The following is a 144179-nucleotide window of genomic DNA, read 5'->3' as shown; positions in this document are numbered from 1 at the left end:
CCAGTCCTTGCTTTAGCTCCTTAATGCCGAGACAGGGTAACAACAAGCACCATCTGTGTGTGTGTTTGTTGGTGTAAGCGGCAGTCAGACAGAGAGAGACACAGAGAGAGACAGAGAGTGAGAGTTTGTGAGAGAGAGACAGAGAGAGTGATAGAGTGTGTGTGTGTGTGTGTGTGTGTGAGAGAGAGAGAGAGAGAGAGAGAGAGAGAGAGAGAGCGAGAGAGAGAGAGAGAGAGTATGTTGGTGTAAGCGGCAGTCAGAAACACACCAGCTATATCAGTCCAGATCAGCTTAACCAGTGACTGAACACATGAGCAACCATCAACACCACAAGGATCACACAGCCTGACAGATTCCCATTTTAATCGTCTCTTACGACAATCCTGAGGTACTTGGGACCTTCTCTGATCAGGATTTCCCCACAATGTACATACATAGACATCTCAGAAGTCCACCTATTGTTGGAATACCATACCAAATATTCTGTAACCTGATAAAGGATTGATCATTTGTGACAATGCCACCGCGTCGGAAAGAAAACATTAACTCATTGCTTAGTGTGAATTACCCCATCACCCTTTAGCAATTATAGTATTTCTCAGTGGGATACATTTCAGACATACATACAGACAGACAGACAGACAGACAGACAGGCAGACAAACAGGCAGGCAGACAAACAGGCAAGCAGACACACGCACGCACGTATTAGCATTTTGGAATAATGTGAACAAATGTATGTTACAAAATGAAGATTTGGGGTTATTAAATATTCAAATTATCAAAAACGTTATGGAAATCGCATTAACATTAAAGCATTGCTTTGTTTGAATTACCTTATCACCCTTCAGCAATTATGGTATTTCTCAGTGGGATACATTTCAGACATACAGACAGACAGACAGACAGACAGACAGACAGACAGACAGACAGACAGACAAACGGGCAGGCAGACACACGCATGCACGTATTAGCAGGTTACAAAATGAAGAATTGGGGTTATTAAATATTCAAATTATCAAGAAAACCTGGATGGAAATACAATCATAGCCATGAACACAAAACAAATACCTGATGAGTTAATTGGATTCGTCTAACATTCCTTCTAAAAATTATCATTGGGTTCAGTTGGACCCTAAGTTGCAGGTAGTTGACCGTGAAATGTGTGGTGAGGTGAGGTGAAATGGGGTTCAACGTTGCGTCCAAGATTATTGCACTTATGTAGCGACGTGCATGCACGTGTGTGTGGCTGCTTGTACTCGTCTGGACTGATGACAGAGAAACAAGCAGGCAGGAGGCAGGGAGGGAGACAGACAGACAGACAGGCAGGGGGCAGACAGACAGACAGACAGACAGACAGGCAGGCAGGCAGACAGAGAGACAGACATACAGACAAACAGGCAGGCAGGAGGCAGGGAGGCAGGCAGGCAGGCAGGGCAACAGACATACAGGCAGGCAGGGGGGCAGGCAGGCAGGCAGGCAGGCAGGCAGGTAGGTAGACAGGCAGGCAGGCAGGCAGGCAGGCAGGCAGACAGATAGACATTCGCACGCACGCATTAGCATTTTGGAATAATGTGAACAAATGTAGGTTACAAAATGAAGAATTGGGGTTACTAAAATATTCAAGTTATCAAGTAAACTATATGGAAATAGCAATGGCCGGCACGACGTTGTAATAATGGTGTGCAGTTTAGAACCATACCAGCAATGATGGCGTTATTTTCTTTAGGATCACCACCTAATGTTTGCTTGCATCTAATATATGTGAGTTAACTACATGTAAAATACAATGCGACAAACATCTCCGTGTATCCGTGACCTTGATCGCAAATGACAGCAACAGACAACATTTCCAAGTCCCCAGTGTGTAACGTCTAATGCACAGGCAGGAACTTTTCTTCTTCAGACCATCACGTGAACAATCAAATTAGGCAAGCACGACTTTAAGAGTAAACTTGCCCCTTGGTTTTAGTCACAGGTACGTGTGCATATTTATTGTCAATTAGTTCCTGCAGCAAGCATGTGCTACACAGCCACACTGATTACGCAGTGATAACTCAGTAAATGTATACCTGTACCTTACGCCAAGCAGTCAGTAGCAGAAAACGTCGTGTCATACAAGAAGTACAAGACACATCTCTCTAACGGACAAGGGTGTCTACAAGGATTGTGTACAGTTCTAAAGATGATCCAGATGAAATGTCTTTCCTTGTTGCTGACATGTACCTCCCTAATCTGTGTTTGTATCTGTCAGGACAGTATTGTGTCTGTCATACACAGATTGGACCACTTGGATAGGAAACTACTTGACAACAAGGTGGATATGAACCGTATTGAAGATAATGTCCTGGACATCATTGATGGTACAAAGACATCACTGAGAGCTGAGTTGAAGGAAAACATACGGGATCAAGTGAGAGAAGCCATGGCCGAGATTCTACAAGGAGAGTCTCTTCAAGATATGGTGAAAAGTCAGGTTGTCTCTGAATTGCGACATCTAAAACAGGGCTACCATCAGATGAAGAGGCAGATGCATCATGTCACAAGATCATTCAAAGACTTTCAGGACGAGACGACCGTATTTCACCAATCTGTCCTGAAGGGGGCACATGTTGGGAATCGAGAGAACTCAAGTGACGTTTGTGTCAGAGACAAACACAGGCTGGAAATGGAACTTCATAAGTGTGATGTTACCGCTGCTGATCTCAAGGGTGACATCAAGCGATGCATGGCATTGGATGAGACGTGTCAGTCGCAAATATCACAGCTGAAAACAGCTCTTTCTGTGTCTGCTTCTTCCCCTGTCACTGTTGATGCTACTTCTACTACAGGGCTACCTGTGTCGACAACGTCAGTGACGACACCCAGGCCACAGGAGGTGAAGAGTAGGATCCTGGTTGTTCCATTCCAGTCAAGCACCCAAGTGTTCCGTCAACTCAACATTCACAGTAACTCCCTCAGTGTCTATCACTATCTCACTAAAAAGTATATCTCATCTGTTGCCTATATAGAAAAGACAAGGACACTTCTGTTAGGGTCATTTTCTCCTGATAGGATATTAGCATCTACCCTGGATACAAGTCACGTGACAGTACTGAGAGAAGGTGTATGGGCACATGGTATGGCAGTGGATGAAGGACGGGACATCGTATTTATAGCCACATTTCAACCACAATACTCAATCAGCCGTATGTCAACACAGGGGAAAGACTTTACTGCCATCATTGACTTGTCCAAGTACGGAGGCTTTCCAAGGCAAATAACTCTTGACACAAGGAGAAAGAGGATATATGGGTGTTATGAGGGGAAACTGTTCACAGTGACATATGATGGTCAAGGTCTGGCAACATTAACCACAGGAATTTACATGTATGCTGTCACCCTAGATCAGACAGCTGGTGTGTTGTATTATAACAATGAGAAGAAACTGATGAAGATGACATTGTCCAATAATGTGAGTACAGAGGTGACCACACTGAACGTTTTCCCCTACAACATGATACTGTACAGAGGCACCATCTACTACGGCGGCAACAGTCCTTCTACTGTAGGTGCAACTAAAGTGACATACAACACTGTAGCGTACACTCTCCAGTCAATAAGCATGAAGGGGGTGGGTTATTTACTTCTGTGTTTGATTCCCTGAATTCGATAATGGATATTACATTGAATGTTGAAAACACTCGATTAGGATTGACCAATCATTAGTTTCAATCACAATTACCACCTCTGATTGAAACAGCTGATTTGAAGACCACAGCGAAGGCTAATATTTACAGAAGTATTTTATTTTTCACATTATTGTTGGCTCTCATTTATACCAGTAACTGTGTTTCATATAAATTTCAATAACAATAAATTAAGAAATAATCTTTCAGTATATTCTTTCAATACATTTACACAATTTGCACGTGCATGTTTATGCACATGGCATAATTTGGATGTTTGTGTGTTTGTTGGGAGTATGATACGCATACTCGTGTTTTTTAATGTGAACAGTAATTGTTTAGGTATCAAGTGCTCATAAAATTTATAACTCTGAAAATCAAAGTCAACGAACTTGCCAGACTTTTTAATGTTCATGGAAACACAATAATATCTCGTTGGAAACGTTATCTGTAGCAGGGCAACACTCATGGTTTGCCACGGGCCGGTCGTCCACGATACATAACCAAGACAACAATATTCGGTTGTTGCATCTACGGAATCGATACTAAAATGCAACTTTAACAGCTCGGACAAATCCAGAGTTGAGACCAATTAGTGGCAAATCCGTACACAACCTGTTAAGGGAGCACAACATCCGGCCCCAACGTCCAGCAATACGCCCAGGCACGTGTAGACAGCATCCGAGTTTCAGAAGACCAGACTGGGACAGTCACAAATGAGTCGGGGTGGTCGGGTAGCCTCGTGGTTAAAGCGTTCGCTCGTCACGCCGAAGACCCGTGTTCGATTCCCGACATGGGTACAATGTGTGAAGCCCATTTCTGGTGTCCCCCGCCGTGATATTGCTGGAATATTGCTAAAAGCGGCGTAAAACCCTACTCACTCACTCACAAATGAGTCTCTTCTGGACAACTCTGATACTCGCTTAGTGGTCTTCATGCACCCAGAAAAACGTTCTAGCGACGCTTGCGTTACTCAACGTCGTCAGGTTGGGGGTGGAAGTGTAATGATTTGGGGTGGCATCACAATTCATGGTGGAACACAACTCATCATTGCTGATGACAATTTGAATGGCGTACACTAGCGGGTGAACGTCGTTCTAGTTCATGTTCTACCCTTTGTGCAAATGCGTTGACGTAACGCTAAGTATGGTAAAGCCACACACAGTAGTTAGGGCGAGTGAGGGCTACGAGGAATTACCGAAAGTAGGTATGAACTGGCCAATCAGTGTGAATCACCAATCTAGTTCTCTTTAGGAGACTTACCAAATATAACATTTATAATAAACTCATAAATAGTTATACACGTGGTAAGTCAAACATGAATTCCAAATAGTTTGGAATGATATTGTTCACGGGAGACAGACTTCACCAGGCGACAAATCCAAAAGGAATGCTGCCTTGCATCTCAGAAGCCATTTCTTTGGTTTTATTCAGGTGAACAATTGACTTATCTTTGCATGTGTTTGTGACGGATGCCACCCGTTGGGCAGGATACGCTCATCTTTCGCGAACACCTGGTACCATACCCAATCGATAGGGATTCATAAACAGATGATTATAATAATTTTAGTAGAGATTATGGAAATGTTTTTGTCGCTTTTGTTTAACTGTCTGGAAAATACCTTCTAAATGCCAAGCACAGCCGTCTTGGTCAAGGGAGGTTACTCTCTCTACGATGCAATACTACATACGCAGACATATATACATGCAACATAACACCAATATTTACAATGGCCCGGCCGCAGTGTCAACACGTCAACATATATACACTTCCATAATACATCATCATATACGGAACTGTTGCCCGACACGTAAACCAGAGATCAAAAACAACGTTTAAGAGAAAATTGCTCTGGACCGTGTTCTCCCAACGAAGACAACAGTCCCTTTTCTGGGGAGTTTACAGAATATATATTTGATATACATAAATCTTATGGGGTATACAGTGTTATGACTTAACATGAGTATGTTATCATGGAATACTGACTTCAGCCAAATACATAACTGAATATACATTCATTACTCTCGTATTATAAAGGCTCGTCAGCATACTCCATCACATATTGTACATTTAGGCCATAATTCTTGCACGTATTATAATGACTCGTCAGTCCCATCCATAACGGAATATATATTTACATCATTTATTCCATGAGCGTATTATGACGGCTCGCCAGCCTCACTTCCAAATCTGGTTGTATTACATATACAAATAACTTTTTCACGTATTATGACGACTCTTCAGCCAACTGAGACACATACTGGTACATATATAAACCAACCCGACAGGGGGGTAACTGCTCAATGAAAATTCCCATACTTTACATCTTCCCCGATCGCACACTCCTTCTCGTCAGAATTGAAATTCTGCAAACAGAAACATACATGAATAATTTGTTAAATCATACATATTTATAATGGATTACAAAAACTTATGTTCAGTGTTACTGCCGTGCTGACTAGCGAGAGAGACGAGCTGTTTACCACGCCCCTTAATATACCCGTAACACATCCAAGCTAATTACCTCCCTTAGCCATTGCATACCGCTAAGGAGAAAGCAGTTTCTCTCTTATTCATAATGCACTCAACCAAGAGAGTGTAAATGTATATATGTATACTAGTATATATAAGGTTAGGGAGACAACAGTGACCAAGGAATTCGGCATGTTGGAAGGGGAACACGATAGAAATCCACTGAGAGTGTATATGTATATATGTATACTAGTATATATAAGGTTAGGGGGACAACAGTGACCTAGGAAGTCGGCATGTTGGAAGGGGAACACGATAAAAATCGACTGAGAGTGTATATGTATATATGTATACTAGTATAGAGGTCAGGGAGACAACAGTGACCAAGGCATTCGGCACCATTCTATATCCGACTATGAGGTCGTAACCTTTTCGTCACAGTGAGCGACGTGACGTCATAATAGTGGCATGCTGTGAAACACGAAACCTTGCAAGGCTTGCTTCATTTGAGGTGTGTCAACTGATCGTTATAAAGTAGTTGTGTCGCACACTTTCAATGCCTGAAATATGCTGGAGGAGAAAAATGTGCTTCATATAAAGTTCAATAAAATTAAATTTAGAATAATTCTTTCAATATATTCTTTCAAAACATTTACACAAATGGCACGTGCATGTTACTTCATAATTTGTATTTTTGCGTGTTTGTTGGGAAATGATACGCATACACGTATTTAAAAAAAAAAAATAATTTTGTTTTGTTTATTGTTAATCGCCGCACTCAGCAATATTCCAGTTATATGACGACGGTCTGTAATAATCGAGTCTGGACCAGACAGTCCAGTGATTGATATCATGAGCATCTATCAACGCAATTGGGATACGATGACATGCATCAAACCAAGTCAGCGAGCCTGACCACCCGATCCCGTCAGTCACCTCTTACGACAAGCATAGTCGCCTTTTAAGGCAAGCATGGGTTGCTGAAGACCTATTCTACCCCGGATCTTTACGGGTCCATTAACACAGGAGTGAGTTCGGTCTCCGATTGAACTGTATCACGAGTTAGATACGTTTTAAAACGCACGAGTTGTAATAAAATTGGTATCTAACGGGGACATAACCCTGGATGCAAATACCAGTTATATTAATGGTACAATCATAGCCATGAACACAAAACAAATACCTGGTGAGTTAATTGGATTCGTCTAACATTCCTTCATAAAATTATCATTGGCCTCAGTTGGACCCACACTTACGGATTTCGAATAACCATGAGTGAATATAGTTTAACGCCGCACTCAGTACAGTTGCACCGTGAAATCTGTGGTGAGGTGAAATGGGGTTTAACGTCGCGTACAAGAATATTGTACTTATATAGCGACGTGCATGCACGTGTGTTTGGCTGCTTGTACTAGTCCGGACTAATGCTGATTTATAGTGCTAGCCTAATGAGATACCATGCCGCAGTTTAACATTAACACTCCACTCAGACACAGTATACTGACTCCGAGGCGACAAGCCTTCTTTTAGCCCCTTAATGCAGAGCGCCAGGCAGGGTAACAACAAGTACCATCTCTTTTCGTCTTTTGGTATGACGCGGCCGGGAATCGAACAACCGACCTTCCGCTCTCCGGGCGGACGCTCTATCAACTAGGCCTGTGGCTGAGAGAGTTTGTGCAGCTTCTGTCTGTAGCAAGGCACGAACACACTGATGACCCTTGTCTTACAGGTCACATAATAACGAGGTCAGCAATCACAAAGTCATTTCTGTATCTTTGCTAGGTACAGTAACACAACCGGTGACGTCATCACGTATAACCATGTGCTTCTGGTTATCTTAAAGAGAGAGAGAGAGAGAGAGAGAGAGAGAGAGAGAGAGAGAGAGAGAGAGAGAGAGAGAGAGAGAGAGAGAGAGAGTATGTTGGTGTAAGCGGAAGTAAGAAACGCACCACCTATATCAGTCCAGATCAGCTAAACCAGTGACTAAACACATGAGCAACCATCCACACCACAAGGGTCACACAGCCTGACAGATTCACATTTTAATCGTCTCTTGCGACAATCATGAGGTACTTGGGACCTTCTCTGACCAGGATTTCCCCACAGTGTACATACATAGACATATCAGAAGTTCACCTATTGTTAGAATGCCATACCAAATATTCTGTAACCTGAATAGGTCATCTGTGAAATACTATCGCGTCGGAAAGAAAACATTAACTCATTGCTTAGTGTGACTTACCCCATCACCCTTTAGCAATTATGATATTCATCAGTGGGATACAGTTTTTTCTAATATGTATATATCAATTATGGAAATAGTTTAAGAAACAGTTTGCGTTTGTTTACGAACATTAGTCAATCAATTGTCAACAACATGTCAGCATAAGAGTCTAATTTACTTTTTTGTACGTTAGCATAATTAGTAATCTTCAATAATGGGTTGAGGTGGGGTGGGATGACGGACAGACAGGCAGGCAGGCAGGTAGGCAGACCGACCGACCGACCGACCGACCGACCGACCGACAAACAGACAGACAGACAGACAGACAAACAGGCAGAAAGACAGACGCACGCACGCACGCACGCACGCACGCACCCATGAGCATTTTGGAATAATGTGAACAATTGGGGTTACTAAATATTCAAATTATCAAGAAAACGTTATGGAAATCGCATTAACATTAACGCATTGCTTTGTGTGAATTATCCCATCACCCTTTAGCAATTATGGTATTTCTCAGTGGGATACATTTCAGACAGACAGACAGACAGACAGACAGACAGTCAAACGCACACATTAGCATTTTGGAATAATGGGAACAAATGTAGGTTACAAAATGAAGAATTGGGGTTACTAAAATATTCAAATTATCAAGTAAACAATATGGAAATCGCAATGGCCGGCACGACGTTGTAATAATGGTGTGCAGTTTAGAATTAAACCAGCAAGGATGGCGTTGTTTTCTTTAGGATCACCACCTAATGTTTGCTTGCATCTAATATATGTGAGTAAACTACATGTAAAATACAATGCGACAAACATCTCCGTGTCTCCGTGACCTTGATCGCAAATGACACCAACAAACAACATTTCCAAGGCCTCAGTGTGTAACGTCTTATGCACAGACAGGAACTTTTCCTCTTCAGACCATCACGTGAACAATCCAATTGGGCAAGCACGTCTTTAAGAGTAAACTTGCCCCTTGGTTTTAGTCACAGGTACGTGTGCATATTTATTGTCAATTAGTTCCTACGTGCTACACAGCCACACTGACTACGCAGTGGTAACTCAGTAAATGTATACCTGTACCTTACGCCAAGCAGTCAGTAGCAGAAAACGTCGTGTCATACAAGGAGTACAAGACACATCTCTCTAACGGACAAGGGTGTCTACAAGGATTGTGTACAGTTCTAAAGATGATCCAGATGAAATGTCTTTCCTGGTTGCTGACATGTACCTCCCTAATCTGTTTTTGTAACTGTCAGGACAGTGTTGTGTCTGTCATAAACAGATTGGACCAGTTTGAGGAGGAACTTCTTGATACCAAGGTGGATACACTCCGTATGGAGAAAAGGATACATAACATCATAGATGATGCAAAGACATCACTGAGAGCTGAGTTAAAGGAAAACATACTGGATCAAGTGAGAGAAGCCATGGCCGAGATTCTACAAGGAGAGTCCCTTCAAGACATGGTGAAAAGTCAGGTTGTCTCTGAATTGCGGCATCTGAAACAGGGTTACCATCAGATGAAGAGGCAGATGCATCATGTCACAAGATCACTCAAAGACTTCCAGGACGAGACGAGCGTATTTCAGCAATCTGTCCTGAAGGGGGCACATGTTGGGAATCTAGAGAACTCAAGTGACGTTTGTGTCAGAGACAAACACAGGCTGGAAATAGAACTACAGAAGTGTGATGTTACCGCTGCTGATCTCAAGGCTGACATCAAGCGATGCATGGCATTGAAGGAGACGTGTCAGTCGCAAATATCACAGCTGAAAACAGCTCTTTCTGTGTCTGCTTCTTCCCCTGTCACTGTTGATGCTACTTCTACTACGAGGCTACCTGTGTCGACAACGTCAGTGACGACACCCAGGCCACAGGAGGTGAAGAGTAGGATCCTGGTTGTTCCATACGTGTCAAGCACCCAAGTGTTCCGTCAACTCAACATTCACAGTAACTCCCTCAGTGTCTATCACTATCTCACTAAAAAGAATATGGCATCTGTTGCCTATATAGAAAAGACAAGGACACTTCTGTTTGGGTCACGTAGTCCTAATAGGATATCGGCATCTACCCTGGATACAAGTCACGTGACAGTGCTAAGAGAAGGTGTACGGGCACAAGGCATGGCAGTGGATGAAGGGCGGGACATCGTATTCATGTCCACACATGAACCACAAAGGTCAATCAGCCGCATGTCTACACAGGGGAAAGACTTCACTGCCATCATTGACTTATCCAAGTACGGAGGCTTTCCACGGCAAATAACTCTTGACACAAGGAGAAAGAGGATATATGGGTGTTATGAGGGGAAACTGTTCACAGTGACATATGATGGTCAAGGTCTGGCAACATTAGCCACAGGAACTTACATGTATGCTGTAACCCTAGATCAGACAGCTGGTGTGTTGTATTATAACAATGAGAAGAAACTGATGAAGATGACCGTGTCCAATAATGTGAGTACAGAGGTGACCACACTGAACGTTGTCCCCTACAACATGAGACTGTACAGAGGCACCATCTACTACGGCGGCTACAGTCCTTCTACTGTTGGCGCAGTTAATGTGACATATAACACTGTAGCGTATACTCTCCAGTCAATAAGCATGAAGGGGGTGGGTTATTTACTTCTGTGTTTGATTCCCTGAATTCGATAATGGATATTACATTGAATGTTGAAAACACTCGATTAGGATTGACCAATCATTAGTTTCAATCACAATTACCACCTCTGATTGAAACAGCAGATTTAAAGACCACATCACAGCGAAAGCTAATTTTTATAGAAGTAATTTATTTTTCAATTATTGTTGGTAGTCATTTATACCAGTAATTGTGTTTCATATAAAGTTCAATCACAATAAATTTAGAAATATTCTTTCAGTATATTCTTTCAATACATTAACACAATTTGCACGTGCATGTTTATGCACGTGGCATAATTTGTATGTTTGCATATACGTGTTTTTTTAATGTGAACAGTAATTGTTTAGGTATCAAGAGCTCAAAAAATTTATAACTCTGAAAATCAGTTAATGTGACATATAACACTGTTGCGTATACTCTCCTGTCAATAAGCATGGAGGGGGTTTATTATTTACTTCTGTGTTTGATTCCCTGAATTCGATAATGGATATCAACATTGAATGTTGAAAACACTTGATTCGGACTGGCCAATCATTAGTTTCAAATCACAATTACCGCCTCTGATTGAAACAGGTGATTTGAAGACCACATCCCCGCCAAAGCTAATTATTATTATTAATTAATACCAGCAGAGAGAAGGAAACTGTGTTTCGTGTAAAGTTAAATAACAATACATTTAGAAATATTCTTTCAGTATATTCTTTCAATACATTTACACAATTTGCACGTGCATAATTTGGATGTTTTTCTGTTTGTAGGGGGCATGATACGCATACACGTGTTTTTGTTAATGTGAACAATAATTGTTTTAGCATCAAGTGTTCATAAATTTATAACTCTGAAAATCAAAGTCCACGAACTTTCCAGCCATTTTAATGTTCATGGAAACACAATAGTATCTCTTTGGAGACGTTATCTTTAGCAGGGCAACAATCATGGTTCGTCACAAGCCGGTTGTCCACGTGTGACGACACGTACCCAAGACAACCATATTCGGTTGGTGCATCTACGGAATCGATACTAAAATTAGTGGCAAAACCGTACGCAACATGTTAAGGGAGCATAACATCCGGCCCCAACGTCCAGCGATACACTCAGGCACGTGTAGACAGCATCCGAGGTTCTGAAGAGGAGACTGGGACAGTCACAAATGAGTCCAGGTTTCTTCTGGCCAACCATGATACTCGCTTAATGGTCTTCATGCACCCAGAAGAACGTTCTAGCGACGCTTGCGTGAGTTAACGTCGTCAGGGTGGAAGTGTAATGGTGTGGGGTGACATCACATCTCATGGGGGAACACAAGTCATCATTGCTGATGACAATTTGAATGGCGTACACTAGCGGGTCGACGTCGTTCTAGATCATGTTCTACCCTTTGTGCAACTGCAGTGACGTAACGCTAAGCATGGTAATGCCACTAACAGAACATTGACTTAGTCTTTTGGGATTCGCCAGAGATATATTTATACCCGATACAAGTTACACGCAGTAGTTAATAATTAATTCTAAGAGGGGCGGTGGGGTAGCCTAGTGGTGAAAGTGTTCGCTCGTCACACCGAGGACCCGGTTCCATTCCCCACATGGGTAAAACGCATATCTGGTGTCCCGGTCGTGATATTGCTGGAATATTGCTAAAAGCGGCGTAAAAGCACCCACTAAAAGCACCCACTAAGAATATGTTTGAAGCCGTTTGATGTTCGCCAAATTGAAATATTAGCTTTGATACTATTTTCAATTTTCTTAAATGACCTAGAGCATGAAGGGGTAAAAGAAATATCTGCTGGATAGACACCATTCAATGTATGTTTGTTTGTTTGTTTGTTTGTTTGTTTGCACTCGGCAGTGCTCGAGCTATATGATGGCAACCTGTAAATAAACTAGTCTGGATCAGACAAACCAGTGACTGAGGTTATGAACAATTATCAACGCAACTATTATGGAAATGGTTTAGGAAACAATATGCGTTTGATAACTAAACTTAGTCAGGTAACTGTTAAACATGTCAGCAAATGATTTAGCTATGTTTACGCCCATTGTGTTAACATGTCTCCGTGTGTCACACCCATTGTGATAACATGTCTCCGTGTGTCACACCCATTGTGTTAACATGTCTCCGTGTGTCACACCCATTGTGATAACATGTCTCCGTGTGTCACACCCATTGTGATAACATGTCTCCGTGTGTCACACCCATTGTGTTAAAAGTAAAAATCTGCTGATGTCAACAACTAGTCTTGACCATACAAACCAGTGATTGATGTTATGAGCAACTATCAACGCGACTGTTATGGAAAGGGCTTAGGAAACAATGTGCGTTTGATAACTAAAACTAGTAAAGTAACTTTTTAAACATGTCAGCAAATGGTTTAGCTACGTTTCTTCACACGTCAACATGATGTCAAAATAGGGTGTTCTATGGAATCCTAGAAGGAACATTGTCGCATTGTTGCCATCACTAAAACAAGCAAATAGTGTCAAAATTAACCAAAGCGCGACAATGCGACAACACGACATTTCAGCCATTTGCCGCATTGTCTATAAATTATCGAGTTGGGACCAGATAATCCAGTGACTGACATCATGAACATCGATCCACGCAATTTGGATACGATAAAATTCATCAACCGTTAGTCACCTTACAAGGATAGTCACCTTTTACGGCAAGCATGGGTTGGTAAAGACCTATTCTACCCCGGATCTTCACGGGCCCCCCACCCGATTATCTCATAACACATATAATAACTACTGGGCTACGAGGAATTACCGACAGTAGGTGTGAACTGGCCAATCAGTGTGAATCGCCAGTCTAATTCTCTGGGAGACTTACTAAATATATCTAATATCCAACATATCCAAACAACTAATAATATTCATACACGTGGTCACTCCAAACATGAATTCCATATAGCCTAAAATGATATTGTTCACGGGAGGCAGACTTCCCCCAGGCGACAAATCCAAAAGGAACGCAACCTTGCATCTCAAAAGCCATTTCTTTGGGTTTTTGTAGGTGAGTAATTGACTTATATTTGCATGTGTTTGTGATGGATGCCATCCGTTGGGCAGGATACGTTCATCTTTCGCGAAGACCTGGTACCATACCCATTCGATAGTAGTTTAAAATGAATACCTCACTCATACACAGAATACTGACTGACCGACCAGTACTTGTTTTAGCCCATTTTCGCAGAGGACGTTCACAAGAAATAGCAGTTGAGTCACGCTCATCGAGTTAACATGTCTCCCTGTGTCACATCCATTGGGTTAACATGTCTCCGTGCGTCACTCATTGTGTTAACATGTCTCTCGCTCATTGTGCTAATATATTTGTTTGTCACACCAATTGTATTAATGGCTCTATGCGTCACACACATTGTGTTAACATGTCTCCATGTATCACACTCATAGTGTTGACGTCTCCGTGTGTCACACTCATCGTGATGACGGCTCCATGTGTCACACTCATCGTGATGACGTCTCCGTGTGTCACACTCATAGTGTTAACATGTTCCCTTGTGTCAAACTCATTGTGTTAACATGAACCCTTGAGTCAAACTCATTGTGTTAACATGTTCCCTTGTGTCACACTCATTGTGGTAACATGCTCCCTTGTGTAACACACAGTGTAAACATGCTCCCTTGTGTCACACTGTGTTAACATGTTCACTTGTGTCACACTAACTGTGTTAACATGTTCCCTTGTGTCACACTCACTGTGTTAACATGCTCCCTTGTGTCACACTGTGTTAACATGTTCCCTTGTTTCACACTCACTGTGTTAACATGTTCTCTTGTGTCACACTCACTGTGGTAACATGTTCCCTTGTGTCACACACACTGTGTTAACATGCTCCCTTGTTTCACACTCACTGTGTTAACATGTTCCCTTATGTAACACTCATTGTGTTAACATGTTCCCTTGTGTCACACTCACTGTGTTAACATGTTCCCTTGTGTCACACTCACTATGTTAACATGTTCCCTTGTGTCACACTGTGTTAACATGTTCCCTTGTGCCACACTCACTGTGTTAACATGTTCCCTTGTGTCACACTCACTGTGGTAACATGCTCCCTTGTGTAACACACAGTGTAAACATGCTCCCTTGTGTCACACTGTGTTAACATGTTCACTTGTGTCACACTAACTGTGTTAACATGTTCCCTTGTGTCACACTCACTGTGTTAACATGCTCCCTTGTGTCACACTGTGTTAACATGTTCCCTTGTTTCACACTCACTGTGTTAACATGTTCTCTTGTGTCACACTCACTGTGTTAACATGTTCCCTTGTGTCACACACACTGTGTTAACATGCTCCCTTGTTTCACACTCACTGTGTTAACATGTTCCCTTATGTAACACTCATTGTGTTAACATGTTCCCTTGTGTCACACTCACTGTGTTAACATGTTCCCTTGTGTCACACTCACTATGTTAACATGTTCCCTTGTGTCACACTGTGTTAACATGTTCCCTTGTGTCACACTCACTGTGTTAACATGTTCCCTTGTGTCACACTCACTGTGTTAACATGCTCCCTTGTGTCACACATACTGTGTAAACATGCTCCCTTGTGTCACACTCATTGTGTTAACATGTTCTCTTGTGTCACACTCACTGTGGTAACATGCTCCCTTGTGTCACACACACTGTGTAAACATGCTCCCTTGTGTCACACTGTGTTAACATGTTCACTTGTGTCACACTCACTGTGTTAACATGTTCTCTTGTGTCACACTCAATGTGTTAACATGTTCCCTTGTGTCACAATCACTGTGTTAACATGTTCCCTTGTGTCACAATCACTGTGTTAACATGTTCCCTTGTGTCACACTCACTGTGTTAACATGCTCCCTTGTGTCACACTGTGTTAACATGTTCCCTTGTGTCACACTCACTGTGTTAACATGTTCTCTTGTGTCACACTCACTGTGGTAACATGTTCCCTTGTGTCACACACACTGTGTTAACATGCTCCCTTGTTTCACACTCACAGTGTTAACATGCTCCTTTATGTAACACTCATTGTGTTAACATGTTCCCTTGTGTCACACTCACTATGTTAACATGTTCCCTTGTGTCACACTGTGTTAACATGTTCCCTTGTGTCACACTCACTGTGTTAACATGTTCCCTTGTGTCACACTCACTGTGGTAACATGCTCCCTTGTGTAACACACAGTGTAAACATGCTCCCTTGTGTCACACTGTGTTAACATGTTCACTTGTGTCACACTAACTGTGTTAACATGTTCCCTTGTGTCACACTCACTGTGTTAACATGCTCCCTTGTGTCACACTGTGTTAACATGTTCCCTTGTTTCACACTCACTGTGTTAACATGTTCTCTTGTGTCACACTCACTGTGGTAACATGTTCCCTTGTGTCACACACACTGTGTTAACATGCTCCCTTGTTTCACACTCACTGTGTTAACATGTTCCCTTATGTAACACTCATTGTGTTAACATGTTCCCTTGTGTCACACTCACTGTGTTAACATGTTCCCTTGTGTCACACTCACTATGTTAACATGTTCCCTTGTGTCACACTGTGTTAACATGTTCCCTTGTGTCACACTCACTGTGTTAACATGTTCCCTTGTGTCACACTCACTGTGTTAACATGCTCCCTTGTGTCACACACACTGTGTAAACATGCTCCCTTGTGTCACACTCATTGTGTTAACATGTTCTCTTGTGTCACACTCACTGTGGTAACATGCTCCCTTGTGTCACACACACTGTGTAAACATGCTCCCTTGTGTCACACTGTGTTAACATGTTCACTTGTGTCACACTCACTGTGTTAACATGTTCTCTTGTGTCACACTCAATGTGTTAACATGTTCCCTTGTGTCACAATCACTGTGTTAACATGTTCCCTTGTGTCACAATCACTGTGTTAACATGTTCCCTTGTGTCACACTCACTGTGTTAACATGCTCCCTTGTGTCACACTGTGTTAACATGTTCCCTTGTGTCACACTCACTGTGTTAACATGTTCTCTTGTGTCACACTCACTGTGGTAACATGTTCCCTTGTGTCACACACACTGTGTTAACATGCTCCCTTGTTTCACACTCACAGTGTTAACATGTTCCCTTATGTAACACTCATTGTGTTAACATGTTCCCTTGTGTCACACTCACTGTGTTAACATGTTCCCTTGTGTCACACTCACTATGTTAACATGTTCCCTTGTGTCACACTGTGTTAACATGTTCCCTTGTGTCACACTCACTGTGTTAATATGTTCCCTTGTGTCACACTCACTGTGTTAACATGTTCCCTTGTGTCACACTCACTGTGTTAACATGTTCCCTTGTGTCACACTCACTGTGTTAACATGCTCCCTTGTGTCACACACACTGTGTAAACATGCTCCCTTGTGTCATACTCATTGTGTTAACATGTTCTCTTGTGTCACACTCACTGTGGTAACATGCTCCCTTGTGTCACACACACTGTGTAAACATGCTCCCTTGTGTCACACTGTGTTAACATCTTCACTTGTGTCACACTCACTGTGTTAACATGTTCTCTTGTGTCACACTCAATGTGTTAACATGTTCTCTTGTGTCACACTGAATGTGTTAACATGTTCCCTTGTGTCACAATCACTGTGTTAACATGTTCCCTTGTGTCACACTCACTGTGTTAACATCTTCCCTTGTGTCACACTCACTGTGTTACCATGTTCACTTGTGTCACACTCACTGTGGTAACATGCTCCCTTGTGTCACACACACTGTGTAAACATGCTCCCTTGTGTCACACTGTGTTAACATGTCCCCTTGTGTCACACTCACTGTGTTAACATGTTCTCTTGTGTCACACTCAATGTGTTAACATGTCCCCTTGTGTCACACACACTGTGTAAACATGCTCCCTTGTGTCACACTGTGTTAACATGTCCCCTTGTGTCACACTCACTGTGTTAACATGTCCCCTTGTGTCACACTCACTGTGTTAACATGTTCTCTTGTGTCACACTCAATGTGTTAACATGCTCCCTTGTGTCACACACAGTGTGTAAACATGCTCCCTTGTGTCACACTGTGTTAACATGTCCCCTTGTGTCACACTCACTGTGTTAACATGTCCCCTTGTGTCACACTCAATGTGTTAACATGTTCTCTTGTGTCACACTGAATGTGTTAACATGTTCCCTTGTGTCACAATCACTGTGGTAACATGTTCCCTTGTGTCACACACACTGTGTAAACATGCTCCCTTGTGTCACACTGTGTTAACATGTTCCCGTGTTTCACACTCACTGTGGTAACATGTTCCCTTGTGTCACACTGAATGTGTAACATGTTCCCTTGTGTCACAATCACTGTGGTAACATGTTCCCTTGTGTCAAACACACTGTGTTAACATGCTCCCTTCTGTCACACTGTGTTAACATGTTCCCTTGTGTCACACTCACTGTGGTAACATGTCCCCTTGTGTCACACTCACTGTGTTAACACGTTCTCTTGTGTCACACTCACTGTCTTAACATGTTCCCTTGTGTCACACTCACTGTGTTAACACGTTCTCTTGTGTCACACTCACTGTGGTAACATGTCCCCTTGTGTCACACTCACTGTGTTGACATGTCCCCTTGTGTCACACTCACTGTGTTTACATGTTCACTTGTGTCACTCTCACTGTGTTAACATGTCCTCTTGTGTCACACTCACTGTGTTAACATGTCCCCTTGTGTGACACTCACTGTGTTAACATGTTCCCTTGTGACACACTCATTGTGTTAACATGTCCCCTTGTGTCACAATCACTGTGGTAACATGTACCCTTGTGTCACACTCACTGTGTTTACATGTTCACTTGTGTCACACTCACTGTGTTAACATGTTCCCTTGTGTCACAGCTACGGTGTTAACATGTTCTCTTGTGTCAAACTCACTGTGTTAACATGTTCCTTTGTGTCATACTCACTGTTTTAACTTGTTCCCTTGTGTCACACTCACTGTGTTAACATGTTCCTTTGTGTCACACTCACTCCGTTAACACGTTCTCTTGTGTCACACTCACTGTGTTAACATGTCCCCTTGTGTGACACTCACTGTGTTGACATGTCCCCTTGTGTCACACTCACTGTGTTGACATGTTCTCTTGTGTCACACTCACTGTCTTAACATGTTCCCTTTTGTCACACTCACTGTGTTAACACGTTCTCTTGTGTCACACTCACTGTGGTAACATGTCCCCTTGTGTCACACTCACTGTGTTGACATGTCCCCTTGTGTCACACTCACTGTATTGACATGTTCACTTGTGTCAAACTCACTGTGTTAACATGTTCCTTTGTGTCACACTCACTGTTTTAACTTGTTCCCTTGTGCCACACTCACTGTATTAACATGTTCCTTTGTGTCACACTCACTGTTTTAACTTGTTCTCTTGTGTCACACTCTCTGTGTTAACAAGTTCATTTGTGTCACACTCACTGTGTTAACTTGTTCCCTTGTGTCACACTCACTGTGTTAACATGTTCCCTTGTGTCACACTCACTGTGTTGACATGTTCCCTTGTGTCACACTCACTGTGTTGACATGTCCCCTTGTGTCACACTGTGTTAACATGCTCCGTTGTGTCACACTGTGTTAACATGCTCCCTTGTGTCACACTCACTGTGTTAACTTGTTCCCTTGTGTCACACTCACTGTGTTAACATGTTGACTTCTGTCACAGTTACGGAGTTAACACGTGCCCTAGTGCCACACTCACTGTGTTAACAAGTTCCCTTGTATCACAGTTACGGTGTTAACATGTTCTCTTGCGTCACACTCTCTGTGTTAACATGTTCCTTTGTGACATACTCAATGTGTTACTATGTCCCCTTGTGTCACACTCACTGTGTTGACATGTTCCCTTGTGTCACACTCACTGTGTTAACATGTCTCCTTCTGTCACACTCACTGTATTTACATGTTCCCTTGTGACACACTCACTGTGTTAACATGTTCCCTTGTGTCACAGTCACTGTGTTAACATGTTCCCTTGTGTCACACTCACTTTGGTAACATGTTCACTTGTGTCACAGTTACGGAGTTAACACGTGCCCTTGTGTCACACTCACTGTGTTAACATGTTCCCTTGTATCACAGTTACGGTGTTAACATTTTCCCTTGTGTCACACTCACTGTGTTAACATGTTCCCTTGTGTCACACTCTCTGTGTTAACATGTTTCTCTGTGTCACAGTTACGGTGTTAACATGTTCTCTTGTGTCACACTCACTGTGTTGACATGTTCCTTTGTGACACACTCACTGTGTTGACATGTTCCTTTGTGACACACTCACTGTGTTGACATGTCCCCTTTTGTCACACTCACTGTATTGACATATCCCCTTGTGTCACACTCACTGTGTTGACATGTTCCTTTGTGTCACACTCACTGTGTTAACTTGTTCCCTTGTGTCACACTCACTGTGTTGACATGTCCCCTTGTATCACACTCACTGTGTTGACATGTTCCTTTGTGTCACACTCACTGTGTTGACATGTTCCTTTGTGTCACACTCACTGTGTTGACATGTCCCCTTGTGTCACACTCACTGTGTTAACATGTCCCCTTGTGTCACACTCACTGTGTTGACATGTCCCCTTGTGTCACACTCACTGTGTTGACATGTCCCCTTGTGTCACACTCACTGTGTTGACATGTCCCCTTGTGTCACACTCACTGTGTTAACATGTCCCCTTGTGTCACACTCACTGTGTTGGCATGTACCCTTGTGCCACACTCACTGTGGTAACATGTTCCCTTGTGTCACACTCACTGTGTTCACATGTCCCCTTGTGTCACACTCACTGTGTTAACATGTCCCCTTTTGTCACACTCACTGTGTTAACATTTCCCCTTGTGTCACACTCACTGTGTTGACATGTCTCCTTGTGTCACACTCACTGTGTTGACATGTCTCCTTGTGTCACGCTCACTGTGTTAACTTGTCCCCTTGTGTCACACTCACTGTGTTAACATGTCCCCTTGTGTTACACTGAATGTGTTAACATGTCCCCTTGTGTCACACTCACTGTGTTAATATGTTCCCGTGTTTCACACTCACTGTGTTAAGATGTCCCCTTGTGTCACACTCACTGTGTTGACATGTCCCCTTGTGTCACACTCACTGTGTTGACATGTCCCCTTGTGTCACAGTGAATGTGTTAACATGTCCCCTTTTGTCACACTCACTGTGTTAACGTTTCCCCTTGTGTCACACTCACTGTGTTAACATGTCCCCTTGTGTCACACTCACTGTCTTGACATGTTCACTTGTGTCAAACTCACTGTGTTAACATGTTCCTTTGTGTCACACTCACTGTTTTAACTTGTTCCCTTGTGCCACACTCACTGTATTAACATGTTCCTTTGTGTCACACTCACTGTTTTAACTTGTTCTCTTGTGTCACACTCTCTGTGTTAACAAGTTCATTTGTGTCACACTCACTGTGTTAACTTGTTCCCTTGTGTCACACTCACTGTGTTAACATGTTCCCTTGTGTCACACTCACTGTGTTGACATGTTCCCTTGTGTCACACTCACTGTGTTGACATGTCCCCTTGTGTCACACTGTGTTAACATGCTCCGTTGTGTCACACTGTGTTAACATGCTCCCTTGTGTCACACTCACTGTGTTAACTTGTTCCCTTGTGTCACACTCACTGTGTTAACATGTTGACTTCTGTCACAGTTACGGAGTTAACACGTGCCCTAGTGCCACACTCACTGTGTTAACAAGTTCCCTTGTATCACAGTTACGGTGTTAACATGTTCTCTTGCGTCACACTCTCTGTGTTAACATGTTCCTTTGTGACATACTCAATGTGTTACTATGTCCCCTTGTGTCACACTCACTGTGTTGACATGTTCCCTTGTGTCACACTCACTGTGTTAACATGTCTCCTTCTGTCACACTCACTGTATTTACATGTTCCCTTGTGACACACTCACTGTGTTAACATGTTCCCTTGTGTCACAGTCACTGTGTTAACATGTTCCCTTGTGTCACACTCACTTTGGTAACATGTTCACTTGTGTCACAGTTACGGAGTTAACACGTGCCCTTGTGTCACACTCACTGTGTTAACATGTTCCCTTGTATCACAGTTACGGTGTTAACATTTTCCCTTGTGTCACACTCACTGTGTTAACATGTTCCCTTGTGTCACACTCTCTGTGTTAACATGTTTCTCTGTGTCACAGTTACGGTGTTAACATGTTCTCTTGTGTCACACTCACTGTGTTGACATGTTCCTTTGTGACACACTCACTGTGTTGACATGTTCCTTTGTGACACACTCACTGTGTTGACATGTCCCCTTTTGTCACACTCACTGTATTGACATATCCCCTTGTGTCACACTCACTGTGTTGACATGTTCCTTTGTGTCACACTCACTGTGTTAACTTGTTCCCTTGTGTCACACTCACTGTGTTGACATGTCCCCTTGTATCACACTCACTGTGTTGACATGTTCCTTTGTGTCACACTCACTGTGTTGACATGTTCCTTTGTGTCACACTCACTGTGTTGACATGTCCCCTTGTGTCACACTCACTGTGTTAACATGTCCCCTTGTGTCACACTCACTGTGTTGACATGTCCCCTTGTGTCACACTCACTGTGTTGACATGTCCCCTTGTGTCACACTCACTGTGTTGACATGTCCCCTTGTGTCACACTCACTGTGTTAACATGTCCCCTTGTGTCACACTCACTGTGTTGGCATGTACCCTTGTGCCACACTCACTGTGGTAACATGTTCCCTTGTGTCACACTCACTGTGTTCACATGTCCCCTTGTGTCACACTCACTGTGTTAACATGTCCCCTTTTGTCACACTCACTGTGTTAACATTTCCCCTTGTGTCACACTCACTGTGTTGACATGTCTCCTTGTGTCACACTCACTGTGTTGACATGTCTCCTTGTGTCACGCTCACTGTGTTAACTTGTCCCCTTGTGTCACACTCACTGTGTTAACATGTCCCCTTGTGTTACACTGAATGTGTTAACATGTCCCCTTGTGTCACACTCACTGTGTTAACATGTTCCCGTGTTTCACACTCACTGTGTTAAGATGTCCCCTTGTGTCACACTCACTGTGTTGACATGTCCCCTTGTGTCACACTCACTGTGTTGACATGTCCCCTTGTGTCACAGTGAATGTGTTAACATGTCCCCTTTTGTCACACTCACTGTGTTAACGTTTCCCCTTGTGTCACACTCACTGTGTTAACATGTCCCCTTGTGTCACACTCACTGTCTTGACATGTTCACTTGTGTCACACTCACTGTGTTGACATGTTCCCTTGTGTGACACTCACTGTGTTGACATGTCCCCTTGTGTGACACTCACTGTGTTGACATGTCCCCTTGTGTCACACTTACTGTGTTAACATGTCACCTTGTGTCACACTCACTGTGTTAACATGTCCCCTTGTGTCACACTCACTGTGTTGACATGTCCCCTTGTGTCACACTCACTGTGTTAACATGTCCCCTTGTGTCACACTCACTGTGTTAACATGTCCCCTTGTGTCACACTCACTGTGTTGACATGTCCCCTTGTGTGACACAAACTGTGTTAACATGGCCCCTTGTGTCACACAAACTGTGTTGACATGTCCCCTTGTGTCACACTCACTGTGTTGACATGTCCCCTTGTGTGACACTCACTGTGTTGACATGTCCCCTTGTGTGACACTCACTGTGTTAACATGTCCCCTTGTGTCACACTCACTGTGTTGACATGTCCCCTTGTGCCACACTCACTGTGGTAACATGTTCCCTTGTGTCACACTCACTGTGTTGACATGTTCCCTTGTGTCACACTCACTGTGTTAACATGTCCCCTTGTGTCACACTCACTGTGTTAACATGTCCCCTTGTGTCACACTCACTGTGTTGACATGTCCCCTTGTGTCACACTGAATGTGTTAACATGTTCTCTTGTGTCACACTCACTGTGTTTACTTGTCCACTTGTGTCACACTCATTGTGTTGACATGTCGCCTTGTGTCACACTGAATGTGTTAACATGTCCCCTTGTGTCACACTCACTGTGTTAACATGTCCCCTTGTGTCACACTCACTGTCTTAAGATGTCCCCTTGTGTCACATTCACTGTGTTAACTTGTCCCCTTGTGTCACACTCACTGTGTTAACATGTCCCCTTGTGTCACACTGAATGTGTTAACATGTCCCCTTGTGTCACACTCACTGTGTTAACATGTTCACGTGTTTCACACTCACTGTGTTAAGATGTCCCCTTGTGTCACACTCACTGTGTTGACATGTCCCCTTGTGTCACACTCACTGTGTTGACATGTCCCCTTGTGTCACATTCACTGTGTTGACATGTCCCCTTGTGTCACACTCACTGTGTTTACATGTCCCCTTGTGTCTCACTCACTGTGTTAACATGTTCCCTTGTGTCACACTCACTGTCTTGACATGTTCACTTGTGTCACACTCACTGTGTTGACATGTCCCCTTGTGTTACACTCACTGTGTTGACATGTCCCCTTGTGTCAAACTCACTGTGTTAACATGTCCCCTTGTGTCACACTCACTGTGTTTACATGTTCCCTTGTGACACATTCACTGTGTTAACATGTTCCCTTGTGTCACACTCACTGTGTCAACATGTTCCCTTGTGTCACACTCACTTTGGTAACATGTTCCCTTGTGTCACAGCTACGGTGTTAACATGTTCACTTGTGTCAAACTCACTGTGTTAACATGTTCCCTTGTGTCACACTCACTGTGTTAACATGTTCCTTTGTGTCACACTCACTGTTTTAACTTGTTCTCTTGTGTCACACTCTATGTGTAAACATGTTCATTTGTGTCACACTCACTGTGTTAACTTGTTCCCTTGTGTCACACTCACTGTGTTAACATGTTCCCTTGTGTCACAGTTACGGAGTTAACACGTGCCCTTGTGTCACACTCACTGTGTTAACATGTTCCCTTGTATCACAGTTACGGTGTTAACATGTTCTCTTGTGTCACACTCTCTGTGTTAACATGTTCCTTTGTGACACACTCACTGTTTTAACATGTCCCCTTGTGTCACACTCACTGTGGTAACATGCTCCCTTGTGTCACACAATGTAAACATGTTCTCGTGTTTCACACTCACTGTGTTAACATGTTCCTTTGTGTCACACTCATAGTGTTAACATGTTCCATTGTGTCACACACACTGTATTAACATGTTCCTTTGTGTGACACTCAATGTGTTAACATGTTCCCTTGTGCCACACTCACTGTGTTGACATGTTCACTTGTGTCACACTCACTGTGTTGACATGTACCCTTGTGTGACACTCACTGTGTTAACATGTCCCCTTGTGTCACACTCACTGTGTTGACATGTCCCATTGTGTCACACTCACTGTGTTGACATGTCCCCTTGTGTCACACTCATGGTGTTAACATGTCCCCTTGTATCACACTCACTGTGTTAACATGTCCCCTTTTGTCACACTCACTGTCTTGACATGTTCCCTTGTGTCACACTCACTGTGTTAACATGTTGCCTTGTGTCACACTCACTGTGTTGACATGTCCCCTTGTGTCACACTCACTGTGTTAACATGTCCCCTTGTGTCACACTCACTGTGTTGACATGTCCCATTGTGTGACACTCACTGTGTTAACATGTTCCTTTGTGTGACACTCACTGTGTTAACATGTCCCCTTGTGTCACACTCACTGTGTTAACATGTTCCCTTGTGTCACACTCACTGTCTTGACATGTCCCCTTGTGTCACACTCACTGTGTTAACATGTTCCCTTGTGTCACACTCACTGTCTTGACATGTCCCCTTGTGTCACACTCACTGTGTTAACATGTCCCCTTGTGTCACACTCACTGTGTTGACATGTCCCATTATGTGACACTCACTGTGTTAACATGTTCCTTTGTGTGACACTCACTGTGTTAACATGTCCCCTTGTGTCACACTCACTGTGTTAACATGTTCCCTTGTGTCACACTCACTGTCTTGACATGTCCCCTTGTGTCACACTCACTGTGTTAACATGTTTCCTTGTGTCACACTCACTGTCTTGACATGTCCCATTGTGTCACACTCACTGTGTTGACATGTCCCCTTGTGTCACTCACACTGTGTTAACATGTTCCTTTGTGTCACACTCACTTTGGTAACATGTTCACTTGTGTCACACTCATTGTGTTAACATGTTCCCTTGTGTCACACTCACTGTGTTAACATGTCCCCTTGTGTCACACTCACTGTGTTGACATGTCCCCTTGTGTCACACTCACTGTCTTGACATGTCCCCTTGTGTCGCACTCACTGTCTTGACATGTCCCCTTGTGTCACACTCACTGTGTTGACATGTCCCATTGTGTCACACTCACTGTGTTGACATGTCCCCTTGTGTCACACTCACTGTGTTGACATGTCCCCTTGTGTCACACTCACTGTCTTGACATGTTTACTTGTGTCACACTCATTGTGTTAACATGTCCCCTTGTGTCACACTCACTGTGTTGACATGTCCCATTGTGTCACACTCACTGTGTTGATATGTCCCCTTGTGTCACACTCACTGTGTTAACATGTTCCTTTGTGTGACACTCACTGTGTTAACATGTCCCATTGTGTCACACTCACTGTGTCAACATGTTCCCTTGTGTCACACTCACTGTGTTGACATGTCCCCTTGTGTCACACTCACTGTGTTAAGATGTTCATTTGTGTCACACTCACTGTCTTGACATGTTCACTTGTGTCACACTCACTGTGTTGACATGTCCCCTTGTGTCACACTCACTGTGTTAACATGTCCCCTTGTGTCACACTCACTGTGTTGACATGTCCCCTAGTGTCACACTCACTGTGTTAACATGTCCCCTTGTGTCACACTCACTGTGTTGACATGTCCCCTTGTGTCACACTCACTGTGTTGACATGTCCCCTTGTGTCACACTCACTGTGTTGACATGTCCCCTTGTGTCACACTCACTGTGTTAACATGTCCCCTTGTGTCACACTCACTGTGTTGACATGTCCCATTGTGTCACACTCACTGTGTTGACATGTCCCCTTGTGTGACACTCACTGTGTTAACTTGTCCCTTTGTGTCACACTCACTGTGTTAACATGTCCCCTTGTGTCACACTGAATGTGTTAACATGTCCCCTTGTGTCACACTCACTGTGTTGACATGTCCCCTTGTGTCACACTCACTGTGTTAACATGTTCCCTTGTGTCACACTCACTGTGTTGACATGTTCACTTGTGTCACAGTTACGGTGTTCACATGTTCCCTTGTGTCACACTCACTGTGTTGACATGTCCCCTTGTGTCACACTCACTGTGTTAACATGTTCCCTTGTGTCACACTCACTGTGTTGACATGTTCACTTGTGTCACAGTTATGGTGTTCACATGTTCCCTTGTGTCACATTGGTTTGGGTAGGTGGGTGGAGGAGGGTATGAAATATTCAGTCCTGCAAAGTTAGAAAGCGGAAGACCACTTATATGTTATTAAATAACAACATGTATTATTTCAGATAATCAGAAGTTTCAAATCACAATAATTACCTAAGTTAGATACAGCTGATTAGATTGTTTGTTTGTCTGTTGTCTAACGCCGCAATATTCCAGGTATAGATAGTAAATAATCGAGTCTGGGCTAGACAATCCTGTGATTCACATCATGAGCATCGATCCACGCATTTGGGATACGATGACATGCATCAACCAAATCACCGAGCCCGAGCCCGTAAGTCGCCTCTTACAACAAGCATAGTCGCCTTTTACGGCAAGCATAGTCGCCTTTTACGGCAAGCATGGGTTACTGAAGACCTATTCTACCCCGGACAGCTGATTAGACGGCGGCATCATGTCTACTCGAGGGACAGAATTTGATGTCATCATTGACTTACCCATGTACGGAGACATTCCAGGGCAAATAACTCTTGACACGAGGAGAAGGAGGATACATGAGTGTTATGGACAGAAACTGTTCATGGTGACATAGGGTGGTCAAGGTCTGGCAACATTAAACACAGGAAGTAGGATGTATGCTGTAACCCTAGATCAGACAGCTGGTGTGTTGTATTATAACAAAGAAAAGAAACTGATGAAAATGATGGTGTCCAATAATGTGAGTACAGAGGTGACCACACTGAACGCTATCCCCTGTAGCATTTGACTGTATAGAGGCACCATCTACTACAGTGGCTTTAGTTCTCCTGTTGTAGGTGAAGTTGATGGGACACTGTTGCATATACTCTCCAAGCATGAAGGGAACTGGTGCTTTGCATCTTTATTTGCTTCCCTGAAATCTGTAATAGATATTCTACTGTGAATTTAGAAAATAGTCGATTCTGATTGCTCAGAGGTATCAGATCACAATAACCACCTCTGACTGAAACAGCCGTGTTGACGACATCGCTGCGCAAGGTAATATACTCTTGGAAATAACATAAAATTTCCATTATTGTGACATATTAGTTTCTGGCAATAGCTGTATTATAATGAGCGAATTGAGAACACATTACAGCCAGTAGTGAAGCATGACCGTAGATGTTATGACCGCCGACGATCTTGAAGGACGATAGGGGTAAGATGGGAAATTTCAAAGTTCACGTTTTTCGAATAGTGGTGCGTAATACCGCCACGCTTTGTCAAACATTTAGTCAATCGGCGAGGTATACCGCCATGAGTCTCCCAAAGGTGATTTGAGGGAGTCTGTCCCGCTCCTCTTGCAATGCCAGGCCACGTTCAGCCAACGTGGTCGCAGCCTATAACGGTGACGTTTTCAATAGGGGAAAGGTCTGGGCTCATCGCTGGCCATGTCAGTGTATGGATGTCGTGACGCTGGAGGTGAGCATTGACGATTCGTGCATGGTGAACACGGACCAGGTCTACCTCGCAAACGGGACAACAAAAGGTGTCCGTATGTTGTCCAGTGACCCTCCCTTGCGCAATATAAGTAGGCTTAGGTCAGTGATAGTGACGCCACCCCACACCATAACCGATCCCGCCATATCTCTCAAAATGTCTCAGGTTGACATTGGCTTGACGCTCATTTCGACCTCGCCAGACACGACCACGCCTATCAAGGAAATACAAAGTAAATCGGGATATGACAAGGGACCAGCGACTATTATCCCAGTTTAGACGTGTGTACACCATTGACGTCTGTTGGTAATGTGACGATTTGTAAGGGGCGTCACAACACGTTGCCGTCGAGCATGGCTGAACGTAGATGAGTTCTAGTCATACGACCCGTGACTCGTGAAATCAAGTAAATCACAACTGTATGATAAGCAGAATCAATAACGTTGACAGATATAATGTTCCATAGAAATTAATCGACTGTCCTTGAAAGTGTCAAAATCAGGAATGACACCCTATACTCGTGTGTGGCGCTACTGCACGCATCACCTGCAAACTATAGGATGTATTTTGGCGTTAAGTATTAGTCAAAAACGTTCCTGCATACCATGTTTGCCGTCAACACTTGTCATTGTTCTAATACAACGCGACAAACATCTCCGTGTCTCGATCGCAAATGACACCAACAAACATTTCCAAGGCCTCAGCGTGTAACGTCTTATGCACAGACAGGAACTTTTCCTTTTCAGACCATCACGTGAACAATCAAATTAGGCAAGCACGACTTTCAGAGTAAACTTGCCCCTTGGTTTTAGTCACAGCCACACTGGCTGCGCAGTAACAACTCAGTAAATGTATACCTGTACCTTACGCCAAGCAATCAGTAGCAGAAAACGTCGTGTCATACAAGGAGTACAAGACGCATCTCTCTAACGGACAAGGGTGTCTACAAGGATTGTGTACAGTTCTAAAGATGATCCAGATGAAATGCCTTTCCTGGTTGCTGACATGTACCTCCCTAATCTGTTTTTGCTGCTGCCAGGACAGTATTGTGTCTGTCATACACAGATTGGACCAGTTCGATAGGAAACTACTTGACAACAAGATGTATGTCCTGGACATCATAGATGGTGCAAAGACATCACTGAGAGCTGAGTTAATGGAAAAAATACGGGATCAAGTGAGAGAAGCCATGGCCGAGATTCTACAAGGAGAGTCTCTTCAAGACATGGTGAAAAGTCAGGTTGTCTCTGAATTGCGGCATCTGAAACAGGGCTACCATCAGATGAAGAGGCAGATGCATCATGTCTCAAGATCACTCAAAGACTTCCAGGACGATACGGCCGTATTTCACCAATCTGTCCTGAAAAAGGCACGGGAAGGGAATCGAGAGAACTCAAGTGAAGTCTGTGTCAGAGATAAATATAAATTGGAAGTAGAACTCCATAAGTGTGATGTTTATGCTGCTGGCCTCAAGGCTGATAATGAGCGGTTCGAAGAAATAAAAAAAACAGGTCAGTTTCAAATATCACAACTGAAAACAGCTCTTTCTGTGCCTGCTTCTTCCCCTGCCACTGTTAATGCTCCCTTAACTACGAGGCTACCTGTGTCGACAACGACAGTAACCACACCCAGGCCACAGGAGGAACAACGCAGGATTCTGATTGCTCCATTCGAGTCCTCCATCAAGCATCAATTCCGTCAACTCAACATTCACAGTAACTCCCTCAGTGTCTATCAATATCTCACTATGAAGAATATGGCGTCTGTTGCCTATATAGCAACGACAAGGACACTTCTGTTAGGGTCATATTCTCCTGATAGGATATTAGCATCTACCCTGGATACAAGTCACGTGACAGTACTAAGAGAAGGTGTACGGGCATACGGTATGGCAGTGGATGAAGGGCGGGACATCGTATTTATAGCCACGTATGTACAACGATACTTAGTCAGCAGCATGTCTTCAAAGGGGAAAGACTTTACTGCCATCATTGACTTATCCAAGTACGGAGGCTTTCCAAGACAAATAACCCTTGACACAAGGAGAAAGAGGATATATGGGTGTTATAACGGGAAACTGTTTACAGCGACATATGATGGTCAAGGTCTGGCAACATTAGCAACAGGAAGTAGCATGTATGCTGTAGCCCTAGATCAGACAGCTGGTGTGTTGTATTATAACAATGAGAAGAAACTGATGAAGATGACATTGTCCAATAATGTGAGTACAGAGGTGACCACACTGAACGTTATCCCCTACAACATGAGACTGTACAGAGACACCATCTACTACGGCGGCTACAGTCCTTCTACTGTCGGTGCAGTTGATGTGACATACAACACTGTGGCATACACTCTCCAGTCAATAAGCATGGAGGGGGTTTATTATTTACTTCTGTGTTTGATTCCCTGAATTCGATAATGGACATCTACATTGAATGTTGAAAACACTCGATTCGAATTGGCCAATCATTAGTTTCAATCACAATTACCACCTCTGATTGAACAGCTGATTTGAAGGCCACATCGTTGCAAAAGCTAATATTTATAGAAGTAATATATTTTTCAATTATTGTTGGCAGTCATTTATACCAGTAACTGTGTTTCATATAAAGTTCAATAACAATAAATTAAGAAATAATCTTTCAGTATATTCTTTCAATACATTTACACAATTTGCACGTGCATGTTTATGCACGGGGAATAATTTGGATGTTTATATGTTTGTTGGGCATAGTATGATACGCATACACGTGTTTTTTAATGTGAACGGTAATTGTTGAGGTATCAAGTGCTCATAAAATGTATAATCTGAAAATCAAAGTCAACGAACTTGACAGACATTTCAATGTTCATGAAAACACAATAATTTATCGTTGGAGACGTTATCTGTAGCAGGGCAACACTCATGGTTCGTCACGAGCCGGTCGTCCACGTGTGACGACACGTAACCAAGACAACCATATTCGGTTGGTGCATCTACGGAATCGATACTAAAATTATTGGCAAAACCGTACGCAACCTGTTAAGGGAGCATAACATCCGGCCCCAACGTCCAGCGATACACCCAGGCACGTGCAGACAGCATCCGAGGTTCTGAAGACCAGACTGGGAGTGTCACAAATGAGTCCAGGTTTCTTCTTGACAACTCTGATACTCGCTTAATGGTCTTCATGCGCCCAGAAGAACGTTCTAGCGACGCTTGCGTGAGTTAACGTCGTCAGGGTGGAAGTGTAATGTTATGGGATGACATCACATCTCATGGGGGAACACAACTCATCATTGCTGATGACAATTTGAATGGCGTACCCTACCGGGTCTACGTCGATCTAAATCATGTTCTACCCTTTGTGCAATTGCACTGACGTAACGCTAAGCATGATAAAGCCATAAACAGTAGTTAATAATACATTCTAAAAAGATTTACTTAGTCTCTTGAGATTCGCCAGAGATATATTAATACCCGATACTGGTCACACGCAGTAGTTAATAATTAATTTTAAGAGGGGCGGTGGGGTAGCCTAGTGGTTAAAGTGTTCGCTCGTGACACCGAAGACCCGGGTTCGATTCCCGACATGGGTTCAATGTGTGAAGCGCATTTCTGGAGTCCCCGTCGTGATATTGCTGGAATATTGCTAAAAGCGGCGTAAAACAATACTCAATCACCAAAAAAGAATATCTTTGAAAACGTTTGGCGCTCGCCCAAGAGAAATATTATCTCTGATACTATGAAATGACCTCGAGCATGAAGGGGTAAAATATGTCTGCTGATGTCAACAAATGGAAAGACACCATTCCATGTAATTGTTTAATTGTTTGTTTGTTTGCACTCGGAAATACTCGAGCTATATGATGGCAACCTGTAAATAATCTAGTCTTGACCATACAAACCAGTGATTGATGTTATGAGCAACTATCAACGCGACTGTTATGGAAATGGTTAAGGAAACAAAGTGCGTTTGATAACTAAAATTAGTCAAGTAACTATTTAAACATGTCAGCCAATGGTTTAGTTACGTTTCTTCATACGTCAACATGGTGTCAAAATAGGGTGAACTATGGAATCCTAGAAGGGACATTGTCGCGTTGTCTCCATCACTACAACACGCAAAAAGTGTCAAAATTAACCAGAGCGCGACAATGCGACAACGCGACATTTTGGCCATTTGTCGCATTGTCGCATTGTCTGTTAATTATCGAGTTGGGACCAGATAATCCAGTGACTGACATCATGAAATTCGATCCACGCAATTAGGATACGATAACATTCATCAACCAAGTCAGCGAGCCTGACCACCCGATCCCGTTAGTCGCCTCTTACGGCAAGCATGGGTTGGTAAAGACCTATTCTAGCCCGGATCTTCACGGGTCCTCATCCCCATATCTCATAATACAGATAATAACTTCTGCGATACGAGGAATTACCGACAGTAGGTGTGAAGTGGCCAATCAGTGTGAATCACCAATCTAGTTCCCTGGGAGACTTACCAAATATACTGAACCGCAAAAGAAACGTCACTACAAGTAACATTGCATGAAAGTTGGCATTTAAATATCTGGGTGATGTTTGTCAACGTTTCTAAAATTAATCATTACCTTGTGCGGAAAAATGAAATTTGATGATATAGAAACAAAGCAGATGACAATAAAACCGATCGCCCAAACGCATCACGGCAACAGCAATGGTTATCCGATGCACGTGAGTTCCGTGCAAATTGAAATGCACATGCGTTCCCCCATTTCTTGCCCTATGCAAATTCACCCAAATCGGAAAACATTCATTCGTTTTTGAATTGCTATCAAATGCCAAGATTGACAAGAAATGAGCGAACCAAGCCCTTGGGCGATTGCAAGCTGGACAAACCGCCCGGCAAGTAGTCAATGCATTTCAAGTCAAAGTAAGGACCATATACAGGCTCCTGCATCGGTGCCAGGTCACCAGCACTACAGATGACCGACCACGTAGTTGTAGACCAAGGGTCACCACCCAACGTCAGGGTCGTTAGATTGTGCGATAGCATCTTCAAGATCGCTTTGTTACTGCTGCGGAAACTGCTCGACAGATCATGGGGACACACCAGCGACAAATTAGTGCGGACACCGTGCGTCGGCGATTGACGAGCAGACACATCCACTGTCACAGGCCACACCTAGGACCCATTCTGACACCACGACATCGCCGGGACCGTCTTCAGTGGGTAACACAGCACTAGCATTGGCGCCACCAGCAGTGGAGAAGAGTCGTATTCTCAGACGAGAGCCGTTACTGTATCTTAACAGCAGATGGCAGAGAGAGAGAGAGAGAGAGAGAGAGAGAGAGAGAGAGAGAGAGAGAGAGAGAGAGAGAGAGAGAGAGAGAGAGAGAGAGAGAGAGAGAGGACTGGCGACGCCGTGTAGAACGTTATTCGCATGCTTGTGTTGTTGAGAGACTCGTGGGGTGGTCCGAGCATCATAGTGTGGGGTGGAATTGGTTTTGCGCAGAGGGTCGGCCCTGTGGTCTTCCAGAACATCGGTCCAGGGAGAGGCAATGGTGTCACAGCAGCTCTGTACATTGATCAAGTCTTGAGACCACACGCCATACCTCATTTGGCACGTCGCCGCAACCACGAGTTTCAGCATGATAACGCCCGTGCACACACTGTAAGAGCAACAAGAGACTTTCTCCTCAGCCCCGATTTAAATCCCATTGAGCGCCTGTGGGACGAGATTCAAAGATGGCTGAATAACGTCCGACCAAGGCCGACAACTGCAGCCGAACTGCGTCAGGTGTTCCTCAGAGTGTTGGCTCAAGTGCATATGGCATTCATCAACCGCCTCATCAACATGGCGGACTCACGAGATACCGAATTGTGATGCCATTTTCTCAGAGATTAGTGTTGTGTTTCACTTTAAGAACATTTTACACTTTAATTTCAACCTTGATGATCAGTTTTGCCAAGTTTCATCTTTTTAATATGTCTCAAAGTATGTTTTACAGTGGACAAATATGGTTTCTTATATATCTATCCATGGTGACGTTTCTTTTGCGGTTCAGTATGTAACACTTATAACATAACTCACAATAGTCACTTCCGTTATTCTAACATGTCTCTGTGTGTCACACTCATTGTGTTAACATGTCTCTGTGTGTCACATCCATTGTGTTAACATGTTTCTGTGTGTCACACTCACTGTGTTCACATGTCTCAGTGTGTAACATTCATTGTTAACATGTTTCTGGGCGTCGCACTCATTGTGTTAACAAGTCTCCCTGTATCACACTCATTGTGTTAACAAGTCTCCCTGTATCACACTCACTGTGTTAACATGTTCTCTTGTGTCACACTCACTGTGGTAACATGCTCCCTTGTGTCACACACACTGTGTAAACATGCTCCCTTGTGTCACACTGTGTTAACATGTTCCCTTGTGTCACACTCACTGTTAACATGCTCCCTTGTGTCACACTCACTGTGTTAACATGTTCCCTTGTGTCACACTCACTGTGGTAACATGTTCTCTTGTGTCACACACACTGTGTTAACATGTTCCCTTGTGTCACACTGTGTTAAAATGTTCCCTTGTGTCACACTCACTGTGGTAACATGTTCCCTTGTGTCACACACACTGTGTTAACATGTTCCTTTGTGTCTCACTGTGGTAACATGTTCCCTTGTGTCACACACACTGTTGTAACATGTTCCCTTGAGTCAAACTGATTGTGTTAACATGTTCTCTTGTGTCACACTAACTGTGGTAACATGTTCCCTTGTGTCACACACACTGTGTTAACATGCTCCCTTGTGTCACACTGTGTTAACATGTTCCCTTGTGTCACACTGAATGTGTTAACATGTTCCCTTGTGTCACACTCACTGTGGTAACATGTTCCCTTGTGTCACACACACTGTGTTAACATGTTCCCCTGTGTCACACTCACTGTGTTAACATGTTCCCTTGTGTCACACTCACTATGTTAACATGTTCCCTTGTGTCACACTCACAGTGTTAACATGTTCCCTTGTGTCACACTCACTATGTTAACATGTTCCCTTGTGTCACACTCTCTGTGTTAAGATGCTCGCTTAGGACACACTCACTGTGGTAACATGTTCCTTTGTGTCACACTCACTGTGTTAACACGTTCGCTTGTGTCACTCACTGTGTTAACATGTTCCCTTGTGTCACACTCTCTGTGTTAACATGTTCCTTTGTGTCACACTCACTGTGTTAACATGTTCCCTTGTGTCACACTCATTGTGTTAACATGCTCCCTTGTGACACACTCACTGTGTTAACATGCTCCCTTGTGACACACTCACGGTGTTAACATGTTCCCTTGTGTCACACTGTGTTAACATGTTCCCTTGTGTCACACTCACTGTGGTAACATGTTCCTTTGTGTCACACTCACTGTGGTAACATGTTCCTTTGTGTCACACTCACTGTGTTAACATGTCCCCTTGTGTCACACTCACTGTTAACATGCTCCCTTGTGTCAAACTGTGTTAACATGTTCTCTTGTGTCACACTCACTGTTAACATGCTCCCTTGTGTCACACTGTGTTAACACGTTCCCTTGTGTCACACTCACTATGTTAACATGTTCCCTTGTGTCACACTCACTGTGGTTACATGTTCCCTTGTGTCACAGTGAATGTGTTCACATGTCCCTGTGTGTTACTCTCACTTTGCAACAAGGTCACTGTGGTTAGGATGTTATGGCTCCTGGTTACATGATATGTTCGGTAGTTATTACTGTTCAAGGGAGGTTACTCTCACTTTGCAACAAGGTCACTGTGGTTAAGATGTCATGGCTCCATGTTGCATGATATGTTCGGTAGATATTACTGATGTTCTGGAGATATTAATGTACAGAATTAATATCTTAATATAAATGGTATTGGTGAAACTGTTGAAACAATGAAGGATGTACATGCCAGATACCAAATATGTAAATGATTGTAATAAATGATGTAGGAGTTAGTGAGTGAGTGAGTGAGTTTGGTTTTACTTGGCTTTTAGCATTATTCCAGCAATATCCCGATGGGGGCACCAAAAATGTACATATTGTACCGAGAATCGGTGCGACGAGCGAACGCTTTAACCCCAAAGCTAGTATATGATCACAGCTGAGACAAACAACAAAATAATAAAACAGAAATGTCCAAACATAAGTCATGTCTTACTTCACAAAAATACATGAAGACACGAGTTGAGTTGAGGTTTACATCGCCTTTAAGGTTAATACACATGGACAGTGATGTGCAAGCAGGTGTGGGTGTGGGTGTGGGTGTGGGTGTGGGTGTGGGTGTGGGTGTGGGTCTGCATGGTTAAACTTATATGGGTTATAAAGTGCTAGCCCAATGAGATACCATTCCTCAGAATTCAGAACTCTAGGCAACAACAATTTTAAATACCTCCTAACGTCGATCTGTATGACACAGCCAGAGATGGAACCTTCTACACTCCAGGCAGACACTCTCTTCACAAGACCATGGAGGCCGTTTCAGTTTCACAAGTATTGTGATTTGAGGAAGATGTCATAAGGTATATTTGTTCATTCCATGACAGAGGCTAAAATACAACTAAGAGAACCTCAGTTTCAATATGTTTGTATTGCATATCCACATCATCAATGTATTTACAAATGTCAGTGAGTGTCACATCATTGCATGTATACAGCTGTACAGATACCTCCTCGACTTTACATCCAATTAATGTAACCAACAAAAACTCTTCATTCATTGGTGTCAATGATCCAGCCCCGAGTCCTCCAAATGTGGTACAAGATGATGTACACTGAATGGTGTAAACGAGCCCACCACACCATGCTGGACCCCCTGTGTGTTTACAGGGGGATCACTATGTCTGCATGTTCAGCAGTCCCTTGTTTGTTGATTAATGTCGCACTCAACAATATTTCAGCTACACAACAGCGGCCTATAAATACTCGAGTCTGATTGACACATGGTCCACGTTGTTGGGACCACTTTTACACGAACTCAACAAAGTCACATATATACACCACCCACACCACATGGATCAGCATATATACCACCACACCACAAGGTTCAGCATATACACCACCCACACCACAAGGTTCAGCATATATACCACCACACCATGTGGATCAGCATATACACCACCCACACCACAAGGTTCAGCATATATACCACCACACTACGTGGATCAGCATATATACCACCACACCACGTGGATCAGCATAAACACCACCACACCACGGGGATCAGCATAAACACCACCACACCACGTGGATCAGCATAAACACCACCACACCACGTGGATCAGCATAAACACCACCCACACCACAAGGTTCAGCATATATACCACCACACCACGTGGATCAGCATATACACCACCACACCACGTGGATCAGCATAAACACCACCCACACCACAAGGTTCAGCATATATACCACCACACTACGTGGATCAGCATATATACCACCAACACCACGGGGATCAGCATAAACACCACCACACCACGTGGATCAGCATAAACACCACCACACCACGTGGATCAGCATAAACACCACCCACACCACAAGGTTCAGCATATATACCACCACACTACGTGGATCAGCATATATACCACCAACACCACGGGGATCAGCATAAACACCACCACACCACGTGGATCAGCATAAACACCACCACACCACGTGGATCAGCATAAACACCACCCACCCCACAAGGTTCAGCATATATACCACCACACTACGTGGATCAGCATATATACCACCAACACCACGGGGATCGCCATATACAGCACCAACACCATGCGTTCAGCATATACACCACCCACACCATGGGGTCAGCATGTACAGGTAGATGGCCTGAGTGACTGTAGCCACTCTGTCAGTGTCTGGGTTGGTTGGTTGGTTTGTTGTTTAACGCCGCACTCAGCAATATTACAGCTATATGACAGCAGTCTGTAAAAAATTGAGTCTGGACCAGACAATCCAGTGATTAATATCTTGAGCATCGATCCACGCACTTGGGATTGATGACATGCATCAACCAAGTCAGCGAGTCTGACCACCCGATCCCGTTAGTCGCCTTTTACGGCAAGCATAGTCGCCTTTTACTGTCTGGGAGCCCCATGTCACTGTCCCTGAGTCTGGCTGCTACATTCAGTGTTCATTTCTTCCCTTTCCTTCCTCCTTTGTGTTTGCTGCCTCCCTTCTTCGCCTTCCGTTTCTCAGCACGCTTTTCTTTCTTCATGCGTCTGTCAACGACCTTGTAGATGCCGCTGACCCCTGACGGCCGTGTGGGACGCTTGCCCCCTCCCTTTTTGGCCACCACGTAGGTCACCTCCTTCTTCTTCTTGTACAGCAGACCCGCCTTCTTGTAGATCCTGGAACAGACACACAGTAATGTCCTTCTGCATATGGATTTGGTTGGTTGGTTTGTTGTTTAACGTCACACTCAACAATATTCCAGCTATATGGTGGGAGTCTGTAAATAAAAGTCTTGACCAGACAACCCCCTGATTTTCTGCACATGGAGACGTTTGTGAACATCAACTAGACCTGATAGAAACATTGTGTTAGAGAGTAAACCATCAACTAGACTTGATGTAGTCATTGTGTTAGAGAGTAAACTATCAACTAGATTTGTTGGAGACAATGTATTAGAGAGTAAACTATCAACAAGACTTGATGGAAACAATGTGTTAGAGAGTAAACTATCAACTAGACTTGATGGAGTCATTGTGATAGAGAGTTAACTAAAAACTAGACTTGATGGAGACAAATTTGTTAGAGAGTAAACTATCAACTAGACTTGATGGAGACATTGAGTTAGAGAGTAAACTATCAACTAGACTTGATGGAGACAATGTGTTAGAGAGTAAACTATCAACTATACTTGATGGAAACATTGTGTTAGAGAGTAAACTATCAACAAGACTTGAAGGAAACATTTTGTTAGAGTATACTGACTGTTTGATCTGCTGCCATTTCTCCTTGTCAGAGACTTCTGTTGAGTCGGTGACAACCTCTGCCCGCTTCCGAGCCCGGTCCAGCCTCCTCACTTCCTGTACACCAAACAACACACCTCACATAGAAGACAGACATTGTCAGGAGAAATGTGTATCCTTCATTTGTTCTGATCAGTCATCATCAGTCAAAAATAAATAAAAGATATACATAAAGTTCAGTGTAGATAAATCAGTAAACCTTTAAAGCACACAGAATAGCCATACTGCATAAGAATGTAATGTGAATGATTATTATTACTTAGTGGATCTCAGTTTGGCAAACATGAATTAAAAGCAAATGCTAGTTTTAACCAAACTATCACTTTCAAAGAATGCATACCTTCTTCTTCTTTCTTGCCTTTGCCTCTGCAACCTTTTTGATGGGTCTTGCATCCACTGACTTTAGCTTGTCCCGGTACTCCTGAATGTCTCCCTGAAGTCATTAACGAAGTCATGGATCAGGAGGTCAAGTAAGGAAGTGGTCACATGTACATGTACCAGACACCCTAATTCCCCTGACAAAGTAGTCCTAGGTCAGGTGGTCACATGTATATGTACCAGACACCCTCATTCCCCTGACAAAGTAGTCCTAGGTCAGGTGGTCACATGTATATGTACCAGACACCCTCATTCCCCTGACAAAGTAGTCCTAGGTCAGGTGGTCACATGTATGTACCAGACACCCTCATTCCCTTGACAAAGTAGTCAAACATCACCCAGGCCATTACATGTATTACCATCATACCTTGGTGACTGGCAGTTGGATCCGGCTGTGTCTACTTTCATCCTTCACAAACCAGTCGGGCAAACCATCATCATCAAACATGTACCTGCAACAGCCAAAAGATGCAGCTCAACCACGTGCAGTCATCATCCTGTTTGTTTGTTTGTTGTTTAACACCGTACTCAGCAATATTCAAGCTATATGACAGCAAATTTACTCAGACTGTAGTACTGTGAGAGTGAAATAGCGTAAACACCAACAATTATACAATGAATCTATACACCGCTGAAATCAGACATTCACAAATGTATTCATTTGATAACTTCCCATTTCCATGGACGATGAAATGTGTCATCAGTTTCTAAAAACTTCATGGATGTGTGTCCAGAGAGTCTGCAACATCTACTGACCTGTGGTAAGCGTTGTCTATAATGTCTCTCTTCCTCTTGCGGGACTGGGCCAGAGCTGAACCAAGAGCCATGCCTACTGCATCCAGCTTGTCTGTGGCAACACAAACGAACGTTCACATCAGCCATGTGGGAAGTGGAGTGAGTGAGTGAGTGGAGTGGAGTGGAGTGGAGTGGAGTGGAGTGGAGTGGAGTGGAGTGGAGTGGAGTGGAGTGAGTGAGTGATGTTTTTATTCCGCTTTTAGCAATACTCCAGCAATATCACGGTGGTGAAATAGGCTGTTTTGCTACCATATTTTCTTGAGAAAAATGCGCACCCCCCTCTGGCGGATTCAGTAGTTTGGAAAAAACAAACTTTCTGCGAATATTATGCTCATTCTGGTAAATGGACGGGTGATAAGAAACTTGGAGAGTACAAATTTGAAATTTGAGACAAAAAAATCACCAGACATGATGATTTACTGTTTAAAATGTACTTATGTATCCAAAGGGCTGGTAGATTTTTTAACATTTTAGGGGTGTTCTTATATGTTATCATTATTAGCATGATTAGGGCTTGTAGACTGTGAAGGGAGATTTCTATCCCTGTGTTTTGTTTGTTTGTTGTTTAACGCCGCCCTCAGCAATATTCCAGCTATATGACAGCAGTCTGTAAATAATCGAGTCTGGACCAGACTATCCAGTGATTGATATCATGAGCATCAATCCACGCAATTGGGATCGATGACATGCATCAACAAAGTCAGCGAGCCTGACCACCCGATCCCGTTTGTCGCCTTTTACGGCAAGCATGGGTTGCTGAAGACCTATTCTACCCCGGAATCTTCACGGGTCTTCTATCCCTGTGAACCAATGGTTGATGTACCAGTTCTTTGAAGCTATTATAGTTATAGCGTTTTTTGGCAATCAGTGGCTGCAGGCCTTCTTAGTTGTCTGACTAGATTGCACCTCAGATGAGATGAGATTGGGATTAATGTCATGTTCAAAATTATTGCACTTCTATGGCGATGTGCATGCACATGTGTGGCTGCTTGTACTTGTATGGACTTAGGCTTGTTCTATAGTGCTAGCCCACTGAGATACCATGCCACAGTTTAACACGAATACCCCACTCAGACACAGTAGATTGCTGATCAGTTCTTGTTTTATTCCCTTAAAGCCGAGCGCCATCCAATTCATTTGGCATAACACAGCCAGTGTAGTGAACCACCGACCTCCCACTCTCTGGGGAGACACTCTGTACACTACACCATGGAGACACTCTAAACCTAAGCTGATAAACTCTCCTTCATAACTTACAGCATTAATTCACTCTGGAGATTTCATCAGTAATTCTTGCTCAACTAATTTACTTCACATGTAGACATGTTTGTTTGTTGTTTAACGCCGCACTCAGCAATATTCCACCTACATGACAGCGGTCTGTAAATAATCAATTCAGGACCAGACAATCCACTGATTGACATCATGAGCATTCATCTACACAACTGCGATACAATGTCAAGCATCATCCAAGTCAGCGAGCCAGTTAGTCACCTCTTATGATAAGTGTGAGTGAGTGAGTGAGTTTGATTTTACGCCGCTTTTAGCAATATTCAAGCAATATCACGGCGGGGGACACCAGAAATGGGCTTCACACATTGTACCCATGTTGGGAATCGAACCCGGGTCTTCGGCGTGACGAGCGAACGCTTTAACCACTAGGCTACCCGACCGCCCCTCTTATGATAAGCATAGTTTTGACATGTACACAATATAGGAAGAATGATACAAGCTGATCCTGTGGACCCACTTTCTCCCTACACCAGAAGGGTCCAACATGCAAACAACATTCCCATGGCACACATGTACTGAACAAAGTTAGGGATAAAGAATATTTTGGGGATTTTTTTTGCAGTGATGACTGAGCACACAATTTCATATTTCGCCTTCATCCCTATCAGCTGCCTATACTTTTCATCTTCCCGAGTCAAGGGGGTTAGGACTATAAAAGTCCAGAGTCGATCCTTGCTGGCCTAGCCTGGAATAATGGAGTTTTAGTTTGGCTGGACTAACAAGTCTATGCATAGTCCAATCAAAATCGCATAACTGAATCAACATCCAGTTTGTAAACTTCAATGCAGATTTCAGTTGATTGCACAATTTGCAATGCCATGTGTACCGTCAACTTAGCATCAACAGATACTTTGCAAATCTTTTCTTGTTCATAATGAAGGTACTCACGTGATATTACAGTACAGATCACGATTATCGATCAGATCATCTTCACTGGGCACATCCATTTTGTTTGAAGCAAATGCAAGTAATATGAGAGGTGGAATCTGATTGGTCAGTAGGAGGGACATTGCAGGGACATAACTTGTAATAGCCACTTGTAGTACTACGATCGAGCCCAGAAATTCCAGCTTAGTTTGGCAAGGATGGAAACTGGACTTTCGTGGTCAGTTAACTCCCTTGCCTCAGGAAGATGATCCTGTTTAAGTTCAGTATAGTTAAGTACAAAGTCATGGTGCACCCACGTGTCTCTAATGTACCTTCTGGTAACTTGGGTATATTCAAATCTGAACAAGTATGAACCCGATTAAGGCAATTCTCAAGGGAACCAGAAGCAAGGTGAAGGACACTGATGTGTAGATACAAACACTAGCTATTATCAATACACACTGGCAAGGTGAAGGACACTGATGTGTAGATACAAACACTAGCTATTATCAATACACACTGGCAAGGTGAAGGACACTGATTTGCAGAGATGTTTTTTGACTGACATTTTCACAAATGTGAGTGAGTTTGTTGGGTTGAACATTGCTTTTAATAGTATTCCAGTTATATCACTGCATTCAGCATAATGTGGGAGGAAAGTTCACAATAAGGTTGAGTGTGTCAATGTGAGGGGATAGGAATGGTTATCAACAGCTTATCACAGGATTTCAAGGAGATGACAAATATATTTCCATTTTCTCCGGGTTAATTGATATTACTTTTCCACTAGAGGTTTGGGAAAGACAACAGTACGTCTGGGATAACACCTAATGCTACCTGCCTGTATTTGCAGAGGGCACAATTTCAAAACCATCTTTGTTATCACGGCTCTGCTTCTTGTTGCTTGGAGCTTCCTGATGGCCGGGACCCGCTTGCAGTTCCATTGTGTCGTAGTCACTGCCGGAGTCGGAGTCGGTGTCGGAGTCATCATCATCATCATCGTCGTCGTCTTCGTCATGGTCTTCTTTAACAGCAGGGGCCTTCTTCTTGTGTGGTGTCTTCTCAGTAGACTTGTCTGTTTAGAACAACCATTACAATGAGACAATGAGTGAGTGAGTGAGTGAGTGAGTGAGTGAGTGAGTGAGTGAGTGAGAGAGTTTGATTTAAAGTGAACTTTGAACAGTATTTCAGTCATGTCACGGCATGTCAGCTTAATGTGGGAGGAAAGCCCGAAGTGATGACGGTCTTTGAGGTTTACCTTGGTGAAAACCCCGAGCACAGGTATGGTGCTGACAAACCTAGAAACACAATGGGGGTGAACTGGGATTCGAACCCGCATTCTGCACAGCGAATTCCAGCGCCTTAAACGACTGTGCAATCCCTGTCCTCCACCAAACACATGACTATCCAAGTGACATGTATAGCTAGGTGGCAACTGAACCAGTCACTCAGAACATGTTTGTTGTTAGTTTGTTGTTCAATGCCACTCAGCAATATTCTAGCTTCATAAAAAATGGCCCGTGAAGAAGAGTCTGGATCAGACAAACCAGTGGTTGATATTATAAGCATCATTGAGCATCATGAGCAATTGGAGTAAAATGACACGCTATCAACTAAGTCATCCCGTCTGACAACCCAATCCATCAAGTCTCCTTTGGAGGAAAGCAAAAGTTGCAGGGGAACAGTTCTAAACTGGAATCCCTGATCACCACACAGGCTTCAACCATTAAATAGGGAACTGTATTTACATCATCCTTCTTCCATGAGGAACATATACGAACACTGAAATGCTACCCTTTCAGGTCGGTCAGCATTTGTTTCAAAGTACTGGACAGTGAAAGCTTGTTCCACAAGCTTCATGGTGCAAGGTACATTAAGATGCAGTCGTGCAGGGCTCTATGTCTCAAGCCAGGTACCTGTGATCTGTCCTCCCTTGCTCCTGTACCTATCAGCTATCTTCTCGATCTCCGCATCTTCGTCTGCGTCATCTTCTATGTCAGCAAAGGCACTCTGAAGTAAAAAGCAGACATGATCATGTTTCCTTCAATATCCATGATCTAACAACAACACTTTTTACCAATTACCTTCACCTAAACTCTTGCTCCCAGTCAGGTCACACCCTTACCTAATACGCCCCCACCCAGGGCCTGCCCTCACCTCATTCAGGCCCCACCCTCACCTCATCCCTCCCACTCAGGCCCCACCTTCACCTCATCCCTCCCACTCAGGCCCCACCCTAACCTCATCCCTCCCACTGAGGCCCCGCCTTCACCTCATCCCTCCCACTCAGGCCCCACCCTCACCTCATCCTCCCCACTCAGGCCCCACCCTCATCCTCTCCCACTCAGACCCCACCCTCACTTCATCCTCCCCACTCAGGTCCCACCCTCCCCTTTCCTCCCCACTCAGGCCCCGCCTTCACCTCATCCCTCCCACTCAGGCCCCGCCTTCACCTCATCCCTCCCACTCAGGCCCCGCCTTCACCTCATCCCTCCAACTCAGGCCCCGCCTTCACCTCATCCCTCCCACTCAGGCCCCGCCTTCACCTCATCCCTCCCACTCAGGCCCCGCCTTCACCTCATCCCTCCCACTCAGGCCACACCCTCATCCTCTCCCACTCAGGCACTGCTCTCTCTTCATCCTCCCCACTCGGGGCCCCAGCCTCATCCTCTGCCACTCAGGCCCCACCCTCATCCTCTCCCACTCAGGCCCTGCTCTCTCTCTTCATCCTCTCCCACTCAGGCCCCACCCTCATCCCTCCCACTCAGGCCCCACCTTCACCTCATCCCTCCCACTCAGGCCCCGCCTTCACCTCATCCCTCCCACTCAGGCCCCGCCTTCACCTCATCCCTCCCCTCAGGCCCCGCCTTCACCTCATCCCTCCCACTCAGGCCCCACCTTCACCTCATCCCTCCCACTCAGGCCCCACCCTAACCTCATCCCTCCCACTCAGGCCACACCCTCATCCTCTGCCACTCAGGCCCCACCCTAGCCTTATCCCTCCCACTCAGGCACTGCTCTCTCCTCATCCTCCCCACTCGGGCCCCACCCTCATCCTCCCCACTCAGGCCCCACCCTCATCCCTCCCACTCAGGCCCCACCCTAACCTCATCCCTCCCACTCAGGCCCCACCCTAACCTCATCCCTCCCACTCAGGCCACACCCTCATCCTCTGCCACTCAGGCCCCACCCTAGCCTTATCCCTCCCACTCAGGCACTGCTCTCTCCTCATCCTCCCCACTCGGGCCCCACCCTCATCCTCTCCCACTAAGGCACTGCTCTCTTTCTTCATCCTCCCCACTCGGGCCCCTGCCTCATCCTCTCCCACTCGGGCCCCACCCTCGCCTTATCCCTCCCACTCAGGCACTGCTCTTTCTTCATCCTCCCCACTCAGGCCCCACCCTCATCCTCTCCCACTTGGGCCCCACCCTCATCCCTCCCACTCAGGCCCCACCCTCACCTTATCCCTCCCACTCAGGCACTGCTCTCTCCTCATCCTCCCCACTCGGGCCCCACCCTCATCCTCTCCCACTCAGGCCCCACCCTCATCCTCTCCCACTCAGGCACTGCTCTCTCTCTTCATCCTCCCCACTCGGGCCCCGGCCTCATCCTCTCCCACTCAGGCCCCACCCTCATCCTCTCCCACTCAGGCCCCACCCTCGCCTTATCCCTCCTACTCAGGCATTGCTCTTTCTTCATCCTCCCCACTCAGGCCCCACCCTCATCCTCTCCACTCGGGCCCCACCCTCATCCTCTCCCACTCAGGCACTGCTCTCTATCTTCATCCTCCCCACTCGGGCCCCACCCTCATCCTCTCCCACTCAGGCCCCACCCTCATCCTCTCCCACTCAGGCACTGCTCGCTATCTTCATCCTCCCCACTCGGGCCCCACCCTCATCCTCTCCCACTCAGGCCCCACCCTCATCCCTCCCACTCAGGCCCAACCCTCGCCTTATCCCTCCCACTTAGGTCCCACCCTCATCCTCTCCCACTCAGGCACTGCTCTCTCTTCATCCTCCCCACTCAGGCCCCACCCTCACTCAGGCCCCGCCCTCACTTCATCCAACCCACTCAGGCCCCGCCCTCACTTCACCCACCCCACTCAGGCCCCACCCTCACCTCATATACCCTCCATGCTGAACCAGGTGTTGAGCCAGCCCGCGGTACCCACGGAGTCGCCTACCATGCTGAACCAGGTGTTGGTCCACCCTGCTGTACCCACGGAGTCACCTACCTTGCTGAACCAGGAGTTGGTCCTATTGCTGGTCTTCACCCCTGGCTTCTGCAAGTCCACCAGGAGAGGGTTGTGTTCTCCTTCTTCCCTGCACACAAATACACAAGTGTCTAGACAAGTCAGGGGATACGGCAGGCATACACTATACAGCATATGAAACATAAATTCTTTAGTTTAACTGGCTTCCAGCAAAGCACAACCCACACAATACCTAAATATGCTAAACTGACAATTGATAAGAAATCAAAGCGATGACACCTATAAGAAATCAAAGTGATGACATCTGTATGAAATCAAAGCGATGACATCAATATGAAATCAGAGCGATGACATCTATATGAAATCAGAGCGATTACATATGAAATCAGAGCGATGACATCATATGAAATCAGAGCGATGACATTATATGAAATCAGAGCGATGACATCTGTATGAAATCAGAGCGATGACATCTGTATGAAATCAGAGCGATGACATTATATGAAATCAGAGCGATGACATCTGTATGAAATCAGAGCGATGACATCTGTATGAGATCAGAGCGATGACATCTGTATGAAATCAGGGTGATGACATCTGTATGAAACTTATGAGCTATAACAACATAGCACTATGATCAAATGTACATTATCATTTCAGATGGTTCATACTTTGACCTTCAATGTCATACAATCATTCAGGGGGCTGCTAAATGGCATTATGACACCGTAGCACAGAGATCCCCTTGTACCCAGTACTATTCTCACAGAGGAAACCTACACATCTGCACTAGGTCCGGGCCGGTCGTCATCCTGCAGGTCAGGGTCTGAGTCATACTCCTCCTCTGAAGCGTCCTCCCTCTCCAGGTAGTCCTTGGTGTGTCGGTCATACGACAATGTCCGGCGCTTAGCGGGCGGAGGCAGTGGGTCATCGTCCCACTCCAGCTCCTCCTCTTGCATCGCCTGGTCATCCTCATCCACAGCCTTCAGGTGCTGGAACACAAGCATCAGAAATATAACCCTTCATCAGAGGTACTCTGGTTGCCGGCTGGCCATCTAACACCCAAATGTTCTTTTGCATTGTCAATTACAGTCATCAAGTCTGCATACTCAGCATCACTATTGAAGGGGCACATAGAATATAAGAGATAAAAGTATTAAAAAAATGTTGTATTTCAACTTCCAAGAGTGCAGTTCAGTTGCATATTGAATGAATCATTTTACACCCATATTCACATTGACTGTTATTTGCTTTGCACATGCATGGGCTTAACCGCTGACTGCGTTCAGTGCGTGATTTGGGAAGCTTTTTTCGTCAGGTTCAATCTTGCACTTTTCACCATATAAATACTAGTAGTCGTCCACTTTTCCAATTTCATAAAAGCACCCAATCAGTGTAACAAAGGCACAAACATCAACTGTTAATCACTTTGTCAACATTCTCAGGCCGAGCTACTGACACTTGATGACCTCTGTCCATGTTTGACACCCTACATACCTCGATGACCCTTCGATAATGACACCGAGTATATTAATATTCTGAACCATAATATTTTCCCATCCAATACATAAAGTTATTAATGTGGCATGTCTAGTTTTCCCTCTGGTTCTCAATTTCCCATTTCACTGTGGCCCCTTTTCAATTTAAATGGAGCTAATTGTTTCTCTATCAAGATGACATATTTTTAGAAACAGACACACACAAATATACACACAAATGAAACCAGTTATAGTTAGACACATGTATGTGAAGCCTCTGTGTGTGTGCGCGTGCATGCACATGTGCATGTGCGTGTGCATGTGCGTACTAATGCCGATTTATTGTGCCAGCCCACTGAGATACCATGCCGCAGTTTAACATGAATATCCCACTAAGACAAGTACCAACTTTTAACATCTTTTGGTATGACGTGGCCAGGGATCACACCCCCGACCTACAACTCTCCGGCGGACACTCCCACTAGACCACGGAGGCTTGTTGCTAGTTTGTTGTTTAACGCCGCACTCAGCAAAATTACAGCTATATGACGGCGGTCTGTAAATAATCGAGTCTGGACCAGACAATCCAGTGATTGATATCATGAGCATTGATAAATGCAATTGGGATACGATGATATGAATCAACCAAGTCAGCGAGCCTGACCACCCGATTCCATTAGTCTCCTCCTATAACAAGCATAGTTGCCTTTTACAGCAAAAATGGGTTGCTGAAGACCTATTCTATCCCAGACCAGTTGTTGTGGTGGAGTGAGTGTAAGTAATGGTACCTACAAGGGATTATAAATGTGCACATACTCCAGATGAAATGAGTAGTTGATGGATGTTTATACAGGGAAGGAAAAGTGAATGCCCCCTCAGTGGGGAGGACTCCCTGATCATGATGCATCTCAACTCCCCGAACTACTCAGTCAGAATAGTTACTGATAATTGCTCAGCTCTCACGCCCCACATGCTGACAATGTTGGCGGTACACATGGTACAGGCTGTGATTCCTCGCACCAACATGACCACAGAGACACCTACCTTCTTGTTCTTTATCTTCTTTAAATCAAATATGTCCACATCATCAGTAATGTCTGGTTTGTCATTGGGCAGAACCATTTTCATATCCATCTTGTGTCGCAACTTGGTCTTCTCTCGACGTATCTTCTTCAACTTCCTACAGTGACAAACATACTGAGTGAAAACATCCCACAAACACACATACAGAGTGAAAACATCCCACAAAGACACACATACAGAGTGAAAACATCCCACAAAGACACACATACAGAGTGAAAACATCCCACAAACACACATACAGAGTGAAAACATCCCACAGACACACATACAGAGTGAAAACATCCCACAAACACACATACAGAGTGAAAACATCCAAAAAAAACACACATACAGAGTGAAAACATCCCACAAAGACACACATACAGAGTGAAAACATCCCACAAAGACACATATACAGAGTGAAAACACCCCACAGACACACATACAGAGTGAAAACATCCCACAAAGACACACATACTGAGTGAAAACACCCGGCAGACACACATACTGAGTGAAAACATCCTGCACAAAGACACACATACCGAGTGAAAACATCCCACAAATGTTGCTGAGTTAGTGAGGGGCTGTTGCTGAGTTAGTGAGGGGCTGTTGCTGAGTTAGTGAGGGGCTGTTGCTGAGTTAGTGAGGGGCTGTTGCTGAGTTAGTGAGGGGCTGTTGCTGAGTTAGCGAGGGGCTGTGGCTGAGTTAGTGAGGGGCTGTTGCTGAGTTAGCGAGGGGCTGGGGCTGAGTTAGTGAGGGGCTGTTGCTGAGTTAGCGAGGGGCTGGGGCTGAGTTAGTGAGGGGCTGGGGCTGAGTTAGTGAGGGGCTGGGGCTGAGTTAGTGAGGGGCTGTTGCTGAGTTAGTGAGGGGCTGGTGCTGAGTTAGTGAGGGGCTGTTGCTGAGTTAGCGAGGGGCTGTGGCTGAGTTAGCGAGGGGCTGTTGCTGAGTGAGTGAGGGGCTTGGGCTGAGTTAGTGAGGGGCTGTTGCTGAGTTAGCGAGGGGCTGTGGCTGAGTTAGCTAGGGGCTGTTGCTGAGTGAGTGAGGGGCTGTTGCTGATGTAGTGAGGGGCTGTTGCTGAGTTAGTGAGGGGCTGCTGCTGAGTTAGCGAGGGGCTGTTGCTGAGTTAGTGAGGGGCTGTGGCTGAGTTAGTGAGGGGCTGGTGCTGAGTTATTGAGGACTGTGTTTACCTCTTGAGGGCCTTCCGCTCATCATCCTCCATCTGCACCAGCTGCTTCTCCACCTCCAGGTCCTCTTCATCACTAGGTTCAGCATCATCCTTGCTGCCATCAGGTCTGTCAACAGAACTTTCTGATATTACACAACCAACATAGCAGACCTCACTTTATCACACAAGCAATATAGCAGGTCTAGATTTGTTACACAACCAAAACAGTAGATTTGTTAGGTCCCCATAGGGTACATTTTTAAATTTGTTGGATCTTGTTTGTTGTTTGATGTCGCACTCACCAATTCAAAATGATGGCGGTTCGTAAATAATCGAGTTTAGACCTGAAAATCCAGTGATTGATATCCTCAGGATCGATTCTTAGATGGACCGACTAAGCTGATGTAATACTGTAGAGATTATTGTATACAAAAACAAGCAGGAATATATACTATACAAAAATATATACTATGCAAACACTGGCCCCTTGGACCCCCCCCTCGCTGAAATTGAGGATTTTACATGAAACAGACAACTTTGGAAACCATGATCACCTGTCTGCATCTGCTGCGTCCTCAGTGATGGCAACAGCCTCTACGCCCAGCTCCTCTCGCAGCTTCTTCCGCCACGTCAGCAAGCCCCTGCAACAACAGACGGGAATTACAACCTGCACCAACCATTCAACACTCGGTCTCGTTATAAAAGTATACATACATGTGTTTACAATGATGACCAGAACTTTGATGACCATAACAATACTACAGCCATGTCTTACTTGATGTCCCTGCCCAGTCAATTATCAACATAACAATACTACAGCCATGTCTTACTTGATGTCCCTGCCCAGTCAATTATCAACATAACAATACTACAGCCATGTCTTACTTGATGTCCCTGCCCAGTCAATTATCAACATAACAATACTACAGCCATGTCTTACTTGATGTCCCTGCCCAGTCAATTATCAACATAACAATACTACAGCCATGTCTTACTTGATGTCCCTGCCCAGTCAATTATCAACATAACAATACTACAGACATGTCTTACTTGATGTCCCTGCCCAGTCAATTATCAACATAACAATACTACAGACATGTCTTACTTGATGTCCCTGCACAGTCAATTATCAACATAACAATACTACAGACATGTCTTACTTGATGTCCCTGCACAGCCAATTATCAACATAACAATACTACAGACATGTCTTACTTGATGTCCCTGCCCAGTCAATTATCAACATAACAATACTACAGACATGTCTTACTTGATGTCCCTGCCCAGCCAATTATCAACATAACAATACTACAGACATGTCTTACTTGATGTCCCTGCACAGTCAATTATCAACATAACAATACTACAGACATGTCTTACTTGATGTCCCTGCACAGCCAATTATCAACATAACAATACTACAGCCATGTCTTACTTGATGTCCCTGCCCAGCCAATTATCAACATAACAATACTACAGCCATGTCTTACTTGATGTCCCTGCCCAGTCAATTATCAACATAACAATACTACAGCCATGTCTTACTTGATGTCCCTGCCCAGTCAATTATCAACATAACAATACTACAGCCATGTCTTACTTGATGTCCCTGCACAGCCAATTATCAACATAACAATACTACAGACATGTCTTACTTGATGTCCCTGCCCAGTCAATTATCAACATAACAATACTACAGCCATGTCTTACTTGATGTCCCTACAGAGCCAATTATCAACATAACAATACACCAGACATGTCTTACTTGATGTCCCTGCCCAGCCAATTATCAACATAACAATACTACAGACATGTCTTACTTGATGTCCCTGCCCAGTCAATTATCAACATAACAATACTACAGACATGTCTTACTTGATGTCCCTGCCCAGTCAATTATCAACATAACAATACTACAGCCATGTCTTACTTGATGTCCCTGCCCAGCCAATTATCAACATAACAATACTACAGACATGTCTTACTTGATGTCCCTGCCCAGCCAATTATCAACATAACAATACTACAGACATGTCTTACTTGATGTCCCTGCCCAGTCAATTATCAACATAACAATACTACAGACATGTCTTACTTGATGTCCCTGCCCAGTCAATTATCAACATAACAATACTACAGCCATGTCTTACTTGATGTCCCTGCCCAGCCAATTATCAACATAACAATACTACAGACATGTCTTACTTGATGTCCCTACACAGCCAATTATCAACATAACAATACTACAGACATGTCTTACTTGATGTCCCTGCACAGCCAATTATCAACATAACAATACTACAGACATGTCTTACTTGATGTCCCTGCCCAGTCAATTATCAACATAACAATACTACAGACATGTCTTACTTGATGTCCCTGCACAGCCAATTATCAACATAACAATACTACAGACATGTCTTACTTGATGTCCCTGCCCAGTCAATTATCAACATAACAATACTACAGACATGTCTTACTTGATGTCCCTGCAAAGCCAATTATCAACATAACAATACACCAGACATGACTTACTTGATGTCCCTGCACAGCCAATTATCAACATAACAGTACACCAGACATGTCTTACTTGATGTCTTTCTTGCCCAAAACTTTGATGTCCTTCAGACATTCCTTCATCTCTGGTGTGGTCAGACGGTGGTTCGTGATCCGCTCCTCATCAAGTGTGACCTGTCACAAAGTCATTACACAGACTGTCACACCCAACACACTTGACTGAATGGACGGATGGATAGTTTGATAGGTATTACTTAGAAGTTGATGGATGACAAAGTAGACATGCTTGATGGATAACAACTTCTTGAATATTGTGAAGGCGACGTTTTGGTATAGATCCTTATACACTTGCCAAACAGTAAATAATTATCCATAAATTGTGTCTACTTTGTGAATGGATGGAATTACAATCATTCAACAGGGATGGAAATGAATGCTTGTACATGGGTCCAAGGCTAGTAGGAATTACCTTGGGCCAGCATAATTATAATACTAGCTGTAGGGTCTGTGAGTTTTCTTACACATAAATTATATATCATCCTCATGATTCTCGTGAAGGTGAGGTGAGGTGAGGTGAGGTGAGGTGAGGTGAGGTGAGGTGAGGTAAAATTGGGTTTAACGTTGAATTCAAGAATATTATTGCACTTATATAGCAACATGTGCGTGCGTGCTTATACTATCTACGACCAATGCCCATTTTGTAGTGCTAGCTCAGTGAGATAACATGCCACAGTGTAACATGAATATATCCCATTCAGACACAGTATACTAAATATGAGCCGACCTTGTTTGAGCCCCTAAATGCCGGGCGCCAGGCAGGGCAACAACAAGTACCATCTTTCAACGTCTTTTGGTATGATGCACTCGGTGATAGAACCCCCAAACTTCCGCTCCCTGGGGAGACGCTCTACCACTAAGACACAATGGCGGTGCCCCCCTGTGAAATCGGGGCGGTCATTGGTCTGAGCGCTTCCTGCTCACTGGAACCAGTCCATGGCTGGACTCGTCGGTTAATACTGATGACTATACAACAAAGTAGCTGTATGTATTCTTGGGTGATGGGACCAGGGAAGATCTGGGGCAGAATAGGTCTTCAGCAACACATGCTTGCTGTGAAAGGCTTGCTGACTGGATTTATCTATGTCATCGTATCCCAATTGTGGATCAATGTGCATGATGTCACACTGGATTGTCTGGTCGAGACTCAATCATTTACAGTGAGTGAGTGAGTGAGTATGTTTTACGCCGCTTTTAGCAATATTCTAGCAATATCACGGCGGGGGACAACAGAAATTGGCTTCACACATTGTACCCATGTCGGGAATCGAACCCGGGTCTTCGGCGTAACGAGCAAACGCTTTAATCACTAGGCTACCCGAGCGCCCCCAATTATATACAGACTGCTGTCATATAGCTGGAATACTGCTGAGAGCGGCGTTAAACAACTGAGTGATGGAGGACTGTAGTATATACAAACCTGTGAAGTATTCACAATGCATCAAGCATAGCACTAACTCCACAACACAGCACTGATGAATACATAACACGCAATGAAAGTCTGTTGGCCATTTGGTTACCATGGTTACTGACACAGCACTAACCTGATTGGCTCCTGCCAGGAGCTCGAGGAAGTTGTCAGCAGCCAGGAACTGTGATGCGGACAGTGTGTGGAACAGAGTGTAGTCTCCGTCAGCGTACCCCTCTCGATTTCTGAACATAACACACAGCTAAATACAGGGAACTAGTAACATGCCAACAGTGTCTGGAACAGATTAGAGTCTCCGTCAGCGTACCCCTCCCGATATCTGAACATAACACACAGCTTAATACAGGGAACTAGTAACATCAGAAGTTCTCAACATACACAAGGTGATGTTTAAAAATATTTGCCAAATCAAATTATGTAACAGATTTAACATGAAAATGTATAAAAAATCATACACATTATATAAGGGTCAAAAACTAAGAAAAACTCCCCAAAATGAAACTTGTTTTGACCTGGCTTTCAACATGTCCAATAAGCCAATCAGTGACATGGAAAGGTATAAAAATAAAATTAAAATCTGTATTTTTTCGGAAAATCCAAATATTGAAATCAAACTTTACACTGCTTCTCTCCAATAGGAATAAAAAGTGTTCACCAAGTTCAAAGAATCTATCATAGTTTTTAAGTTATAGGTCACACAAAAAATTGTCCTCGTAAGGACAGATGGACTTATAACTATATACCCCTCCCTTTTAGGTCAGGGATATATTAACGACAAAGTAGTTAGCTAAAAGACATTATTGTGAGTATGTTCAAACTTGGGTGCAAATTATGACCTTTTCCTAAAGAAACCACTGATGTTTCTGCTGCAGGAATTGTCAAACCTGTACCTGTCTACTCTGCACACTGACAATACACACAGGTAGGGATGTCACGATTCACCAATTGTACCGATGCATCGTTAGATAATTCTCACGATACGATACAAGATACTAGTGGTGTAATGATACATCGAACTATCGATTGATTGCGATTGCTTGTCTCACGATAGTACACTATCGATTGCAACTTGAAACAATCGATACTATTGGCGATAGTTTGTCTAACTATCGATAGTTTTGATATTTAATTTGTTTGGTACATTTACTTTCTTATAAAACATAGAAACAACTCCTATGATCATCTAACCTCTGTTGTGCTTTCGTTTGGATTGCACTACTTTGTCTGCTTGATTTAGAGTTACGTCCCTTAGCTACTCGTCTCTAGGCAACATTGACAAGTTGGCGGACGCCACATGTCAGTTCGAAATTGTCGCCAATAAGGCAGGCAAATCGTGGGTATTGGACCATTTTGGCTTTGTCAAAATGCTAAACGAGACAGACAAGCAAAAAGTAAGTTGTAGAATCTGTTGGATAATTCTAAAGTATTCAGGAAATACTACTAATCTGACCGACCGCTTGACAAGACGGCACCCAGATATTCGTCCACGTGAAAAAGGGGGATCAAATACTAGTCATTCTATCACATTCATTCACATTGGTGCTAAAACACTGCAGTAACCTTAGACTTTACCAGTTACATGAAGTGAAATTTTGCATTAAAATGTTTTTGAGAGGTCAATTTGAACTTGTTTTCTTTTCATTTCTTGTTTTCTTTACACATAGTATCAGAAAGTTATAATTAGTTTGATGGTGTCAGTCAAAATGCTGAAATATATGCTGCTAAAGCCTGCTATAATTGCAAGTGAAAACTATCGCAATAGTATCGCAATAGTAGGGCCACTATCGCAATAGCATCGCAATAGTTGTTATAACTATCGCAATAGTATTGCAATAGTCAAAAATGCCTCAATAGTCACCCCTACAAGATACATGTAAATTTATATCAATACCAAATTTTATTGAAATCGGTACCCATTTGTTCGCGTATCGATTGATTCTTCTATTCGAATCGAAATGTCTTCATATTTTCTGAATTTGACACATACCAAAACTTACTGACCCTTGTTTGAATAAACAGAATCAACCTTTTCTAAGTAATATCATTTTACAACATAATCTACCGATAGTGGTTAGAATACATAATTGTGAATGTGATATGTGTAGGAGAAACCCATCTTCCTGAGGAATGTGAATTAACGGACTATAAAAGTCCAGTTTCCACCCTTGCCGAACTAGGCTGGTATTATGGAGTTAGATTGTGGCTGGACTAACGAGTCTATGTAAAGTCCAATCAAAATAGCGCACCGAAATCGAAATAGATTTCGGTCGACTGCAGGATTTGCAAAGCATGTGCACCGCTAGCTCGTTGTCAACAGATATTTTCTAAATCTTTTCATGTTTTTAATCAAGGTGCTCACGTGATTTGAAGCACTTCGCGATGTAAGACTCGTTTTATCACAATATAGATCTTGATTATTGATCAGATCGTTCTGACAGGGCGCCACTCTTTTGTGGCAAATGCAAGTGATGCGAGAGGTGGAACTGATTGGTCCATAGGAGAGGCATAGAAGGGACATAGCTCGTAAAAGCCACTGGTCTCGCTACGACCAAGCCCAGGAATTCCAGCCTAGTTCGGCAAGGGTGGAAACTGGACTTTTAGAGTCAGTTAACTCCCTTACCTCGGGAAGATGGGAGAAACCATGTCTCCGAGATGGTGAGGGTTTACAATCTCTAGTAATCTCGAGGAGACATGGTTTGTCCAACTTATAAACCGACTCATCGCATAGACAAAGTTTTTAATTAAATAACTGTAATAAAAACTCTCAAATGTATAACCTGTATCGGAGATGAAATATCGCCTGCAGTCGTGAACTCTGTTCAATGAAACCGGTGACTTCAGCACGGGGGTTTCGCAACGGTGCGAAATCTGCACGTGCGTCTCCTAGGCTGTTCGTAGTTTTTGTTCTATCAAGGGTTTACAATGATTGTAAGCCCTCCTGCCAGGTGTTACAATCGTTGTAAGACCTCCTGCGTGGTGTTACCACAATTTCAAAAACTCCATATCGAGTTACACAAACAGCCAGTAGGTTAATAAGTAATTAAAAAGTTTGCTTCTAAAATTATGCATAAATGGTCAGTATTGCTGTATCGAGATACGTATCGTATCTTGACCTCAAAATCGAGATACGTATCGTATCTTGACCTCAAAATCGAGATACGTATTGTATCATGAGGTACTTGTATCATGACACCCCTACACACAGGAATTAACACAATGCACAAATATGTGCCAAGTAAGCGCAAATGCAGAGAACGGGCGCAGAAAAATATACTGGGTCCCAAGAGATGCACAATAATATTCAATGTACCTACAGCGCATCAAGAGCAGTTATGGGCGTCTGTCATCTCAGCCATCATTAATGACCACTGTCCACACTACAGTAATTATCTACAGTACACTACACCATTTCTTTGCTTTACAGGACCCTCGTATTGCCGGCAATATAATTGGGGGTCCCCTGGACCTCCACTGATGTAAGTCATGGTAAAACTCTGACACAGGCGGTGGAGTGACATGGGGTTTAATGATGTCATGTTCAAGATTATTGCACTTACATAGCGACGTGCATGAATTGCTTACAAGTACTGGTCTGGACTAATGCCAGTTTCATAGTGCTAGCCCACTGAGTCATCATGCCACAGTTTAACATGAATTCCCCACTCAGACACAGTTTACTGACTTAAGCCGACCAGTCTCTTGGTATGACACAGTCAGGGACTAAACCGAAATTCCACTCTCTGGAAGGTGCTCTATCTACCACACAATGAGTGAGTGAGTGAGTGAGTGAGTGAGTGAGTGAGTGAGTGAGTGAGTGAGTGAGTGAGTGAGTGAGTGAGTGAGTGAGTGAGTGAGTGAGTGAGTGAGTGAGTTGGGTTTAACGCCACTTTTAACAGTATTCCAGTTATATCCAGCGTGTCAGCTTAATGTGGGAGGAAAGCCCGAAGTGATGCAGGTCTCAGACGTTTACCACTTCGTTGAAACCCACGAGCACGGTAATGGTGCTGACAAACCTAGAAACATAATCTGGTCGAACCGGGATTCGAACCCACAATCATAGGTTTCTGGCGTGCCCAAGGGACGCAACTCTGCACAGCGAATCGCGGCACCTTAGACGACTGGGCCACCCTTGCCCCCACCAAACAATGAAGGCATAGCACAATATACAGACAATATGTATATACCAAATCCGGACAGTTCAATCTGCAGATTTGCATAATTCCTTTAGTTGGATAAAAACAGTCAGGGTTGGAGGTTTGCTTGTGGGACAGTAGACATGGTGCATTGGCAAATACAGGTCAGGGTTCCATATAAGGAGTGAGTGGGTATGGTTTTATGCTGCTTTTAGTATATTCCAGCAATATCACGGCGGGGGACACCAGAAATGGCCTTCACACATTGTACCCATGTCGGGAATCGAACCTGGGTCTTTGGCGTGACAAGCGAACGATTTAACCATTAGGCTACCTGACCCCTCTCGATATAAGGAACTTGCACCACTGCATTCAACAGCCCCACATTGAAGTATATGATGTTAACTGCCGCACTCAGCAATATTCCAGCTATATGATTGCGGTCTGTAAACAACCCAGTTTGGCCCAGATAATCCAGTGATTGACATCATGAGCATGGAAACACCCAATTGGGCTCATGCATCAACCAAGTCAGCGAACTTGACCACCCGATCCCGTTAGGTGCCTCTTACGACAAGCATAGTCGCCTCTCACAGCAAGCATAGTTGCCTCGTATGACAAGCATATTTGCTATTCTTATGCTAAAGACCGAATGTACAATAAGCACGAGGTGTCTCCTTAGCTAATTGACTTTGCTAAATATGCCTGTTCACCAAGCAGTGAACGGGTACCCGGTAGGATTAGACAGTAATGTGACTGTCAACCTTCAAAGCCTCACTGAAAGAGCTGAGAAAGGAAATTGAGAGCACACTGATCCATAAACCAGGAAAATAATGGTGTTAACGTCTTGAGCTTGCTGCAAAGGATGGACTATACATGCTATAGTACATTACAAATATCCATTTATTATTATTAACGTTTTGGCACAACTTGTCACATCCACAAATGAAATGAGGTTAGAGGTCGAACCAAGGAGACCACATTTGACCTTGAATCTGTGACACCAGAAACATTACCTCTTCTTTTTCTCGGGATGTATCAGGTCCAGAAGCTGGCGGCCCTCCTGCTCCACATCCTGAAACACGTGCTTGGGGTTCAGGAACTTGGGATCTATCTTGTCTGGCGCCAGGAAGCCTTGGCACACCACAAAGATTTCCGCAGACTCATTCCTGGACGCCTGCGGTTTGGTGGCGTTAACAGTGTGAAAGAGCTGCTGAAGCACCCACAACAGTGAGTAGTAGTCTTTGGACCGGAACACCTTGGTGACAAACGATCCCCCCTTCCGCAAGAAGTCAGTTGCAAGCTTCACGGCATACAGTGTCAACTCAGCTGGAACAGAAAAAAAAATCATAAAGTGTTGTTGCAATTCCATAGATACAAACACCACACAGATAACCACTTCTAAAGTCCCTTGGATGTATACTAGCCAACATTAAAAATGTAATAGTGCTATTCACCTACAGTGATCTATCCAGGGTTCTAAACTAAGGGTCCATGTCAACTGGGAACAAATTGTTATTTTGTAAAAAATTGGGACTTTTCTAAAGTTCTTACTTTACCAAATTCAGAGGAATTTAACATTTTGTTTGGATACTGCATTCAATGCAATAATATAAATCTGAGCATTAAATTAGTTACTAGTCATTTATATTAACATGTAATTGGGACAAAATTTCATTCCAATTTGGGATTATCAGCCTTTTGAGCATGAACCTTGCCCTGTGTATGAACTAGCTAATGGGGATTACTGGAATTACAGTCAAGTCTCATTAATCCGACCATCGGCTTTATCCGACACTAATGATGGGAACCGATTAAATCAGTGCTATTTAGACCCATTAATCTGACAGTCTCGCACTCCGACTCTGACACACCTAATTTTCAACAAATTACTGAAATCACTCATTAATCAGTCTCGTTAATCCAACACAGTGATCAGCGTACTCCGTGGGGTATTCCTGCTTGTCCAGGACCTATTGTTAAAGGTAGAAATTCACCGAAGAGTGGTGACCGGTAAGATAATAGGGGATTAAGGGGGGCATGTCATATGACACAACTAACTGGTGACTAGTTGATGAACCATATTCACATACACTGTACAGAGTGAAAACCTTTAACACAAATAAAATATATATCAATGTTTGAGAGAACATATTAATCATTAAGTAAGATTTGGGCTACAAAAGGAATTACAGACAACAAACAGTATTCCACTGGAATGCACAGATTGATTTAAAATTTATTCCCAATTCTAAGAGGGGTCGGCACTTGGTTTGGCCGAATCCAAGTTCATGATTAAGACCGGGCGTCAAACTTCCCTTCATTGGCTTTGTTTCCAATGAGGATGCCTGACCACTGTTATTTGTCGCTGAGCAGTGGGTCGATGCCATCAAATCATCTCAAGGGCTGGCATCCTAAATCTGTAGAAATTCCTTGAGATACTGCAGGTTGAGCAGGATACTGCGATCACAATAGTTAGTTTGATGCCACCCAAGAAAAAGAAGTTTCCAGTGAGAGTTTTTACGCCGCTTCTAGCAATATTCCAGTAATATCACGGCGGGGGACACCAGAAATGGGCTTCACACATTGTACCCATGTCGGGAATCGAACCCGGGTCTTTGGTGTGACGAGCCACTACGAGCTACCCGACCGCCCCAAAAGAAGTTTACAAACCAAGGTCATTCCCTTGACAAAGGATAACAGACAACTTCTCACCTACCAGGAACTAGTTACTGTTTCACTTTTGGTTGGATTGTGAATGATGTAAATTTGAGATGTGAAGGAAAAACGCATCTATTGTGTTTGGTTATTGGGTGAAACGATACAGCAAGGTCATGATACGATACGTATCATGATACATAGGTCAAAATACGATATGTATAGCTATACACATATTTACGTCAAACCACGTGAAATCTTCTTGACTATAAATATTTCAGAGCAGGTTCCAAAGGAAAAGCTAGCTGTAGACACATGTTCGTTGCGGTTATTTCAGTAGTGAATTTGAAACTTCATTGCAACACATGTACCGATATTTGACTGACAAGAACTGAGGGCGGGGGTCTTTAATCATGTTAATTGAGAATGTAATTTATTTTAACAAATGTATCGTCTTGAATCAATAAAGAATAAAAGGTTTCATACCATCGCATGAAAACTCACGATGCACCCATGTATCATTTCACCCCAAGGGTTCTTGTGTCGCAAATCGTTATCTACGTGTTGCAAGCATCTGCACGTTACTTGCCCTGTAAGAGCTGCTGTTTGCCTGAGCATCTGCACGTTACTTGCCCTGTAAGAGCTGCTGTTTGCCTGAGCATCTGCACGTTACTTGCCCTGTAAGAGCTGCTGTTTGCCTGAGCATCTGCACTTTACTTGCCCTGTAAGAGCTGCTGTTTGCCTGAGCATCTGCACTTTACTTGCCCTGTAAGAGCTGCTGTGTGCCTGAGCATCTGCACTTTACTTGCCCTGTAAGAGCTGCTGTTTGCCTGAGCATCTGCACTTTACTTGCCCTGTAAGAGCTGCTGTTTGCCTGAGCATCTGCACTTTACTTGCCCTGTAAGAGCTGCTGTGTGCCTGAGCATCTGCACGTTACTTGCCCTGTAAGAGCTGCTGTGTGCCTGAGCATCTGCACATTACTTGCCCTGTAAGAGCTGCTGTTTGCCTGAGCATCTGCACGTTACTTGCCCTGTAAGAGCTGCTGTTTGCCTGAGCATCTGCACTTTACTTGCCCTGTAAGAGCTGCTGTTTGCCTGAGCATCTGCACTTTACTTGCCCTGTAAGAGCTGCTGTGTGCCTGCTGAGTGTTACTTGCCCTGTAAGAGCAGCTGTGTGCCTGATGAGTGTTACTTGCCCTGTAAGAGCTGCTGTGTGCCTGATGAGTGTTACCTTGTTGATAGGCATCATGGACCCAGTTCTTGCCCACATTAGGAGCGCCATCGTTGAGGAACACGTCCGCTTTCCACGTCTTCAGCTCTTGCTTCAGAATCTGGAGATGAGACATTGAGACATGAGACAGGTAGAAATGTTCTGTTGTCAAGTCTGTTATGGAGGACTCAACCCACACAGTTGTCATTTAGAAAGTTTGACCCCTTTCTTTTTATTGAGGTTGATAATATCCGTACCAATATCTGAATATCCAGATTTATATTGTAAAGCATACTGGCAGCGTCTTCCTATGCTCAGGTCGCTGGCTTGACTTTTACAAGCAGACAAGTGGAGACTGCTAAAAAAATACTTGTCCTCAAGTTAAAATTTCAATCACCATGGTGACCAAAGTAGTTGGAACTTTGAGGCCTGATGAGTGTGAAAGTGAATCTAACATTGGCTAAATATACAAAATAGTGTCAAAAGGTATATTTGTTACAAACATATTTCTATGTGTGCCTGACAGGCACCAAAACGTATTTAGCTGAGCCACTGACACTTCAATAAAGGGGATTTTAAACCCTGAGAATGAAGCAAGTATCTCACTACTGTAACAACAGGTGTTTGAGGGGAATTACTGTTCTATTGTCTGAATGCGCCTCTAGTAGAAATCAGTGGTTTACACAATCTGTCACGCCACCAGTCACACAATCCGTCATATCACCAGTCACACAATCTGTCACGCCACCAGTCACACAATCCGTCATATCACCAGTCACACAATCTGTCACGCCACCAGTCACACAATCCGTCATATCACCAGTCACACAATCTGTCACACCACCAGTCACACAATCTGTCACGCCACCAGTCACACAATCCATCATATCACCAGTCACACAATCTGTCACGCCACCAGTCACACAATCCGCCACACCACCAGTCACACAATCCGCCACACCACCAGTCACACAATCCGCCCCACCACCAGTCAAACAATCCGTCACTCCACCAGTCACACAACTCATCACGCCACCAGTCACACAATCCGCCATATCACAAGTCACACAATCCGTCACTCCACCAGTCACACAATCCGTCACGCCACCAGTCACACAATCCGCCATATCACAAGTCACACAATCCGTCACTCCACCAGTCACACAATCCGTCAAGCCACCAGTCACACAATCCGCCATATCACAAGTCACACAATCTGTCACGCCACCAGTCACACAATCTGTCACGCCACCAGTCAAACAATCCGTCACTCCACCAGTCACACAACTCATCACGCCACCAGTCAAACAATCCGTCACTCCACCAGTCACACAACTCATCACGCCACCAGTCACACAATCCGCCATATCACAAGTCACACAATCCGTCACTCCACCAGTCACACAATCTGTCACGCCACCAGTCACACAATCCGTCACGCCACCAGTCACACAATCCGCCATATCACAAGTCACACAATCCGTCACGCCACCAGTCACACAATCCGCCATATCACAAGTCACACAATCTGTCACGCCACCCGTCACACAATCCACCACGCCACCAGTCACACAATCCGTCACTCCACCAGTCACACAACTCATCACGCCACCAGTCACACAATCCGCCATATCACAAGTCACACAATCCGTCACTCCACCAGTCACACAATCCGTCACTCCACCAGTCACACAATCCGTCATATCACCAGTCACACAATCTGTCACTCCACCAGTCACACAATCCGTCACTCCACCAGTCACACAATCCGTCATATCACCAGTCACACAATCCGCCACACCACCAGTTACACAATCCGTCACGCCACCAGTCACACAACTCATCACGCCACCAGTCACACAATCCGTCACGCCACCAGTCACACAATCCGTCACACAATCCGTCACGCAACCAGTCACACAATCCGTCAAGCGTCCAGTCACACAACTCATCACGCCACCAGTCACACAATCCGTCACGCCACCAGTCACACAATCTGTCACGCCACCAGTCACACAATCCGCCATATCACAAGTCACACAATCCGTCACTCCACCAGTCACACAATCCGTCATATCACCAGTCACACAATCTGTCACGCAACCAGTCACACAATCCGCCATATCACAAGTCACACAATCCGTCACGCCACCAGTCACACAATCTGTCATGCCACCAGTCACACAATCCGTCACTCCACCAGTCACACAATCCGTCATATCACCAGTCACACAATCTGTCACGCCACCCGTCAAACAATCCGCCACACCACCAGTCACACAATCTGTCACGCCACCAGTCAAACAATCCACCACGCCACCAGTCACACAATCCGTCACTCCACCAGTCACACAACTCATCACGCCACCAGTCACACAATCCGCCATATCACAAGTCACACAATCCGTCACTCCACCAGTCACACAACTCATCACGCCACCAGTCACACAATCCGCCATATCACAAGTCACACAATCCGTCACTCCACCAGTCACACAATCCGTCATATCACCAGTCACACAATCTGTCACGCCACCAGTCACACAATCCGCCACACCACCAGTTACACAATCCGTCACGCCACCAGTCACACAATCCGTCACGCCACCAGTCACACAACTCATCACGCCACCAGTCACACAATCCGTCACGCCACCAGTCACACAATCCGTCACGCCACCAGTCACACAACTCATCACGCCACCAGTAACACAATCCGCCATATCAAAAGTCACACAATCCGTCATTCCACCAGTCACACAATCCGTCATATCACCAGTCACACAATCTGTCACTCCACCCGTCACACAATCCGCCACACCACCAGTCACACAATCTGTCACGCCACCAGTGACACAACTCATCGCGCCACCAGTCACACAATCCGTCACGCCACCAGTCACACAATCCGTCACGCCACCAGTCACACAACTCATCACGCCACCAGTCACACAATCCGTCAAGCGTCCAGTCACACAACTCATCACGCCACCAGTCACATAATCCGTCACACAACTCATCGCCCCACCAGTCACACAATCCGTCACGCAACCAGTCACACAACTCATCGCCCCACCAGTCACACAACGCATCCTGCCACCAGTCACACAACTCATCACGCCACCAGTCACACAACTCATCACGACACCAGTCACATAACTCATCACGACACCAGTCACACAACTCATCAAGCCACCAGTCACACAATCTGTCACGCCACCAGTCACACAATCTGTCACGCCACCAGTCACACAACTGATCACGCCACCAGTCACAAAACTCATCACGCCACCAGTCACACAACTCATCACGCCACCAGTCACACAACTCATCATGCCAACAGTCACACAACTCATCACGCCACCAGTCACACAACAGATCACGCCACCAGTCACACAATCTGTCACGCCACCAGTCACACAGTCAGCCATGCCACCAGGGAAACCAAGCTGAAAGTATTCCCTCATGGCTCCTGAGGAGTACTATGTCCACTCATCAGGTATTTATACCACAAAAACTACAGTTTTAACATGGTAATTGCCACTTACAACATTTCCCCTCCATAAGTATGTTTTGTGCTGAACAGTATTCCAGTTCTATCACAGTTTTCAGCGCCATGTATGAGGAGAGTCCGCAGTGTTTGATTGTTTGTTTCTTAATACCACTCAGCAATATTCCAGCTATATAACGGCAGGGCTGTAAATAATCGAGTATGGACCAGACAATCTAGTGACTGACATCATGAGGATTGATCTAGGCAATTGGGATATGATGACATGCATTAACCAAGTCAGCAAGTCTAAACACCCAATCCCATTAGTCGCCTCTTGTTTGTTTGTTGTTCAACGCCGCACTCAGCAATATTCCAGCTGTATGATGGTGGTCTGCGCCCCTTATGACAAGCATGGGCTGCTGAAGACCTATTCCACCCCGGATTTTCATGGGTGGAGAGCCCATATTGAGGTAGGATGCAGATATTTACCATGTTTACCAGGGTATGGTGCTGTTAAACCAAGGGTCACAAGTGGCATAAATGTAGCATTCACACACTGGCACATCTAGCAGCTGCAGTTTTTTCTGACCAGGATTGCCACTAATATCAAAATAATTTTCAGTCACGACTAGCACTAGTAGCAGTTATCTAATCTTCCAACAGAGGGGGCAGCTGTTTGATCAGTGCTTACCTGGCGACACTTCTCTGTTGTGATATCTGCCTGGAAGGTTGTACACTTGGGGATCGGACGAATGGAGACCAAGTCAATACCTGCCAAACAGAATACCAGTAATGACAAAATGGGGACATACACGCTAAATATTAGCAATGTTGCTTACCTGGTGGTCTATCATGAGTAAAAAACATTCGAACATACTGACAATGAAGGTGTTCTACAGTCGGGGCCAAAAACACTACATTAATGACAATGAGACTGGAGATAAGCGTGTTCTGCTGTAGAGGCCAACTTACCGATGATGAGACTTGAGATGGGCGTGTTCTGCTGTAGAGGCCAACTTAACGATGAGACTGGAGATGGGCGTGTTCTGCTGTAGAGGCCAACTTACCGACTATGAGACTGGAGATGGGCGTGTTCTGCTGTAGAGGCCAACTTACCGACTATGAGACTGGAGATGGGCGTGTTCTACTGTAGAGGCCAACTTACCGATGATGAGACTGGAGATGGGCGTGTTCTGCTGTAGAGGCCAACTTACCGACTATGAGACTGGAGATGGGCGTGTTCTGCTGTAGAGGCCAACTTACCGATGATGAGACTGGAGATGGGCGTGTTCTGCTGTAGAGGCCAACTTCACGATGATGAGACTGGAGATGGGCGTGTTCTGCTGTAGAGGCCAACTTACCGATGATGAGACTTGAGATGGGCGTGTTCTGCTGTAGAGGCCAACTTACCGACTATGAGACTGGAGATGGGCGTGTTCTGCTGTAGAGGCCAACTTACCGACTATGAGACTGGAGATGGGCGTGTTCTGCTGTAGAGGCCAACTTACCGATGATGAGACTGGAGATGGGCGTGTTCTGCTGTAGAGGCCAACTTACCGACTATGAGACTGGAGATGGGCGTGTTCTGCTGTAGAGGCCAACTTACCGATGATGAGACTGGAGATGGGCGTGTTCTGCTGTAGAGGCCAAGTTATCGATGATGAGACTGGAGATGGGCGTGTTCTGCTGTAGAGGCTAACTTACCGACTATGGGACTGGAGATGGGCGTGTTCTGCTGTAGAGGCCAACTTACCGATGATGAGACTGGAGATGGGCGTGTTCTGCTGTAGAGGCCAACTTACCGATGATGAGACTGGAGATGGGCGTGTTCTGCTGTAGAGGCCAACTTACCGACTATGAGACTGGAGATGGGCGTGTTCTGCTGTAGAGGCCAACTTACCGACTATGAGACTGGAGATGGGCGTGTTCTGCTGTAGAGGCCAACTTAACGATGATGAGACTGGAGATGGGCGTGTTCTGCTGTAGAGGCCAACTTACCGGCTATGAGACTGGAGATGGGCGTGTTCTGCTGTAGAGGTCAACTTACTGGCTATGAGACTGGAGATGGGCGTGTTCTGCTGTAGAGGCCAACTTAACGATGATGAGACTGGAGATGGGCGTGTTCTGCTGTAGAGGTCAACTTACCGGCTATGAGACTGGAGATGGGCGTGTTCTACTGTAGAGGTCAACTTACCGACTATGAGACTGGAGATGGGCGTGTTCTGGGATGCAACTTGCAGCCATCCTCCCGGGGCTGCACATAGGTCCACCACTACACGGGCCTTCTCCAAAAATTCAAACTTTCTGTTGAGTTGTATCAATTTGAAGGCAGATCGAGCTCGATATCCTGAAACAATCAACTGATCACTCAGTATCAAATGCTTAGAGTGTTTCTCCATGAAACTTCCCAAAGGGGTAAAGTTGTCATCTGTCTCGATTAATACCACTTATGGCACATGACATGTTGAACACTTTCCTCAGAGTAATTAAGTATATTAGAAAGATTAGTGATTCTAATTATGACATTTTTTTACCAAATTATCATAAAATGTGATAATAATCATCTCTTCTCAAGTCAAAAGTGTTAGTTTGAAATAAGCCGGGATTAGCGCTGAATAAGGGGAAACAGAGAGACATCAATTCATAGGTTAAGCTGTCGAGTATGTGTCACTGTCGTCATCTTTAAAGAAATAGATTAAAAAGCTGATGTTTATAATTTCATTTACTTGATGTGGCGAGTAAAATGTTCTTGCGTTGACCAAATTAACAAATAACATAGTGACACAAATAGCAAAACGTTTTCCTGATCTTAAAACGTATACCTGTCTCTTTCGCTAGTTTGTAAAACTTGTCCTTCCTAGCTTTTCCAACTTTGGCCTTCTTTCCCATTTTCCTATTTGGCCAAAGCACATGTGCATGTGTTCGTCTAACACTTCCGGCGAGTTCCCGGAAGTTTCTTAAAGTCCGGGCAAAACAGATAATAATAGGTGTAGACGAAGCACACACCTATATATGGAAATAATTCGTAGCAAAAGTTCAGATGATTAAATGAGTTTAAACTGATTTATGAAAAGCGTTCAATTTTGTAAACTTTCATTTGGAGACATTAATACAAACGTTTGGCCTTGTTCGGTTAGATCCGAAAAATTATTTGTTCGTGTACTACGTCATATTGCACAGAGAAGAGTGACGTTGAATATCCCATGTGGTAAATTCTGAAAGTTTCACCACGAATCTGCTGCAATCTTTTTTGCATTTGGGGGATTAATTGAGCCTCTTTCTGTACAGTATTTAAGAAAACTATCAGCATATGCTTTCTGTATCCATAAAACAGGTAATTAGTTTCGACTTTTGCCTCAGATTGAACGCATTTCTTGGGTGTAAATGACCGGTATTGGCGTATGGTCCATCAATGAAATGCCATAAGATCGCTTCTACCCGAACATATGGCAAGATTGTTGGTTAAATGTCTAAGAGTAACACGGTTTGATTATCATTTGGTGACAATGTTATTCGTGTTTGTGTATTAGGCTAATGATACGGATACGAAATGTATCGTTGACAATGATAACACTGATTCTCACGTTCTGATTTTCCATACTGAATGTTGTGAGGCGGGAAGAGGAAGGAACGATTTTTATTTTAATTTTCATTCTTGGTCTTTTCCTCATCAGGCTACTTTTGGATAGGTTTCTGTCTCAAGTGTCGAAACATATATATTTGTGGTACATATACTATGTGGTAAATATAACACTTGACATGTTTACCAAGTAACACATTATATCTGTCAGAATACATATTGTATAAGCATCTGTTACCCACAGATGATGGACTAATGATTGATCCTAGCATTTTGGCTTGCTTGCAATCGCTTATGAATTATTTTAACATGTAACTTATGTGGTCAGTGGTGATGCTGAAAGGACTTTAAAATTCCTGCAGTCAACTTGTTGGTAGTTGCTTGTTTTGACTGCCTTTGAATTGTTATAACTATAAGAAATCACAAGGACTCGTTAAAACACCACAAACTGACTGAAACATATGTCCATCTGTATTATCATGACAACGAATTCCAAACATTATTATATTTAATATCATCACCAAGAGACTGAAAATGTTACGATGATAAATACATTTCTGTATTGTTTGGCTTCTAATCCTACATAATAATCTATTGTAATGTTTTTAGGCCCTTTTGATCGTCTTAATCATTTTTAGTCAATCTGTTCGGCCAAAATGACTGAAATATTTACACATTTTATAAATTGCCTAAGAGAATCACATTTTACCTATTGACTGTAATATATACATGCTTACATAGGAAAAGACTTGTGAAAACAACGTCTATTCGCGTATCGAAGAATTTCCCAACCAAGACATAGAGGAACAAAAATGAATCTGTTCAATGCTACAGCAAATGAAGGAAAACAAAATGCAAATATCATAATTACAACCTACCAAATTTATGTGTATAATATTAGGCAGCTTCCTTGTTCGAGGAATGTATCCGTGAATATCCACACAAACATGACAAAGGAACATTATCCCACACGTCTGCAGCTGTACAAAGAAACTTATTTGATGTCACATGTCTCTGTAACAATCAAATATTTTAAAATATACATATTGTTTCGGGATGTTATAACCCATGTTCGTTTCTCAACTGATCACTTAGATTGTTTCAGGTGTTTCACATAGGTGTCAATTAAGTCTCAAAGGTCGGCTGAGAAAGCCCATGTGACAACTATTTTCATAACGTCCAAGGTTCCTAAAAAAATCCATTGAGTTAGATAACAATGAGCATGATGAGCAATCAATCAACATATTATCGGTTAACTTTTTGAACAAAGTATGTTGTTTTTACATCAGCACTTCACGCCATGATATGAGTGTATGCCCTTTGTTTTAGTAAACCTAGACAAGTAAAGACTCACTTATTACACATCCACTGTGCAAGATAACAGTGATTAATCAATCAACATATTTTCTGTTAATCCTTTAATGACTGGGAACAATCCGTTGATTTACAAAAAAGTAAATCAACTGACCATCTTGCTGGCCTGCTACGTGCATATTACATAACACACTTTTCACCTCACTTCAAACCTGGATTAAGATTGAATACTTACCCCAGACACAATAAATGCCAAATGGGAACCTTTGTCAGGTAATCTTAGTGGTGCTATTATACCTGTAATAAATTCATTAACTGAGCATCAAGTGAATGACGACAAATACACAAGTGTAGGGTTATACCAGAAAACGTGGAGGACAAGGGAGTAGTAATCGTATTATCGACGCAATCCGAAAATGCTTTCACTGCACGGATACTTTTTTTAATTATTAAACTTTAATCATCAGGGGTATTTCCAAATGATGACATCCGATGAGCTCCGCCGTTCTTTTTGTCAAAATATTGCCTCCAAGTTATTTAGCTGTCCTTGCAGACGGTAGCCCAGTCTCTTATCATGTTCAGTTGCGTTGCATATAATCCGGGTACTCACGGGAAAAAAACAATAACAAAGGCAACAACCAGTCCCGGGGAATTGCTTTAGATCTGTGCCCCTTTAACATATTGTGACTCACAACAATGTATAAAATGGTGTGCCTTGAAAGAAATCTAACCGTTTATACTTGCCCTTAGAAACTTAATGTTTAAGGAAAGGAAATATCCTTTAAAAATGGGGATGGAAAGAAGGTCCAAGTGTGTATGTCAAGAGGCTGCATAGCAGTCCAGATGAGGTGACACAGTTTGGATGGCAGTATGTTAAATGATTATTTAGGTATTTTGTAATGCAAACAGGGAACGGTCTGAGGTTCCCTTCCATTAAACCCCTGCTACCATAATATATATTTGTTGGAGGAAATATTTTTTCACTGCTCTCCATTCCTTCTCAGTCATCACTAGTTGTCGGGCCGGTAGGCCCAGTTGTCTAAGTTGCTGCAATTCGCTGTGCAGAGTCGCGTCCCTTGGGCACGCCAGAAACCTATGATTGTGGGTATAATCCCGGTTCGCCCGATTATGTTTCTAGGTGTGTCAGCATCATACCCGTACTCGTGGGTTTCACCAAAGTGGTAAACGTCTGAGACCTGCATCACTTCGGGCTTTCCTCCCACATTCAGCCGCCACGCAGTGATATAATTGGAATACTGTTAAAAGTGGCGTTAACTTAAACCCAACCCAACTCACTCACTCACTGAATCAGTCAGAAAATCATTCCTGCGTGCTTATGCTTTTGATCATTATGAACCTGTTGGTATAGAGAAGTGATTTCTATTGTGTTTGTTTCAGAATCAAAGATGTCGCGTTTCTTTCGTGCGGGTTCCGAATCGGAATCGGAGAGTGAGTCGAGCGGTGAGGAGTTGCAGCCCCAGCGCCCAACTGCTACCAGGTGGGTGTTCTGTCAGTGTACCTTAATTAGTCAATCATAAGATATATCAACACAGTCATTAACTCTCCAGACACGTGAAGATCCAGGTTAGAATATGTCTTCAGCAACCTATGCTGGCCGTAAAAGGCGACCATGCTTGTCATAAGAGTCAACTAACGGGATCGGTGGTCAGGCTTGCTGTCTTGGTTGATGCATGTTATCGTATCCCAATTGTGTGAATCGATGCTCATGATATCAATCACTAGATTGTCTGGTCCATACTCAATTATTTACAGACCTTGGTCTTATAGGTGGTATATTGCTGAGTGCAGCGTTAAACAACAAACAAAGAAACATTATCTCACCAACAATAGAGATCTTGGCCATGTTATTCCTGATGTGGGATTGTGGAGTTGAACAGCATGCTTGAAATCAAGTCAATCAATGTTTTAGAAGGAAATTAAAATTAACATATCAACATCAAAGGTACTAGTTAATATATGCACATGTGTGATCAGATCTTTTTTATTTTATTTTGATATTGAAAATGTTTATTGAACAATGGATCATGGTAGATATCATGAGATATAGACATTGGATACTATTGGAAACAGTATATTTTTTATGTCAACAAACTGAAATGTATGCTTGTCATGAGGACTTGGATTGTGAGGTGAAGCGTCTGTAAAGCAAGTATGTTTGTGTTGCAGGGCTGTGTTTCAGATGAGTGATGATGAAGAAGACACAAAGAGAGTTGTTCGCAGTGAGAAGGACAAGAGGTGAGCCTGGATCACACGACGAAGTAGAATAGTATTGTCAGCATGACACACTGTTGTCACACACTTCTGTCACACACTGCTGTCAGGGCAGCAGTAGAAACTAACTGTTTTAGCCCACTGGTCCTTGTAATGATAACATATAGCAAAACTCTTGAAAAGGGCAAATTTTCTACTAGTCCTTAGGATACATTTAACTATTGAGCAGTTTAGCAAGGCCTATGTGACTAGTGCCAATTTCTAATGCTGCAGTGTCAAACTGTTTTCAGATACTGTTGTCAGGGTCACATGGAAATGTTTTCAGAAACTGTTATCAGTATCATACATTGTTGTCAGGGTCACACACTGTTTTCAGATACTGTTATCAGTGTGACACATTGTTGTCAGGGTCACACACTGTTGTCAGATACTGTTATCAGTGTGACACATTGTTGTCAGGGTCACACACTGTTTTCAGATACTGTTATCAGTGTGACACATTGTTGTCAGGGTCACACACTGTTGTCAGATACTGTTATCAGTGTGACACATTGTTGTCAGGGTCACACACTGTTGTCAGATACTGTTATCAGTATCACACATTGTTGTCAGGGTCACACACTGTTTTCAGATACTTTTGTCAGTGTGACACATTGTTGTCAGGGTCACACACTGTTTTCAGATACTGTTATCAGTGTGACACATTGTTGTCAGGGTCACACACTGTTGTCAGATACTGTTATCAGTGTGACACATTGTTGTCAGGGTCACACACTGTTTTCAGATACTGTTATCAGTGTGACACATTGTTGTCAGGGTCACACACTGTTTTCAGATACTGTTATCAGTGTGACACATTGTTGTCAGGGTCACACACTGTTTTCAGATACTGTTATCAGTGTGACACGTTGTTGTCAGGGTCACACACTGTTGTCAGATACTGTTATCAGTGTGACACATTGTTGTCAGGGTCACACACTGTTTTCAGATACTGTTATCAGTATCACACATTGTTGTCAGGGTCACACACTGTTGTCAGATACTTTTATCAGTGTGACACGTTGTTGTCAGGGTCACACACTGTTTTCAGATACTGTTATCAGTGTGACACGTTGTTGTCAGGGTCACACACTGTTGTCAGATACTGTTATCAGTGTGACACATTGTTGTCAGGGTCACACACTGTTGTCAGATACTGTTATCAGTATCACACATTGTTGTCAGGGTCACACACTGTTGTCAGATACTGTTATCAGTGTGACACATTGTTGTCAGGGTCACACACTGTTGTAAGATACTGTTATCAGTATCACACATTGTTGTCAGGGTCACACATTGTTGTCAGGGTCACACACTGTTGTCAGATACTTTTATCAGTGTGACACGTTGTTGTCAGGGTCACACACTGTTGTCAGATACTGTTGTCATTGTTGTCTGACAATAACACTGTTGTTGCTGTGACACCACACTGTTCCCTGACTCATGAAGATCCGGGTTAGAATAAGTCTTTGCCAAACCATGCTTGTCGTAAGAGGAGACTAAGTGTATTGGGTGGTCAGGCCTGCTACTTGATTGACACATGTCATCGTATCCCAATTGCGTAGATCAATGCTACTGATGGCAATCACTGGATTGTCTGGTCCAGACTCGATTATTTACAGACAGCTGTCATACAGCTGGAATACTGCTGAGTGTGGCGTCAAACAACAATAAAAACCACAGTGTTACCTGGGGTGTTGATGACTTGCTCTGTCTGTTCCCAGGTATGAGGAGATCAACAATGTCATCAAACAGCTGAAGAATCACAAGAAGATCAAAGACATGTCCAACGTCCTCACAGGTCGGTTACACAGGGTTGTTAGCTCAGTTGTTTGTTCACTACACCAATACAGTGTACAAAGTCATGGCTTCAGTCATCATGTGTAGATGCAGATATCATTTAATTTAGTTACCTGATGATACCTTTGTGAAAATTTTAATGAATAAATCAAGGGAATGTTGGGTCAAAAGGCTAAAGATTTACTTTGTCAATCAGATTTGTAGACAGACCACTTGTCAATTATATTTAGATGCATTCCGACCTGTAGGGTTGTCTCCATGGAATCTGGTGTGAAGAATGTTGTGATGTTTCAGACTTCGAGGGTCTGGGCAAGGCATATGAGAAGGCCAGGAAGGTGGTGGACAAGGAGGGAATCCCACGCTTCTACATCCGCTGTCTGGTGGAGCTGGAGGACTTCGTCAATGAGGTCAGTGTCTTGGGTACAGAAACAGGTGAAGGTCAAGGTTTAACACTACATTATTCATACCCTTGAAAGAATAAGGTTGCCCCTACATTGATAACAGTCAAAGGTTAAGTGTGCCCTTACATTTATACATATAGTCAAAGGTCAAGGTTACTCTCTATATTGATACGAATTGATGCCCTACTGTAGAGTGTGGAAGCAAGCGTTCAGGTTGCCTTACTGTCGAGTGTGGAAGCAAGCGTTCAGGTTGCCTTACTGTCGAGTGTGGAAGCAAGTGTTCAGGATGCCCTACAGTAGAGTGTGGAAGCAAGTGTTCAGGTTGCCCTACTGTAGAGTGTGGAAAGAAGCATTAAGGTTGCCCTACAGTAGAGTGTGGAAGCAAGCGTTCAGGTTGCCTTACTGTCAAGTGTGGAAGCAAGTGTTCAGGTTGCCCTACAGTAGAGTGTGGAAGCAAGTGTTCAGGTTGCCCTACAGTAGAGTGTGGAAGCAAGTGTTCAGGTTGCCCTACAGTAGAGTGTGGAAGCAAGTGTTCAGGTTGCCCTACAGTAGAGTGTGGAAGCAAGTGTTCAGGTTGCCTTACTGTAGAGTGTGGAAGCAAGTGTTCAGGATGCCCTACAGTAGAGTTTTGAAGCAAGTGTTCAGGTTGCCTAACTGTAGAGTGTGGAAGCAAGTGTTCAGGTTGCCCTACAGTAGAGTGTGGAAGCAAGTGTTCAGGTTGCCTTACTGTAGAGTGTGGAAGCAAGTGTTCAGGATGCCCTACAGTAGAAAGTGGAAGCAAGTGTTCAGGTTGCCTTACTGTAGAGTGTGGAAGCAAGTGTTCAGGTTGCCTTACTGTAGAGTGTGGAAGCAAGTGTTCAGGTTGCCCTACAGTAGAGTGTGGAAGCAAGTGTTCAGTAGAGTGTGGAAGCAAGTGTTCAGGTTGCCCTACAGTAGAGTGTGGAAGCAAGTGTTCAGGTTGCCCTACAGTAGAGTGTGGAAGCAAGTGTTCAGTAGAGTGTGGAAGCAAGTGTTCAGGTTGCCCTACTGTTGAGTGTGGAAGCAAGTGTTCGGGATGCCCTACAGTAGAGTGTGGAAGCAAGCGTTCAGGTTGCTCTACAGTAGAGTGTGGAAGCAAGTGTTCAGGTTGCCCTACAGTAGAGTGTGGAAGCAAGTGTTCAGGTTGCCTTACTGTAGAGTGTGGAAGCAAGTGTTCAGGTTGCTGTACAGTAGAGTGTTGAAGCAAGTGTTCAGGTTGCCTTACTGTAGAGTGTGGAAACAAGTGTTCAGGTTGCCCTACAGTAGAGTGTGGAAGCAAGTGTTCAGGTTGCCTTACAGTAGAGTGTGGAAGCAAGTGTTCAGGTTGCCCTACTGTAGAGTGTGGAAGCAAGCGTACAGGTTGCCCTACAGTAGAGTGTGGAAGCTAGTGTTCAGGTTGCCTTACTGTAGAGTGTGGAAGCAAGCGTTCAGGTTGCCCTACAGTAGAGTGTGGAAGCAAGTGTTCAGGTTGCCCTACAGTAGAGTGTGGAAGCAAGTGTTCAGGTTGCCCTACAGTAGAGTGTGGAAGCAAGTGTTCAGGTTGCCCTACTGTAGAGTGTGGAAGCAAGGGTACAGGTTGCCTAAAAGTAGAGTGTGGAAAAAAGCGTTCAGGTTGCCCTACAGTAGAGTGTGGAAGCAAGTGTTCAGATTGCTGTACAGTAGAGTGTGGAAGCAAGTGTTCAGGTTGCCTTACTGTAGAGTGTGGAAGCAAGTGTTCAGGTTGCCCTACAGTAGAGTGTGGAAGCAAGTGTTCAGGTTGCCCCACTGTAGAGTGGGGAAGCAAGCGTACAGGTTGCCTTACTGTAGAGTGTGGAAGCAAGTGTTCAGGTAGCCCTACAGTAGAGTGTGGAAAGAAGCGTTCAGGTTGCCCTACAGTAAAGTGTGGAAGCAAGTGTTCAGGTTGCCCTGCAGTAGAGTGTGGAAGCAAGTGTTCAGGTTATCTTTTGTCAATGGCAGTGCTGGGAAGACAAGGACTGGAGGAAGCAGATCAGCAAGAGCAATGCCCGGGGGCTGACCACACTCCGACAAAAGCTGAAGAAGTACCTGCGTGACTTCACTGACGAGGTGACCAAGTACCGGGACAACCCAGATGCCGGGGATGATGAAGAAGTTGCCGCCCCGCCAAAGGAAGTGGAGTCAGATGAAGATGAGGATGAGGATGACGAGGATGTATCCAGCATTCCTCGGCGACCAGCCAAGAAGGTACTCGATTCAATCTACTTATCTAATTTTCAGCTGACAGCTGATGGTGTGCCATACCCTCACGGTATGGATTGCTGCTTATAATATCACTAGAATTGTCTCAACGTCTGGTCAACACATGAAGGTTGTTCTTAGAATTGGTCTTCAGCATCCCATGCTTGTCCTAAGAGACGACTAAAGGGATTGAGTGGTCAGAGTCTCTGACTTGGTTGATGAATGTCATTGTATACTAATTGTGTAAATCAATGCTCATGCTTGCAATCACTGGATTGTCTGGCCCAGACACTTATCATTTACATACGGTCATATATTTGAAATATTGCTTGATGAGGCGTTAAACAACAAACAAACAAACAATGTCTTGTCCAGACTCAATTATGTTCTATACAGCATGAAAACTCATATTGCTTCATCTGAATTTGTTGAGTATTTGTTTGGAATATCTGTTGTAGATGCTTGACGATGATGACATGGACAGTGACGACAGTGACTCCTGGGACAGTTCAACCACCGAGTCTGAGTCGGACTCCGGGGACGAGAAACTGGATACAATGAAACTCACAGCAGAATACTTCTTGAAAAAGTAAGCAGTGCCATGTGTCCCTAGAGGCAGGAGTACAGCTAGTTACAGGGGGAGAACCTGGGTTACTTTGGAATTACTTTAATTGGTGGGGCAGCACATTCAGCTACTTGTGGCTTTCTTCGGCACCCCTGTTAAGATCCGGGTTAGATCCGGTCTTCAGGAACCCATGCTTGTCATAAGAGACGACTAACAGGATTGGATGGTCAGACTCACTGACTTGATTGATGCATGTCATTGTATGCCAATTGTGTGGATCGATGCTCATGATGTCTCGATTATTTACAGACTACAGTCATACAGCTGGATTGTTGCAAACTGGGACATTGTCCAACAGTTTTAACATGCTGGATTGGCGTTGTATTTCCGTACCTCTGCTTACTATCGGTCTGTAAGATTTGATAAACGTTTAATAGGGCCATATTCTCTTGATGAGTGTGCCTGAATTAGAAGTATTGTGGCATTTAGAGAGTGAAGAGAGGGTAAGCTTTAGTTTCTCCTTGTAATTCAAGGTTTAGTATCAGGGTTTTAACAGTGAAAGATATTTGCAGGACAACGGAAGATGAGCGCCTGAAGAGAGAAGAGAGGAAAAGAGAGCGGAAGAAGGAGAAAGAGGCAAAGAAGAAGTCAAAAGATGACGAAGATGGAGAATGGCAGGAAGTGGTGGGAGGAGTGCCGCTCATGACAGTGAGTAGATCTTCCTGTTTGTCCAGTATTCCTCATGACAGTAAGTAGATCTTCCTGTTTGTCCAGTATTCCTCATGATAGTAAGTAGATCTTCCTGTTTGTCTAGTATTCCTCATGACAGTAAGTAGATCTTCCTGTTTGTCCAGTATTCCTCATGACAGTGAGTAGATCTTCCTGTTTGTCCAGTATTCCTCATGACAGTAAGTAGGTCTTCCTGTTTGTCTAGTATTCCTCATGACAGTGAGTAGATCTTCCTGTTTGTCCAGTATTCCTCATGACAGTAAGTAGGTCTTCCTGTTTGTCCAGTATTCCTCATGACAGTAAGTAGATCTTCCTGTTTGTCTAGTATTCCTTATGACAGTAAGTAGATCTTCCTGTTTGTCCAGTATTCCTCATGACAGTGAGTAGATCTTCCTGTTTGTCCAGTATTCCTCATGACAGTAAGTAGGTCTTCCTGTTTTTCCAGTATTCCTCATGACAGTAAGTAGATCTTCCTGTTTGTCTAGTATTCCTCATGACAGTAATTAGGTCTTCCTGTTTGTCCAGTATTCCTCATGACAGTAAGTAGATCTTCCTGTTTGTCTAGTATTCCTCATGACTGTAAGTAGGTCTTCCTGTTTGTCCAGTATTCCTCATGACAGTAAGTAGGTCTTCCTGTTTGTCCAGTATTCCTCATGACAGTGAGTAGATCTTCCTGTTTGTCTAGTATTCCTCATGACAGTAAGTAGGTCTTCCTGTTTGTCCAGTATTCCTCATGACTGTAAGTAGATCTTCCTGTTTGTCTAGTATTCCTCATGACAGTAAGTAGATCTTCCTGTTTGTCCAGTATTCCTCATGACAGTAAGTAGATCTTCCTGTTTGTCCAGTATTCCTCATGACAGTAAGTAGATCTTCATGTTTGTCCAGTATTCCTCATGATAGTAAGTAGATCTTCCTGTTTGTCCAGTATTCCTCATGACAGTAAGTAGATCTTCCTGTTCGTCCAGTATTCCTCATGACAGTAAGTAGATCTTCCTGTTTGTCTAGTATTCCTCATGACAGTAAGTAGATCTTCTTGTAGATTGAGTGCAGCTCTTAACAGTTATTCTCTCTCTCTCTCTCTCTCTCTCTCTCTCTCTCTCTCTCTCTCTCTCTCTCTCTCTCACCCTTTACCCACTCACTCACTCTTTCGCAGGAGAAGCCCAAGATGTTCCGCAAGGACGAGGAGATTACCCACGAGGCCGTGCTGAAGAAGCAGACAGAGATCCTATCAGCTCGTGGAAAGAAGAGCACAGACCGATCGGAGCAGATTGAGCTTTTCAAGGAGCTGCTGACAGTGTCTGATACGGCCAATCTCGGACCTGGCATTGCTGTCAAGATCATGTTCAACATCGTGTCAGCAATCTTTGACTACAACCCTAACATTGCCACCTGTATGAGGTCCGAGGTGTGGGAAAGGTGAGCGATGTGCATACGTCATGTTCTGTATACTCTGCTGCATTGTTGATGCCATGCAAATACTGTTGACGTCATACACATCATGTCAGCGTCATGTTTATTGACATGACAATTATTGTGGTGTAGCTCCTATCATCATTGACATCATATTGACCCTGTTAGCTTGTCAACATCAGGGTTTTCAATTTCTACATGATAATATATCAAGTCCAGATTCCTTCCTTTGCTGAATTAGGCTGGAATTATGGAGTTATGGATATTGTGGTCGATCGCAGGATTTGCAAAACACGAGTACTGTCAACTTAGCTTCAACAGATATTGTACAAATCTTTTCATGTTTCTGATCAAAGTACTCACATGATTTGATGGACTTCGCAAAGTAAGACCCATTTTGTGACAATTGATCAGATTGTCATATAGCTGGAATATTGCTGAGTGCGCGTTCAACAACAAACCAACCAAACCTACCTTTGCTGAATTAGGCTGGAATTATGGAGTTATAGTTTGGCTGGACTTACGAGTCTATGCGTAGTCCAATCAAAATCGCATAGTGAAATCGACATCTGGTTTGTAAACTGCTAGGCAGATTTTGGTTGATGGCAGGAATTGTACCGTCAACTGAACTTCAACAGATATTGAACAAATCTTTTCATGTTTCTTATAAAAAAAATTCACATGATTTGATGCTCTTCGTGAAATAAGACCCATTTTGTGACAATATAGATCTTGATTATTGATCAGATCGTCTTGACTGGGCACCGTCATTTTGTTTGAAGCAAATGCAAGTGATATGAGAGGTGGAATCTGATTGGTCAGTAGATGAGACATTGATGGTACTAGGGATGTGCGGTTTTATCGGTATACCGGTATATTGCAATACAAATGCATCACGATACGTATCGTGATACGTTTTTGGTGTACCGGTTTTTCCCTCATTATTCAAACTGTGACTGACATGTATATGCCATGATGTATAGTCTTACCTTATTAAATCAAAACAAAGACAAAACAAATGCTTCATACTCTTTAGTTGATTTTGAATAATTTTGATAAAAATAATTGTACAATTTATTAAAATTGGTTCATAATTTTGACCAAATTGTTAACATTGCAGCTTTCATATTAATATTTGTCAAAGGGATATGAAAAAAAAGCTTTTCTCTTGGTAGAAATTATTTCCCAATATATTGCAAACATATTGTAATATGTTTTTGAAATATTGCAATATATCGCAATACACATTTTGGTCCAATTCCCAACCCTAGAATGTACAAACCTCATAAAGACCGTCTCAGTGGTCCAGTGGTAGAGCGTCCCCCAGGAGAGCGGAAGGTTCGGTGTTCGATCCCCGGCCGTGTCATACCAAAAGACGTTAAAAGATGGTACTTGTTGTTACCCTGTCTGGCGCTCGACATTAAGGGGCTAAAACAAGGACTGGTCGGTTCGGAGTCAGTATACTGTGTCTGAGTGGGGTATTCATGTTAAACTGCGGCATGGTATCTCAGTGAGCTAGCACTATAAATCGGCATCAGTCCGGACTAGTACAAGCACATCAAGCTGACACACTGCGATATAACTGGAATATTGTTCAAAGCGACGTTAAGCTTGATGCACTCACTGTATGTTTATAGGGTAATGGCACTACGGGGACAGAAATGTGTGCACTCACGAAGATGTTTATGTGTGCCCTTTGGAAATATTGTACCAATTAGCATAATTAGAGGAATACTTTGATCCATCATTGACCTCGGCGGAAGTCATTTCACCAGGGCTAGATCATGGATAGTTGTAGGTTAGAAAAATTTACCCAGCCCTGTCTTTGAGACTGTTAAAACCCAGACTTATTTTATGATGCTCTCCCAGGAGATATCTCTAAATGTCACCCGATCACCTAAGCCCAAATTGGAAGTGTGCACTATGTGTGTTGCAGCTGTCTGGACAACGTGCAGATCCTGCTGGATATGCTGAAGGAAAACGATGAGATCGTCATTGGCGAGAACATCCCCGACGACACACAGATATTTGATGTATGTAACTAAAACCTGCTTAATTATTAGTCAGGGATTTGTCCCAGGGCTTGGTTTCTAAAAAAATCATGGGAGTAGCGATCTACTGAGCACTATGACGAATTTGTGAAATGGTTCTGTGATCTCTGCCTGTAGCCGCTTTCACATGAATAGAAGCCCTGTCTTTTGTGGTGAGTTGGACGTTGTGCTGTTTGTTGACAGAAAGCTCCGTACCGCGTGCGAGGCTGCATCCTCACCATGGTTGAGCGGATGGATGAAGAGTTCACCAAGATGCTGCAGGCCTGTGATGCTCACAGTACAGAGTATGTAGACAGGTGGGTACAGTGTGTGGACCAATGCCGGTCGTAAGAAGTCAGGCTTTGTGCACAGAGTATGTAGACAGGTGGGTACAGTGTCTGGACCAAATGCGGGTCGTAAGAAGTCAGGCTTTGTGCACAGAGTACGCAGACAGGTGGGTACAGTGTCTGGACCAATGCGGGTCGTAAGAAGTCAGGCTTTGTGCACAGAGTATGCAGACAGGTGGGTACAGTGTCTGGACCAATGCTGCTCGTAAGAAGTCAGGCTTAGTGCACAGAGTATGTAGACAGGTGGGTACAGTGTCTGGACCAATGCGGGTTTTACGAGGTCAGGCTTAGTGCAAAGAGTATGCACACAGCTGGGCACAGTGTCTGGACCAATGCGGGTCGTAAGTGGTCAGACTCTGTAACTTGGTTAATTGCCAGCATTCCTAATGGTGTTCATCATTGCCCACTGTATCCATGGGTTTTACGGTCCAGAATTCATTAGTTCCTGCCGCCGTCATATGGATGGAATATTGCTGAGTGAGGCGTTCAACAGTATGTAGGCAGGGAGGTACATGTCATCAGCTGCCAGGATGCAGATGTGGAGGATGAGGTTGTAAGCTGCATGTGCTGGTGTTGTCAGGTTGAAGGATGAGCCGCGTGTGGCAGACCTCACTAAGCAGCTGGAGAAGTACCTGGAGACGCGCGCCACCACGGACGAGATGTGTCGGGTGTACCTGCGCCGCATTGAGCAGACCTACTACAAGGTATGTCGATCATCATCACAGAGAGATCTCTTGTCCCACTCACCACTGCATCAGGTTGTGTTTACAGGCTACTCTTAATGTATAGGCGACCCGTGAAGATCCGGGGTAGAATAGGTCTTCAGCAACCCATGCTTGTTGTAAGAGGCGACTAACGGGATCGGTGGTCAGGGACGCTGACTTGGTTGATTCATGTCATCGTATCCCAATTGTGGTCAGAAGATGATTTGGTGTCAATGGTTTGGTGAATTGGGTTCGTTAAGATTGGGTTCCAATTGTGTGGATCAATGCTCATGATGTCAATCACTGGATTGTCTGGTCCAGACTCGATTATTTACAGACCACCGTCATATAGCTGGAATATTGCTGAGTATGGCGTTCGTTAAACAACAAACAAACAAACAAATGCATAGTCCAGTATCAGGTTGTGGTTACAGGCTACTCGTGCATGGTCAGTTTTATGATACTGTAAAGTGTTCAATAAGAAATTTTCCAAATATATAAAGGATATGGGTGTTCCAGATATAGACACTGTACTTTATGGGTAACTTCAAAGTGGTAAACATCTGAGATCTGCATCACTTTGGGCTTTCCTCTTAGCTGACATGCTGTGGTATTACTAGAATACTGATCACGGCAGGTTGAACCGAACTCACACATTCTGAATTTAAGAAAATAAGAACTTGAAAAAAAATGATTGTTTTCCCAAATTTGCTAGGCAAGGACACGTAGTTTGGAATCCTTGATAAATCACAGCACTTGTACTTTGTTATTCCTGGATGAGGACCTACGTTACCTTGATGATGTGCTTAACAAGTCTGTGTGTATTGTGTTTGTGCAGTTTGACTACAAAGCCATGGAGGGTGTGGAGCCGGACCCGGCTGAGGAGAACCCCGAGCAGATGATGGACCGACTCTGCAAGTACATCTACGCCAAAGACAGCACGGACAGACTGCGTACCCGCTCCATGCTGTGCCACATCTACCACCACGCCCTGCATGACCGTTGGTACCAGGCTCGGGACCTCATGCTCATGTCACACCTGCAGGACACAATCCATCACTCGGACGTACACACACAGGTCAGCCTTCATCACTCCGACCGTCGCCCAACTCTCAGTCATGCTCATGTTTTTTTCTCCATCGGGGTTCCAGGTTAACTTGGTCCCCAGCAACCTGTGATGGTTGTGACAGTGGATCGGGTGGTCAGGCTCCAGGGCCCACTTGCACAAAGCGATCTTAGCGCTAAGACTATTGTAAGCCTATGTTTAAGTATGGGAGTTACGGTCATCTTAGCGCTAAGACTATCATAAGCCTATGTTAAAGTATGGGAGTTATGGTCATCTTAGCGCTAAGTTCGCTTTGTGCAAGTGGCCCCAGGTCAGGTTGAATGCATATCATCCTGAGCTTACAGCGTAGGCGTAGTCATGATATCAATCACTGATTTGTCTTGACTTGATTATTTACAGGCCGGACCCCTGAAGATCTGGGGTAAAATAGGTCTTCAGCAATCCATAATTGCCGTAAAAAAGAGACTATGCTTGTCGTAAGAGGCAATAACGGGATATGATGGTCAGACTCACTGACTTGGTTGATGCGTGTCATTGTATCCCAATTGTATGGATCGATGGTCATGATGTCAATCACTGGATTGTCTGGTCCAGACTCGATTATTTACAGATAGCAGTCACATAGCTGGAAAATTGCTGAGTGCAAACAACAAACAAAACATACAAAATATTTACAGGCTGCCTTCATATAGCTGGAATATTGCAAACAAAGCAAAACTCATGTCAATTTCTCGGTTGTCACATTTTTACACAAGGAGATAGTGGAGACCAATCTGCAAAGGTACTTACAATAAAGTATTACTGAACATAAAAAACTACTCTTGTCATGTGGCTTAGATGATGATGATGATGATGATGATGATTGGCTGCAGATCCTGTACAACCGCACTCTTGTGCAGCTGGGTCTATGTGGGTTCCGGCGTGGCTTCATCCGAGATGCTCACAACGCCCTGGTTGACATCCAGAGCAGCAACAGAGCCAAGGAGCTGCTTGCACAGGTGAGGGAAGAGAGGCTCCGTTCTGCAATTTCACATTTGTGATTGCTTACTTTGATCATTCTTGACATTATCTCCTACTTGCCCATAACTTCAATAGAAATCTCTATCAGGATTACTTGTTAGACTCTGTCCCCAGTAACCTATGCTAGAGGGTGGTCAGGCTCTATGACTATGTTGATTGTGTGTCATTGTGCCCTAATGGTGTGGATTAGTGCTCAATCACTGGCCCAGACTCGATTGTTTTACAGGGTGCAGATATTTAGCTGAATATTGCTGAGTACAGTGTTAAATACTGTAAATCTGTAAAATATTGTGTCTCCAAATTAATAAGACTGCTGTCCCCTAGCCAAAAATGCGACTCAATACCAGTGCAACAAATATGCACAGATTTCGTTTTCTTTGTTTTATCGGTAAGTGCATACTTTGCGTGATGCAAGTCAGGTCATGGTGGGCAGAAGTAACATGTCATGGAACTGTTTCAGGGACTGCTTCCTCAGCGCCAACATGAACGTAGTGCCGAGCAGGAGAAGATCGAGAAGCGACGTCTGCTGCCGTACCACAAACACATCAATCTGGAGCTGCTGGAGTGTGTGTACCTAGTGTCGGCTATGCTGCTAGAGATCCCTTACATGGCAGGTGAGTCACTGTATGCGGTGTACCTTGTCTAGTGTCTGCTGTGTACCCTGTCTAGTGTCTGCTGTGTACCTTGTCTAGTGTCTGCTGTGTACCCTGTCTAGTGTCTGCTGTGTAGTGTGTGCACCCTGTCTAGTGGAGTGAGTGCACCCTGTCTAGTGTCTGATGGAGTGTGTGTACTCTGTCTAGTGGTGTGTGTGTACCCTGTCTACTGGAGTGTGTGTACCCTGTCTAGTGTCTGGTGGAGTGTGTGTACCCTGTCTAGTGTCTGGTGGTGTGTGTGTACCCTGTCTACTGGAGTGTGTGTACCCTGTCTAGTGTCTGGTGGAGTGTGTGTACCCTGTATAGTGGAGTGAGTGTACCCTGTCTAGTGGAGCGTGTACCCTGTCTAGTAGAGTGTGTGTACCCTGTCTAGTGTCTGGTGGAGTGTGTACCCTGTCTAGTGTCTGGTGGAGTGTGTGTACCCTGTCTAGTGTCTGGTTGAGTGTGTGTACCCTGTTTAATGTCTGGTGGAGTGTGTGTAGCCTGTTTAATGTCTAGTGGAGTGTGTGTACCCTTTTTAGTTTCTGCTGGAGTGTGTGTACCCTGTCTAGTGGAGTGTGTGTACCCTGTCTAGTGGAGTGTGTACCCTGTCTAGTGTCTGATGGAGTGTGTGTACTCTGTCTAGTGGTGTGTGTGTACCCTGTCTAGTGGAGTGTGTGTACCCTGTTTAATGTCTAGTGGAGTGTGTACCCTGTCCAGTGTCTGGTGGAGTGTGTGTAACCTGTCTAGTGGAGTGTGTGTAACCTGTCTAGTGGAGTGTGTGTACCCTGTCTAGTGTCTGGTGGAGTGTGTGTAACCTCTCTAGTGTCTAGTGGAGTGTGTACCCTGTCCAGTGTCTGGTGGAGTGTGTGTAACCTCTCTAGTGTCTAGTGGAGTGTGTACCCTGTCCAGTGTCTGGTGGAGTGTGTGTAACCTGTCTGGTGGAGTGTGTGTACCCTGTCTAGTGGAGTGAGTGTACTCTGTCTAGTGGAGTGTGTACCCTGTCTAGTGGAGTGTGTACCCTGTCCAGTGTCTGGTGGAGTGTGTGTACCCTGTCTAGTGTCTGGTGGAATGTGTGTACCCTGTCAAGTTGTGTGTGTGTACCCTGTCTAGTGGAATGTGTCTACCCTGTCTAGTGTCTGGTGGAGTGTGTGTACCCTGTCTAGTGGAGTGTGTGTAACCTGTCTAGTGGAGTGTGTGTACCCTGTCTAGTGTCTGGTGGAGTGTGTGTAACCTCTCTAGTGTCTAGTGGAGTGTGTACCCTGTCCAGTGTCTGGTGGAGTGTGTGTAACCTGTCTGGTGGAGTGTGTGTACCCTGTCTAGTGGAGTGAGTGTACTCTGTCTAGTGGAGTGTGTACCCTGTCTAGTGGAGTGTGTACCCTGTCCAGTGTCTGGTGGAGTGTGTGTACCCTGTCTAGTGTCTGGTGGAATGTGTGTACCCTGTCAAGTTGTGTGTGTGTACCCTGTCTAGTGGAATGTGTCTACCCTGTCTAGTGTCTGGTGGAGTGTGTGTACCCTGTCTAGTGGAGTATGTACCCTGTCCAGTGTCTAGTGGAGTGTGTACTTTGTCTAGTGGTGTGTGTGTACCCTGTCTTGTGTCTGGTGGAATGTGTCTACCCTGTCTAGTGGAGCGTGTGTACCTTGTCTAATGTCTGGTGGAGTATGTGTACCCTGTCTGCTGGAGTGTGTGTACCTTGTCTAGTGTCAGGTGGAGGGTGTGTACCCCGTCTAGTGGTGTCTGCTGGAGGGTGTGTACCCTGTCTGGTGGTGTCTTCTAGAGTGTGTGTGTACCCACTGTCCGTCATGCTGCACGAGATACCACACACGAGTCTGTAGCCTATGATGTGTGATTGCAGCTCATGAGCTTGATGTGCGCCGTCGTATGATCAGCAAGAACTTCCACCACGTGATGAAGATGAGTGAGAGACAGAACTTGACTGGCCCCCCAGAGAGCATGAGGGAGCATGTGGTGGCAGCGTCCAAGTCCATGAAGACCGGTGACTGGAAGGCCTGCAAGAACTTCATCATCAATGAGAAGATGAATGCCAAGGTACAGCTAATACCATATTAAGTCTCTACTGCGTACCTTCCCTTGGACTTTAGACCCATGAAGATCCGGGGAAGAATAGGTCTTCAGCAACCCATGCTTGCCGTAAGGCTACTGTGCTTGTTGTAAGAGGCAACTTACGGGATCAGGTGGTCAGGCTCGCTGACTTGGTTGATGCATGTCATCATATCTCAATTGCGTGGATCGATGCTCATGATATTAATCACTGGATTGTCTGGTCTGGATATGCTGTCATATAGCTGGAATATTGCTGAGTGCCGCGTTAAACAACAAACCAACCCTTGGACTTTAATTGTATTGTTGATTGTGATCTCTTGATATTACTTCCACCATGGGACTCTAAACTCTGGTCTGAACTTCCCATTACATTTGAATGATGACTTTGATTCCAGTGTACGGTGATTTTCATTCTGCTTGGTCATAACTGATATATCACTTGGAGATTAGTTGATATACTCTCGCCTCCCTGACACATTGGGCGCCCCAATCGTCTAAGGCAACGCGATTGACTGTGGAATTGTGTCCCTTAGTTGTACCAGAATCCTATCTTTGGGTGTGAATCCCAAATTTGGCCATATTATTTCTAGGTTTGTCAGCACCCTATCCATCCTCGTGGGTAGCAACAAAGTGGTAAACTGGCTTTCCTCACACATCTAGCTGACATACCGTGATATAAGTGAAGTACTGCTCATGTGAAAGGGTATGCAGGGTTCATACAAGCTTGAAAGGCTTTAAATATTAAGGTCCCTCTTGAAAAACCTTGATATTTAGTGTCAATCTTAAAATGCCTTGAAAATGACCAAAACAGCTCTTGAATTTGTACAAAGTGACATCTACATGTACTTGTTAATAAAGGTTTAAGTGTGATTTACCACAGTGATAGACCTGTGGGCTAAAGACCATGAAAAGTTCATGACAGACTTAATTTTTATTTGTTGGTTGTGAAAATAAACCTTGTTGGAACATTTGTGATGTTCTTACTGCATTTTTGGTCTTACGACTAATGTATATATAGTATGCTGCATTCAAACAAAATATTGACTGACTAAGGCTAATAAAGCAACTAATAAAGCCTTGAAAATGACAGATGAAAGCCTTGAAAAGGCCTAGAATGTTAGTGACCATAGTGCCGTTGTACAAAACAACCTCAGCGCTACAACTGTCGTCAGTTTATGTTAAGGTATGGTAGTTAGGATCACCTTAGCGCTAAGATTGCTTTATACAACGGCACCCAAATCAGTATGAACCTTGGGATGGATTGTCGTCCTGTGTGTTGCAGGTTTGGGATCTGTTCTACCACAAGGACCAGGTACGTGACATGATCACCAACAAGATCCAGGAGGAGAGCCTCAGGACGTACTTGTTCACCTACAGCAGCGTGTATGACTCCCTCTCCATGGACACACTGTCAGAGATGTTTGAGCTCAACAAGCCTGTGGTGCACTCCATCATCAGCAAGATGATCATCAACGAGGAACTCATGGTATGATGGTCACACAAGATGGTGGACTTTGTTGACAGTGCAGCTGGGAAACTTTAACAACTATTGTACATCCAGCGTCTTTATTATTATGAATTTAATATATTAAATGTGATAGGTTAAATAGGCCATCTAAATGCATGCCAGAAATTTGATATTGATGATATTGTGGCATTAGAAAACTGAATTTTATTTTATAATTTTAATGTAGAACCAGGCTCATATACTACTGAAAAACATTAAGGACCACTTGATTCTGGGCAAAAAAGTTAAGGAGCACCCGATTCTGGCATGCCAGATTAACTACAGTATGGTAATACTAAAGAATAGTGTGGTCCTTAACTTCTTTTCAGTATTGGGGGCGGTCGTGTAGCCTAGTGGTTAAAGCGTTCCCTCGTCAAGCCGAAGACCCGGGTTCGATTCCCGACATGGGTACAATATGTGAAGCCCATTTCTGGTGTCCCCCGCCGTGATATTGCTGGAATATTGCCAAAAGCGGCGTAAAACCATACTCACTCACTCTTTTCAGTAGTAAATAATAGCTACCATTTCCATCTACCCATCTACTGCGTATCCCAGATGTGTGGGTCGATGCTTATGGTGTCAATCACTGGATTGTCTTGTCCAGACAACATTATTTACAGACCGCTGTCATATAGCTGGAATATTGCTGAGTGCGGAATTAAACAACAAACAAACAAACTTTTATTTTTTTTACAATGTAGTCATGTCCCTTCACAAACACAGGGTCTGAGTGTGATGCTGTATTGCAGGCCTCCCTGGACGAGCCGACGCAGACGGTGGTGATGCACCGCACGGAGCCGAGCCGCCTGCAGTCCCTGGCCCTGCAGCTGTCGGAGAAGGTGGCCACCCTGGTGGAGAATAACGAGCGCATCATGGAGATGAAGCAGGGCAACTTCTACTTCCAGAAGTCCAGTAAGTGCTCTCTCCGTCTCAATGCGTCTGGGGTACACACACAGCTCAACACATCACAGAACATTCACTGTCTGTACTGGATAAATAGGTTACACAGTCAAACCGGGATTATTCTAAAGAACGACCACCTCTGTGGTCGGATGATAGAGTGTCAGCCCGGAGAGCGGGGTTTGATCCACGGCCGCATCAAACCTCAAGACATTATGGTACTTGTTGTTACCCTGTCTGGCGCTCGGCATTAAGGGGCTAAAACAAGGACTGAAGTCAGTATGCTGTGTCTGAGTTGAGTATTCATGTTAAACTGTGGCATGGTAGTTCAGCTCACACACACACACACACACACACACACCCCTTTATAAAAGTAGAGGCTTTTTCTTACTCTACTGTTTGCATGATGTTCATTTGTGTTTGTTGTTAAGTATTAACCTGTACTAATTTTTGCACAGAGCTATATATTTGACTGGTAAGCTTGTATGTGGTGGTGGGTGGTTCATGTGGTTGTGGTGGTGGGTGAGGACAGTGTGGGGCAGGTGCTTCTTATGCTCCTTGTTGCTGTCTCTGTGACCCAGGGGTAGACACTGATGGTCAAATCCTTAGTCTGCAGCTCATTTTGGACTTGTGGTTTATGTAAAATAAAAAGAGTTTGGTAGAAGACAACTCGTCTTTTTGGATTTTCACTCTTCTTACAATATCTAACCAGTGGCTGTGACTACCCTGCTGTCGTGGGCAGTGTTTTGGTGATATGTAGCATTGGAAAACATTATTTGTAATACTGTCTCAACAGGTACGCAGAGCCTGAGTTAAAAGTGAATGTTAAAGGTATCCTGAGGCTGGGGTGTCATTATGTTTGGGACCGACCTTTTGATATTCTGGGAGGGGCCTGTGATTTTATTGAAAAACATTAATTGTCCCCGAAAATGTTTGGATAAAATCATTATGCTTCAGACATTTTGAAATAAGAATTGTCTTTTACAAATATTACATTGTTGCAATGCGTTTTTTACCAAAAAAATATTCAGGTTCTGTTCATTGTTCATAGTTAAAAAAATATCTGTTTTTGCAACTCCAGCCGAAAAATATCTTGTCTCCATTCAAATGAAAGTTCAATCCCTCCCTTATCAATAATCGTTCATATTATATTTGGCAGCTAAAAAACACAAATACAGACAAGTTTTGGAAATGTGTGGGCTTGCAGTAAACGATTTTGAAGTGATTTCTTGCACTCTATGACTTATACTCACATTGTAACATTTTCCAGTAGTAAAGTTTTGTATATTATGGAACAACTGAATTCTTCATAAGTTGTCTAAGGCACTGCAGTTCACTTTGTAGAGTTGCACCTCTTGGCCACACAAGAAATCCATGATTATGGGTTCTAATCCCAGTTGGCCCTGAGTATATTTCTAGGTTTGTCAGCACCATACCTGTGCGAATGGGTTCACCAAAGTGGCAAACATCTGCGACCTGCATCACTTCAGGCTTTCCTCCCACATTTAACTGGAATACTGTTCAATGTGGCATGACAACCCAACTCACTCACTCACTCACTCACTCACTCACTCACTCACTCACTCACTCACTCACTCACTCACTCACTCACTCACTCACTCACTCACTCACTCACTCACTCACTCTTCATAACAATCCCGCTTGCAACACAGAAAGAGGGTCTGAGTAATGTATTGGGATGTGAATTTTTCCTAGTGGTTAAAGCGTCACGCCAAAGACCCGGGTTCGATTCCCGACATGGGTGCAATGTATGAAGCCCGTGATATTGCTGGAATATTGCTAAAAGTGGCGTAAACTCACTCACCATACTCACTCACTCACTCACTCACTCACTCACTCACTCACTCACTCACTCACTCACTCACTCACTCACAGGTTTAAACTTTCACTGTGAATCACTAGGTTTAGTTTGTTGTTTAATGCCATACTCAGCAATATTCCAGCCATTTGATATTGGTCTGTAAATAATTGACTCTGGACTTGACAATCCATTGATTGACATTGTGAGCAGCGTTTCTCCGGTTTTGGTACAATGACACACAATAAGCAAAGTCTGTGAGTCTCGACCACTTGATCCATTTGATTGCCTCTTACGAAAACTCTTCTGAGAGTCAATTCTAACCTAGAATCTCCAAAGGGGAGTCATCAGTTTTGGGGTAGCCTAGTAGTTAAAGCATTTGCTCGCCTAGGTTCGATTCCCCACATTGGTACAATGTGTGAAGCCCATTTCTGCCGCCCCAGCACATGATATTGCTGGAATATTGCTAGAAGTGGCGCAAAAATCATACTCACTCACTTGTTTTAATTTAGAGGATTGTGTAGATTGAAGAATTCTGACATGATGTAACTCATTGATCTTTGATGACATGGTGTGTAGGATCCTTCTCAAGCTTTGCATGCTGTATGTGAGAGAAACCCATGTTGTTGGAGCGTGATCCACCTCTCCGAGGGGCGGTGGAGTGGCCTAGTGGTTAAAGCGTTCGCTCGTCACGCCGAAGACCCAGGTTCGATTCCCGACATGGGTACAATGTGTGAAGCCCATTTCTGGTGTCCACCGCCATGATATTGCCCGAATATTGCTAAAAGCGGCGTAAAACCATACTCACTCACATACCTCTCAGAAGTAATACGCCAGGAGAAATTGGGTTTGCATGTCCATAACGACTCCCCCGTGCATGTAGACGACAACCAAAGCACATTGAGTTGGCTTGATTGTTTCACGGTCCTCCAAGTGACGGCTGTGAAAAATGAAGGTACCCATAACGTAAACTACAGTTTATCCGTTGCTGTGTTTGTATTTGCATACCGTTACACTGTTGTGATTTATTTTTTTCAGATAATCAAGGCTACCAGCAGAACCAGAACTGGAGTAAGTATTGGAACACAAGCCTAATGAGAGCACTGTAGGTCCATCAGTGTGGAAGCCTGTGTAGGTTGCCCCTGTGTAGGTGTTCCGGTCTAGGTTCTGTGTAGGATGTCACCTGTGTAATGCCCCTATATTGCCCCTGTGTAGATGTGTCACGGACAGACAGGAGCCTTTGTGTAGGTGTTCCTGTCTAGGGTTTTCCTGTGTAGGATGTCACCTGTGTAATGCCCCTATAATGCCCCTGTGTAGATGTGTCACAGACGGACGGGAGCCTTTGTGTAGGCGTTCCTGTCTAGGGTTCTGTATAGGATGTCACCTGTGTAATGCCCCTATAATGCCATGGGATGCCACTGTGTAGATGTGTCACGGACAGACGGGAGCCTTTGTGTAGGTGTTCCTGTCTAGGTGTTCCTGTCTAGGGTTTTCCTGTGTAGGATGTCACATGTGTAATGCCCCTATAATGCCATGGGATGCCCCTGTGTAGATGTGTCACAGACAGACGGGAGCCTTTGTGTAGGTGTTCCTGTCTAGTTTTCGCCTGAGTAGGATGTCACCTGTGTAATGCCCCTATATTGCCCCTGTGTAGATGTGTCACGGACAGACAGGAGCCTTTGTGTAGGTGTTCCTGTCTAGGGTTCTCCTGTGTAGGATGTCACATGTGTAATGCCCCTACAATGCCATGGGATGCCCATGTGTAGATGTGTCACGGACAGACGGGAGCCTTTGTGTAGGTGTTCCTGTCTAGGTGTTCCTGTCTAGGGTTCTGTGTTGGATGTCACCTGTATAATGCCCCTATAATGCCCCTGTGTAGATGTGTCACGGACAGATGGGAGCCTTTGTGTAGGTGTTCCTGTCTAGGTGTTCCTGTCTAGGTGTTCCTGTCTAGGGTTCTGTGTAGGATGTCACCTGTGTAATACCCCTATAATGCCACTGGGATGCCCCTGTGTAGATGTGTCACGGACAGACGGGAGCCTTTGTGTAGGTGTTCCTGTCTAGGGTTCTGTGTAGGATGTCACATGTGTAATGCCCCTATAATGCCACTGGGATGCCACTGTGTAGATGTGTCACAGACGGCCGGGAGCCCTTGGTGCCAATTTCTCTCATGTTTCATCTTCATCTAAGGGCATGTTTGATTGTTTTGTGTTTTGAAGTATGTTAAATTTGCCATGTTTGAGGTTATTCTTCAAATTGTAGGCCGGCGAGATGGGGATCATCAGAAAGGTGGTTGGAGTAAGTGTATTGTATTTCAAGGCCTCCTGTTTCCTGATATTACATGAATGAGGTTTCAGTCGTCTTATTGAATATTTATATTCAGATGTTAGATTTCTGAAATGGTTTGTCTCATGATCAATGTTTGTTTGAAAACAGCTGCATGGTTTTGACACGACCTCTATTTCTCTAGTTTCTTATAAATTGGAAGGAACAGTACGTTCCGGGTTATTGGTGACCTTGACCTTGGCACTTGTGCTTTTGAAGCAGCAGACACACTTTCATGCTTTTAATTTTATATGACAAAACACACATAATCAGCTGCTGTTCGCTGTTGAGGAAATTCCTTATGGCTTATGTTACTTTTTCATAGAATGTTGTACTTCAGAGGTCAGGATGTTACATGATGATTTTTATTTGAGCCTAAGGGGAAGTTGTCTTTGTTCTTACCAACTTATCTGCTGTTTGATGTTTAACATGACCTCCTGATGACTTTATGTTCACTAAACGTGACAAAGGGTTTCAGTGATGGATGATATAATGTGAGGACATCGTGTCTCGGGATCAGTGATGGATGATATATAGTGAGGACATCGTGTCTCGGGATGAGTGATAGATGATATAATGCGGGGACATCGTGTCTCGGGATCAGTGATGGATGATATAATGTGAGGACATCGTGTCTCGGGATCAGTGATGGATGATATAATGCGAGGACATCGTGTCTCGGGATGAGTGATGGATGATATAATGCGAGGACATCGTGTCTTGGGATGAGTGATGGATGATATAATGTGAGGACATCGTGTCTCGGGATGAGTGATGGATGATATAATGTGAGGACATCGTGTCTCGGGATGAGTGATGGATGATATAATGTGAGGACATCGTGTATAGGGGATCAGTGATGGATGATATATAGTGAGGACATCGTGTATAGGGGATCAGTGCTGGATGAAACATAGTAAGGACATCGGGTTTAGGGGATCAGTGTTGGATGATATTTAGTGAGGACATCAAGTATAGGGGATCAATGTTGGATAATATTTAGTGAGAACATCGTGTATAGGGTATTAGTGATGGATGATATATTGTGAGACCATCGAGTAGAAGGGATCAGTGATGCATGATGTATAGTGAAGACATCGTGTATAGGGGATGAGTGATGGATGATATAATGTGAGGACATTGTGTCTTGGGATCAGTGATGGATGATATATTGTGAGACCATCAAGTAGAAGGGATCAGTGATGCATGATGTATAGTGAAGACATCGTGTATAGGGGATGAGTGATGGATGATATAATGTGAGGACATCGTGTCTTGGGATCAGTGATGGATGATATATTGTGAGACCATCAAGTAGAAGGGATCAATGATGCATGATGTATAGTGAAGACATCGTGTATAGGGGATGAGTGATGGATGATATAATGTGAGGACATCGTGTCTCGGGATCAGTGATGGATGATATATTGTGAGACCATCAAGTAGAAGGGATCAGTGATGCATGATGTATAGTGAAGACATCGTGTATAGGGGATGAGTGATGGATGATATAATGTGAGGACATCGTGTCTCGGGATCAGTGATGGATGATATATTGTGAGACCATCAAGTAGAAGGGATCAGTGATGCATAGTGAAGACATCGTGTATAGGGGATGAGTTATGTCTGATATATTGTGAGGACATCATGTATATAGGGGATAAGTGCTGACTCATCAAGCTTCATGTGGATCACAAATGAACTTTGGGAAGTGAGTTGAATTTCCAACTTTCACAAGTGTTCCAAGATGTTTTGTTTGCGCTGTCTGAGTATGCTCTTCTCATTGTAGACCGGCGTGACGGAGATCATCATAAACAAGGTGGTTGGAGTAAGTTTAAGGACATTGTTTGTCTGTTTCTATGTATTTGTTGAGGATAGGTGAATTTGACATTTTTTGCCCTCCTCCCTGATTGATTGTTAGATAATCTGCAGTGTTGTGTGTAGTTTGAGAGAAGTTGCAGATAATGCATTCGTCCATTAATCAATTTGTCTGTTGTTTCATGCAAGGGAGTGACATTGGTCCAAAATAAGGGACTGGTCATTTATTATAGGGGATTTGTCAGAGGGAATCTTTTGAGGGTCACCAAAACATATGGCAGTCTTTAGGGAGGGTCACAAAAAATAATACACATTTGGGCAGGGTCATGACAAAATGGACATTTTGTAATAAAATATAAAGTGCTTTTGCATTCTGTCTTATGAAAAAAAGCACATGGACATGGGTAGGGTCATCCAAAAAATATGACAAGTTTTTGGGGAAGTTCATTATTTCAGTACATTCGCACAACAGATCGAATGGTCAGGCTCGCTGACTTGGTTGACGCATGTCATATCCCAATTGCCTGGATCGATGCTCATGATGTCAATCACTGGATTGTCTGGTCCAGACTCGATTATTTACAGACCGCCGTCATATAGCTGGAATATTGCTGAGTGCTGCGTTCAACAACAAACAAACAAACAAAACATTCGCACATCAAGAAGCTTGCCAATGGCATGGATCTCTGGTCAGGGTTTCATTGACTGGTTGGCCCGTTCCAGTCTTGATTGTTTACAAGCTGATGTAGCTGGAATATTGCTGACTCCGTCCACATTAACCCTGTGAGGCCCATAAACAATACTATGTCTGAGTTTCTCCTTCTCCTTGTAGATCGTAGAGATGGAGATCATTACAAGCAAGGTGGTTGGAGTAAGTATGGCTGTCAAGGACTGTTCTGGAAGGAAGCTTTTGACTGTTTGTATGGTTGTTGGCAGGGCTTGAGTTAAGGAACTTAAGTCACCAGGTGTATGTTGACGTGAAAACCCAGTTGCACCAAACAAATCTAGGTTGAACCCTGGTCCCATCAATTGTGTAAGTTGAAACATGGCCTGCTGCCAGTGTCACGTGGATTAAAGACGCATTGCTGTAACATGTAATAGGAACATGTGCACATAATCTTGAAGTGCCCAAGAAATCAGGCTAAAGTGTGGACCAGTATGACAGGGTTTTACGGGATAAAGGGACTGGTTGGCTCGGAGTCAGTATGCTGTGCCTGAATGGGGTATTCATGTTAAACTACGGCATGGAATGTCAGTGGGCTTGCACTATAAATTCGGCATTAGTCCGGACTAGTACAAGCAGCCACACGCACATGTGCATGCACATCACTGTATAAGTGCATTAATCTTTGACGTGACGTTAAGCCCCATTTCACCTCACCTCACATACTGATACATTAAGACCTGAAGCTTTGAGGAACTGAAGGCGTCAGGGCTGCTTATGGTTTTGCAAGTACATGCAAACACCTCCAGTTGCTTCCATGGCAGGGGTCATGAAAAGGTTTGATACATTGCAGCTCCAAGTATATCTAGATATCTCTCAGGGATGGCGCAGCTAGAATGCTCTTCACATATCCTGGATGCTCAGTGTAGATAATGCTTGTTTGATGCCTGTCCTGTGCCTAATTGAAAATTGTTTTCATTATAGATCGGCGCGATGGGGATCAGAAGCAAGGTGGTTGGAGTAAGTATCAAGAGCCCCTCGGCTCAGTTACATTATTCTTTAGCTATCCTGGAAGCTTGGTGTAGCTAATGCTTGGCACAGCTGTACATTGCATTGTGCCTTCTTATTGTCAGGGCAATCGGGTAGCCTAGTGGTTAAAGCGTTCGCTCGTCACTCCGAAGACCCGGGTTCAATTCCCAACATGGGTACAACGTGTGAAGCCCATTTCTAGTGCCCCACCGTGATATTGCAAGAATATATCTAAAAGCAGCATAAAACCATACTCACTCACTCACTCTTCTTATTGTCTACTAGCCCTGGATAATTAGAGGTTTGCTGTTACTCTTTTGGATCTCTGTCCTTGCATTAATTGAGAATTGTTTTCATGTTATAGATCGTCGAGATGGGGATCAGAAACAAGGTGGTTGGAGTAAGTCTTATTTCTCAATTTCATTTACTAAGTGCCCCCCAGTGGCAGTTGGTTTAAGTCCCGGTCGCCCTCATCATGTCTCTGGGTTTGTCAACACCTACCCATAGTCAGGGATCACCTGCACCACTTTGGGCTTCCTCCCACATCCAGCCGACATGGCAGGGTGTAACTGAAATAAGGTTGAAAGTGGCGGTTATCCTGGCAGATGTCGTGTTGATGAGGACATTACTCTGATTACTGGTTAGTGGGCTCCATACTTGATCACACACTGACGCCACAGTGAAGGAGCAAGAGTTTATCAACATTGAAACACATCCCAGTAGTTTTTGTGAAGGGATTGCTGAGTGCTTTTTTTTCGGGGTAGTATTCTGTACAAGTCCTTGCAAGCAGGTGTTGTTTGAACTTTACAATGCTATCAAGATTTTGGAACTCCTTCAGTAAAGATTCTTAATCCTGTTGGACAGGCTTATCTAGCAAAGTCCAGCGTGAAGCCAGTTGTTTGTTGATAATTGCTGTTATTCTGTGATGAAATGTGATTTGTGGGCTTAGTAAGACCTGGTGTAAGAAACCACTATTCAATGCGTGGAGTTGTATCCCTCAGGTGCATCAGGAACCGATGACCATGGGCTCGAATACCAGTGGGCCCTGAATATGTTTCTGTGTTTGTCAGCATCATGCCCATGCTTGGTGGTTTTATCAAAGTGGTAAATGTCTGAGACCTGCATCTCTTCGCGCTTGCTACCAGTGAAGATAGGTCTTCAGCAACCAATGCTTGCCGTAAAAGGTGACTATGCTTGTTGTAAGAGGCGACTAATGGGATTGGGTGGTCAGGCTCGTTGATTTGTATCCCAATTCCTTGGATCGATGCTCATGATATCAATCAATGGATTGTCTGGTCCTGACTTGATTATTTACAGACCGCCATCATATAGCTGGAGTTTTGCTGAGAGTGGCGCTATACAACAAACAAACAAACAAACTTTGGGCATTCCTCCCACATCATACTGGCACACTGTGATATAACTGGCATACATTTCAAAGCAGTATTGAACCAAACTGACTGACTGACTGACTGACTGACTGACTCACTAATTATTTGTTTCATGTTACAGATCGGCGAGATGGAGATCACAAACAAGGAGGTGGTGGTTGGAGTAAGTTTACCAGTGAAGTTCTTTTAACTTTATTTCCCCGGTTGTCTAGCCAGTCATGTTGGTGGACCTCCAGTTTCCAGAATAGGTCTTCAGCAACCCATGCTTGCCGCAAAAGGCGACTATGCTTGTCGTAAGAGGCAACTAACATGATCGGGTGGTCAGGCTGATGATGTATGTCATCATATCCCAATTGTGTGGATCGATACATATGATGTCAATCAGTGGATTGTCTGGTCCAGACTGGACTATCTACAGACCGCCATCATGTAGCTGGAATATTGCTGAGTGTGGCGTTTAACAACAAACAAACAAACAAAGTTCCACATTGTAACATTTGTTTTTCTTACTTACATTGGAGGGATGGATGTGACATAAAAGATGATGACACTATTGTTATTTTCAGATCGCCAGGATCGAGATCGTGGACAGAACAATTGGAGTAAGTGACAGCATTGTTGTAGTGTAGCTTGTCCTGTACTGGCAGCCACCAAACCTGGCTTTCTGCAAAGTAGTTAGGAATTCTACCAAGTATGCTAAGAGAAGCAAGCTGTTCAGGGCCCCAATCCACAAAGTGACATTAGTGCTACGACTGAAGTGATATGTTAAAGTATGGAAGTTATGATCATCTTAACGCTAAGAACGCTTTGTGTAACAGGGCCCTGAACTATGTTTCTGACTGCAGACATGCTGAAAGGCTGTAAAATCATGAATGTCCCTCGCCTTTCAGTTTTGAAACCGGGGTGGTCGAGTAGCCTGGTGGTTGTAGCGTTCGCTCGTCACGCCAAAGACGTGGGTTTGATTCCTGACATGGGTACAATGTGTGAAGCCCATTTCTGGTGTCCCCTGCCGTGATATTGCTGGAATGTTGCTAGAAGTGGCGTAAAACCTCACTCACTCACTCACTCAATTTTGAAACCAGTAATGGGCATCAAACACAAATCAAACACAAATCAAACACAAATCAAAACCTCAAGCTGAAATGATGATTCTCTTTGTATATTGTGGGACTGTCTTTCATTCCTCCTATCTTGGTTCCAGACCGGAGGGGCCGTCAACAGAGAGCATACTAAGACTGTACACTGGGGGCGGACTTGTGATGGAGATGTCCCATGGGGTGTCCAGTGGGTGCTGGTGTCTGCTTGTGTTCCTTGTGTTACTATCTGGGGGCTGAGTCAGTCGAGCAGACTAAAGACTCCGATATAACTGGCTCCAGTTGTCCAGCAGACTATTTATGAAGACATTGACAGGTGGAAGATATCCGTGTGGTTGTCGGTAGTATATCAGTGACCAATCCACGTGGGTTTGGGGTTAACAATAATTTTCAAATCCTTTGCTATTTCATGATTGTCATTGGATGGAGGAAGATTTTTAAGATGTTAAGATGTAAAACGACGTCCATATAAGTGATGATTTTTATGTTTCTCCTTTACGAAGACAATTGTAAAATACAATTTTCACATGTGCTTCTCCAGTGTCAGTTTTTGATGACATTTTGCTATTGTTAGATGTATCATGTTACATGCAATTGAAGTTTGTACATCGAGTACAATGATTCAGTTATCTTTATCATCCTGTCTGTTTACGATGTGCAAAAATCAAATTCAAGGAAAGTAATATGTACTGTAAAAAATACTAATAAACTATTGTAAAGTTATCCAGCATTTTGTGTGGTACTTATCATTGGGTCGATGGGGTAGCCTTGTCATGCCGTAGGAATTCTGCCAGTCAACACCAGTGCTCTACAATGTCCTACATTCAGGACACACACTCCCCGCATACCAGAATAACACCTTCTGCAGTCAGAACAGACACACTCATATACCAGAATAACATGTTCTACAGTCAGAACAGACACACTCATAAACCAGAATAACATGTCCTACTGTCAGAGCACACACTCCCCGCGTACCAGAATAACATGTCCTACAGTCAGAGCACACACTCCCCGCATACCAGAATGACATGTCCTACTTTCAGAGCACACACTCCCCGCGTACCAGAATAACACATCCTACTGTCAGAACAGACACACTCCTTGTGTACTAGAAAACATGTTCTTTTGTCTGAACAGACGCATTCATAGTGTGCCAGAAGAACACATTCTACTGTCAGAAAAGACACTCCAGGTTTTGGAGGGCAAGGATGGCCCATTTGTCTCAGGCGCCACAATTCGCTGTGCAGAGTTGTGTCCCTTGGGCACACCAGAGTCGTGATTGTGGGTTCGAATCCTGGTTCGCCCCGATTATGTTGCAAGGTCTGTCATCACTGATGTCAAGTCTTTGAATGATGTTTTGAAGTGAATTCACATAAGAGAGAATATAGGGATGTCAAGTGTATTCTGAGGAACACAATGTTTCGGAGTTTCATATAAAAACACGTGATGAGAAGATCTGGGGTAGAATTTGTCTTCAGCAACCCATGCATGCCATGAAAGGCGACTATGCTTGTCGTAAGAGGCGACTAACGGGATCGGGTGGTCAGGCTCGCTGACTTTGTTGATGGATGTCATTGTATCCCAATTGTATGGATCGATGGTCATGATGTCAATCACTGGATTGTCTGGTCCAGACTCGATAATTTACAGATAGCAGTCATATAGCCGTAGTATTATTGATTTTCATTATAAACAGTAACAGAAGGGTCACTGGGCATTACTACTGAAACAACATACTGGCCCCAATAGATGGCCACGTTTTGTCTTTCAAGAATATAACGCTCGTGGCCACCGTGCACATATCGTAACTTACTACCACCAGCAGCAAACATCATCAGAATGCTATGGCCAGCCATGAGTCCTGACCCTTCCCTCATAAAGCATGTCTAAACCATGACCCAGGAACGTGTACCCCGACGTGAAAGGCCTCCCACAACGTTAGCCGAAGTGGCCAAGGCGCTGCAAAAGGAATGGACAAGACTCCCTCAAATTGTCATGGGGAGATTGATTCGGATCATGCCACGCAGTATAGACGAGTTTTTGACCAAATCTTTGGGACACGACTCATTAGTGAAGTCATCTCAAACGTTAACCCCTGTCGTCTATCTTGGTTGTGTTCGTCCTCATGATACACAGCCAATATGTTCTGTAGAGTGTCATGTAGCACTGCTCCTTCCTTGGTCTTATCCATGCGTTACCATCGGCCGATACATCTTTGTATTTCTGTAATCATCAGTAACTTTCGAATATCGCCTACTTTGTTTTCAGGTCACTTGATCGCGGAACTGATGTTCATAAGCGTTTGAACGACACATTTTGGCATTCATACGTTTTTCACCCGACTGTTCTTGAAACGACGCAAACACGTACGGACTATACTTCCACAATACTGGCGAAAACCACGGGAGTTCTCCATCGCATGAAGAAAATTAGAAGCTGTTTTTTTCAGATTTTAGTTCCTTTAATCTTGAACACGATGTTTTATAATACAGTGATAAAAGTCAGTGCGTTTGACAAGCATGAATATCCTCGCTACAGCCCCAACCGAAACGCATGCATATATTGCATGCATTGAAAGTGTGTAGCAGAGCTACTTCGAAAGCTAAGATAAAGCTGGCACACCTAAAGAAAAAGCAAGCCTTGCAAGATTTTGTTCTACGCAGCACGTCACTATCATAAAGTCCCACTTCAAAGTACATGACGTCACTGACTGATACAGAAAGGCACCAACGTTCAAACCGACAGTTGTCTCCAAAACTTGAAATACACTGCCTCAGTCGAATGCTTTGAATAACCGAACCCCTGCATTTTGTAACCTTTAATTGTACACATCATTATTTCAAAACGACTAAACCAACAATGATTGAGAAAGAAGTTTTTTTCTATAAATATTAGCTTCCGTGGTGATGTGATTGTTAATCATCTGATTTAATCAGAGGTGGTTAATTGTGATTTAAAACCTCTGATTGACCAATGGTGTCAAGTATTTTACAAATTCAAGTTAGAATATCGATGCTAATATTCAGGGAATCAAACACAGAATAAAACTATAAGCCCCTAACATTATTACTGAATGGCGAGTATATGCACGAGTGTTATATGTCACATTAACTGCACCTATAATAGGAGAACCAAGGCTACCATGGTAGATGGTGCCTCTGTACAGTATCATGGTCGAGGGCCTCGCCTTGAGTGTGGTCATCTCTGTACTCATATTATTGGACACGGTCATCTTCATCAGTTTCTTCACATTGTTATAATACAACACACCAGCTGTCTGATCTAGGGTTACAGCATACATGTTACTTCCTGTGGCTAATGTTGCCAGGCCTTGACCATCATATGTCACTGTGAACAGTTCCCCGTCATAACACCCATATATCCTCTTTCTCCTTGTGTCTAAAGTTAGTTGTCTTGGATAGCTTCCGTACTTGGATAAGTCAATGATGGCAGTAAAGTCTTTCCCCTCTGAAGACATGCGGCTGATTGACTTTTGTGGTCGATATGTGGCTATGAATACGATGTCCCGCCCTTCATCCACTGCCATGCCATGTGTCTGTACACCTTCTCTTAGAACTGTCATGTGACTTGTATTCAGGGTAGATGCTAATATCCTATAAGGACTATATGACCCTATCAGAAGTTTCTTAGTCTTTGCTATATAGGCAACAGATATCACATTCTTCATGTTCAGATACTGATAGACACTGAAGGAATTACTGTGAATGTTGAGTTGACGGAACTGATGATGGGTGCTTGACCACACTGGAGCTATCAGGATCCTACTTTTCACCTCCTCTGGAGTAGGTGTAGTCACTGACGTTGTTGACAGAGGTGGCCTGGGTGTAATCGCTGACGTTGTCGGCAGAGGTGGTCTGGGTGTCGTCACTGACGTTGTCGACACAGGTGACCTGGAGGTTGAGGTAACATTCACGGCGGCGGGAGTAGGATACGGCACAACAGGAGCTGTTTTCAACTGTGATATTTGCGACTGACGCGTCTCCTTCAATGCCATGCATCGCTTAATGTCAGCCTTGAGATCAGCAGCGGTAACATCACACTTCTGTAGTTCCATTTCCAGCCTGCATTTGTCTCTGACCCAGTCGTCACTTGAGTTCTCTCGATTCCCAACATGTGCCCCCTTCAGAACAGATTCGTGAAATACGCTCGTCTCATCCTGGAAGTCTTCAAGTGATCTTGAGACATGATGAATCTGTCTCTTCATCTGATGGTAGCCCTGTTTTAGGTGTCGCAATTCGGAGACAACCTGACTTTTCACCATGTCTTGAAGAGACTCTCCTTGTAGAATCTCGGCCATGGCTTCTCTCACTTGATCCTGTATGTTTTCCTTTAATTCAGCTCTCAATGATGTTTTTGCGCCATCTATGATATTTAGTATCCTTTTCTCCATACGGAGTGTATCCACCTTGTTATCAAGCAGTTCCTCCTCAAACTGGTCCAATCTGTTTATGACAGACACAACACTGTCCTGACAGTTACAAAAACAGATTAGGGAGGTACATGTCAGCAACCAGGAAAGGCATTTCGACTCTGCCATCTTTCGAACAGGGTAATATCCTTTCAGTCGCGCTTCTCCGTTAGAGAGATGTGTACGTGTACCCGTCGTTATGACACGACGTGTTCTGCTACTGATTGGTTGGCGTAAGGTACAAGTAGACATTTACTAGGTTATCACGACGTGATCAGTGTTGCGGGTCACCCTCGGTCGTAATCTCCTGTGTGTAAAGAACACAGTGCTTTCACTATGTACTGATGCAGCATGTGCATACACCTCTTTCTTTGGTGATTTAAGTTTGTCACAGCATATACGCAAACAATGTATTTTACGGTTATTGTACTCCCTTTAGAATAAAACACACATTAAGTGGTCATCCCCCAAATCAACGTCAACCGTGCAAGCTAGGTCCAAGCTACATACTACTTTAACGATGTCACCCTGCTCATTGTGGCACAAACGATGTCGTCACAGTATATGTTGTCTCTGCGATTTCCTTTACGTTTTTAGGTATTTTAGTAACGCCAATTTTGCATTACGTAACCTCCTACATTTGCAAATATCATTATTGAATACTTGCTACCGATACTAATTGAGAAAGAAGTACTATTCTGTCTACATAAGCTTCTGTTGTAACAACGCCGTCTTATCAGCTGCGTCAATCTTAGTGTGACACAAAGAGACATGTTAACACAATCGGCGTGACACATGGAGACATGTTAACACAATGGGCGTGACACAGGGAGACATGTTAACACAATGGGCGTGACACATGGAGACATGTTAACACAATGGGCGTGACACATGGAGACATGTTAACACAATGGGCGTGACACAGGGAGACATGTTAACACAATGGGCGTGACACATGGAGACATGTTAACACAATGGGCGTGACACAGGGAGACATGTTAACACAATGGGCGTGACACAGGGAGACATGTTAACACAATGGGCGTGACACAGGGAGACATGTTCACACATAACCAGATGCAAGACAAGGGTCAGTGGTCAGTATGGTCAACACACCATACCTGACATCATGTTGTCCTAACTATACAAGATCATAATAACAGACCAGCTGTCCCCGGACGCGTCATACCAAAACACGTTAAATGATTGTACTTGTTGTTACCCTGTCTGGCGCTCGGGATTGAGGAGGTAAAACAAGGTCTTTTGGGCTCCGAGTCAGTCTAATGTGTCTGAGAGGGTATCCAGCCACACGCACGCACGCACGCACGCACGCACGCATATGGTTTTACGCTGCCTTTTGCAATATTCAAGCAATATCACAGCGAGGGACACGAAAAATTGGCTTCAAATATACTCAACAACAAAAGTTCCTGTGACACCAATATTTTAGTGTAACAAGTCAAGTTTGGTTTTCAATATTGCAGTACATGTATGGAATCAAGTCACAATTACGCATCTGCTACAGAAAAGCATGCATTCCATGCAAAAGTTGACTTTTATGCAAACCCCATGCATTTCACGACCAAATAGTGGGTATACAAACATGTGCGTTAACGGGATTCCATATGTATTGTTTAGCAACGTGCTGACAACAACCACTCAGAAAAACAACAAAATTACGCAATAATAATTCAACATGACGAAATGCCACGCATGTCCGAAAATGAGCGTCTGCGAGCCATTGGTATGCTTGAAGCAGGATCGAGTCAACGTGATCTTGCAAGACAATTTAACGTCCACAGTAACACCATTTGGGGTTTATGGCAACGTTGGCAACAGACGAATACAGTCAGAGACCATCCTCGTAACCAAAAATCGACAAGACAACTGGATTCGAATAACACATCTACGAAATTGATGCCAGCCAGCAACAGTGACTGCAAGAAGCATCCCTGGCCTTCGGCGAATATCTTCGCAAACCGTACGTCGCCGCCTCAGATGTGAAGGGGGTTGTCGTCAGAAGACCCGCCAGACGTCCCATTTTGACAGAAACCACCGTCAAGCACGTCTACACTGGTGCAGACAGCGTCTACTGCTGGACGGCCATGCAGTGGGATCAAGTTCTATTCACTGTCGAGTCTCGTTTTCATCTCAGCCACAGCGATGAACGGATTCGAGTGTACCGACACGAGTTGTTTTAAAACAAATTCATTCCAGAGCATCAGTAACTACTGCCGAACATAACATTCTCAGCCTTATTGATCTTGATTCAATGTGAGAGTAACCCCTTGACCAGGACGGCTGTGCTAGGCATTTAGAAGTTTCTTAACCAGCCAGTTAAATAAAATCAACAAAACTATTTCCATAGTCATACGAAATCTCTTCAAAAGTCTACAGTACGATTCCGACTATATCATAATCATGTATTTATGAATCACTATCAAATAGTAATGATACCAGGTGTTCGCGAAAAGGTGAGAGTTTCCTACCCCACCCTGTGGCACCCAAACACATGCATAGGCAAGTCAATTGCAAGGTTGCTTTCCATTTTGTGAATGCATCACGTGAATGAATAGTATGAGTCAGTGCAACAATATAAACTTATGCTGTTAACTTATGCTTGAATAATGTGTGTGTGTGTGTGTGTGTGTGTGTGTGTGTGTGTGTGTGTGTGTGTGTGTGTGTGCGTGCGTTAACATGGATGTATGCTCCCGTGTTTTGCTTTGTATTTTTGTTGTATAACGCGGCACCCAATTCACTCAACGGTTAGAATTGTTCTACAGCAGCCCATGTTTGTCGTAAGAGACTAACGGATCAGGTGGTCAGGCTCGCTGACTTGGTTGATGCATGTCATCATATCCCAATTGCATAGATCGATGCTCATGATGTCAATCACTGGATTGTCTGGTCCAGGCTCGATTATTTACAGACCGCCGTCATACAGATGGAATATTTGCTGAGTGCGGCGTTAAACAACAAACAAGCAAACGGTATTTTTTGTTGTTGGTCAGAGAGATACTGGCACTGTGAGGAGCAGTGGATTAATGTAGATCTTTCCTTGTTTCAAATATCCAGTAGATCTGTTTGTAAGTGCTGAAATTAATAAATAGCTATTCAAAATATCTTTCACTGTGATATACTCAAGAGAGTACTTTTTTAACCATAAAATCGTTAATCACTTTTTGACATATTTATTTCACATGATCGTAAATAGCACGAGTGAGTGAGTGAGTATGGTTTTACGCCGCTTTTAGCAGTATTCCAGCAATATCACGGCGGGGGACACCTGAAATGGGCTTCACACATTGAACCCATGTCGGGAATCGAACCCGGGTGTTCGGCGTGACGAGCGAACGCTTTAACCACAAGGCTACCCGACCGCCCCTTAAATAGCATGAGCGTTGGATTGTTGTAGACATCGTTGAAGTAAATGTCTAAGGGCGTTTAATAAGGTGGGAAATATCATTAAACACGTTTATTTGCAGAGAAAATAAATGGTACAAGTAAATATACATTACACACTGGTATTTAGATAATACATGACAATAAACACAGATTTAATGCCTAACTAGAATATATATAATTTAAACACGTGATCAGTATTTAAAAAAGAAGAAGAAATATTGGACAAATAGACAATTAAGGAAACATCGACACCAGCCTATAAGCCAAGTATGGCGCTGTTTGTGCTCAAACATTGTTGTTTGACATGTTTCTACTTCTGTCCAACATGTTCCTGACATCGGAAGTGTTTAGCATAGCTGCTACATAAGCTAACATAAAGTTGGCGCACCTCAAGATGAAACGAAACCTTCAGGGACCCATGCTTGCCGGGAAAAGCGACTTTGCATGTCGTAAGAGGCGACTAACGGGATCGGGTGGTCAGGCTCGCTGACTTGGTTAATGCATGTCATCATATCCCAATTGCGTAGGTCGATGCTCATGATGTCAATCACTGGGTTGTCTGGTCCAGATTCGATTATTTACAGACCGCTGTCATATAGCTTGAATATTGCTGAGTGCGGCGTTAAACAACAAACAAACAAACAAGCTGAAGATGAAACAAGCAAGGGTTAGTTCGACACAGCGCGTCATTATTATAACGTCATATTGTGACGCAAATATGACGTCGGATATAGGAAGGCCCCAAAGTTCAAGTACACTGTTGTACCTATCCGTCGATTTCCATCGCAACACATGCTTTGAATAACCCAACATTCTGTATAACCTATAATAATAACCTATACCTGTACATATCATTATTTCAAAATTATTTCGAGAGAAGTTATGCTTCTGAATATATGCTTTCGCTGTAATGTGATAGTCTAATCAGCTGTTTCAATCAGAGATGGTTATTGTGATTTAAAACATCTCACTGACCAATCAGAATCTAGTATTTTCCAAATTCTTCTAGAAATCCATTATGTTATTTAATGAATCAAACACAGAAGTAAATAATAAACCCGTCGCATTCTTATTGACTGGAGACTGTATGCTACAGTGTTGTATGTCACATTAACGGCACCTACAAGAGTAGGATTATAGCCACTGTAGTAGATGGTGTCTCTGTACAGTATCATGTTCCAGGGATAAGTGTCCAGTGTGGTCACCTCTGTACTCACATTATTGGACACGGTCATCTTCATCAGTTTCTTCTCATTGTTATAATACAAATCACCAGCTGTCTGATCTAGGGTTACAGCAAACATGTAAATTCCTGTGGCTAATGTTGCCAGACCTTGACCATCATATGTTACTATGAACATTGTCCCGCCACTACACCCATATATCCTCCTTCTCCTTGTGTCAAGAGTTATTTGCCTTGGAATGCCTCCGTACTTGGATAAGTCAATGATGGTAGTAAAATCTTTGCCCTGTGTAGACATACGGCTGATTGAGTATTGTGGTTTATATGTGGCTATAAATACGATGTCTCTCGCTTCATCCACTGCCAAGCCTGATGCTCGTACACCTTCTCTAAGTACTGTCACGTGACTTGTATCTAGGGTAGATGACACTATCCTATGAGGGTCGTCAAATCCTATCAGAAGTTTCTTAGTCTTTGCTGTACAGGCAACAGCTGACACCTTCTTCATGTTCAGATACTGATAGACAGTATAGGTGAGTTGCTGTGAATGTTGAGTTGAAGGAACTGATGCTGGGTGTGTGACCCGAGTGGAGCAATCAGGATCCTACTTTTCTCCACCTGTGGCCGGGGTGTCGTCACTGACGTTGTCAACAGAGGTGACCTTGGTGTCGTCACTGGCGTTGTCAACAGAGGTGACCAATGTGTCGTCACTGGCGTTGGCAACAGAGGTGACCTTGGTGTCGTCACTGGCGTTGTCAACAGAGGTGACCTAGGTGTCTTCACTGGCGCTGTCGGCAGAGGTGTCCTGGGTGTCGTCACTGGCGTTGTCAACACAGGGGTCCTGGATGTAGAGGCAACATGTTTAGTTGTTTGGGAAGAACGCACGGCAAGATTTGTTTTCAGTTGTGAGACTTGGGACTGATTCGTCTTATTAAATGCGATGAATCGTTCACTATCTCTCTTGAGATTAGCAGTATAAACATCACACTTCTGTAGTTCTATTCGCAGTCTCTGTTTTTCTCTGACACAGACGTCACTTGAGTTCTCTCGATTCCCAACATGTGCCTCTTTCAGAACAGATTCGTGGAATACGCTCGTCTCGTCCGGGAAGTCTTTGAGTGACCTTGAGACATGATGCAGCTGCCTCTTCATCTGATGGTAGCCCTGTTTTAGAGGTCGCAACTCAGTGTTAATCTGACTTTTCACCATGTCTTGAAGGGATTCCCCTTGTAGAATCTCGACCATGGCTTCTCTCACTTGATCCCGCATTTTCCCCTTTAGTTCGAAAATGGTTCGAAAGTTTGTTTGTTTACTAGATTACCAACGCATCTACCATCTGCCACGCATGTGATCAGTGTTCGCTCCACAGCCTCTCTGAAGGTGACCAGATTGTGCACAATGATAGCATCTGTAATCTGAGTTTAACTTCCTGCACATCACATTACGGACCTTGAACTGGACCTGTGTGACCTCTACCTCTGTCATACCCATATCGTCCTCTACATGAGTCATGACTATTCTAGGTTGTTGCGTAGTCCCACAAAGATTGACATGTGCTACCAGCTGCTGTACAATACATCCTAACTCTGATAATGACTGAACATCGTCCTTGGCACTAACGGCTGACTTAGTGGTAACTTTCAACCCTGGTTCCTGTGTCCTACGAGACTCCCAAATACGCCGCACAGCTGCACAGACCTAACAGTGTCAAACTTATGACTAGATGCATCTTTTAGCTCCTGCTGCAGCTGTAGAGCGTTCCAGAAAACAGAACACAGAGCACCATTTTTATATCTCCAATTACTGATACTCTGTTAAGCACTGTAGAAGCTATCAAATGAGAGAAGTCTTTTCCTGCACAGTACCAAAGATGCTATACACTTTCGGCAACAGCTCCGAGAACTTGGATGTACATGAGATTGACAATGCTAACCCTTTAAAGACTTTAAAATAGCACTTCTGACAACTACTGTAGAGTGTTCCTTACTCTCAAGCAACCTATCAACCTCATACCTCCAGTCTTCAAAACGAGATACCTTAGAAGAATGTGTAATGCTGACTGTATTGGCTAATAGGGGTAAGGGTAGGGGAGTTGCTGACTGAGAAGATATGTATTCTGCCATCGATTGTTTCAAAACCTCTGGGTAAACAGGCTTTTGTTTTACACCGTTGTCTATGTAGAAACCTCCATTTCATCAGACCTCAGATATGTTAGGTGTTACACTACACTCAAAGCGATCCAGGTATTTAGTGAAGTTTGGATGGCTTCTATGGTGGCCAATTGATTATAAATCTGCATCTGCAAGAATTTCGGGAATTGCCCAAATTGCACAACTTATGCGCCATGATAAGATTTTGTGATGCAAACGAACCATACCGAACACCCAGCTTGTGAAGCTCACACAAGCAGTATAATCGTTTCTTTATTACTGGGACTTCATGAAACTCATAGCTTGTTATCCGTGAAAATATCTATCCGTTCAAGTAGATTTAATACTGTCCCTCCAGACTTCATGGAAATGACTTTGCCTTATATGTAGATAGATATTTGCAAGTAAAATATACTGACTTTTTCAAGTTTTTCGAGTTTTAAGGTACCAATCTTGTTTAAAATTCAACTTTAATCCCGAAAGTAACACTTTCGGGCATTTCCGCATGTTCATATTACACTAAAAAGGTAGAAGAAAAGTCGGAAATCCAATATGGCCGCCAATAGACATAACGGAACAATATTTCGCCACGGAAACATGAAAGTTCATTTATTAGACAGCTTGATATTTTTAAAAAGTAAGTTAAAAAGTGCATCTTTCGGATGCATGTGACCCTATCTTCCCACTTGACTATGACTCAGTTCACAGCTTCACATTATAAGTGGATAATAGCGATCGTCAGTAAAAACTACACAAAACCAAAATAAGTGTAATTTAATTTAATTTTGTCTCTGCTCGAAACTTACTTTTGAAATATAACTGCGTGATAGCAACATTGTTTATTGTAGCTGAACATTTAACTTTAACATTTACAGTTATATACATATATACACATTACTCAACGTATATACATTTCCTCAACAATTTACAAATTTTGTGACCAATGTCACGAAAGTAATAAGTCATATTTGCAAACAAGTAACGCATCTGTGCAGCAGAAAAAAAACATCTAGATGCAGCAGAAAAAAAGTATCTGCATGCAGGAGAAAAAAGTATCTGCATGCAGCATAATAAACCTGCATGCAGCAGTAGGAAAGCATCAACAGCATGTAGTATCAGCATACGAACCAGCACTCGCACTCACTCACACATTTACGCTCCTTTCACTCAAGGTCATTGAAAAGACCCTTAGATATATGCCAGAAGCAGTACGGGTTCATTGACTAAGGTCACACCGGATGAGTGTTGCCTAGTCACAATATTCTCTGTGCTGATTGGCCGAGAGCAGGCGCCTGTTAGATCTCTCCCGTCAGTCCACCAGATGCAGCCAATCATACGGTCTGAACTATCTGACTTGCGGCACAGTCTTATATTGCACGGCATCCCTTTTTAGCGCTAACGTAGAGACTTGGACGTTTAATGGTTAATGTACAAGCCTATCACACATGTCGATGTGTTTGATAGCCACCTCAGACTCGGAAGTATCACAATGTGAACAGAACTGGAATTTGGAAATCTCCATTGAAGCTGTTTTTTTTTCATTTTCCACTCTTTGGATTTCCTAGAATATCTGAGCGCTAAATGTCCATTCTAGCCATGGCTGGTCCCTGTGCTCCGGACTTGGTGGACAGGTCAAATGCGGCCACTATAATTCTGTAAGGGAAGCATCAGCACATTAGTGGACATATGATCACTGGTACAACACAGACATTAACGCTAAATATAAGGGGTAAAACATATTTTACCGGGTTTTGTTTCTTGTCTTTTAACAATTAACATCTGGCACTCAAATTTGGAACAGTGAGTGAGGGAGTTCAGAAATGGAATCTGTGTTATTATGTATTCGAAAACAAACTGTCGATTGACTCTCACGTCCGTTTCACATTCACCAATCACCACACATATATTCAACTCCATTCATGATAATGCTGATACAACTAATCCACCGTCATCCACCTGTTCTTAAGATCCTCTACATACTCCAGTCCAAGTCACTGCACCAACCCAGATTCTTAACAAACAATTCCGACATCCACCCATGCCATTTCACATCCCTTCCACCTACATTCATCAATACTTGTAAGACCGCTTAACGGATATCCTGTCAACCACTCCAGTGATATGCACCATACTTCTTATACGACCGCTTCAATGACCACACCCTAGTTCTTATACGGCCGCTCCAGTGACATACACATATGGCTTATACGACCGCTTCAAAGACATACACTCTAGTTCTTACACGACCGCTCCAGTGACATACACCCTAGTTCTTACACGACCGCTTCAATGACCACACCCTAGTTCTTATGCGACCGCTCCAGTGACATACACCTATGACTTATACGACCGCTTCAATGGCATACACCATAGTTCTTATACGACCGCTTCAATGACCACACCCTTGTTCTTACACGTCCGCTTCAATGACTTACACTCTAGTTCTTACACGTCCGCTTCAATGACTTACACTCTAGTCTTTATACGACCACTCCATTGTCATACACTCTAGTTCTTATACGACACGTTCAATGACATACACTCTAGTTCTAATACAACCACTCCAAGGACATACACTCTAGTTCTTATACGACCACTCCAATGACATACACTGTAGTTCGTATACGACTGCTTCACTGACATACACTCTAGTTCTTACACGACCGCTTCAATGACGTACACTCTAGTTCTTATACGTCCGCTTCAATGACCTACACTCTAGTTCTCACACGACCGCTTCAATGACATACATTCTAGTTCTTATACGACCACTCCAATGACATACACTGTAGTTCGTATACGACTGCTTCACTGACATACACTCTAGTTCTTACACGACCGCTTCAATGACGTACACTCTAGTTCTTATACGTCCGCTTCAATGACCTACACTCTAGTTCTCACACGACCGCTTCAATGACATACATTCTAGTTCTTATACGACCACTCCAATGACATACACTGTAGTTCGTATACGACTGCTTCACTGACATACACTCTAGTTCTTACACGACCGCTTCAATGACGTACACTCTAGTTCTTATACGTCCGCTTCAATGACCTACACTCTAGTTCTCACACGACCGCTTCAATGACATACATTCTAGTTCTTATACGACCACTCCAATGACATACACTGTAGTTCGTATACGACTGCTTCACTGACATACACTCTAGTTCTTACACGACCGCTTCAATGACGTACACTCTAGTTCTTATACGTCCGCTTCAATGACCTACACTCTAGTTCTCACACGACCGCTTCAATGACATACATTCTAGTTCTTATACGACCACTCCAATGACATACACTGTAGTTCGTATACGACTGCTTCACTGACATACACTCTAGTTCTTACACGACCGCTTCAATGACGTACACTCTAGTTCTTATACGTCCGCTTCAATGACCTACACTCTAGTTCTCACACGACCGCTTCAATGACATACATTCTAGTTCTTATACGACCACTCCAATGACATACACTGTAGTTCGTATACGACTGCTTCACTGACATACACTCTAGTTCTTACACGACCGCTTCAATGACGTACACTCTAGTTCTTATACGTCCGCTTCAATGACCTACACTCTAGTTCTCACACGACCGCTTCAATGACATACATTCTAGTTCTTATACGACCACTCCAATGACATACACTGTAGTTCGTATACGACTGCTTCACTGACATACACTCTAGTTCTTACACGACCGCTTCAATGACGTACACTCTAGTTCTTATACGTCCGCTTCAATGACCTACACTCTAGTTCTCACACGACCGCTTCAATGACATACATTCTAGTTCTTATACGACCACTCCAATGACATACACTGTAGTTCGTATACGACTGCTTCACTGACATACACTCTAGTTCTTACACGACCGCTTCAATGACGTACACTCTAGTTCTTATACGTCCGCTTCAATGACCTACACTCTAGTTCTCACACGACCGCTTCAATGACATACATTCTAGTTCTTATACGACCACTCCAATGACATACACTGTAGTTCGTATACGACTGCTTCACTGACATACACTCTAGTTCTTACACGACCGCTTCAATGACGTACACTCTAGTTCTTATACGTCCGCTTCAATGACCTACACTCTAGTTCTCACACGACCGCTTCAATGACATACATTCTAGTTCTTATACGACCACTCCAATGACATACACTGTAGTTCGTATACGACTGCTTCACTGACATACACTCTAGTTCTTACACGACCGCTTCAATGACGTACACTCTAGTTCTTATACGTCCGCTTCAATGACCTACACTCTAGTTCTCACACGACCGCTTCAATGACATACATTCTAGTTCTTATACGACCACTCCAATGACATACACTGTAGTTCGTATACGACTGCTTCACTGACATACACTCTAGTTCTTACACGACCGCTTCAATGACGTACACTCTAGTTCTTATACGTCCGCTTCAATGACCTACACTCTAGTTCTCACACGACCGCTTCAATGACATACATTCTAGTTCTTATACGACCACTCCAATGACATACACTGTAGTTCGTATACGACTGCTTCACTGACATACACTCTAGTTCTTACACGACCGCTTCAATGACGTACACTCTAGTTCTTATACGTCCGCTTCAATGACCTACACTCTAGTTCTCACACGACCGCTTCAATGACATACATTCTAGTTCTTATACGACCACTCCAATGACATACACTGTAGTTCGTATACGACCGCTTCAATGACATACACTCTAGTTCTTACACGACCGCTTCAATGACATACACTGTAGTTCTTATACGACCACTCCAATGTCATACGCTCTAGTTCTTATACGACTGCTCCAATGACATACACTCTAGTTTATATACGACGTTCCAATGACATGCACCTTTCTTATACAACCATGGCATCCATTACCATGAATCCTTTATGGTTAATCCGGCATAAAACCATACTCGTTCGTCCATTTATAAATATGTTTATTCGATCACTCCTACATTTCGCACATACCCCAGAAACCCCAAGTAGCTTCTGGACTCACCGTCACAGAGGATATCCAGCAGCTGGTTCTGCAGTCCCTTCAGCTCATCATAGTTCTCCACCTGGAAGAAGTGTTGCTGCGAGGGGGCATCACACATCATCTTCATCTCCTTCTGTGGCATCCCATTGCCCACCTGGGCCACGTACACCTCCACCCCCCTCACCCGGGCGTGTCGGGCCTCTCTCAGCGCCTTCAGTGGCTGCTCCAGGTTCCCGTCAACAATCAGCACCGCCACTTTCTTTGCGTCGTACCGCCCGCCCTTCTTCTTGTTGAAGGACGACCGTCTCATGTCCTTTAACAGACTGGAAAAGTCTGTCCCCTTCATTTCTGATAGAGCACCGGTGTCAAGGTATGTTTAGTCTGGTATGACTAATTTACACTGTCTTACTCCGGACATTGAGCCGTGACATTTTGCGACCAGGGGTCCGCTCCACAAAGCGACCTTAGCTGTAAGTCGATCGTAATTATGTAATTCTTACATGCTTCAGTCGTAAAGCTAAGAAAATTTGTGTCGCAATATATCAAAGATCAATGTCTGCTTTAAAAGACAAAATGTCCGATAAGGAATCATAGTCAAGGGCGCCGTTTCACAAAACGATCTTAGCTCTAAGGCGGTCTTAGTTCTCATTTATTATGATTTACAAACGACAGTCATAGAGTTAAGGTCACTTCGTGGAACCAGGTACTGGGAGTATGATTCCTAGGCGAACATTGTGTCCCTTTAGAGCAGATCTAGAAATTAACGCCGGGCATTACAGTAAACTACGGTTATAACGAACTCAAAGGGACCACTAATTTTAGTTCGTTATAACCGTAGTTCGTTATAAGCATATATGCAGCATATATACAACAAATGGCCGGGACTAAAAATGTGTTCGTTATATCGGTCAGTTCGTTATAAGCGTGTTTACAGTTTACTGTACATGTAAGGCACTGGTTCCTTAGGATTAGTGGTCGCCTAGTCGCCTGGTTCTGAATGTCCTTACACACTGGACAATAGGTTTGACTGTATATAGGTATAGTAAGGTGTTGTACACCGTATATGGCTGATGTAGCGTGTTGACAATGTATATAGACAGATGAATAGGTGTGAGTAAGACGTACACTACTGCCTAGAAGTTCATTCCCCTTACACGCATGGGCAACGCGTTACGCAACCCGTGTGCACCCCGTTGGTCATCCGTGTGGAACCCGTACGCCACGCGTGTGATACCCGTGTGCAACGCGTGTCACACTCATTAGAGGGGGAACAAACTTTTGACCAAAGGAGGACCCATGGGCATGTCTACCTGAACCTGGACTTGGTAACAAGGAGATGACTATTTGATTTCCTGACGAAAAATGTTAATACACATTTTATTATATGTACTTGCTGATGTTTCCTTTTTAGATGTGATTACATGGTGTCTTGCGATGGTGTTAAGAGAATACATGATCCTGTTACATGTTATTGCTATTCAAATGCTTTTTTTGTGATTTGACATTAAGCGTCTGTAGTACGACTTTCAGTGATCATGTTTATGAGGTTTGGTGGGGCATTGTTTTTATTGGACCCTAATTACTTTATGATGGTTGGGCCTCTTCGTCTCAGCTCCATAGCCGTGACGCTGGGAAAGGGCAGCATTTAATTAATGAGAGTAGAATATATCCTGGAGGATACACTTGAGGGAGAGGGTTCTACTAATTACCGTACCACAGGAAGAGACCTGTAGACGTGAGCACGGGGTTGTGTGTAAGATGGCCGTCGCATAATGGCCGCCAGGAGTGGTAAACATTGAGCTAAAGCAGTGTTGTTTTCACGGGCCTGTTGAATAAATTTCCAGCGCTGCTGTCCATATATCTTCTACTTGATCCTGGATACATCATTTTGGCATTTACATTATAATATTTTTCAACGTACATTAATGGTTTACTAGTCATAGATTTTAGAGTATTTGTCAATTGTGGTGAACGTACAAGCAATAATTGTAATTTGTGGTGACATCTAAATTTAAACGTCTCATTTAAAACAATAAGTAAGTACGATAGTAAATAATAATATTCAAATCGCATTAAACTACAATGAGACATCATCTGAATATGACTATATATGCAAATGTTACGAAACTGTACCTATCTTCACGAATTATTAAAAAATGGGCATAAAGTTCACGGAGACGAAGGCTATATATACAATACCATATTTTATTTTTTAGATGATAAAGTACATCATTTGATAATGAATTCAGTTATTGATATCTAAAAACCGATTTTCCATATTAATAAACATTTCATGATAACAAACAATCAAATGTGTGATATAAATTCATTCTTTAGTATCCATAAATGAATTATTGATATCATATAACGAATAAATAGTAAAAAGGCGCCCTATATATTGTTCTTTGTGGACTGTATTAAGTAACGCATTTGCATCACGGTTATAATGTTAATTGCTAGTCTTTTTTCTGCACCATCATTTCTTTCATCTTATGAAAAAATGTTTACAAAATGGCAACTTATAATTAACTTATATATAGCACTGGTATAAATAAATAGTACACACACTAATTTAATGTCACAACTGGCCTCACTCTGTCACATACAGCACTAAAACTACTATATTTCAAGTCTCTTAACCAAGTTTGAGAAGATGACCAACAGCATCAAGGAACTCGATAGGGGTTTCCTGTCCTTGAGTCAACATGTCCTTAAGACGTCTCAGGCGATTTTCAGTCTCTCTGTAAACTCGCTTCCTGCTGGGTGGGGCGGCACCAAAGTCTAACTGTGTTTGTCCTGTCTGCACACTCAATCTTCTTAATCACTTCTACAAATCGGTAGATATTCGGGTGGCGGTGGTGTAAGGTTCTGTTAAGGCCATGGTGAAATCCCTCAAGATTGTTGTTGGTGCGAGGGCCAGCTGTCTGGTGGTGATTCAAGAGAGGTATTTGAAACCGAGCATCATCGTCAATTGATGACCATATAGTTGATGACCATATAGTCATTGAAGTCTTCAGTTCTCGGAACTGGTGGAGTTGCCTGCTTAGCATCCAACCAGGTGTCCTGGACATCACGCAAGGGCAGGAGGGCAAGTCCAGCAGCTCTTCTGATCCAGGATCTTCCTTGTACTGTACTGCTAATCCAAGATCCTGTGTCTTCCGCCAGATCGCCTGACAATAATGAAAAAAACAACCTTTGACGTCGGCATTCGGGAACTCTGTGTTGACGGCACGAATGGCAGCCTTCTCAAAATCCGTCTGGACGGTGGCAGGAGCGAGGGGACGGTTGAATCTCTGTTGGACTTCTGTTTTGAGTCGGCTGAACAGTCTGGTGTAAGTTGTGGTCTGTCTGTCAGGCAGGAGGGCGAAGACAAGTGGGCACATACAGGAACGACTTCTTGCATGTATGATGTATACCTGGTTCCACAGATCTGGGCAAGATGTAAATGTTCCGTCCATGTATACAGTGTCTGCAGACTGCAAAGCTTGGAGTTGGTCATGGGTAGAAAATACAACAATCTTGTTGGCATCGCAATCAGTGAAAAGCAGGAATGGGCGGCTGTCTGTTGTTTCAGTCCAGTTTCCTTCAAGTTGGACTTCAGCTCTTGTCTGTGAGAGTGCTGGGTTTTTCTTCCGCCTGTGTCGGTACAAGGCACAGCTCATGGATGGGAACGATGGCAGCAGCTGTGGCTGGTCTTCTGTAGCTACCTCACCGTTGTACAGGGTACGCATCGACATGGTTTCTTCTCTGGCCCTCTTCCTCATGGTACTGATGAATCTTACTCTACTGCTGAGACATTTCTGATGAAGTCACCTACAGTGGTGCATCTGCCCTTACAAGTGGAGTCTACACACTTCCAGTGAATGCATGTCTGTCTGACAACATTCTTGTTATAACGATAGCCATCTAGGAATACCTGCACAGTACCCTTCTGTGACATGACATACTCCACTTTCCTGATACCAGCCATAGTGATAAAATGTCATCTGACTGATTTATAGGTTTACGTCCGCTTCGCATTTATTGCATTTCGCGGACGGGGTAGGTTTTGGGAAGTAAAGATAAATAGATTAAATATGAAAATCACCATACCCAAAAAACTGTAACTAGCCGGGGAGTAACCTAAATTATCCTAATGACTGTACTTCGAGAGTATTATTATGGGTGTTATTCTTGGGAGGAGACGTGGTTTGGTGGCGTGCGGTGTGGGCTTGTTGTTGGCGCCGGCTGGCTTAACGACTCTATTGAGTTAGTGTATGGTTAACTCGGGTTATAGGCACGGACGTCGGAGAGGGCGACTCGTGTTGGAAATTTCGATCCCGATCCGAAAGTTGGGGTGTTTGTTTACTAGGGCATAGTTATGTTGTATAGACTTGGCTTGGACTCCCGCCCGGTGCTCTCTTGGTTTGTCTACACCATGTCAAAAATGGATATATCCATCAATAAGTCACTCCCCCGGGACATAGTAGGAGTCATCCTTCCACTACTCAACTATAGGGTCTCCTACTTTGCCCTCCACGCCGATATGGCGGCCGCCACCAAAACTATTAATATAACTTTTAACATGAATCAACCAAAAAGACCCAGACCCCAACCCCCCTCAACTGGACTTTACCCTGACCCTGTCCAAATCCCAGCCCAACAGCCATTCAGCCCCCAAGCCCAAGCGGCAAGTCAGGACACTTACCATGTAACCATGGAAACCGCTCCAACCCTCATACCCGCGTCTAATAACAACCCTTTTACTAGCCCAAATCTACCCTGTCACAACAGTCCCCCCTCTCCAACTCACCCTCCATTCAGGAGAAAAAAAGGAAACGAGTCAGCACCCCTTCCCACCCATCCCTTATCGATCACGCCACTCAAACTAAGCAAAGTTCTCCTATCCCAATCCTCAGTTTAGACAATGCTACCCAAACCCTTGAAATCACAACATCCCCTTCCCCCCCGCCCCCGCCTAAAACTTCTACTAAGGATGCCCACACTTCCCCTAGGGGACCCCCAGCTCTCACTGAAACTTCCACCCAGACCGACCCAGTCAAACAAAATACCTACACAGAACACCAGCTCACCACGGATCTCTCCCAAAATGCTGAAAAAATTCTATCTGACCACTATCTCCTACCCTCTCTATTAACACTACAAGCCCCTGGCATACGCGTTTATAAAAGCTCACAAGAACACCCCAATTTCACTATGATTCAATATTTAGACCAGGAGCGCTTTGAACATCAAATTCTCAATATTCAGGATCTAAATTCTTTTCTAACAGATATACAGGACCAGGGCATACAACTCACCTCTCAATTCATTAAAAACAGCGCAGCCCATTTCATTAAAAAGTCCTACCACCCTCTCTCAACCAAGGACTACAGCTGGGCAAAACATCTGCTCAAAGGCCTACTCGTTCCCGACACTTAGACCTTCTCGTTCACCAAGTCCGCTACCACGTCCTAACCTCCACCCACTAATAACCATATGGCCAAACTCCCATATATTATTGTTTAGACCCTCCCAAATAAAACTAAAAAACAGTCTCCAAAGGTAAACAAACTTCTACAATTCGGATCGGGATCGAAATTTCCAGCGCGGGCTGTCTACTACGACGTCCGCGCGATCAAACCCTTTAACCAGCCTACACAAGCTCATCACCAGTTATCCATACAACCCTGATACCCAAGCCCAGCGAGATGCACAACACCGACCAAGTTCCTCCACCACCCCCTCCCCTACCCCAGCCAATCTAGACTTACCTTAGGCCTTAACCCATTTTTCTTTACTTAATATAACCCCCTATTTCTAAATTACAGCTTAACTGTAACTTGTATCACCATATGCTTTACACTAACTAGGATTACTATAGCTGATAGGTTAAACTCTATCTCTTTCCCCCCACTCTTAATAGGTTTTTCTCCCCTCCCTTTATAGTTTTTTGGGAATGGTGGTTATCTCTATTATTATATTATTCATCATTTCTTCCCCACCTTCCCCGACTGCGAAATAGCCTAAGACTGAAGCGGTCGATAAACCCCCTAATACTACTACTGGACTCCCGCCCTGCGCACACGTCCTCCCAAGCTCTCCAAACTACCAAGCTGACAATGAGAGACCTCTCTATGTCATTACCGAGGGAGCTAGTCTCCATCCTGGAGCCCTTGCTGGCCTACCGGGTTGGGGACTACTCCCTCAGGACTTCCTACAAGTCCAACACCTCTACGCTCTCCATCTCCTTCGACCTTGGTCAAAGGAAGAGACCGCTGGTCAAAGCCCCGGCTAAGACCAAGCCTCAGGTGGCCCGCGCCCCAGCCCCTAAACCTCCTGCTCCCCGCCCGGCGCAGAAGAAGGGGCCCCCACGGGTAAAGAAGATCCCTCCTCCAGTCCTCGACATGGAGATAGAGACTTCTCTCCCTACCACCCCGCCACCCCCGGTAGCTGCGTTGGACCTCCTTCCCCTCGAATCCAGAGGGGAGGAGCCCTTCCGCTCACCCGAGGGCACCGGCCACGGGAAAAAGAAGAGGAAGAGGAGAGAAATCCCCTCACCCGAACCTGCCTCCCGTCCATCTCCCACCAGTGTGTCCACGGAATGCCAGACCCAGTCGCCCTCCCTGAGCGACAGCTGCATCCAGACCAGTCAACCAGAGCCCCCCTCTCTTAGTGACCCAGACCACCCCGGTCCAGGTCCAGGATTCCAGCCTTAGAGCCGTACTACTTGAGAAGGCTCACAACATCATCAGGCATTACAAGGCCCCCGGCACGCCGGATGCAACCCACATCTGCAGCAACGGACAAGAGCTCTCCACCTCAACCAACGCCACCGACGCCCCCCTCAGGCTGGTCCAGATGATAGGCGCGGAGTGTTTCGATCACGAGATCTTCAACTATCAAGATCTCTCCCACTTCCTCATGGACTGCGACGTCAAGGCCAACAAGCACTTCGTCGCCCACTCCGCCGCCATCCTCACCAAGAACCTCTTCAAGTCGCCCAACCCAAAGGATGAGGCCCTAGCGAAGAGACTCCTGGGAGGTTCTCGTCGCTAAGCACCATGCTCGCCCGCCAACGCCGTGCCTTCCCACGCTTGATCCCCTCCCCTCCAACCCACGCCCAACTTTTTCCATATTATTGAGTACTTTTTTACCACCCACTCCCACCCAGCCAAACCCCACCCCCTGCAGTTTTATTAGATTAGTACAGTAAAAGTTACATTTTTGGGGGTCGAACTTCTTATTTATTCATTACGTTTTTTTTTCTCCCAATAGTATAAAGTGCTTCCCCGTGTGCGAAATACGCTATTAGTCGGAAAGCGCACGTTAAATCTCCTAGTGACTCACTCACTCACGTATAGATTTGTTTGGGAGGTTCTAAATTCGGTGTATAAGGTCGGCTTTGATGATGAATTGCGTTATTGCATTGAAGATGTAGATAGGGTTGGAAGGGTTGAAAAGTAGTGTGAGGTTTTGTTTATAGTTAGGAGGGATAGCGTGATAAAGTTCGGAGTGAAGGTTGTTATAGAAAGGACAGCTGTTAAAAATATGATATAAGTCTTCTGGTTGATTACAATATGTACATTTCCCGTCCGGGTGTCTGCCTTGTTTGTGTAGATTGTGGTTGAGGTTGTTATTTCCGCTGATGATTCTTGATATAATATTGTCCAAATGGTTAGAGCTGTTATAGTTGCGACATTTGAGATTGTATTGCGTAAAAAGTGTTTTGAGCCATTGCGAGTTAGTGTTTTGGATTATATTGTTGTAGTTTTGAAGTTTTATAGACTTTTTAAATTTGTTCTTGATCTCCGCTTTGGAGGTATGGAAATAGATTTCTAATGAGGGCTGTTGGGTGGCTATATTGGCTGCGATGTGTGCTGTGTTATTGCCTGGTATATTTGTGTGTCCCGGGGCCCAGAGTAGACTGATTTGTTTGTTGTTGTTGTTAAGTTGGTTGATGAGAGTAATAATGTTGTTGATGTTAGTGAGTCTGGTAGTGAGTCTGATATTATTAGAAATTTTTGTTTTGATAGCGTGTATTGCTGTAAGGATATGGCTAATAGTTCCCCTGTGTTATTGTTAGTGAAGTTTTTATAGTGAAAGTTTGTGGTGACGGGGGGGTTGTTGGTCTATGCGTATTCCTAGTCCTGTTTTTCCATTGGTTTGGGATGCGTCGGTGTAAATGTAAGTGTGTGTCGGACAGTTATTGTGGAGGTGTCTAAGGGTTGCTTCGGCCTTTTTTGCAGTTTGGGTGCCGGGGCTTTGTATGAAAAGTTCGTGGAGCGTTGTGTCAACTGGGGGGGATGGGAGGTCGGCTATGTATTGTAGGGAGGGGTGTGTGTGTGATATATTGCTTAGATTGTGGGTGTGTATTAGCTTGTGTAGGTGGGTCATGTGTGGGGCTTGGTCAGGGGATTTATTGAATTTGAATGCCGTTTGTTTGTTAATGTTGTTATATTTTTGTTTGAGTATTTTAAAGATTGGATTGTGTTGTGCCCCAGCCCTGTAGTTGAGGATTGTCTGTTGTATTCTGTGTGTAATGGAGAGAGTGTTGGTCATGAGTATGGCGTGGTGTGACGTACCAGTCCTGGTGCCGGTAGCTATTTTGAGGGCCTTGTATTGAATTGATTTTATTTTGTTGTAGTTAGTAGTTGAAATGCCGCTTAGGACCTGAGCGGCGTAGTCGATTTTGGATTGAATAAGTGTTTTGTAGATGTTGAGGAGGGTTTGTTTGTCAGACCCCCAATTGTTACCTTTAATAGCTCTCATTAAGTTTAAATCTTTTTCACAAGAGTTGACCAATTTTGATATATGGGGGCCCCATGTAAGGTGTCGGTCAAATGTAACCCCTAGGAACTTAGCTTCATTTTGGTATGTAATTTCTTTGTCATTAAGGTGAAGTTTGGGTGTGTAATTTTGCATATATTGTTTTTTGATGAGCATGCCAATGGTCTTTTTGGTGTTGATTTGGAATCCCCAGTTGGAAGCCTATTTTTTTATATTGTTTAAAGCAGATTGCATTCTGGTTTTTAATAAATTGATGGAGGCCGAGGAGGTCCAAAGGGAAACGTCATCTGCGAATTTTGCTGTGGTATTTTATTCTTTATTTTTGGAATCTGAGAAGATGTCATTTATCATAAAATTGAATAGTGTTGGCGATAAGATGCTTCCTTGTGGAGTACCGTCTTCAATGGGGTGTTTGTCGGATAGGGTTTGATGGGATTTAACGGTGATGTGTCTGTCTGTTAGGAAAGAGTGAAATAAGTTTAGTATTCTCCCATTGATATCATTATTTTCGAGTTTTTTAAGGAGGCCGTTATGCCAAACCATGTCGAAAGCTTTGCTGAAATCTATAAAGATGGCCGGAGTGTACTGTTTCATTGATTGCGCAGTCCTAATGTCTTGTTCTAGGTGTAGAATGTGGTCTAATGTTTGTCTGTTATTTGTGAAGCCGCTCTGGTCCGGGCTTATTAGTCTGTTTATAGAGATCTGATGCTTAAGTCTATTATTGATAATTGATTCAAGGATTTTGCATATATGGGAGGTTAGAGATATGGGGCGGAAGGAGTCTGGGTCGTTGGGGGGTTTGCCCGGCTTCAGGACTGGAATGAATTTTGCGTGTTTCCAGGTTTGTGGTGTTGTGCCTGTTGACCATATTTGGTTGTAGGGTGGTAGTAATAATTGTTGTATTTGAGGTGTGATTTTATTTAGTATTATGTAACGTATGTTATCGAGTCCTGTGGCTGCGGCTGTGTTTTTGTTATGAAGTCCATGTAGAAGTTCATGTATATTAATGGTTTTATTGATGGGTAGATGGGCTAAGTCTGGGGGCGCTTTACGTGGGGGTGGGGGGTGGTGGGGGTGGTGGGGGTGGTGGTGTTGCTTTTTGATTGTATCTTGGAATGGGGGGGGGGGGGGGGGGGGGTAATTGGCGGTGCTGCTGGTCTTGGCAAAGTGGATAGCTATATGATTGGCTTTATCTTTATTGGATGGGCTGTTTTTGAAGTTGGGTTGGACTGATTTTCGAAATGTCCCTTTTAGTCATTTAAGTTTGTTCCAGATTTTTCTTGAATTATTTTCGCCAATTTTTGGGGTATTGCAGAAGAGCTGCCAGTGTTTTTTCCTGGCCGTTTTAATAAGCTGTTTAGTATGGTTTCTGAGATGAATGAAATCAGGGTTTTTTGTTTTATCCCGTTTACTTCTATTTAGGGCCCTTTTTCTTAATTTTCTAGAGTTTTGGATGTCGTCGTTCCACCAGGGGACTGGGTTGTGGGAAGGGGCGGGTTTGGTTGTGGGTATGCATTGGCTTGCGATATCGAATAGTGTGTTGGTAAGGTTGGTGTTGGTGTCTATGTTGCTGTTTTGTATTTTGGGGGGGTCGATTTGGTTGCATAGTTTTGTAAAGAGTTGCCAATTGGCTTTTTGAAAATTTATTGAATTTTATTTGCTGGGTGGTTTCTAAAGGGGGTTCGTTAGTGAGTGAGTTAGTGAGTGAAGGGGGATTTAGAGAGAATTTGGTTTGTCAAATGTCATCACTTACTTACTTACTTACTTTGGAGATTTAACGTGCGCTTTCCGACTGATGCGTATTTCGCACACGGGCCCGGCCAGGCCATTTAATGTGTTTCCGAAAGGGGCGAAAGTGGTCTGTGCAACCCAAGAGGGGGGTTTTAGGGGTTGCTTATATAGAATTTGGGAATTTTGAGATTTGGAATAGATGCCGATGGGATTGGGGAGGAGAACTAAGGGAGCTGGGTATGGTGGATGTTTGTTTGTTTATGTGATTTTGATTTGGTAGGTTATAGTGTTTTTAGATGCGTTTTATTAGTTCCGTTTTGATTAAGAATACGCCTAAGGCCTTGAAGTTTTCTAGTTTATTTTGTGGGTTTAGTATTGCTTCTAGAGTTAGAGCCTTGTTTAGATTGAGGGTGGTTTGTAATGCGGTTCGATGCGTTAGGTAGTGTGTTTAGTGGATGAGTGCGTGTTCTGGGGTTTCTGGTTGTTTGCAGTGTGGGCAGTTACCTGTAGTGTGTTTTTTAAATTTTTTAGGTGGTTATTTAGGTTGGTGTGTCCTGTTTGGAGTTTAGTGATTACTCTGTCGATTTTTTTGAATGGATGGAGAATTTTTGGTTTGGTTAGTGGTTTGCTGAGCACTTTTTTGATTTGGCTATTTGAGTTTAGATATAGGTTATGCCATTTTTTGGTGATTTTTTGCTTGTTTACACTTTTAATTTCTGATTTTGAGATGGGTAAGTTTAAGCTTATTTCTGGGATTTTGAGGGATAGTTTAGCTGCTTTATCGGCGTTTTCATTACCGTATATTCCTACGTTGGCGGGTATCCACAAGAAGGTTATTTGTATGCCTGCCTTAGTTAGGTCGTTGGAGCTTTTAAGTAAACAGCTCACTTCCATGCCGAGAGGTGATGTACTCTACTTTCCTTAAACCAGCCATACCGATACTGATAATGATAAAGACCCCAAGATCATTTTTATTTGTTTGATGAGTAGATAATCTAAACTCAACTCCTTCAACTGATCATACAGTAAGACAATTAAGCTACTCCATAGATTACATTGTTAATCTCATGCCTATTGAACCTGTGCTGAGAGTAAGGTAATTTAGGTTAATTTAACGAAATTATAACATATAAACTCCCTAAACTGTGAGTCCCCTATCCCTACTCAGTACTTTAATCTAATTAGGACTGATCCATTACACCTGTAGGTATATTCCCTCTTTGCCTAAATAAACATGTCTAACAATTGGGACGTCTAACTAATGGGACGTCTAACTAATGGGATATAACCCTGACTACGGATAGGATTTGTTATCTTAACAATCACTGGGGGTTTCACATTAGAGGTGATTTGTACAATTGCCCAAATGATCCTGCTGAGTATTGGTGCTTAGTGATGTCAAATGGAATATTTTATTATCAGAGGAAATTGGTGGTGAAAACTTAATACCATCTATACAGTATATCTTCAGGATTTTTAGCCCTTTCTTTCTCTGTGTGTAATTCTGATTGAAAGAAGTCACTCAACCAGTTCATGCATTCCATGGTAAAAAAAAATCAGACTTGGTTAGAATCCGTGTTTATCTCCGACAACTTCCCACTGGTGACATTGTAGTGAACTCGAGAAGTGGAGATGATTTTTTATATTCATATTATTATAATCTGTCAAACTATACATAAATGTGTGTGTCATAAAATTCAAAGGGACTGTTCCCTACACTCATCAATATCATAATGAATGAACATTAGTGTATTGTGTGGATTATATAAAGCTCTCACTAAGTATATGTTTTACATGCATGACAGATGGGATTAAGGGAGAAATGAAATATTTTCTTGAACGTTTCCAATAACTAGTGGAGGAAATTGGAAATGGCTGAACCTGTAGATAGCGTCAAATCCGTGATGGATTTGACAGATCTCACAGGGTAACATTCAACAGGCTCTTTACCTTGTGATCATGTTAACATTTTTTCTTAACAGTTTAGAAAAAGAGAAGATATTTGAAGTGAACTACATTGAAAAATGAGAGAAGAAATTAATTGTCAATGTTTTTTATCATAAAAACTCTCTGGTCAGTAAACAACAGTTGTTATTTTAGTACTTTGAAGAGGAATCCCAAACCTTCTCTTACTCTGTTATGATATATAATGTCAAAGTGAAAGCAAAAAACCCATTAACGTGCAACACAGAATTTTCCATGGACTTGTTTATTTGCTATTTTGATATACATGTGTTCAGATTGATTGAAAAATATACAATATCAACTATAAATTTCTTCCGTGTGTGAATGCGTGTAATACTTGCATATTGGCTCCCCAGTTCTCATAATGCTTCATATGAAAGCAAAATTGTGTGTTTGATTAACATCATCTCTTATGTCAGTGACTGATTTAAACCACAGCCAGTGTCCCAACGCTCGTAAATGTTTCGCCCTCGCGATCTAACGTTATAACATTTCAGGTCATAGACATCCTCTGATACACAGCAGATGCGTTCTGAACATATTACCTTTCGGCTCCATAGTCTGTACTGTCTTAAAATTGACTTTATTAGTCTTCGGATGTTACGTCTAGTACACACAAACAGGACCGTTTAGCCTATATAAGGAATGTAGCAGGCAGTGGATCTTCCAGTTGGCTAACTTACTGTTGGTAATATCCGTTTTCTTTTAACAAATAAGAGGATAGTTAGTAACAAAATATACGATATACAACGCATATTTGCACAACTATCACCAAACCATTCGACACTGACACCGCATCAAACCCCGCGGTAGACTGGACACAGTTATGTGCTCACCGATTAGATATACCCTACCGACAGGGTGGGGATTGTGGTTCAAAGCGAAACAGTCAACCCTGTCTGTTGTCTAATAAATGCTGAGCGGCGCCTTTGATCCTGCCTCTAACCATGCATGAAGTAGGAGTAAACGATGACCAGGATGGCCTTGAAATAAACAAGATTCTTCTTGTTGAATATCAAGGTACCAATTCATCGGTCACGTGGTTTTCTTATGTATCCAGTGTATCCACAATTAACTAGAATGTTTCATATCCACCAAAATGTATATGCGTCAGTGTGCTTTATCAACACATGTATAATGCATATTCACGCTTGGTGTGCCAGACTGAAATTGAACATTATGATAGCGTCATAAGACGTGGGATAAGAAGATCATACATAAATATGTTTACGTTACATAGGCAGCAGGCTAGATTATTTACAGCAATACAGTTCAAATATTGTGTTCAATAAAAGAAAACGTTGATTTTTAACACACTTATTTTTGTACTATTAAACAAACTGTGGACTTTGAAGACATTTTCGCTTATTGTAATGAGATCAAGGTAAAAAGTCATATCTTTCTCTGAAATCCACGGGCATAGTTTCTGTCAAACATAAGAACGTAATCAGGGCGGCCAGCTTTGACTTGTCGTGTGCCTTAAAGTTAGTTTAAACATGTCAAAAGCGATTGACCCTACAATATAGGGTCATTTACTCCAACGTTCTTACTTTCAATCGTCTTAACAGGACCATATCGTTTGTTATATATCGACTGCCTGTCTCTATGTCTTAAGTTGTTAATCGGTAACTGCGGTCCAGATTTATTTAATTTATTCATCTATTGTTGCAAACTTGACTGATTTGTTTACACAATAAACATTCTAATTGATCATGCACTACTGAGGCAGTCAAGCACCTGTATAAGAAATATAAAAGCAGCCATGTTACATGTAGTCCCAAAAGCTGGCAATTATTTCGCCACAATATAACTGAAAAAATGCTGATGTGACGTGACATATAAACTTACCCACAGACAATACATTTTTTCCAGAGAGTGTAGCACAATTCTATCAAAGTTTTATTGACAATTTGAAAAAGTATAATAATATAACAGTGCGAAAATCATTATGTTTTTCTTCAAGTTTTATCAAAATCAAATATATTCTACTACTTTAAGTTTCACATTCCCAAGCCAATAAAAGCTACATAGTTTACAGGACGTCTATCATAATACGTAACGCTTGGAGATGCAAGCTGTCGAAACCAGTCAAACGAGCTGGCAGATCAGCTAGCGCTATTGAAATTCTAGAGCCGATTGACCAGTTTCAAACACAGCCGACCAGCCTATAAACAATTAACTAAGCAAGTCAGCACATCAAAACTTTCAAAATTTGACCACCATGTGGGAAACCATTGTTATCAATTCCAAACTGGACAGATGGGTAGTGACATGCTTTCAAACGTGGACTGGAGGTCTCGGGTATAAATGCAGGGGTATCTTGGCATAGGGTCATTCCTGCATTTCGCCTGAGACCCTCTCTGTCTGTTTTTGAAGGCGTGGAGATCCCGGAGTTAATTCCCCGTAAGAATTCTAGGCATAAACGGTCCCTTAAAAAGGACGGTTTCAATAATGTGAATATTAAAATTCATCATCACTTTTCAAGTTTACAAAAATGTCTCCAGTTGGAAGATATCACAGATAAACAAGGATTCTAACTGAGTTTGATCGTCACAGGTTTATCTCTAATTTGCCAGCACAATGCAGAGGATTAACAGTTACTGTGAGTGAGCATGGTTTTACGCCGCTTTTAGCAGTTACTGTGTTTATACAATTCCCACAGATATCATGCCAAAAACGCTCACAGTAGTTAGTGAGTAAACTCAACTGAGGATTTTACAAGTATGTATCACAACCTTTGAAAGCTAACATGTGAATAAACTCAGTTCACTGAAACTTAAATAATTAAGGCACTTGCAGTGACCAGTTTACAAGTAATCAGTGAGATATTATATAAATACTGGGAACGCCAAACAACTTCATTATAAATAGACAAATGCACCTGTGAATGGTCAAGGTTTTAAATACCGAGTGAAACAAAGACGAGGTGCCAGCCTACACTGGAAATGCTGTATGCTGCGTGTCCAGCCTGCATCAACACCTCTAGTGATCTATTCGTGATTCCGAGCCTTGCGCATAACCATTGTCATGACCTGGTTGAGTGACGTCCTTCCATCAACGTGAAATGATTACCCACAGCGAAAGAAAGGATTAAAATCCTAAAGATATCCTATCCAAATGGTATAAGTACTCACAACCAATTTCCTCTAATAGTAAACTGTCACCTTTGGTATCCCCAATAACACTCACCATGGTCATTGGGCAAATGTAAAAATCACAAACCTTAACGAGATTCTGTCTATATGGTCACACCCGGTGATTGTGAAGATCTAAAATACTATCAACAGTTTGTTTGTTTGCTGTTTAACGCCACACTCAGCAATATTCCAGCTATATGAAGGCGGTTTGTAAATAATCGAGTCTGGACCAGACAATCCAGTGATTGACATCATGTGCATCGATCCACGCAATTGGGATACGATGACATGCATCAACCAAGTCGGCGAGCCTGACCACCCGATCCCGTTAGTCGCCTCTTACGACAAGCATGGGTTGCAGAAGACCTATTCTACCCCGGATCTTCACGGGTCGGATCCTATTCAAGCACTATCCACACATTACATCCATTGTGACAATGGAATAGTTTCATCATACATCATTATCATGTTTTGTGCATGCAGGTCATTGGTTCAATGCATAGAATAACAGATAATCAAGTATTAGCTTGGACGTCGTTTTAAAAAGGTGCCCTCGCAACGTTGCATTAACAGTTGTTCTGATTTGAGTCCATGGGTGGCCCAGTCGTCTAAGGCTCAGCAATTCACTGTGCAGAGTTAGGTCCATTGAAAATATATGATTGTGAGATCGAATCCCGATTCGCCACGATTACCTTTCTAGGTTTGCCAGCACCACACCCGTGCTTGTGGGTTTCACCAAGGTGATAAACGTTTGAAACCTGCATTACTATGGGCTTTCAGCCCACGTCTAGCTGGCACGCCGTGATATAACTGGGATACTGTTCAAAAAGGCGTTAAACCCAACACACTGACTCACACAAATCCTGACTTCAAATGTGAGGTGTCCTGTGTCAGGATTACATATATGGTTCAATGTTCAGTGTTTCATGATATATGACTGATATCATGAGCATTGACCCACGCAATTGGGATACCATGTTAGCGAGCCTGACCATCCGATCCCGTTAGTTGCCTCTTACGACAAGCATAGTCGCCTTTTACGGCAAGCATGGGCCGCTGAAGATCTATTCTACCCCGGATCTTCACTGGTCACGAACCGACCTGATGCATATTGCTTTGTATATTATTACACATGTATGCTGGCCAGGTTTCCCCACGTACATCAATACATTGATTAGACCATATTGATATCCTATTTGATGCTAATGTACCAGTAAGTTGGTCGAGCCTTGCTTTTAAGAGACTTACATGCTTTCTATTTTAACATAGAATACCAATGTTGTTGATTGGATATATATACCCATTGTTGGATGTATCGTAAATGATTTGGGGATTATGTGATATCTTAAAAATGCAGTAATTGGTGCTCTTATACAACAATTCGTAATTCAACGTTTGCCATGTCCACATCAGATGTCGATTCTCCAAATTTAATTGCTCGATATTTTTATGACAGTTCATTAATCACCAATCACTGTTATAATACCACGTCACAAACGGGATCAAAGGCATTGGTCCATTCAACATGTATCTTGTAATATACAGCAAACGCCAACACCATTCCCTGATGTATTTAATTAATATGCGTGGGTGTTACACACAGTGTAACCGCTAAAATTAGAACTTGGAAATAAAAGTGACATCCGTGTACATTCTACGAGTGCGACCATATCAAGTGTTCATGAATAACTGTGAAAAGTAGTGATGACATCGGATGTTTGCGAAAAGGTGCGATTTTTCTGCCCCACACATTGCGAACACGTGTAAAGGTAAGTCAACGTCTCACATGGAAATGATGGCCTGAATGTGAGAATGTGAGTAATTGTAAAGAAGTCAATAAAAGTTCAAGCAGTGATGATGTCAGTTCACAAATGGGCCTTGTTCTCGGTAGCTATTGAGACCACTACGTGACTCCGAAACTGATCCGCATCGTCATGATTGAAGAAGGATTTGGGTCCTAGCTAGCCCAAATGTTCTGTGGCTTTAATGTTTGGCGATTTGGACAGCCATGTGAAAGTGGTAATGTAATGTATTCATAGGCAAGAGTGGAATGTGCAGTCCGGCATTATCTCCTCTGAACATTTCTCTCTTATGGTCAATAATAAGAATCATGTGTAAAACGTGATCCCTGTGACGAAAAGCTATTATGATTGTCCCGTTTACACAAGATAGGATATCCACAATTATTCTTTTGTACGTGAAGTGATGTGTGGTATATTATGTTGAATTTTGTTTAACGACACAGTCAGCAAAAACTGACAAGCTAGCCACGGAAATTATATTTTATATTATTGTGTAGCAAGCAGAGGCATAGGCAGATCCAGGGTTTCTGGTGTCACCACCCATCAATTACCCGTAGACGCATGTTTCCCGAACTGACCAACAAGCAGCACATAGTTAAACTACTTTATTCTGCAATTTTACGTCCGGAATAATGCTGAGCTCTCTCATTCACCCGAGTGACTCAGAATTGGTGATATGTAGTCCCAGGAACTGGCTACTTTTTATGTTTCACTTTTTGTTTCCTTATATTTCTTACTTCCTCTTTTTTCAACTGATGTTTTTGTAACGTTAAATAGTCGAATAAAACAGTGGCTGTTGATGCGTCTTTTTTCCTTAAAAGCATAAGTCACTTCGCTAAAATATTCTGATCTGTCCATGTTGTGGTTGCACTCATTTAGAACGCTGAGTTTTGCTGTACGCGTCAGTGGAAACATTTTCAATAAAACGAAGCTGCAGGAACTACTTTCTTTGTGTTTCAATGAGTTTCCATAGAAGAGAACATATGTCATTTCTTGCCAAATATTGAATGAATGGAGCACGTTTGATCATTTATGTCAGGTCAGTTGATGAGAAAACATTATTTGAACAGAAACACCCTGATACATCCCTTATCAGGCGGTGCGTCACACGTTTCACGTGAATAGTTCACCCTGGTTACAACTTAATCGCAGTGTGAAGTTATGTGTGATCATTTTTGTTAGAAAATCAAAATTAAATTGCATTGCGAGAGTTGTTTTTAAACAAATGCATTGTCAACTGACAGCGAGAGCACTGTATTTTTTGTAGCCTAATTTTCGAATTTGCTAGGTTTTATATTTTATCATTTTACTGACATTTGGGTTCTCCTACGTTCTGTACCGCTTCAGACGTTTCCTCCGCATGAACCTACATGTAACACGCTGGGATATAGCTTGCATGAAGGAGAGGCGATACAACTTTGGAATGGTCAGCAGTCCGAACATGACCATAAAGGGATCGAGCCTACAGGAACACACAGGAACGTTGGAAAGTTTATGTTCCTCAAATGAGCTCAAATGCATTTCTGAAGAAAATTCTGACTGATTTGTTTTGTACTGCAGAAATTTCTGGAAGAATCTTTTTTATACCTCCAGAAATTTCTGCCAGACATTTATTATTTACCACTTTGTATTATGTACTTCAAAATATCGCTCAGCAGTCATTTTTGTAGTAAACAACACGTTGGTGTTGAAACATTAGGCTCTGTAGTAAATCAATATATTTTGCAGTAAGAGAAAATCATTTGGCCTGATAGACTAGGGAATCATATCAAGATTTTCAACAAATCATTTCATACTCTCATGGCTTCAAATGCCCGATTAGCTACAATGAAAAGCAAATGGTGGATTTTTCATACTTTTATTATACATGGTTTGATACAGAAAAAAAACTATAGTTCATGAAAGTCAGCCTCACAAGTATGATATTGAAACCACCTAGTCCCACAGTAGTTGTAAGTGTGGCATCACGTTCGAGTGAATAGAGGACGGTGCACAATCATTCGGGGCACAACTGCAAGTTTTCCAGGTGGTACCCGGTGCAAGTAATGCCCATCACAGTGGCCTTTGTCAGGTACCAACTACTTGTCCTCCACAGCTCGTTCAAGTCTTGGTGGATCAAGTGATTCATACTGAATGAAAAAGAAAGACAACGTTACAAGTAAGCACTTACAAATTGGTGACATGTAGAATTAGTATTGTCGTAACATTGATTTTCAGCCATCAGCGCGTATTGTTTCTCATAATTAATGCTACCTGTCTCTGCTAATCAATTTGAATGGCACTGACAGCATCGAAGCAATGCATTTCATACTTCATCTCGCCATGGATGTTGATCAAACAACCGCGACCATAATTTTAAAGGTTTAAATTGTTACAATATTCCCAGGTGTATGGGATCCATTTCTACCTTATGGCACTAAGCTTTCATATTTACAACAGTAATGCTATTCTACAACTACCTACAGATGCAAGGACAAACATGTAAAACATATATGAATAAATATATTAAATTACATGCAACACAGAACTAGTCCCTACATAATTTTTCTTGAATAGCGAAAACTTTACCACAACAAACGTGTATCATGACCCATTTTAACGTCCATCTACTCAAGTGACAGATGATCTCATCAATACATGTTTTAGATTCATCACGGATACCTCATGTTGCCAAATGCAGTAGAAATTAGTCCTGTGCCTCAAGCTGTCAATGTAAGCACTCTTGGTTTGATAACTTCACCTCTGTAATGGGAAAACAGACAAACTGACTTAATTGTAGTAAAGGCCAAACATAACATAAGCTCAATGCATCACAACCTAAAAACAGTTCTGCACCAACATTACTAAGAAAGTTGTTGGGACTTCCAGTTAAATGACATCATTTCCCGTTTGGAAAGAAGACAACTTCAAGACAGAAAGTGTTATTCCACAAGCTACCATAAACAGAAAGTTATTTATAAGCACTTTTGGTGTAATGACCTTGACCTCAATTTAAGAGAACCACATGTTTGATTATTTTTAGTTGAAAACATAGGTGTAAGCTCTTACAAACATGTTATACACACACATTATTTCCTCAGTACAGAAAGGAGCAGAAGTTCCTTAAGACAGACCAATCCAGTGACCTTAATCTTCATAGAAGGTCACTCAAAACCTCATCACTTCAAAGCGCCACCCTCAGGACGTCGTCCATCCACAACTGGTGATGAGAACTGGTTGTAAAATCATAATTGCCGAACTAGGAACTAATTGGTTTGTGTCATTTTAATGTTTTTCAGTGCTATGTCCAGAGAATCTAGAATACACTTAACAAAAACAAACAAACAAACAAACAAACAAACATGAATGCTGACCTTCGACGTGAAAACATTTGGGGGATTATTATGGAAAATTGCATTTGATTGCCTAGTCATTTAGACCTTATAGTAGGTCTTCGTCATTTCAATTAATTGTAACTACATTGAACGATTTTTATTATTGAGAACACGTGACCTTGACATTATCAATATCAACTGCAATATTTTCAAGGGTTAACCAGTATATAAAACCCAATATGAAATCTCATGGTGGAATTCTATGTCACAACGAAAATATGGTTCATGCTTTTCATTGAAAATAGGTCACTGTGACCTAACAAATATCTGCAGAAATAGACACTGAAGTGAAAGGCACTGTTCTGCCTCCAGGGTGTCCTCGTGACAGTGACACTGAATATCTTCTGGCAATCATTTCCTCAAGAGGTCTCGAATAATTTCGTGACAGTGAATTATCACTGAATATCTTCTTAGCAATCAATGCTTCGAGATTAACATTCTTGGAACTTTCATACCTCTTCATGACAGCGAAGTGTCATTGAAAATATTCTTCGTAATCAACGCCTCAAAACGGCCGATTGGAATTCTTCTGTCTCCACGGTGTCATCGTGAAAGTGAAGTTACGCAAAATATATTCTTGGCAATCAATGCCTCGATTTGTCCTCATGGAAATCTTCTGCCACCTGGGTGTCTTCATGACAGTGAAGTGTCATTTAAATTTTTTTAGTAATCAATGCCTGGAAATGGCCTCTTAGAACTCTTCTGCATCCAAGATGTCTTCGTGACAGGAAGTGCCATTTTAAAAATATTGGTAATCAATGCATCGATATATCCTCATGGATCTCTTCTGGCTCCAGGGTGTCTTCGTGATGAAGAAGTATCATAGAATATATCCTCAGCAATCAATGCCTAGAAATGTCCTCTTATGAATCTCTTCTGAATGCGGGGTGTCTTTGTGACATTGTATTGACACTGAATATATCCTTGCCTGTCGTTGCCTCCTCATGATAAATGCCACTCTTCTGCCTCCAAGTTGTCGTCGTGACGGAATTGTCAATGAATATAATCTTGGCAATCATTGCCCCTCGTGGAGTTATTGGCACTCTTCTGTCTCAAATGTGTCTTCGTGACAATGAAGGGCGACTCAATATAATCTTGGCAATCAATGCCTCCAGATATCAAGGAACTCCTTTGCTTCCAAGCTGTCGTCGTGACAGTGAAGTGTCTCTGAATGTATTCTTAGCAATCAACGTCTCGAAATGTCCTCATGGAATTCTTCTGCATCCAGAGTGTCTTCCTAAGAGTAAAGTGTCACGGCACGGAACGTATCCTTAGCAATCGATGAATAGAAATATCCTCTTGAAAGCCTTCTGTCTCAAGGGGGTCTTCGTGAAAATGAAGTGCCACTCAATATAATCTTGGCAATCAATGCCTCGAGATGTCATAGAACTCTTCTGCATTCAAGGTGTCTTCGTGACAGTGAAGTGTCACTGAATGTATTCTTTGCAATCATTGAATCAAAATGTCTTGATGGAATTCTTCTGCCTCTAGGGTGTTTTCCTGACAGCGAAGTGTCACTGAACGTATCCTCAGCAATGAATGAATGGAAATATCCTCTTCAAACTCTTCTGTCTCAAGGGTGTCTTCGTGGCAGTGAAGTGCCATTCAATATAAAGTTGGCAATCAATGCCTCGAGATGTCATAGAACTATTCTACATCCAAGGTGACTTCGTGACAGTGAAGTGTCACTGAATGTATTCTTATCAATGAATGAATCGAAATATCTTCTTCAAACTCTTCTCTCTCAAGGGTGTCTTCTTGACAATGAAGTGCCACTCAATATAATCTTGACCATTCATGCCTCGAGATGTCAGAGAAATCTTCTGCATCCAAGGTGTCTTTGTGACAGTGAAGTGTCACTGAATGTATTCTTAGCAATCAATGCCTCGAAATGTCCCCACGGAATTCTTCTTTCTCCAGGGTGTCTTTGTAACAGTGAAATGTCACTGAACGTATCCTCAGCAATGAATGCATAGAAATATCCCCTTCAAACTCTTCTGTCTCAAGGGTATCTTCGTGGCAATGAAGTGCCATCCAATATAATCTTGACAATTAATGCCTCGAGATGTCATAGAATTCTTCTAAATCCAAGGTGTCTTCGTGACAGTGAAGTGTCACTGAATGTATTCATAGCAATGAATGAATCGAAATATCCTCTTCAAACTCTTCTATCTCGAATGTGTCTTCGTGACAGTGAAGTTCCACTCAGTATAATCTTGCAATCAATGCCTCGAGATGTCAGAGAATTCTTCTGCATCCAAGGTGTCTACGTGACAATGAAGTGTCAAGGAATGTATTCTCAGCAAACAATGCCTCGAAACGTCCTCATGGAATTCTTCTGCCTCATGGGTGTTTTCCTGACAGTGAAGTGTCACCGAACGTATCTTCAGCAATGAACGAATAGAAATATCCTCTTCAAACTCTTCTGTCTCAAGGGTGTCTTCGTGGCAATGAAATGCCATTCAATATAATCTTCACCATAAATGCCTCGAGATGTCAGAGAATTCTTCTAAATCCAAGGTGTCTTCGTGACAGTGAAGTGTCACTGAATGTATTCATAGCAATCAATGTCTCGAAATGTTCTCATGGAATTCTTCTGCCTCCAGGGTGTCTTTGTGACAGTGAAGTGTCACTGAACGTATCCTCAGCAATGAATGAATAGAAATATCCTCTTCAAACTCTTCTGTCTCAAGGGTGTCTTCGTGACAGTGAAGTGCCACTCAATATTATCTTGGCAATCAATGCCTCGAGATGTCATAGAATTCTTCTGCATTCAATGTGCCTTCGTGACAGTGAAGTGTAAAGGAATGTATTCATAGCAATCAATGAATCGAAATGTCCTCAGGGATTTCTTCTCCCTCCAGGTTGTCTTTGTGACAGTGAAGTGTCACTGAATATATTTTTAGCAATACATGCCTCCAAAGATCTTCTTCAAACTCTTCTGTCTCAAGGGTGTCTTCGTGACAATGAAGTGCCACTCAATATATTCTTGGCATTAATGCCTCGAGATGTCATGGAACTCTTCTGCATTCCAGGTGTTTTCGTGACACTGAAGTGTCACTGAATGTATTCATAGCAATCAATGCCTCCAAATGTTCTCATGGAATTCTCCTGCTTCCAGGGTGTCTTTGTGACAGTGAAGTGTCACTAAATGTATTCTTAGCAATCAATTCCCAAATATGAAAACATGGAGTTTTTCTGCCCCTAGGGTGTCTTTGTGACAGCGAAGTGTCACTGAATGTATTCATAGCAATCAATGCCTCGAAATGTTCTCATGGAATTCTTCTGCCTCCAGGTTGTCTTTGTGACAGTATAGTGTGACTGAACGTATCCTCAAAAATGAATGAAAGGAACCTTCCTCTTCAAACTCTTCTGTTACAAGGGTGTCTTCGTGATAATGAAGTGCCTCTCAATATAATCTTGGTGATGTCATAGAATTCTTCTGCCTCCAGTCCAGTGTGTCTTCGTGACAGTGAAGTGTCACTGAATGTATTCTGAGCAATCAATGAGTCGAAATATCCTCTTCAAACTTCTGTCTGAAGGGTGTCTTCGTGACAATGATGTGTCACTCAATATAATGTTGGTAATCAATGCCTTCGAGTTGTCATGAAACTCTTCTGCATCCAAGGTGTCTTCGTGACAGTGAAGTGTCACTGAACGTATTATTAGCAATCAATGCCTCGAAATGTCCCCATGAATTTCTTCTGCCTCCAGGGTGTCTTTCTGACCGTGAAGTGTCACTGCACGTATCCCCTGCAATGAATGAATAGAAATATCCTCTTCAAACTCTTTTGTCTCAAGGGTGTCTTCATGACAATGAAGTGCCACTCAATATAATCTTGGCAATAAATGCCTCGAGATGTCATAGAAGTCTTCTGCCTCCAGGTTGTCTTTTTGACAGTCAAGTGTCACTGAACGTATCCTCAGCAATGAATGAATAGAAATATCCTCTTCAAACTCTTTTGTCTCAAGGGTGTCTTCGTGGCAATGAAGTGCCTCTCAATACAATTTTGGCAATAAATGCCTCGAGATGTCATAAAAGTCTTCTGCCTCCAGGTTGTCTTTTTGACAGTCAAGTGTCACTGAACGTATCCTCAGCAATGAATGAATAGAAATATCCTCTTCAAACTCTTTTGTCTCAAGGGTGTCCTCATGACAATGAAGTGCCACTCAATATAATCTTGGCAATAAATGCCTCGAGATGTCATGGAAATCTTCTGCAACCAAGGTGCCTTCGTGGCAATGAAGTGTCACTGAATGTATTCTTTGCAATCAATGCCTCGAAATGTTTTCATGGTATTCGTCTGCCTCCAGGGTGTCTTTGTGACAGTGAAGTGTGACTGAACGTATCCTCAGCAATGAATGAAAGGAACCTTCCTCTTCAAACTCTTCTGTTTCAAGGGTGTCTTCGTGATAATGAAGTGCCTCTCAATATAATCTTGGCAATAAAAGCCTCGAGATGTCATAGAATTCTTCTGCCTCCAGTCCAGGGTGTCTTCGTGACAATGAAGTATCACTGAATGTATTCTGAGCAATCAATGATTCGAAATATCATCTTCAAACTTCTGTCTCAAGGGTGTCTTCGTGGCAATGAAGTGCCTCTCAATACAATTTTGGCAATAAATGCCTCGAGATGTCATAAAAGTCTTCTGCCTCCAGGTTGTCTTTTTGACAGTCAAGTGTCACTGAACGTATCCTCAGCAATGAATGAATAGAAATATCCTCTTCAAACTCTTTTGTCTCAAGGGTGTCCTCATGACAATGAAGTGCCACTCAATATAATCTTGGCAATAAATGCCTCGAGATGTCATGGAAATCTTCTGCAACCAAGGTGCCTTCGTGGCAATGAAGTGTCACTGAATGTATTCTTTGCAATCAATGCCTCGAAATGTTTTCATGGTATTCGTCTGCCTCCAGGGTGTCTTTGTGACAGTGAAGTGTGACTGAACGTATCCTCAGCAATGAATGAAAGGAACCTTCCTCTTCAAACTCTTCTGTTTCAAGGGTGTCTTCGTGATAATGAAGTGCCTCTCAATATAATCTTGGCAATAAATGCCTCGAGATGTCATAGAATTCTTCTGCCTCCAGTCCAGGGTGTCTTCGTGACAATGAAGTATCACTGAATGTATTCTGAGCAATCAATGATTCGAAATATCATCTTCAAACTTCTGTCTCAAGTGTGTCTTCGTGACAATGAAGTGCCACTCAATACAATTTTGGCAATCGATGCCTCGAGATGTCACGGAACTCTTCTGCCTCCGAGGTGTTTTTGTGACAGTGAAGTGTCACTGAACGTATCCTCAACAATGAATGAATAGAAATATCCTGTTCAAACTTTTGTGTCTCAAGGGTTTCTTAGTGACAGTGAAGTGCCACTGAATATAATCTTTGTAATCAATCAGTCCAGTTGTGATGAAACTCATTTGCAACCACGGTGTCTTCATGACAGTGAAGTGTAATCATAGCAATCAATGCCTCCAAATGTTCTCATGGAATTCTTCTGCTTCCAGGGTGTCTTTGTGACATTGAAGTGTCGCTAGATGTATTCTTAGCAATCAATTCCCAAATATGAAAACATAGAGTTTTTCTGCCCCTAGGGTGTCTTTGTGACAGCGAAGTGTAACTGAATGTATTCATAGCAATCAATGCCTCGAAATGTTCTCATGGAATTCTTCTGCCTCCAGTTTGTCTTTGTGACAGTATAGTGTGACTGAACGTATCCTCAGCAATCAATGAGTCGAAATATCCTCTTCAAACTTCTATCTGAAGGGTGTCTTCGTGATAATGATGTGCCACTCAATATAATGTTGGTAATCAATGCCTTCGAGTTGTCATGAAACACTTCTGCATCCAAGGTGT

The 144179-nt window shown here is 43.3% G+C and overlaps 5 protein-coding genes across 22 annotated transcripts; 1 reads left to right on the top strand and 4 right to left on the bottom strand.

The window, feature by feature from the left end:
• Positions 1-37507: 37507 nt before the first annotated feature.
• Positions 37508-69606, bottom strand: LOC124124251 (pre-rRNA 2'-O-ribose RNA methyltransferase FTSJ3-like). The gene is made up of 19 exons (XM_046487384.2): positions 69482-69606; positions 68854-69006; positions 67351-67430; positions 63188-63287; positions 60316-60628; positions 55282-55390; positions 53754-53854; positions 51718-51804; positions 51186-51290; positions 49981-50116; positions 48239-48450; positions 47480-47567; positions 45162-45255; positions 44087-44320; positions 41047-41137; positions 40658-40742; positions 40253-40345; positions 39875-39969; positions 37508-39288 (listed from the first exon to the last, which is right to left on the bottom strand). Exons 1-19 carry the CDS (start codon positions 69546-69548, stop codon positions 39072-39074), a joined length of 2460 nt encoding a protein of 819 aa, XP_046343340.2. The 5' UTR covers positions 69549-69606; the 3' UTR covers positions 37508-39071.
• A 229-nt stretch (positions 69607-69835) lies between these two features.
• LOC124124258 (eukaryotic translation initiation factor 3 subunit C-like) lies at positions 69836-102077 on the top strand. Of its 18 annotated transcripts, XM_046487393.2 has the most exons (27): positions 69836-69993; positions 72952-73051; positions 73741-73809; positions 75549-75625; positions 75919-76031; positions 78000-78245; positions 78698-78828; positions 79377-79512; positions 80687-80949; positions 82880-82976; positions 83178-83290; positions 83901-84024; positions 84863-85102; positions 85963-86088; positions 86571-86724; positions 88599-88792; positions 90090-90293; positions 91064-91226; positions 94072-94104; positions 95296-95331; positions 97148-97186; positions 98009-98047; positions 98825-98860; positions 99234-99269; positions 100382-100423; positions 100827-100862; positions 101462-102077. In XM_046487393.2, exons 2-27 carry the CDS (start codon positions 72960-72962, stop codon positions 101491-101493), a joined length of 2871 nt encoding a protein of 956 aa, XP_046343349.1. In that variant the 5' UTR covers positions 69836-69993; positions 72952-72959; the 3' UTR covers positions 101494-102077. The 18 variants fall into 18 exon arrangements, 16 of the variants coding, with proteins under 16 accessions (XP_046343349.1, XP_046343350.1, XP_046343352.1 ...); XM_046487394.2 differs by lacking the exon at positions 95296-95331; XM_046487396.2 differs by lacking the exon at positions 97148-97186.
• Positions 102078-110884: 8807 nt separating this feature from the next.
• LOC125380021 (G8 domain-containing protein DDB_G0286311-like) lies at positions 110885-111643 on the bottom strand. The gene has a single exon (XM_048395993.1). It carries the CDS (start codon positions 111641-111643, stop codon positions 110885-110887), a length of 759 nt encoding a protein of 252 aa, XP_048251950.1.
• A 2383-nt stretch (positions 111644-114026) lies between these two features.
• On the bottom strand, positions 114027-117894 carry LOC124124255 (integrin alpha-D-like). Its single transcript, XM_046487387.1, has 2 exons — positions 117564-117894; positions 114027-114177 (listed from the first exon to the last, which is right to left on the bottom strand). Exons 1-2 carry the CDS (start codon positions 117886-117888, stop codon positions 114170-114172), a joined length of 333 nt encoding a protein of 110 aa, XP_046343343.1. The 5' UTR covers positions 117889-117894; the 3' UTR covers positions 114027-114169.
• Positions 117895-120274: 2380 nt separating this feature from the next.
• On the bottom strand, positions 120275-121306 carry LOC124124253. Its single transcript, XM_046487385.2, has one exon. The coding sequence runs from the start codon at positions 121304-121306 to the stop codon at positions 120275-120277; it is 1032 nt and encodes a 343-aa protein (XP_046343341.2).
• Between the last annotated feature and the right edge of the window lie 22873 nt (positions 121307-144179).

Source organism: Haliotis rufescens, unplaced genomic scaffold (genome assembly GCF_023055435.1).
Source record: "Haliotis rufescens isolate VD_foot unplaced genomic scaffold, xgHalRufe1.0.p SCAF_15, whole genome shotgun sequence".
Classification (NCBI taxonomy): domain Eukaryota; kingdom Metazoa; phylum Mollusca; class Gastropoda; order Lepetellida; family Haliotidae; genus Haliotis; species Haliotis rufescens.
This window is presented reverse-complemented; position numbering and strand designations above follow the sequence as displayed.

Bases quoted from the DNA above. Each gene is read 5' to 3' on its own strand.
- LOC124124251 (XM_046487384.2), bottom strand. From the start codon at position 69,548: ATGGGAAAGAAGGCCAAAGTTGGAAAAGCTAGGAAGGACAAGTTTTAC. The intron at 69,007-69,481 runs GTATACGTTTTA...TGATTGTTTCAG, and splicing joins CAAACTAGCGAAAGAGACAG to GATATCGAGCTCGATCTGCC. The intron at 48,451-49,980 runs GTAGGTGTCTCT...CTTGTGTTCCAG, and splicing joins AGAAGATAAAGAACAAGAAG to CACCTGAAGGCTGTGGATGA.
- LOC124124258 (XM_046487393.2), top strand. From the start codon at position 72,960: ATGTCGCGTTTCTTTCGTGCGGGTTCCGAATCGGAATCGGAGAGTGAG. The intron at 79,513-80,686 runs GTGAGTAGATCT...ACTCTTTCGCAG, and splicing joins GAGGAGTGCCGCTCATGACA to GAGAAGCCCAAGATGTTCCG. The intron at 86,725-88,598 runs GTGAGTCACTGT...GTGTGATTGCAG, and splicing joins AGAGATCCCTTACATGGCAG to CTCATGAGCTTGATGTGCGC.
- LOC125380021 (XM_048395993.1), bottom strand. From the start codon at position 111,643: ATGCGGGATCAAGTGAGAGAAGCCATGGTCGAGATTCTACAAGGGGAA.
- LOC124124255 (XM_046487387.1), bottom strand. From the start codon at position 117,888: ATGAAGGGGACAGACTTTTCCAGTCTGTTAAAGGACATGAGACGGTCG.
- LOC124124253 (XM_046487385.2), bottom strand. From the start codon at position 121,306: ATGAGGAAGAGGGCCAGAGAAGAAACCATGTCGATGCGTACCCTGTAC.